Here is a 144,179-nt window from a genome sequence, read left to right on the forward strand (position 1 = left end):
ACAACGTGGGACAACGTGGGTCAACGTGGGACAACGTGGGACACCGTTGGACACCGTGGGACACCGTTGGACACCGTTGGACATCGTTGGACACCGTGGGACAACGTGGGACAACGTGGGACAACGTGGGACAACGTGGGACAACGTGGGACAACGTGGGACAACGTGGGACAACGTGGGACAACGTGGGACAACGTGGGACAACGTGGGACAACGTGGGACAACGTGGGACAACGTGGGACAACGTGGGACAACGTGGGACATCGTGGGACAACGTGGGACAACGTGGGACATCGTGGGACAACGTGGGACAACGTGGGACAACGTGGGACACCGTTGGACACCGTTGGACATCGTTGGACACCGTGGGACAACGTGGGACAACGTGGGACAACGTGGGACATCGTTGGACACCGTTGGACACCGTTGGACACCGTTGGACACCGTGGGACACCGTTGGACAACGCTGGACATCGTTGGACACCGTGGGACAACGTGGGACAACGTGGGACAACGTGGGACAACGTGGGACAACGTGGGACAACGTGGGACAACGTGGGACAACGTGGGACAACGTGGGACACCGTTGGACATCGTTGGACAACGTGGGACATCGTGGGACAACGTGGGACAACGTGGGACAACGTGGGACAACGTGGGACACCGTGGGACACCGTGGGACACCGTGGGACACCTTTGGACACCGCTGGACATCGTTGGACACCGTGGGACAACGTGGGACAACGTGGGACAACGTGGGACAACGTGGGACAACGTGGGACAACGTGGGACAACGTGGGACAACGTGGGACAACGTGGGACAACGTGGGACAACGTGGGACAACGTGGGACACCGTTGGACATCGTTGGACACCGTGGGACAACGTGGGACAACGTGGGACAACGTCGGGCACCGTTGGACACCGTTGGACATCGTTGTACATCGTTGGACATCGTGGGACACCGTTGGACATCGTTGGACATCGTTGGACACCGTTGGACATCGTTGGACATCGTTGGACATCGTTGGACACCGTTGGACACCGTTGGACACCGTTGGACACCGTTGGACACCGTTGGACATCGGTGGACATCGTGGGACACCGTTGGACACCGTGGGACAACGTGGGACAACGTGGGACAACGTGGGACAACGTGGGACAACGTGGGACATCGTGGGACAACGTGGGACAACGTGGGACAACGTGGGACAACGTGGGACACCGTTGGACATCGTTGGACACCGTGGGACAACGTGGGACAACGTGGGACAACGTGGGACACCGTTGGACAACGTTGGACATCGTTGGACATCGTTGGACATCGTGGGACACCGTTGGACATCGTTGGACATCGTTGGACACCGTTGGACATCGTTGGACACCGTTGGACATCGTTGGACATCGTTGGACATCGTGGGACACCGTTGGACATCGTTGGACATCGCTGGACACCGTTGGACATCGCTGGACATCGTTGGACATCGTTGGACACCGTTGGACACCGTTGGACACCGTTGGACATCGTTGGACACCGTGGGACAACGTGGGACAACGTGGGACAACGTGGGAAACCATGGAACAACGTGGGACAACGTGGGACAACGTGGGACAACGTGGGACAACGTGGGACAACGTGGGACAACGTGGGACATCGTGGGACAACGTGGGACAACGTGGGACAACGTGGGACAACGTGGGACACCGTTGGACAACGTGGGACACCGTTGGACATCGTTGGACACCGTGGGACAACGTGGGACAACGTGGGACAACGTGGGACAACGTGGGACACCGTTGGACACCGTGGGACACCGTTGGACACCGTTGGACATCGTTGGACACCGTGGGACAACGTGGGACAACGTGGGACAACGTGGGACAACGTGGGACAACGTGGGACAACGTGGGACAACGTGGGACAACGTGGGACATCGTTGGACATCGTTGGACATCGTGGGACACCGTTGGACATCGTTGGACACCGTTGGACATCGTTGGACACCGTGGGACAACGTGGGACAACGTGGGACAACGTGGGACAACGTGGGACAACGTGGGACAACGTGGGACAACGTGGGACAACGTGGGACAACGTGGGACAACGTGGGACACCGTTGGACATCGTTGGACAACGTGGGACAACGTGGGACAACGTGGGACAACGTGGGACAACGTGGGACAACGTGGGACACCGTTGGACACCGTGGGACACCGTTGGACACCGTTGAACATCGTTGGACACCGTGGGACAACGTGGGACAACGTGGGAAAACGTGGGACAACGTGGGACAACGTGGGACAACGTGGGACAACGTGGGACAACGTGGGACAACGTGGGACAACGTGGGACAACGTGGGACAACGTGGGACACCGTTGGACACCGTTGGACATCGCTGGACACCGTTGGACATCGTTGGACACCGTGGGACAACGTGGGACAACGTGGGACAACGTGGGACATCGTGGGACAACGTGGGACAACGTGGGACAACGTGGGACAACGTGGGACAACGTGGGACACCGTTGGACATCGTTGGACACCGTGGGACAACGTGGGACAACGTGGGACAACGTGGGACACCGTTGGACACCGTTGGACACCGCTGGACACCGTTGGACATCGTTGGACACCGTGGGACAACGTGGGACAACGTGGGACACCGTTGGACACCGTTGGACACCGCTGGACACCGTTGGACATCGTTGGACACCGTGGGACAACGTGGGACAACGTGGGACAACGTGGGAAACCATGGAACAACGTGGGACAACGTGGGACACCGTTGGACATCGTTGGACAACGTGGGACAACGTGGGACAACGTGGGACAACGTGGGACAACGTAGGACAACGTGGGACAACGTGGGACACCGTCGGACACCGTGGGACACCGTTGGACACCGTTGGACATCGTTGGACACCGTGGGACAACGTGGGACAACGTGGGACAACGTGGGACAACGTGGGACAACGTGGGACAACGTGGGACAACGTGGGACGACGTGGGACAACGTGGGACAACGTGGGACATCGTGGGACAACGTGGGAAAACGTGGGACAACGTGGGACAACGTGGGACACCGTTGGACAACGTGGGACACCGTTGGACATCGTTGGACACCGTGGGACAACGTGGGACAACGTGGGACCACGTGGGACAACGTGGGACAACGTGGGACAACGTGGGACAACGTGGGACAACGTGGGACAACGTGGGACATCGTGGGACAACGTGGGACAACGTGGGACAACGTGGGACAACGTGGGACAACGTGGGACAACGTGGGACACCGTTGGACATCGTTGGACACCGTGGGACACCGTGGGACAACGTGGGACAACGTGGGACAACGTGGGACAACGTGGGACAACGTGGGAAACCATGGAACAACGTGGGACAACGTGGGACACCGTTGGACATCGTTGGACAACGTGGGACAACGTGGGACAACGTGGGTCAACGTGGGACAACGTGGGACACCGTTGGACACCGTGGGACACCGTTGGACACCGTTGGACATCGTTGGACACCGTGGGACAACGTGGGACAACGTGGGACAACGTGGGACAACGTGGGACAACGTGGGACAACGTGGGACAACGTGGGACAACGTGGGACAACGTGGGACAACGTGGGACAACGTGGGACAACTTGGGACAACGTGGGACAACGTGGGACAACGTGGGACAACGTGGGACATCGTGGGACAACGTGGGACAACGTGGGACATCGTGGGACAACGTGGGACAACGTGGGACAACGTGGGACACCGTTGGACACCGTTGGACATCGTTGGACACCGTGGGACAACGTGGGACAACGTGGGACAACGTGGGACACCGTTGGACACCGTGGGACACCGTTGGACACCGTGGGACAACGTGGGACACCGTTGGACAACGCTGGACATCGTTGGACACCGTGGGACAACGTGGGACAACGTGGGACAACGTGGGACAACGTGGGACAACGTGGGACAACGTGGGACAACGTAGGACAACGTGGGACAACGTGGGACACCGTTGGACATCGTTGGACAACGTGGGACATCGTGGGACAACGTGGGACAACGTGGGACAACGTGGGACAACGTGGGACACCGTTGGACACCGTGGGACACCGTGGGACACCTTTGGACACCGCTGGACATCGTTGGACACCGTGGGACAACGTGGGACAACGTGGGACAACGTGGGACAACGTGGGACAACGTGGGACAACGTGGGACAACGTGGGACAACGTGGGACAACGTGGGACAACGTGGGACAACGTGGGACAACGTGGGACACCGTTGGACATCGTTGGACACCGTGGGACAACGTGGGACAACGTGGGACAACGTCGGGCACCGTTGGACACCGTTGGACATCGTTGTACATCGTTGGACATCGTGGGACACCGTTGGACATCGTTGGACATCGTTGGACACCGTTGGACATCGTTGGACATCGTTGGACATCGTTGGACACCGTTGGACACCGTTGGACACCGTTGGACACCGTTGGATACCGTTGGACATCGGTGGACATCGTGGGACACCGTTGGACACCGTGGGACAACGTGGGACAACGTGGGACAACGTGGGACAACGTGGGACAACGTGGGACATCGTGGGACAACGTGGGACAACGTGGGACAACGTGGGACAACGTGGGACACCGTTGGACATCGTTGGACACCGTGGGACAACGTGGGACAACGTGGGACAACGTGGGACACCGTTGGACAACGTTGGACATCGTTGGACATCGTTGGACATCGTGGGACACCGTTGGACATCGTTGGACATCGTTGGACACCGTTGGACACCGTTGGACACCGTTGGACATCGTTGGACATCGTTGGACATCGTGGGACACCGTTGGACATCGTTGGACATCGCTGGACACCGTTGGACATCGCTGGACATCGTTGGACATCGTTGGACACCGTTGGACACCGTTGGACACCGTTGGACATCGTTGGACACCGTGGGACAACGTGGGACAACGTGGGACAACGTGGGAAACCATGGAACAACGTGGGACAACGTGGGACAACGTGGGACAACGTGGGACAACGTGGGACAACGTGGGACAACGTGGGACATCGTGGGACAACGTGGGACAACGTGGGACAACGTGGGACAACGTGGGACACCGTTGGACAACGTGGGACACCGTTGGACATCGTTGGACACCGTGGGACAACGTGGGACAACGTGGGACAACGTGGGACAACGTGGGACACCGTTGGACACCGTGGGACACCGTTGGACACCGTTGGACATCGTTGGACAACGTGGGACAACGTGGGACAACGTGGGACAACGTGGGACAACGTGGGACAACGTGGGACAACGTGGGACAACGTGGGACACCGTGGGACATCGTTGGACATCGTTGGACATCGTGGGACACCGTTGGACATCGTTGGACACCGTTGGACATCGTTGGACACCGTGGGACAACGTGGGACAACGTGGGACAACGTGGGACAACGTGGGACAACGTGGGACACCGTTGGACACCGTTGGACATCGTTGGAGACCGTTGGACACCGTGGGACAACGTGGGACAACGTGGGACACCGTTGGACATCGTTGGACACCGTGGGACAACGTGGGACAACGTGGGACAACGTGGGACACCGTTGGACAACGTTGGACATCGTTGGACATCGTTGGACATCGTGGGACACCGTTGGACATCGTTGGACATCGCTGGACACCGTTGGACATCGCTGGACATCGTTGGACATCGTTGGACACCGTTGGACACCGTTGGACACCGTTGGACACCGTTGGACATCGTTGGACACCGTGGGACAACGTGGGACAACGTGGGACAACGTGGGAAACCATGGAACAACGTGGGACAACGTGGGACAACGTGGGACAACGTGGGACAACGTGGGACAACGTGGGACAACGTGGGACAACGTGGGACAACGTGGGACACCGTTGGACATCGTTGGACACCGTGGGACAACGTGGGACAACGTGGGACAACGTGGGACAACGTGGGACCACGTGGGACAACGTGGGACAACGTGGGACAACGTGGGACAACGTGGGACAACGTGGGACAACGTGGGACATCGTGGGACAACGTGGGACAACGTGGGACAACGTGGGACAACGTGGGACAACGTGGGACAACGTGGGACACCGTTGGACATCGTTGGACACCGTGGGACACCGTGGGACAACGTGGGACAACGTGGGACAACGTGGGACAACGTGGGACAACGTGGGAAACCATGGAACAACGTGGGACAACGTGGGACACCGTTGGACATCGTTGGACAACGTGGGACAACGTGGGACAACGTGGGTCAACGTGGGACAACGTGGGACACCGTTGGACACCGTGGGACACCGTTGGACACCGTTGGACATCGTTGGACACCGTGGGACAACGTGGGACAACGTGGGACAACGTGGGACAACGTGGGACAACGTGGGACAACGTGGGACAACGTGGGACAACGTGGGACAACGTGGGACAACTTGGGACAACGTGGGACAACGTGGGACAACGTGGGACAACGTGGGACATCGTGGGACAACGTGGGACAACGTGGGACATCGTGGGACAACGTGGGACAACGTGGGACAACGTGGGACACCGTTGGACACCGTTGGACATCGTTGGACACCGTGGGACAACGTGGGACAACGTGGGACAACGTGGGACATCGTTGGACACCGTTGGACACCGTTGGACACCGTGGGACAACGTGGGACACCGTTGGACAACGCTGGACATCGTTGGACACCGTGGGACAACGTGGGACAACGTGGGACAACGTGGGACAACGTGGGACAACGTGGGACAACGTGGGACAACGTAGGACAACGTGGGACAACGTGGGACACCGTTGGACATCGTGGGACAACGTGGGACATCGTGGGACAACGTGGGACAACGTGGGACAACGTGGGACAACGTGGGACACCGTTGGACACCGTGGGACACCGTGGGACACCTTTGGACACCGCTGGACATCGTTGGACACCGTGGGACAACGTGGGACAACGTGGGACAACGTGGGACAACGTGGGACAACGTGGGACAACGTGGGACAACGTGGGACAACGTGGGACAACGTGGGACAACGTGGGACAACGTGGGACAACGTGGGACACCGTTGGACATCGTTGGACACCGTGGGACAACGTGGGACAACGTGGGACAACGTCGGGCACCGTTGGACACCGTTGGACATCGTTGTACATCGTTGGACATCGTGGGACACCGTTGGACATCGTTGGACATCGTTGGACACCGTTGGACATCGTTGGACATCGTTGGACATCGTTGGACACCGTTGGACACCGTTGGACACCGTTGGACACCGTTGGATACCGTTGGACATCGGTGGACATCGTGGGACACCGTTGGACACCGTGGGACAACGTGGGACAACGTGGGACAACGTGGGACAACGTGGGACAACGTGGGACATCGTGGGACAACGTGGGACAACGTGGGACAACGTGGGACAACGTGGGACACCGTTGGACATCGTTGGACACCGTGGGACAACGTGGGACAACGTGGGACAACGTGGGACACCGTTGGACAACGTTGGACATCGTTGGACATCGTTGGACATCGTGGGACACCGTTGGACATCGTTGGACATCGTTGGACACCGTTGGACATCGTTGGACACCGTTGGACATCGTTGGACATCGTTGGACATCGTGGGACACCGTTGGACATCGTTGGACATCGCTGGACACCGTTGGACATCGCTGGACATCGTTGGACATCGTTGGACACCGTTGGACACCGTTGGACACCGTTGGACATCGTTGGACACCGTGGGACAACGTGGGACAACGTGGGACAACGTGGGAAACCATGGAACAACGTGGGACAACGTGGGACAACGTGGGACAACGTGGGACAACGTGGGACAACGTGGGACAACGTGGGACATCGTGGGACAACGTGGGACAACGTGGGACAACGTGGGACAACGTGGGACACCGTTGGACAACGTGGGACACCGTTGGACATCGTTGGACACCGTGGGACAACGTGGGACAACGTGGGACAACGTGGGACAACGTGGGACACCGTTGGACACCGTGGGACACCGTTGGACACCGTTGGACATCGTTGGACACCGTGGGACAACGTGGGACAACGTGGGACAACGTGGGACAACGTGGGACAACGTGGGACAACGTGGGACAACGTGGGACAACGTGGGACATCGTTGGACAACGTTGGACATCGTGGGACACCGTTGGACATCGTTGGACACCGTTGGACATCGTTGGACACCGTGGGACAACGTGGGACAACGTGGGACAACGTGGGACAACGTGGGACAACGTGGGACACCGTTGGACACCGTTGGACATCGTTGGAGACCGTTGGACACCGTGGGACAACGTGGGACAACGTGGGACACCGTTGGACATCGTTGGACACCGTGGGACAACGTGGGACAACGTGGGACAACGTGGGACACCGTTGGACAACGTTGGACATCGTTGGACATCGTTGGACATCGTGGGACACCGTTGGACATCGTTGGACATCGCTGGACACCGTTGGACATCGCTGGACATCGTTGGACATCGTTGGACACCGTTGGACACCGTTGGACACCGTTGGACACCGTTGGACATCGTTGGACACCGTGGGACAACGTGGGACAACGTGGGACAACGTGGGAAACCATGGAACAACGTGGGACAACGTGGGACAACGTGGGACAACGTGGGACAACGTGGGACAACGTGGGACAACGTGGGACAACGTGGGACAACGTGGGACACCGTTGGACATCGTTGGACACCGTGGGACAACGTGGGACAACGTGGGACAACGTGGGACATCGTTGGACACCGTTGGACACCGTTGGACACCGTTGGACACCGTTGGACATCGGTGGACATCGTGGGACACCGTTGGACACCGTGGGACACCGTTGGACACCGCTGGACATCGTTGGACACCGTGGGACAACGTGGGACAACGTGGGACAACGTGGGACAACGTGGGACAACGTGGGACAACGTGGGACAACGTGGGACAACGTGGGACAACGTGGGACACCGTTGGACATCGTTGGACACCGTGGGACAACGTGGGACAACGTGGGACAACGTGGGACACCGTTGGACACCGTTGGACATCGTTGGACATCGTTGGACATCGTGGGACTCCGTTGGACAACGTGGGACAACGTGGGACAACGTGGGACACCGTGGGACACCGTTGGACACCGTTGGACATCGTTGGACACCGTGGGACAACGTGGGACAACGTGGGACACCGTTGGACACCGTGGGACAACGTGGGACAACGTGGGACAACGTGGGACAACGTGGGACAAGGTGGGACAACGTAGGACAACGTGGGACAACGTGGGACACCGTTGGACATCGTTGGACAACGTGGGACGACGTGGGACAACGTGGGACAACGTGGGACAACGTGGGACAACGTGGGACAACGTGGGACACCGTTGGACATCGTTGGACACCGTGGGACACCGTGGGACAACGTGGGACAACGTGGGACAACGTGGGACAACGTGGGACAACGTGGGAAACCATGGAACAACGTGGGACAACGTGGGACACCGTTGGACATCGTTGGACAACGTGGGACAACGTGGGACAACGTGGGTCAACGTGGGACAACGTGGGACACCGTTGGACACCGTGGGACACCGTTGGACACCGTTGGACATCGTTGGACACCGTGGGACAACGTGGGACAACGTGGGACAACGTGGGACAACGTGGGACAACGTGGGACAACGTGGGACAACGTGGGACAACGTGGGACAACGTGGGACAACGTGGGACAACGTGGGACAACTTGGGACAACGTGGGACAACGTGGGACAACGTGGGACAACGTGGGACATCGTGGGACAACGTGGGACAACGTGGGACATCGTGGGACAACGTGGGACAACGTGGGACAACGTGGGACACCGTTGGACACCGTTGGACATCGTTGGACACCGTGGGACAACGTGGGACAACGTGGGACAACGTGGGACATCGTTGGACACCGTTGGACACCGTTGGACACCGTGGGACAACGTGGGACACCGTTGGACAACGCTGGATATCGTTGGACACCGTGGGACAACGTGGGACAACGTGGGACAACGTGGGACAACGTGGGACAACGTGGGACAACGTGGGACAACGTAGGACAACGTGGGACAACGTGGGACACCGTTGGACATCGTTGGACAACGTGGGACATCGTGGGACAACGTGGGACAACGTGGGACAACGTGGGACAACGTGGGACACCGTTGGACACCGTGGGACACCGTGGGACACCGTTGGACACCGCTGGACATCGTTGGACACCGTGGGACAACGTGGGACAACGTGGGACAACGTGGGACAACGTGGGACAACGTGGGACAACGTGGGACAACGTGGGACAACGTGGGACAACGTGGGACAACGTGGGACAACGTGGGACAACGTGGGACACCGTTGGACATCGTTGGACACCGTGGGACAACGTGGGACAACGTGGGACAACGTCGGGCACCGTTGGACACCGTTGGACATCGTTGTACATCGTTGGACATCGTGGGACACCGTTGGACATCGTTGGACATCGTTGGACACCGTTGGACATCGTTGGACATCGTTGGACATCGTTGGACACCGTTGGACACCGTTGGACACCGTTGGACACCGTTGGACATCGGTGGACATCGTGGGACACCGTTGGACACCGTGGGACAACGTGGGACAACGTGGGACAACGTGGGACAACGTGGGACAACGTGGGACATCGTGGGACAACGTGGGACAACGTGGGACAACGTGGGACAACGTGGGACACCGTTGGACATCGTTGGACACCGTGGGACAACGTGGGACAACGTGGGACAACGTGGGACACCGTTGGACAACGTTGGACATCGTTGGACATCGTTGGACATCGTGGGACACCGTTGGACATCGTTGGACATCGTTGGACACCGTTGGACATCGTTGGACACCGTTGGACATCGTTGGACATCGTTGGACATCGTGGGACACCGTTGGACATCGTTGGACATCGCTGGACACCGTTGGACATCGCTGGACATCGTTGGACATCGTTGGACACCGTTGGACACCGTTGGACACCGTTGGACATCGTTGGACACCGTGGGACAACGTGGGACAACGTGGGACAACGTGGGAAACCATGGAACAACGTGGGACAACGTGGGACAACGTGGGACAACGTGGGACAACGTGGGACAACGTGGGACAACGTGGGACATCGTGGGACAACGTGGGACAACGTGGGACAACGTGGGACAACGTGGGACACCGTTGGACAACGTGGGACACCGTTGGACATCGTTGGACACCGTGGGACAACGTGGGACAACGTGGGACAACGTGGGACAACGTGGGACACCGTGGGACACCGTGGGACACCGTTGGACACCGTTGGACATCGTTGGACACCGTGGGACAACGTGGGACAACGTGGGACAACGTGGGACAACGTGGGACAACGTGGGACAACGTGGGACAACGTGGGACAACGTGGGACATCGTTGGACATCGTTGGACATCGTGGGACACCGTTGGACATCGTTGGACACCGTTGGACATCGTTGGACACCGTGGGACAACGTGGGACAACGTGGGACAACGTGGGACAACGTGGGACAACGTGGGACACCGTTGGACACCGTTGGACATCGTTGGAGACCGTTGGACACCGTGGGACAACGTGGGACAACGTGGGACACCGTTGGACATCGTTGGACACCGTGGGACAACGTGGGACAACGTGGGACAACGTGGGACACCGTTGGACAACGTTGGACATCGTTGGACATCGTTGGACATCGTTGGACACCGTGGGACAACGTGGGACAACGTGGGACAACGTGGGAAACCATGGAACAACGTGGGACAACGTGGGACAACGTGGGACAACGTGGGACAACGTGGGACACCGTTGGACACCGTGGGACACCGTTGGACACCGTTGGACATCGTTGGACACCGTGGGACAACGTGGGACAACGTGGGACAACGTGGGACAACGTGGGACAACGTGGGACAACGTGGGACAACGTGGGACATCGTTGGACATCGTTGGACATCGTGGGACACCGTTGGACATCGTTGGAGACCGTTGGACACCGTGGGACAACGTGGGACAACGTGGGACACCGTTGGACATCGTTGGACACCGTGGGACAACGTGGGACAACGTGGGACAACGTGGGACAACGTGGGACATCGTGGGACAACGTGGGACAACGTGGGACAACCTGGGACAACGTGGGACACCGTTGGACAACGTGGGACACCGTTGGACATCGTTGGACACCGTGGGACAACGTGGGACAACGTGGGACAACGTGGGACAACGTGGGACACCGTTGGACACCGTGGGACACCGTTGGACACCGTTGGACATCGTTGGACACCGTGGGACAACGTGGGACAACGTGGGACAACGTGGGACAACGTGGGACAACGTGGGACAACGTGGGACAACGTGGGACAACGTGGGACATCGTTGGACATCGTTGGACATCGTGGGACACCGTTGGACATCGTTGGACACCGTTGGACATCGTTGGACACCGTGGGACAACGTGGGACAACGTGGGACAACGTGGGACAACGTGGGACAACGTGGGACACCGTTGGACACCGTTGGACATCGTTGGAGACCGTTGGACACCGTGGGACAACGTGGGACAACGTGGGACAACGTGGGACAACGTGGGACAACGTGGGACACCGTTGGACATCGTTGGACACCGTGGGACAACGTGGGACAACGTGGGACAACGTGGGACACCGTTGGACACCGTTGGACATCGTTGGACATCGTTGGACATCGTGGGACACCGTTGGACATCGTTGGACATCGTTGGACACCGTTGGACATCGTTGGACATCGTTGGACATCGTTGGACACCGTTGGACACCGTTGGACACCGTTGGACACCGTTGGACATCGGTGGACATCGTGGGACACCGTTGGACACCGTTGGACATCGTTGGACACCGTTGGACACCGTGGGACAACGTGGGACAACGTGGGACAACGTGGGACAACGTGGGACAACGTGGGACAACGTGGGACAACGTGGGACACCGTTGGACACCGTGGGACACCGTTGGACAACGTGGGACAACGTGGGACAACGTGGGACAACGTGGGACAACGTGGGACACCGTTGGACACCGTGGGACACCGTTGGACACCGTTGGACATCGTTGGACACCGTGGGACAACGTGGGACAACGTGGGACAACGTGGGAAACCATGGAACAACGTGGGACAACGTGGGACAACGTGGGACAACGTGGGACAACGTGGGACACCGTTGGACATCGTTGGACACCGTGGGACAACGTGGGACAACGTGGGACAACGTGGGACACCGTTGGACACCGTGGGACACCGTTGGACAACGTGGGACAACGTGGGACAACGTGGGACAACGTGGGACAACGTGGGACAACGTGGGACAACGTGGGACACCGTTGGACACCGTGGGACACCGTTGGACAACGTGGGACAACGTGGGACAACGTGGGACAACGTGGGCCAACGTGGGACACCGTTGGACACCGTGGGACACCGTTGGACACCGTTGGACATCGTTGGACACCGTGGGACAACGTGGGACAACGTGGGACAACGTGGGAAACCATGGAACAACGTGGGACAACGTGGGACAACGTGGGCAACGTGGGACAACGTGGGACACCGTTGGACATCGTTGGACACCGTGGGACAACGTGGGACAACGTGGGACACCGATGGACACCGTTGGACATCGTTGGACACCGTTGGACACCGTGGGACAACGTGGGACAACGTGGGACAACGTGGGACAACGCGGGACAACGTAGGACAACGTGGGACAACGTGGGACACCGTTGGACATCGTTGGACAACGTGGGACATCGTGGGACAACGTGGGACAACGTGGGACAACGTGGGACACCGTTGGACATCGTTGGACACCGTTGGACACCGTGGGACACCGTTGGACAACGTGGGACAACGTGGGACAACGTGGGACAACGTGGGCCAACGTGGGACACCGTTGGACACCGTGGGACACCGTTGGACACCGTTGGACACCGTTGGACAACGTGGGACAACGTGGGACACCGTTGGACATCGTTGGACACCGTTGGACACCGTGGGACACCGTTGGACAACGTGGGACAACGTGGGACAACGTGGGACAACGTGGGCCAACGTGGGACACCGTTGGACACCGTGGGACACCGTTGGACACCGTTGGACACCGTTGGACACCGTTGGACACCGTTGGACACCGTGGGACAACGTGGGACAACGTGGGACAACGTGGGACAACGTGGGACAACGTGGGACAACGTGGGACAACGTGGGACAACGTGGGACAACGTGGGACAACGTGGGACAACGTGGGACAACGTGGGACACCGTGGGACAACGTGGGACAACGTGGGACAACGTGGGACAACGTGGGACAACGTGGGACAACGTGGGACAACGTGGGACAACGTGGGACAACGTGGGACAACGTGGGACACCGTTGGACACCGTGGGACACCGTGGGACACCGTTGGACGCCGCTGGACATCGTTGGACACCGTGGGACAACGTGGGACAACGTGGGACAACGTGGGACAACGTGGGACAACGTGGGACAACGTGGGACAACGTGGGACAACGTGGGACAACGTGGGACAACGTGGGACAACGTGGGACAACGTGGGACAACGTGGGACAACGTGGGACAACGTGGGACAACGTGGGACAACGTGGGACACCGTTGGACATCGTCGGACACCGTGGGACAACGTGGGACAACGTGGGACAACGTGGGACACCGTTGGACACCGTTGGACATCGTTGTACATCGTTGGACATCGTGGGACACCGTTGGACATCGTTGGACATCGTTGGACACCGTTGGACATCGTTGGACATCGTTGGACATCGTTGGACACCGTTGGACACCGTTGGACACCGTTGGACACCGTTGGACATCGCTGGACATCGTGGGACACCGTTGGACACCGTGGGACAACGTGGGACAACGTGGGACAACGTGGGACAACGTGGGACAACGTGGGACATCGTGGGACAACGTGGGACAACGTGGGACAACGTGGGACAACGTGGGACACCGTTGGACAACGTGGGACACCGTTGGACATCGTTGGACACCGTGGGACAACGTGGGACAACGTGGGACAACGTGGGACACCGTTGGACAACGTTGGACATCGTTGGACATCGCTGGACAACGTGGGACAACGTGGGACAACGTGGGACAACGTGGGACAACGTGGGACAACGTGGGACAACGTGGGACAACGTGGGACAACGTGGGACACCGTTGGACAACGTGGGACACCGTTGGACATCGTTGGACACCGTGGGACAACGTGGGACAACGTGGGACAACGTGGGACAACGTGGGACAACGTGGGACAACGTGGGACACCGTTGGACACCGTTGGACATCGTTGGACATCGTTGGACATCGTGGGACACCGTTGGACATCGTTGGACATCGTTGGACACCGTTGGACATCGTTGGACATCGTTGGACATCGTTGGACACCGTTGGACACCGTTGGACACCGTTGGACACCGTTGGACATCGGTGGACATCGTGGGACACCGTTGGACATCGTTGGACACCGTGGGACACCGTGGGACACCGTTGGACACCGTTGGACATCGTTGGACACCGTGGGACATCGTTGGACACCGTTGGACACCGTTGGACACCGTTGGACATCGTTGGACACCGTGGGACAACGTGGGACAACGTGGGACAACGTGGGAAACCATGGAACAACGTGGGACAACGTGGGACAACGTGGGACAACGTGGGACAACGTGGGACAACGTGGGACAACGTGGGACAACGTGGGACAACGTGGGACAACGTGGGACAACGTGGGACAACGTGGGACAACGTGGGACATCGTGGGACAACGTGGGACAACGTGGGACAACGTGGGACAACGTGGGACAACGTGGGACAACGTGGGACACCGTTGGAAACCGTGGGACACCGTTGGACACCGTTGGACATCGTTGGACACCGTGGGACAACGTGGGACAACGTGGGACAACGTGGGACAACGTGGGACAACGTGGGACAACGTGGGACAACGTGGGACAACGTGGGACATCGTTGGACATCGTTGGACATCGCGGGACACCGTTGGACATCGTTGGACACCGTTGGACATCGTTGGACACCGTGGGACAACGTGGGACAACGTGGGACAACGTGGGACAACGTGGGACAACGTGGGACACCGTTGGACACCGTTGGACATCGTTGGAGACCGTTGGACACCGTGGGACAACGTGGGACAACGTGGGACAACGTGGGACAACGTGGGACAACGTGGGACAACGTGGGACAACGTAGGACAACGTGGGACAACGTGGGACAACGTGGGACAACGTGGGACATCGTGGGACAACGTGGGACAACGTGGGACAACGTGGGACAACGTGGGACACCGTTGGACAACGTGGGACACCGTTGGACATCGTTGGACACCGTGGGACAACGTGGGACAACGTGGGACAACGTGGGACACCGTTGGACACCGTTGGACATCGTTGGACATCGTTGGACATCGTGGGACACCGTTGGACATCGTTGGACATCGTTGGACACCGTTGGACATCGTTGGACATCGTTGGACATCGTTGGACACCGTTGGACACCGTTGGACACCGTTGGACACCGTTGGACATCGGTGGACATCGTGGGACACAGTTGGACACCGTTGGACATCGTTGGACACCGTTGGACACCGTGGGACAACGTGGGACAACGTGGGACAACGTGGGACAACGTGGGACAACGTGGGACAACGTGGGACAACGTGGGACACCGTTGGACACCGTGGGACACCGTTGGACAACGTGGGACAACGTGGGACAACGTGGGACAACGTGGGACAACGTGGGACACCGTTGGACATCGTTGGACAACGTGGGACATCGTGGGACAACGTGGGACAACGTGGGACAACGTGGGACACCGTTGGACATCGTTGGACACCGTTGGACACCGTGGGACACCGTTGGACAACGTGGGACAACGTGGGACAACGTGGGACAACGTGGGCCAACGTGGGACACCGTTGGACACCGTGGGACACCGTTGGACACCGTTGGACACCGTTGGACAACGTGGGACAACGTGGGACACCGTTGGACAACGTTGGACACCGTTGGACACCGTGGGACACCGTTGGACAACGTGGGACAACGTGGGACAACGTGGGACAACGTGGGACAACGTGGGACACCGTTGGACACCGTGGGACACCGTTGGACACCGTTGGACACCGTTGGACACCGTTGGACACCGTTGGACACCGTGGGACAACGTGGGACAACGTGGGACAACGTGGGACAACGTGGGACAACGTGGGACAACGTGGGACAACGTGGGACAACGTGGGACAACGTGGGACAACGTGGGACAACGTGGGACAACGTGGGACAACGTGGGACAACGTGGGACAACGTGGGACAACGTGGGACAACGTGGGACAACGTGGGACAACGTGGGACAACGTGGGACACCGTTGGACACCGTGGGACACCGTGGGACACCGTTGGACGCCGCTGGACATCGTTGGACACCGTGGGACAACGTGGGACAACGTGGGACAACGTGGGACAACGTGGGACAACGTGGGACAACGTGGGACAACGTGGGACAACGTGGGACAACGTGGGACAACGTGGGACAACGTGGGACAACGTGGGACAACGTGGGACACCGTTGGACATCGTCGGACACCGTGGGACAACGTGGGACAACGTGGGACAACGTGGGACACCGTGGGACACCGTTGGACATCGTTGTACATCGTTGGACATCGTGGGACACCGTTGGACATCGTTGGACATCGTTGGACACCGTTGGACATCGTTGGACATCGTTGGACATCGTTGGACACCGTTGGACACCGTTGGACACCGTTGGACACCGTTGGACATCGCTGGACATCGTGGGACACCGTTGGACACCGTGGGACAACGTGGGACAACGTGGGACAACGTGGGACAACGTGGGACAACGTGGGACATCGTGGGACAACGTGGGACAACGTGGGACAACGTGGGACAACGTGGGACACCGTTGGACAACGTGGGACACCGTTGGACATCGTTGGACACCGTGGGACAACGTGGGACAACGTGGGACAACGTGGGACACCGTTGGACAACGTTGGACATCGTTGGACATCGCTGGACAACGTGGGACAACGTGGGACAACGTGGGACAACGTGGGACAACGTGGGACAACGTGGGACAACGTGGGACAACGTGGGACAACGTGGGACACCGTTGGACAACGTGGGACACCGTTGGACATCGTTGGACACCGTGGGACAACGTGGGACAACGTGGGACAACGTGGGACAACGTGGGACAACGTGGGACACCGTTGGACACCGTTGGACATCGTTGGACATCGTTGGACATCGTGGGACACCGTTGGACATCGTTGGACATCGTTGGACACCGTTGGACATCGTTGGACATCGTTGGACATCGTTGGACACCGTTGGACACCGTTGGACACCGTTGGACACCGTTGGACATCGGTGGACATCGTGGGACACCGTTGGACATCGTTGGACACCGTGGGACACCGTGGGACACCGTTGGACACCGCTGGACATCGTTGGACACCGTGGGACATCGTTGGACACCGTTGGACACCGTTGGACACCGTTGGACATCGTTGGACACCGTGGGACAACGTGGGACAACGTGGGACAACGTGGGAAACCATGGAACAACGTGGGACAACGTGGGACAACGTGGGACAACGTGGGACAACGTGGGACAACGTGGGACAACGTGGGACAACGTGGGACAACGTGGGACAACGTGGGACAACGTGGGACAACGTGGGACAACGTGGGACATCGTGGGACAACGTGGGACAACGTGGGACAACGTGGGACAACGTGGGACAACGTGGGACAACGTGGGACACCGTTGGAAACCGTGGGACACCGTTGGACACCGTTGGACATCGTTGGACACCGTGGGACAACGTGGGACAACGTGGGACAACGTGGGACAACGTGGGACAACGTGGGACAACGTGGGACAACGTGGGACAACGTGGGACACCGTTGGACACCGTGGGACAACGTGGGACAACGTGGGACAACGTGGGACACCGTTGGACACCGTTGGACATCGTTGGACATCGTTGGACATCGTGGGACACCGTTGGACATCGTTGGACATCGTTGGACACCGTTGGACACCGTTGGACACCGTTGGACACCGTTGGACATCGGTGGACATCGTTGGACATCGTTGGACACCGTTGGACACCGTTGGACACCGTTGGACACCGTTGGACATCGGTGGACATCGTGGGACACCGTTGGACACCGTTGGACATCGTTGGACACCGTTGGACACCGTGGGACAACGTGGGACAACGTGGGACAACGTGGGACAACGTGGGACAACGTGGGACAACGTGGGACAACGTGGGACACCGTTGGACACCGTGGGACACCGTTGGACAACGTGGGACAACGTGGGACAACGTGGGACAACGTGGGACAACGTGGGACACCGTTGGACAACGTGGGACAACGTGGGACACCGTTGGACATCGTTGGACAACGTGGGACAACGTGGGACAACGTGGGACAACGTGGGACAACGTGGGACACCGCTGGACACCGTGGGACACCGTTGGACAACGTGGGACAACGTGGGACAACGTGGGACAACGTGGGCCAACGTGGGACACCGTTGGACACCGTGGGACACCGTTGGACACCGTTGGACATCGTTGGACACCGTGGGACAACGTGGGACAACGTGGGACAACGTGGGAAACCATGGAACAACGTGGGACAACGTGGGACAACGTGGGACACCGTTGGACACCGTGGGACACCGTTGGACACCGTTGGACACCGTTGGACAACGTGGGACAACGTGGGACACCGTTGGACATCGTTGGACACCGTTGGACACCGTGGGACACCGTTGGACAACGTGGGACAACGTGGGACAACGTGGGACAACGTGGGCCAACGTGGGACACCGTTGGACACCGTGGGACACCGTTGGACACCGTTGGACACCGTTGGACAACGTGGGACAACGTGGGACACCGTTGGACATCGTTGGACACCGTTGGACACCGTGGGACACCGTTGGACAACGTGGGACAACGTGGGACAACGTGGGACAACGTGGGCCAACGTGGGACACCGTTGGACACCGTGGGACACCGTTGGACACCGTTGGACACCGTTGGACACCGTTGGACACCGTTGGACACCGTGGGACAACGTGGGACAACGTGGGACAACGTGGGACAACGTGGGACAACGTGGGACAACGTGGGACAACGTGGGACAACGTGGGACAACGTGGGACAACGTGGGACAACGTGGGACAACGTGGGACAACGTGGGACAACGTGGGACAACGTGGGACACCGTTGGACATCGTTGGACACCGTGGGACAACGTGGGACAACGTGGGACAACGTGGGACACCGTTGGACAACGTTGGACATCGTTGGACATCGCTGGACAACGTGGGACAACGTGGGACAACGTGGGACAACGTGGGACAACGTGGGACAACGTGGGACAACGTGGGACAACGTGGGACAACGTGGGACACCGTTGGACAACGTGGGACACCGTTGGACATCGTTGGACACCGTGGGACAACGTGGGACAACGTGGGACAACGTGGGACAACGTGGGACAACGTGGGACACCGTTGGACACCGTTGGACATCGTTGGACATCGTTGGACATCGTGGGACACCGTTGGACATCGTTGGACATCGTTGGACACCGTTGGACATCGTTGGACATCGTTGGACATCGTTGGACACCGTTGGACACCGTTGGACACCGTTGGACACCGTTGGACATCGGTGGACATCGTGGGACACCGTTGGACATCGTTGGACACCGTGGGACACCGTGGGACACCGTTGGACACCGCTGGACATCGTTGGACACCGTGGGACATCGTTGGACACCGTTGGACACCGTTGGACACCGTTGGACATCGTTGGACACCGTGGGACAACGTGGGACAACGTGGGACAACGTGGGAAACCATGGAACAACGTGGGACAACGTGGGACAACGTGGGACAACGTGGGACAACGTGGGACAACGTGGGACAACGTGGGACAACGTGGGACAACGTGGGACAACGTGGGACAACGTGGGACAACGTGGGACAACGTGGGACATCGTGGGACAACGTGGGACAACGTGGGACAACGTGGGACAACGTGGGACAACGTGGGACAACGTGGGACACCGTTGGAAACCGTGGGACACCGTTGGACACCGTTGGACATCGTTGGACACCGTGGGACAACGTGGGACAACGTGGGACAACGTGGGACAACGTGGGACAACGTGGGACAACGTGGGACAACGTGGGACAACGTGGGACATCGTTGGACATCGTTGGACATCGTGGGACACCGTTGGACATCGTTGGACACCGTTGGACATCGTTGGACACCGTGGGACAACGTGGGACAACGTGGGACAACGTGGGACAACGTGGGACAACGTGGGACACCGTTGGACACCGTTGGACATCGTTGGAGACCGTTGGACACCGTGGGACAACGTGGGACAACGTGGGACAACGTGGGACAACGTGGGACAACGTGGGACAACGTGGGACAACGTGGGACAACGTGGGACAACGTGGGACAACGTGGGACAACGTGGGACATCGTGGGACAACGTGGGACAACGTGGGACAACGTGGGACAACGTGGGACACCGTTGGACAACGTGGGACACCGTTGGACATCGTTGGACACCGTGGGACAACGTGGGACAACGTGGGACAACGTGGGACACCGTTGGACACCGTTGGACATCGTTGGACATCGTTGGACATCGTGGGACACCGTTGGACATCGTTGGACATCGTTGGACACCGTTGGACATCGTTGGACATCGTTGGACATCGTTGGACACCGTTGGACACCGTTGGACACCGTTGGACACCGTTGGACATCGGTGGACATCGTGGGACACCGTTGGACACCGTTGGACATCGTTGGACACCGTTGGACACCGTGGGACAACGTGGGACAACGTGGGACAACGTGGGACAACGTGGGCAACGTGGGACAACGTGGGACAACGTGGGACACCGTTGGACACCGTGGGACACCGTTGGACAACGTGGGACAACGTGGGACAACGTGGGACAACGTGGGACAACGTGGGACACCGTTGGACACCGTGGGACACCGTTGGACACCGTTGGACATCGTTGGACACCGTGGGACAACGTGGGACAACGTGGGACAACGTGGGAAACCATGGAACAACGTGGGACAACGTGGGACAACGTGGGACAACGTGGGACAACGTGGGACACCGTTGGACATCGTTGGACACCGTGGGACAACGTGGGACAACGTGGGACAACGTGGGACACCGTTGGACACCGTGGGACACCGTTGGACAACGTGGGACAACGTGGGACAACGTGGGACAACGTGGGACAACGTGGGACAACGTGGGACAACGTGGGACAACGTGGGACACCGTTGGACACCGTGGGACACCGTTGGACAACGTGGGACAACGTGGGACAACGTGGGACAACGTGGGCCAACGTGGGACACCGTTGGACACCGTGGGACACCGTTGGACACCGTTGGACATCGTTGGACACCGTGGGACAACGTGGGACAACGTGGGACAACGTGGGAAACCATGGAACAACGTGGGACAACGTGGGACAACGTGGGACAACGTGGGACAACGTGGGACACCGTTGGACATCGTTGGACACCGTGGGACAACGTGGGACAACGTGGGACACCGATGGACACCGTTGGACATCGTTGGACACCGTTGGACACCGTGGGACAACGTGGGACAACGTGGGACAACGTGGGACAACGCGGGACAACGTAGGACAACGTGGGACAACGTGGGACACCGTTGGACATCGTTGGACAACGTGGGACATCGTGGGACAACGTGGGACAACGTGGGACAACGTGGGACAACGTGGGACAACGTGGGACACCGTTGGACACCGTGGGACACCGTTGGACACCGTTGGACACCGTGGGACACCATTGGACACCGTTGGACATCGTTGGACACCGTTGGACACCGTTGGACACCGTTGGACACCGTGGGACAACGTGGGACAACGTGGGACAACGTGGGACAACGTGGGACAACGTGGGACAACGTGGGACAACGTGGGACAACGTGGGACAACGTGGGACAACGTGGGACAACGTGGGACAACGTGGGACAACGTGGGACAACGTGGGACAACGTGGGACAACGTGGGACAACGTGGGACAACGTGGGACAACGTGGGACACCGTTGGACACCGTGGGACACCGTGGGACACCGTTGGACGCCGCTGGACATCGTTGGACACCGTGGGACAACGTGGGACAACGTGGGACAACGTGGGACAACGTGGGACAACGTGGGACACCGTTGGACATCGTCGGACACCGTGGGACAACGTGGGACAACGTGGGACAACGTGGGACAACGTGGGACAACGTGGGACAACGTGGGACAACGTGGGACACCGTTGGACATCGTCGGACACCGTGGGACAACGTGGGACAACGTGGGACAACGTGGGACACCGTTGGACACCGTTGGACATCGTTGTACATCGTTGGACATCGTTGGACACCGTTGGACATCGTTGGACATCGTTGGACATCGTTGGACACCGTTGGACACCGTTGGACACCGTTGGACACCGTTGGACACCGTTGGACACCGTTGGACACCGTTGGACACCGTTGGACATCGGTGGACATCGTGGGACACCGTTGGACACCGTTGGACATCGTTGGACACCGTTGGACACCGTGGGACAACGTGGGACAACGTGGGACAACGTGGGACAACGTGGGACAACGTGGGACAACGTGGGACAACGTGGGACAACGTGGGACAACGTGGGACAACGTGGGACAACGTGGGACAACGTGGGACAACGTGGGACAACGTGGGACAACGTGGGACACCGTTGGACACCGTTGGACATCGTTGGAGACCGTTGGACACCGTGGGACAACGTGGGACAACGTGGGACAACGTGGGACAACGTGGGACAACGTGGGACAACGTGGGACAACGTGGGACAACGTGGGACAACGTGGGACAACGTGGGACAACGTGGGACATCGTGGGACAACGTGGGACAACGTGGGACAACGTGGGACAACGTGGGACACCGTTGGACAACGTGGGACACCGTTGGACATCGTTGGACACCGTGGGACAACGTGGGACAACGTGGGACAACGTGGGACACCGTTGGACACCGTTGGACATCGTTGGACATCGTTGGACATCGTGGGACACCGTTGGACATCGTTGGACATCGTTGGACACCGTTGGACATCGTTGGACATCGTTGGACACCGTTGGACACCGTTGGACACCGTTGGACACCGTTGGACATCGGTGGACATCGTGGGACACCGTTGGACACCGTTGGACATCGTTGGACACCGTTGGACACCGTGGGACAACGTGGGACAACGTGGGACAACGTGGGACAACGTGGGACAACGTGGGACAACGTGGGACAACGTGGGACACCGTTGGACACCGTGGGACACCGTTGGACAACGTGGGACAACGTGGGACAACGTGGGACAACGTGGGACAACGTGGGACACCGTTGGACACCGTGGGACACCGTTGGACACCGTTGGACATCGTTGGACACCGTGGGACAACGTGGGACAACGTGGGACAACGTGGGAAACCATGGAACAACGTGGGACAACGTGGGACAACGTGGGACAACGTGGGACAACGTGGGACACCGTTGGACACCGTGGGACACCGTTGGACAACGTGGGACAACGTGGGACAACGTGGGACAACGTGGGCCAACGTGGGACACCGTTGGACACCGTGGGACACCGTTGGACACCGTTGGACATCGTTGGACACCGTGGGACAACGTGGGACAACGTGGGACAACGTGGGAAACCATGGAACAACGTGGGACAACGTGGGACAACGTGGGACAACGTGGGACAACGTGGGACACCGTTGGACATCGTTGGACACCGTGGGACAACGTGGGACAACGTGGGACACCGATGGACACCGTTGGACATCGTTGGACACCGTTGGACACCGTGGGACAACGTGGGACAACGTGGGACAACGTGGGACAACGTGGGACAACGTGGGAAACCATGGAACAACGTGGGACAACGTGGGACAACGTGGGACAACGTGGGACACCGTTGGACATCGTTGGACACCGTGGGACAACGTGGGACAACGTGGGACACCGATGGACACCGTTGGACATCGTTGGACACCGTTGGACACCGTGGGACAACGTGGGACAACGTGGGACACCGTTGGACACCGTGGGACACCGTTGGACACCGTTGGACACCGTGGGACACCATTGGACACCGTTGGACATCGTTGGACACCGTTGGACACCGTTGGACACCGTTGGACACCGTGGGACAACGTGGGACAACGTGGGACAACGTGGGACAACGTGGGACAACGTGGGACAACGTGGGACAACGTGGGACAACGTGGGACAACGTGGGACAACGTGGGACAACGTGGGACAACGTGGGACAACGTGGGACAACGTGGGACAACGTGGGACAACGTGGGACAACGTGGGACAACGTGGGACAACGTGGGACACCGTTGGACACCGTGGGACACCGTGGGACACCGTTGGACGCCGCTGGACATCGTTGGACACCGTGGGACAACGTGGGACAACGTGGGACAACGTGGGACAACGTGGGACAACGTGGGACAACGTGGGACAACGTGGGACAACGTGGGACAACGTGGGACAACGTGGGACAACGTGGGACAACGTGGGACAACGTGGGACACCGTTGGACATCGTCGGACACCGTGGGACAACGTGGGACAACGTGGGACAACGTGGGACACCGTTGGACACCTTTGGACATCGTTGTACATCGTTGGACATCGTGGGACACCGTTGGACATCGTTGGACATCGTTGGACACCGTTGGACATCGTTGGACATCGTTGGACATCGTTGGACACCGTTGGACACCGTTGGACACCGTTCGACACCGTTGGACATCGCTGGACATCGTGGGACACCGTTGGACACCGTGGGACAACGTGGGACAACGTGGGACAACGTGGGACAACGTGGGACAACGTGGGACATCGTGGGACAACGTGGGACAACGTGGGACAACGTGGGACAACGTGGGACACCGTTGGACAACGTGGGACACCGTTGGACATCGTTGGACACCGTGGGACAACGTGGGACAACGTGGGACAACGTGGGACACCGTTGGACAACGTTGGACATCGTTGGACATCGCTGGACAACGTGGGACAACGTGGGACAACGTGGGACAACGTGGGACAACGTGGGACAACGTGGGACAACGTGGGACAACGTGGGACAACGTGGGACACCGTTGGACAACGTGGGACACCGTTGGACATCGTTGGACACCGTGGGACTACGTGGGACAACGTGGGACAACGTGGGACACCGTTGGACACCGTTGGACATCGTTGGACATCGTTGGACATCGTGGGACACCGTTGGACATCGTTGGACATCGTTGGACACCGTTGGACATCGTTGGACATCGTTGGACATCGTTGGACACCGTTGGACACCGTTGGACACCGTTGGACACCGTTGGACATCGGTGGACATCGTGGGACACCGTTGGACATCGTTGGACACCGTGGGACACCGTGGGACACCGTTGGACACCGCTGGACATCGTTGGACACCGTGGGACAACGTGGGACAACGTGGGACAACGTGGGACAACGTGGGACAACGTGGGACAACGTGGGACAACGTGGGACAACGTGGGACAACGTGGGACAACGTGGGACAACGTGGGACAACGTGGGACAACGTGGGACAACGTGGGACAACGTGGGACACCGTTGGACATCGTTGGACACCGTGGGACAACGTGGGACAACGTGGGACAACGTGGGACACCGTTGGACACCGTTGGACATCGTTGTACATCGTTGGACATCGTGGGACACCGTTGGACATCGTTGGACACCGTTGGACATCGTTGGACACCGTGGGACAACGTGGGACACCGTTGGACACCGTGGGACACCGTTGGACAACGTGGGACAACGTGGGACAACGTGGGACAACGTGGGACAACGTGGGACAACGTGGGACAACGTGGGACAACGTGGGACACCGTTGGACACCGTGGGACACCGTTGGACAACGTGGGACAACGTGGGACAACGTGGGACAACGTGGGACAACGTGGGACTCCGTTGGACACCGTGGGACACCGTTGGACACCGTTGGACATCGTTGGACACCGTGGGACAACGTGGGACAACGTGGGACAACGTGGGAAACCATGGAACAACGTGGGACAACGTGGGACAACGTGGGACAACGTGGGACAACGTGGGACAACGTGGGACAACGTGGGACAACGTGGGACAACGTGGGACAACGTAGGACAACGTGGGACAACGTGGGACACCGTTGGACATCGTTGGACAACGTGGGACATCGTGGGACAACGTGGGACAACGTGGGACAACGTGGGACACCGTTGGACACCGTGGGACACCGTTGGACACCGTTGGACACCGTGGGACACCGTTGGACACCGTTGGACATCGTTGGACACCGTTGGACACCGTTGGACACCGTTGGACACCGTGGGACAACGTGGGACAACGTGGGACAACGTGGGACAACGTGGGACAACGTGGGACAACGTGGGACAACGTGGGACAACGTGGGACAACGTGGGACAACGTGGGACAACGTGGGACAACGTGGGACAACGTGGGACAACGTGGGACAACGTGGGACAACGTGGGACAACGTGGGACACCGTTGGACATCGTTGGACACCGTGGGACAACGTGGGACAACGTGGGACAACGTGGGACACCGTTGGACACCGTTGGACATCGTTGTACATCGTTGGACATCGTGGGACACCGTTGGACATCGTTGGACACCGTTGGACACCGTTGGACATCGCTGGACATCGTGGGACACCGTTGGACAACGTGGGACAACGTGGGACAACGTGGGACAACGTGGGACAACGTGGGACAACGTGGGACATCGTGGGACAACGTGGAACAACGTGGGACAACGTGGGACAACGTGGGACAACGTGGGACAACGTGGGACAACGTGGGACAACGTGGGACAACGTGGGACAACGTGGGACAACGTGGGACAACGTGGGACAACGTGGGACAACGTGGGACATCGTGGGACAACGTGGGACAACGTGGGACAACGTGGGACAACGTGGGACAACGTGGGACATCGTGGGACAACGTGGAACAACGTGGGACAACGTGGGACAACGTGGGACACCGTTGGACAACGTGGGACACCGTTGGACATCGTTGGACACCGTGGGACAACGTGGGACAACGTGGGACAACGTGGGACATCGTTGGACAACGTTGGACATCGTTGGACATCGCTGGACATCGTGGGACACCGTTGGACAACGTTGGACATCGTTGGACACCGTGGGACACCGTGGGACACCGTTGGACACCGCTGGACATCGTTGGACACCGTGGGACAACGTGGGACAACGTGGGACAACGTGGGACAACGTGGGACAACGTGGGACAACGTGGGACAACGTGGGACAACGTGGGACAACGTGGGACAACGTGGGACAACGTGGGACAACGTGGGACAACGTGGGACAACGTGGGACAACGTGGGACAACGTGGGACACCGTTGGACATCGTTGGACACCGTGGGACAACGTGGGACAACGTGGGACAACGTGGGACACCGTTGGACACCGTTGGACATCGTTGTACATCGTTGGACATCGTGGGACACCGTTGGACATCGTTGGACACCGTTGGACATCGTTGGACACCGTGGGACAACGTGGGACACCGTTGGACACCGTGGGACACCGTTGGACACCGTGGGACAACGTGGGACACCGTGGGACAACGTGGGACAACGTGGGACAACGTGGGACAACGTGGGACAACGTGGGACACCGTTGGACACCGTGGGACACCGTTGGACAACGTGGGACAACGTGGGACAACGTGGGACAACGTGGGACAACGTGGGACACCGTTGGACACCGTGGGACACCGTTGGACACCGTTGGACATCGTTGGACACCGTGGGACAACGTGGGACAACGTGGGACAACGTGGGAAACCATGGAACAACGTGGGACAACGTGGGACAACGTGGGACAACGTGGGACAACGTGGGACAACGTGGGACAACGTGGGACAACGTGGGACAACGTGGGACAACGTAGGACAACGTGGGACAACGTGGGACACCGTTGGACATCGTTGGACAACGTGGGACATCGTGGGACAACGTGGGACAACGTGGGACAACGTGGGACACCGTTGGACACCGTGGGACACCGTTGGACACCGTTGGACACCGTGGGACACCGTTGGACACCGTTGGACATCGTTGGACACCGTTGGACACCGTTGGACACCGTTGGACACCGTGGGACAACGTGGGACAACGTGGGACAACGTGGGACAACGTGGGACAACGTGGGACAACGTGGGACAACGTGGGACAACGTGGGACAACGTGGGACAACGTGGGACAACGTGGGACAACGTGGGACAACGTGGGACAACGTGGGACAACGTGGGACAACGTGGGACAACGTGGGACAACGTGGGACACCGTTGGACATCGTTGGACACCGTGGGACAACGTGGGACAACGTGGGACAACGTGGGACACCGTTGGACACCGTTGGACATCGTTGTACATCGTTGGACATCGTGGGACACCGTTGGACATCGTTGGACACCGTTGGACACCGTTGGACATCGCTGGACATCGTGGGACACCGTTGGACAACGTGGGACAACGTGGGACAACGTGGGACAACGTGGGACAACGTGGGACAACGTGGGACATCGTGGGACAACGTGGAACAACGTGGGACAACGTGGGACAACGTGGGACACCGTTGGACAACGTGGGACACCGTTGGACATCGTTGGACACCGTGGGACAACGTGGGACAACGTGGGACAACGTGGGACATCGTTGGACAACGTTGGACATCGTTGGACATCGCTGGACATCGTGGGACACCGTTGGACATCGTTGGACATCGTTGGACACCGTTGGACATCGTTGGACACCGTTGGACATCGTTGGACATCGTTGGACATCGTGGGACACCGTTGGACATCGTTGGACATCGTTGGACACCGTTGGACATCGTTGGACATCGTTGGACATCGTTGGACACCGTTGGACACCGTTGGACACCGTTGGACATCGTTGGACACCGTGGGACAACGTGGGACAACGTGGGACAACGTGGGAAACCATGGAACAACGTGGGACAACGTGGGACAACGTGGGACAACGTGGGACAACGTGGGAAACCATGGAACAACGTGGGACAACGTGGGACAACGTGGGACAACGTGGGACAACGTGGGACAACGTGGGACAACGTGGGACAACGTGGGACAACGTGGGACAACGTGGGACAACGTGGGACATCGTGGGACAACGTGGGACAACGTGGGACAACGTGGGACAACGTGGGACACCGTTGGACACCGTGGGACACCGTTGGACATCGTTGGACACCGTGGGACAACGTGGGACAACGTGGGACAACGTGGGACAACGTGGGACACCGTTGGACACCGTGGGACACCGTTGGACACCGTTGGACATCGTTGGACACCGTGGGACAACGTGGGACAACGTGGGACAACGTGGGACAACGTGGGACAACGTGGGACAACGTGGGACAACGTGGGACAACGTGGGACATCGTCGGACATCGTTGGACATCGTGGGACACCGTTGGACATCGTTGGACACCGTTGGACATCGTTGGACACCGTGGGACAACGTGGGACAACGTGGGACAACGTGGGACAACGTGGGACACCGTTGGACAACGTGGGACACCGTTGGACATCGTTGGACACCGTGGGACAACGTGGGACAACGTGGGACAACGTGGGACACCGTTGGACACCGTTGGACATCGTTGGACATCGTTGGACATCGTGGGACACCGTTGGACATCGTTGGACATCGTTGGACACCGTTGGACATCGTTGGACATCGTTGGACATCGTTGGACACCGTTGGACACCGTTGGACACCGTTGGACACCGTTGGACATCGGTGGACATCGTGGGACACCGTTGGACATCGTTGGACACCGTGGGACACCGTGGGACACCGTTGGACACCGTTGGACATCGTTGGACACCGTGGGACAACGTGGGACAACGTGGGACAACGTGGGACAACGTGGGACAACGTGGGACAACGTGGGACAACGTGGGACAACGTGGGACAACGTGGGACAACGTGGGACAACGTGGGACAACGTGGGACAACGTGGGACACCGTTGGACATCGTTGGACACCGTGGGACAACGTGGGACAACGTGGGACAACGTGGGACACCGTTGGACACCGTTGGACATCGTTGTACATCGTTGGACATCGTGGGACACCGTTGGACATCGTTGGACATCGTTGGACACCGTTGGACATCGTTGGACATCGTTGGACATCGTTGGACACCGTTGGACACCGTTGGACACCGTTGGACACCGTTGGACATCGGTGGACATCGTGGGACACCGTTGGACACCGTGGGACAACGTGGGACAACGTGGGACAACGTGGGACAACGTGGGACAACGTGGGACATCGTGGGACAACGTGGGACAACGTGGGACAACGTGGGACAACGTGGGACACCGTTGGACAACGTGGGACACCGTTGGACATCGTTGGACACCGTGGGACAACGTGGGACACCGTTGGACAACGTGGGACACCGTTGGACATCGTTGGACACCGTGGGACAACGTGGGACAACGTGGGACAACGTGGGACAACGTGGGACACCGTGGGACAACGTGGGACAACGTGGGACAACGTGGGACAACGTGGGACAACGTGGGACAACGTGGGACAACGTGGGACAACGTGGGACACCGTGGGACAACGTGGGACAACGTGGGACAACGTGGGACAACGTGGGACACCGTTGGACAACGTGGGACACCGCTGGACATCGTTGGACACCGTGGGACAACGTGGGACAACGTGGGACAACGTGGGACAACGTGGGACAACGTGGGACAACGTGGGACAACGTGGGACAACGTGGGACAACGTGGGACAACGTGGGACAACGTGGGACAACGTGGGACAACGTGGGACAACGTGGGACAACGTGGGACAACGTGGGACAACGTGGGACAACGTGGGACAACGTGGGACAACGTGGGACAACGTGGGACAACGTGGGAAACCATGGAACAACGTGGGACAACGTGGGACAACGTGGGACAACGTGGGACAACGTGGGACAACGTGGGACATCGTGGGACAACGTGGGACAACGTGGGACAACGTGGGACAACGTGGGACACCGTTGGACAACGTGGGACACCGTTGGACATCGTTGGACACCGTGGGACAACGTGGGACAACGTGGGACAACGTGGGACAACGTGGGACACCGTTGGACACCGTGGGACACCGTTGGACACCGTTGGACATCGTTGGACACCGTGGGACAACGTGGGACAACGTGGGACAACGTGGGACAACGTGGGACAACGTGGGACAACGTGGGACAACGTGGGACAACGTGGGACATCGTCGGACATCGTTGGACATCGTGGGACACCGTTGGACATCGTTGGACACCGTTGGACATCGTTGGACACCGTGGGACAACGTGGGACAACGTGGGACAACGTGGGACAACGTGGGACACCGTTGGACAACGTGGGACACCGTTGGACATCGTTGGACACCGTGGGACAACGTGGGACAACGTGGGACAACGTGGGACAACGTGGGACACCGTTGGACACCGTTGGACATCGTTGGACATCGTTGGACATCGTGGGACACCGTTGGACATCGTTGGACATCGTTGGACACCGTTGGACATCGTTGGACATCGTTGGACATCGTTGGACACCGTTGGACACCGTTGGACACCGTTGGACACCGTTGGACACCGTGGGACACCGTTGGACAACGTGGGACAACGTGGGACAACGTGGGACAACGTGGGACAACGCGGGACACCGTTGGACACCGTGGGACACCGTTGGACACCGTTGGACATCGTTGGACACCGTGGGACAACGTGGGACAACGTGGGACAACGTGGGAAACCATGGAACAACGTGGGACAACGTGGGACAACGTGGGACAACGTGGGACACCGTTGGACACCGTGGGACAACGTGGGACAACGTGGGACACCGTTGGACACCGTTGGACATCGTTGGACACCGTTGGACACCGTGGGACAACGTGGGACAACGTGGGACAACGTGGGACAACGTGGGACAACGTAGGACAACGTGGGACAACGTGGGACACCGTTGGACATCGTTGGACAACGTGGGACATCGTGGGACAACGTGGGACAACGTGGGACAACGTGGGACAACGTGGGACAACGTGGGACAACGTGGGACAACGTGGGACAACGTGGGACACCGTTGGACATCGTTGGACACCGTGGGACAACGTGGGACAACGTGGGACAACGTGGGACACCGTTGGACACCGTTGGACATCGTTGTACATCGTTGGACATCGTGGGACACCGTTGGACATCGTTGGACATCGTTGGACACCGTTGGACATCGTTGGACATCGTTGGACATCGTTGGACACCGTTGGACACCGTTGGACACCGTTGGACACCGTTGGACATCGCTGGACATCGTGGGACACCGTTGGACACCGTGGGACAACGTGGGACAACGTGGGACAACGTGGGACAACGTGGGACAACGTGGGACATCGTGGGACAACGTGGGACAACGTGGGACAACGTGGGACAACGTGGGACACCGTTGGACAACGTGGGACACCGTTGGACATCGTTGGACACCGTGGGACAACGTGGGACAACCTGGGACAACGTGGGACACCGTTGGACAACGTTGGACATCGTTGGACATCGCTGGACATCGTGGGACACCGTTGGACATCGTTGGACATCGTTGGACACCGTTGGACATCGTTGGACACCGTTGGACATCGTTGGACATCGTTGGACATCGTGGGACACCGTTGGACATCGTTGGACATCGTTGGACACCGTTGGACATCGTTGGACATCGTTGGACATCGTTGGACACCGTTGGACACCGTTGGACACCGTTGGACATCGTTGGACACCGTGGGACAAAGTGGGACAACGTGGGACAACGTGGGAAACCATGGAACAACGTGGGACAACGTGGGACAACGTGGGACAACGTGGGACAACGTGGGACAACGTGGGACATCGTGGGACAACGTGGGACAACGTGGGACAACGTGGGACAACGTGGGACACCGTTGGACAACGTGGGACACCGTTGGACATCGTTGGACACCGTGGGACAACGTGGGACAACGTGGGACAACGTGGGACAACGTTGGACACCGTGGGACAACGTGGGACAACGTGGGACAACGTGGGACAACGTGGGACAACGTGGGATATCGTGGGACAACGTGGGAAACCATGGAACAACGTGGGACAACGTGGGACAACGTGGGACAACGTGGGACAACGTGGGACAACGTGGGACAACGTGGGACAACGTGGGACAACGTGGGACAACGTGGGACAACGTGGGACAACGTGGGACATCGTGGGACAACGTGGGACAACGTGGGACAACGTGGGACAACGTGGGACACCGTTGGACAACGTGGGACACCGTTGGACATCGTTGGACACCGTGGGACAACGTGGGACAACGTGGGACAACGTGGGACAACGTGGGACACCGTTGGACACCGTGGGACACCGTGGGACACCGTTGGACATCGTTGGACACCGTGGGACAACGTGGGACAACGTGGGACAACGTGGGACAACGTGGGACAACGTGGGACAACGTGGGACAACGTGGGACAACGTGGGACATCGTCGGACATCGTTGGACATCGTGGGACAACGTGGGACAACGTGGGACAACGTGGGACAACGTGGGACACCGTTGGACAACGTGGGACACCGTGGGACACCGTTGGACACCGTGGGACACCGTTGGACACCGTTGGACATCGTTGGACACCGTGGGACAACGTGGGACAACGTGGGGCAACGTGGGACAACGTGGGACAACGTGGGACAACGTGGGACAACGTGGGACAACGTGGGACATCGTCGGACATCGTTGGACATCGTGGGACACCGTTGGACATCGTTGGACACCGTTGGACATCGTTGGACACCGTGGGACAACGTGGGACAACGTGGGACAACGTGGGACACCGTTGGACAACGTGGGACACCGTTGGACATCGTTGGACACCGTGGGACAACGTGGGACAACGTGGGACAACGTGGGACAACGTTGGACACCGTTGGACATCGTTGGACATCGTTGGACATCGTGGGACACCGTTGGACATCGTTGGACATCGTTGGACACCGTTGGACATCGTTGGACATCGTTGGACATCGTTGGACACCGTTGGACACCGTTGGACACCGTTGGACACCGTTGGACATCGGTGGACATCGTGGGACACCGTTGGACATCGTTGGACACCGTGGGACACCGTGGGACACCGTTGGACACCGCTGGACATCGTTGGACACCGTGGGACAACGTGGGACAACGTGGGACAACGTGGGACAACGTGGGACAACGTGGGACAACGTGGGACAACGTGGGACAACGTGGGACAACGTGGGACAACGTGGGACAACGTGGGACAACGTGGGACACCGTTGGACATCGTTGGACACCGTGGGACAACGTGGGACAACGTGGGACAACGTGGGACACCGTTGGACACCGTTGGACATCGTTGTACATCGTTGGACATCGTGGGACACCGTTGGACATCGTTGGACATCGTTGGACACCGTTGGACATCGTTGGACATCGTTGGACATCGTTGGACACCGTTGGACACCGTTGGACACCGTTGGACACCGTTGGACATCGGTGGACATCGTGGGACACCGTTGGACACCGTGGGACAACGTGGGACAACGTGGGACAACGTGGGACAACGTGGGACAACGTGGGACATCGTGGGACAACGTGGGACAACGTGGGACAACGTGGGACAACGTGGGACACCGTTGGACAACGTGGGACACCGTTGGACATCGTTGGACACCGTGGGACAACGTGGGACAACGTGGGACAACGTGGGACACCGTTGGACAACGTTGGACATCGTTGGACATCGCTGGACATCGTGGGACACCGTTGGACATCGTTGGACATCGTTGGACACCGTTGGACATCGTTGGACACCGTTGGACATCGTTGGACATCGTTGGACATCGTGGGACACCGTTGGACATCGTTGGACATCGTTGGACACCGTTGGACATCGTTGGACATCGTTGGACATCGTTGGACACCGTTGGACACCGTTGGACACCGTTGGACACCGTTGGACATCGCTGGACACCGTGGGACAACGTGGGACAACGTGGGACAACGTGGGAAACCATGGAACAACGTGGGACAACGTGGGACAACGTGGGACAACGTGGGACAACGTGGGAAACCATGGAACAACGTGGGACAACGTGGGACAACGTGGGACAACGTGGGACAACGTGGGAAGCCATGGAACAACGTGGGACAACGTGGGACAACGTGGGACAACGTGGGACAACGTGGGACAACGTGGGACAACGTGGGACAACGTGGGACAACGTGGGACAACGTGGGACAACGTGGGACAACGTGGGACATCGTGGGACAACGTGGGACAACGTGGGACAACGTGGGACAACGTGGGACACCGTTGGACAACGTGGGACACCGTTGGACATCGTTGGACACCGTGGGACAACGTGGGACAACGTGGGACAACGTGGGACAACGTGGGACACCGTTGGACACCGTGGGACACCGTTGGACACCGTTGGACATCGTTGGACACCGTGGGACAACGTGGGACAACGTGGGACAACGTGGGACAACGTGGGACAACGTGGGACAACGTGGGACAACGTGGGACAACGTGGGACATCGTCGGACATCGTTGGACATCGTGGGACACCGTTGGACATCGTTGGACACCGTTGGACACCGTTGGACACCGTGGGACAACGTGGGACAACGTGGGACAACGTGGGACAACGTGGGACACCGTTGGACAACGTGGGACACCGTTGGACATCGTTGGACACCGTGGGACAACGTGGGACAACGTGGGACAACGTGGGACAACGTGGGACACCGTTGGACACCGTTGGACATCGTTGGACATCGTTGGACCTCGTGGGACACCGTTGGACATCGTTGGACATCGTTGGACACCGTTGGACATCGTTGGACATCGTTGGACATCGTTGGACACCGTTGGACACCGTTGGACACCGTTGGACACCGTTGGACACCGTGGGACACCGTTGGACAACGTGGGACAACGTGGGACAACGTGGGACAACGTGGGACAACGTGGGACACCGTTGGACACCGTGGGACACCGTTGGACACCGTTGGACATCGTTGGACACCGTGGGACAACGTGGGACAACGTGGGACAACGTGGGAAACCATGGAACAACGTGGGACAACGTGGGACAACGTGGGACAACGTGGGACAACGTGGGACACCGTTGGACATCGTTGGACACCGTGGGACAACGTGGGACAACGTGGGACACCGTTGGACACCGTTGGACATCGTTGGACACCGTTGGACACCGTGGGACAACGTGGGACAACGTGGGACAACGTGGGACAACGTGGGACAACGTAGGACAACGTGGGACAACGTGGGAAACCATGGAACAACGTGGGACAACGTGGGACAACGTGGGACAACGTGGGACAACGTGGGACAACGTGGGACAACGTGGGACAACGTGGGACAACGTGGGACATCGTCGGACACCGTTGGACACCGTGGGACACCGTTGGACACCGTTGGACATCGTTGGACACCGTGGGACAACGTGGGACAACGTGGGACAACGTGGGACAACGTGGGACAACGTGGGACAACGTGGGACAACGTGGGACAACGTGGGACATCGTCGGACATCGTTGGACATCGTGGGACAACGTGGGACAACGTGGGACAACGTGGGACAACGTGGGACACCGTTGGACAACGTGGGACACCGTGGGACACCGTTGGACACCGTGGGACACCGTTGGACACCGTTGGACATCGTTGGACACCGTGGGACAACGTGGGACAACGTGGGGCAACGTGGGACAACGTGGGACAACGTGGGACAACGTGGGACAACGTGGGACAACGTGGGACATCGTCGGACATCGTTGGACATCGTGGGACACCGTTGGACATCGTTGGACACCGTTGGACATCGTTGGACACCGTGGGACAACGTGGGACAACGTGGGACAACGTGGGACACCGTTGGACAACGTGGGACACCGTTGGACATCGTTGGACACCGTGGGACAACGTGGGACAACGTGGGACAACGTGGGACAACGTTGGACACCGTTGGACATCGTTGGACATCGTTGGACATCGTGGGACACCGTTGGACATCGTTGGACATCGTTGGACACCGTTGGACATCGTTGGACATCGTTGGACATCGTTGGACACCGTTGGACACCGTTGGACACCGTTGGACACCGTTGGACATCGGTGGACATCGTGGGACACCGTTGGACATCGTTGGACACCGTGGGACACCGTGGGACACCGTTGGACACCGCTGGACATCGTTGGACACCGTGGGACAACGTGGGACAACGTGGGACAACGTGGGACAACGTGGGACAACGTGGGACAACGTGGGACAACGTGGGACAACGTGGGACAACGTGGGACAACGTGGGACAACGTGGGACAACGTGGGACACCGTTGGACATCGTTGGACACCGTGGGACAACGTGGGACAACGTGGGACAACGTGGGACACCGTTGGACACCGTTGGACATCGTTGTACATCGTTGGACATCGTGGGACACCGTTGGACATCGTTGGACATCGTTGGACACCGTTGGACATCGTTGGACATCGTTGGACATCGTTGGACACCGTTGGACACCGTTGGACACCGTTGGACACCGTTGGACATCGGTGGACATCGTGGGACACCGTTGGACACCGTGGGACAACGTGGGACAACGTGGGACAACGTGGGACAACGTGGGACAACGTGGGACATCGTGGGACAACGTGGGACAACGTGGGACAACGTGGGACAACGTGGGACACCGTTGGACAACGTGGGACACCGTTGGACATCGTTGGACACCGTGGGACAACGTGGGACAACGTGGGACAACGTGGGACACCGTTGGACAACGTTGGACATCGTTGGACATCGCTGGACATCGTGGGACACCGTTGGACATCGTTGGACATCGTTGGACACCGTTGGACATCGTTGGACACCGTTGGACATCGTTGGACATCGTTGGACATCGTGGGACACCGTTGGACATCGTTGGACATCGTTGGACACCGTTGGACATCGTTGGACATCGTTGGACATCGTTGGACACCGTTGGACACCGTTGGACACCGTTGGACACCGTTGGACATCGCTGGACACCGTGGGACAACGTGGGACAACGTGGGACAACGTGGGAAACCATGGAACAACGTGGGACAACGTGGGACAACGTGGGACAACGTGGGACAACGTGGGAAACCATGGAACAACGTGGGACAACGTGGGACAACGTGGGACAACGTGGGACAACGTGGGAAGCCATGGAACAACGTGGGACAACGTGGGACAACGTGGGACAACGTGGGACAACGTGGGACAACGTGGGACAACGTGGGACAACGTGGGACAACGTGGGACAACGTGGGACAACGTGGGACAACGTGGGACATCGTGGGACAACGTGGGACAACGTGGGACAACGTGGGACAACGTGGGACACCGTTGGACAACGTGGGACACCGTTGGACATCGTTGGACACCGTGGGACAACGTGGGACAACGTGGGACAACGTGGGACAACGTGGGACACCGTTGGACACCGTGGGACACCGTTGGACACCGTTGGACATCGTTGGACACCGTGGGACAACGTGGGACAACGTGGGACAACGTGGGACAACGTGGGACAACGTGGGACAACGTGGGACAACGTGGGACAACGTGGGACATCGTCGGACATCGTTGGACATCGTGGGACACCGTTGGACATCGTTGGACACCGTTGGACACCGTTGGACACCGTGGGACAACGTGGGACAACGTGGGACAACGTGGGACAACGTGGGACACCGTTGGACAACGTGGGACACCGTTGGACATCGTTGGACACCGTGGGACAACGTGGGACAACGTGGGACAACGTGGGACAACGTGGGACACCGTTGGACACCGTTGGACATCGTTGGACATCGTTGGACCTCGTGGGACACCGTTGGACATCGTTGGACATCGTTGGACACCGTTGGACATCGTTGGACATCGTTGGACATCGTTGGACACCGTTGGACACCGTTGGACACCGTTGGACACCGTTGGACACCGTGGGACACCGTTGGACAACGTGGGACAACGTGGGACAACGTGGGACAACGTGGGACAACGTGGGACACCGTTGGACACCGTGGGACACCGTTGGACACCGTTGGACATCGTTGGACACCGTGGGACAACGTGGGACAACGTGGGACAACGTGGGAAACCATGGAACAACGTGGGACAACGTGGGACAACGTGGGACAACGTGGGACAACGTGGGACACCGTTGGACATCGTTGGACACCGTGGGACAACGTGGGACAACGTGGGACACCGTTGGACACCGTTGGACATCGTTGGACACCGTTGGACACCGTGGGACAACGTGGGACAACGTGGGACAACGTGGGACAACGTGGGACAACGTAGGACAACGTGGGACAACGTGGGAAACCATGGAACAACGTGGGACAACGTGGGACAACGTGGGACAACGTGGGACAACGTGGGACAACGTGGGACAACGTGGGACAACGTGGGACAACGTGGGACATCGTCGGACATCGTTGGACATCGTGGGACAACGTGGGACAACGTGGGACAACGTGGGACAACGTGGGACAACGTGGGACAACGTGGGACACCGTGGGACACCGTTGGACACCGTGGGACACCGTTGGACACCGTTGGACATCGTTGGACACCGTGGGACAACGTGGGACAACGTGGGACAACGTGGGACAACGTGGGACAACGTGGGACAACGTGGGACAACGTGGGACAACGTGGGACAACGTGGGACATCGTCGGACATCGTTGGACATCGTGGGACACCGTTGGACATCGTTGGACACCGTTGGACATCGTTGGACACCGTGGGACAACGTGGGACAACGTGGGACAACGTGGGACAACGTGGGACACCGTTGGACAACGTGGGACACCGTTGGACATCGTTGGACACCGTGGGACAACGTGGGACAACGTGGGACAACGTGGGACACCGTTGCACACCGTTGGACATCGTGGGACACCGTTGGACATCGTTGGACATCGTTGGACACCGTTGGACATCGTTGGACATCGTTGGACATCGTTGGACACCGTTGGACACCGTTGGACACCGTTGGACACCGTTGGACATCGCTGGACATCGTGGGACACCGTTGGACATCGTTGGACATCGTTGGACACCGTTGGACATCGTTGGACACCGTTGGACATCGTTGGACATCGTTGGACATCGTGGGACACCGTTGGACATCGTTGGACATCGTTGGACACCGTTGGACATCGTTGGACATCGTTGGACATCGTTGGACACCGTTGGACACCGTTGGACACCGTTGGACACCGTTGGACATCGCTGGACACCGTGGGACAACGTGGGACAACGTGGGACAACGTGGGACAACGTGGGACAACGTGGGACACCGTTGGACAACGTTGGACATCGTTGGACATCGCTGGACATCGTGGGACACCGTTGGACATCGTTGGACATCGTTGGACACCGTTGGACATCGTTGGACACCGTTGGACATCGTTGGACATCGTTGGACATCGTGGGACACCGTTGGACATCGTTGGACATCGTTGGACACCGTTGGACATCGTTGGACATCGTTGGACATCGTTGGACACCGTTGGACACCGTTGGACACCGTTGGACACCGTTGGACATCGCTGGACACCGTGGGACAACGTGGGACAACGTGGGACAACGTGGGAAACCATGGAACAACGTGGGACAACGTGGGACAACGTGGGACAACGTGGGACAACGTGGGAAACCATGGAACAACGTGGGACAACGTGGGACAACGTGGGACAACGTGGGACAACGTGGGAAACCGTGGGACAACGTGGGACAACGTGGGACAACGTGGGACAACGTGGGACAACGTGGGACAACGTGGGACAACGTGGGACAACGTGGGACAACGTGGGACAACGTGGGACAACGTGGGACAACGTGGGACATCGTGGGACAACGTGGGACAACGTGGGACAACGTGGGACAACGTGGGACACCGTTGGACAACGTGGGACACCGTTGGACATCGTTGGACACCGTGGGACAACGTGGGACAACGTGGGACAACGTGGGACAACGTGGGACACCGTTGGACACCGTGGGACACCGTTGGACACCGTTGGACATCGTTGGACACCGTGGGACAACGTGGGACAACGTGGGACAACGTGGGACAACGTGGGACAACGTGGGACAACGTGGGACAACGTGGGACACCGTGGGACATCGTCGGACATCGTTGGACATCGTGGGACACCGTTGGACATCGTTGGACACCGTTGGACACCGTTGGACACCGTGGGACAACGTGGGACAACGTGGGACAACGTGGGACAACGTGGGACACCGTTGGACAACGTGGGACACCGTTGGACATCGTTGGACACCGTGGGACAACGTGGGACAACGTGGGACAACGTGGGACAACGTGGGACACCGTTGGACACCGTTGGACATCGTTGGACATCGTTGGACCTCGTGGGACACCGTTGGACATCGTTGGACATCGTTGGACACCGTTGGACATCGTTGGACATCGTTGGACATCGTTGGACACCGTTGGACACCGTTGGACACCGTTGGACACCGTTGGACACCGTGGGACACCGTTGGACAACGTGGGACAACGTGGGACAACGTGGGACAACGTGGGACAACGTGGGACACCGTTGGACACCGTGGGACACCGTTGGACACCGTTGGACATCGTTGGACACCGTGGGACAACGTGGGACAACGTGGGACAACGTGGGAAACCATGGAACAACGTGGGACAACGTGGGACAACGTGGGACAACGTGGGACAACGTGGGACACCGTTGGACATCGTTGGACACCGTGGGACAACGTGGGACAACGTGGGACACCGTTGGACACCGTTGGACATCGTTGGACACCGTTGGACACCGTGGGACAACGTGGGACAACGTGGGACAACGTGGGACAACGTGGGACAACGTGGGACAACGTGGGACACCGTTGGACAACGTGGGACACCGTGGGACACCGTTGGACACCGTGGGACACCGTTGGACACCGTTGGACATCGTTGGACACCGTGGGACAACGTGGGACAACGTGGGACAACGTGGGACAACGTGGGACAACGTGGGACAACGTGGGACAACGTGGGACAACGTGGGACAACGTGGGACATCGTCGGACATCGTTGGACATCGTGGGACACCGTTGGACATCGTTGGACACCGTTGGACATCGTTGGACACCGTGGGACAACGTGGGACAACGTGGGACAACGTGGGACAACGTGGGACACCGTTGGACAACGTGGGACACCGTTGGACATCGTTGGACACCGTGGGACAACGTGGGACAACGTGGGACAACGTGGGACACCGTTGGACACCGTTGGACATCGTTGGACATCGTTGGACATCGTGGGACACCGTTGGACATCGTTGGACATCGTTGGACACCGTTGGACATCGTTGGACATCGTTGGACATCGTTGGACACCGTTGGACACCGTTGGACACCGTTGGACACCGTTGGACATCGGTGGACATCGTGGGACACCGTTGGACATCGTTGGACACCGTGGGACACCGTGGGACACCGTTGGACACCGCTGGACATCGTTGGACACCGTGGGACAACGTGGGACAACGTGGGACAACGTGGGACAACGTGGGACAACGTGGGACAACGTGGGACAACGTGGGACAACGTGGGACACCGTGGGACAACGTGGGACAACGTGGGACAACGCGGGACAACGTGGGACACCGTTGGACAACGTGGGACACCGTTGGACACCGTGGGACAACGTGGGACAACGTGGGACAACGTGGGACAACGTGGGACAACGTGGGACAACGTGGGACAACGTGGGACAACGTGGGACAACGTGGGACAACGTGGGACAACGTGGGACAACGTGGGACACCGTTGGACACCGTTGGACATCGTTGTACATCGTTGGACATCGTGGGACACCGTTGGACATCGTTGGACATCGTTGGACACCGTTGGACATCGTTGGACATCGTTGGACATCGTTGGACACCGTTGGACACCGTTGGACACCGTTGGACACCGTTGGACATCGGTGGACATCGTGGGACACCGTTGGACACCGTGGGACAACGTGGGACAACGTGGGACAACGTGGGACAACGTGGGACAACGTGCGACATCGTGGGACAACGTGGGACAACGTGGGACAACGTGGGACAACGTGGGACACCGTTGGACAACGTGAGACACCGTTGGACATCGTTGGACACCGTGGGACAACGTGGGACAACGTGGGACAACGTGGGACACCGTTGGACAACGTTGGACATCGTTGGACATCGCTGGACATCGTGGGACACCGTTGGACATCGTTGGACATCGTTGGACACCGTTGGACATCGTTGGACACCGTTGGACATCGTTGGACATCGCGGGACACCGTGGGACAACGTGGGACAACGTGGGACATCGTGGGAAACCATGGAACAACGTGGGACAACGTGGGACAACGTGGGACACCGTTGGACACCGTTGGACATCGTTGGACACCGTGGGACAACGTGGGACATCGTTGGACATCGTTGGACACCGTTGGACACCGTTGGACACCGTTGGACACCGTTGGACATCGGTGGACATCGTGGGACACCGTTGGACACCGTGGGACAACGTGGGACAACGTGGGACAACGTGGGACAACGTGGGACAACGTGGGACATCGTGGGACAACGTGGGACAACGTGGGACAACGTGGGACAACGTGGGACAACGTGGGACAACGTGGGACACCGTTGGACAACGTGGGACACCGTTGGACATCGTTGGACACCGTGGGACAACGTGGGACAACGTGGGACAACGTGGGACACCGTTGGACAACGTTGGACATCGTTGGACATCGCTGGACATCGTGGGACACCGTTGGACATCGTTGGACATCGTTGGACACCGTTGGACATCGTTGGACACCGTTGGACATCGTTGGACATCGTTGGACATCGTGGGACACCGTTGGACATCGTTGGACATCGTTGGACACCGTTGGACATCGTTGTACATCGTTGGACATCGTTGGACACCGTTGGACACCGTTGGACACCGTTGGACACCGTTGGACATCGCTGGACACCGTGGGACAACGTGGGACAACGTGGGACAACGTGGGAAACCATGGAACAACGTGGGACAACGTGGGACAACGTGGGACAACGTGGGACAACGTGGGACATCGTGGGACAACGTGGGACAACGTGGGACAACGTGGGACAACGTGGGACACCGTTGGACAACGTGGGACACCGTTGGACATCGTTGGACACCGTGGGACAACGTGGGACAACGTGGGACAACGTGGGACAACGTGGGACACCGTTGGACACCGTGGGACACCGTTGGACACCGTTGGACATCGTTGGACACCGTGGGACAACGTGGGACAACGTGGGACAACGTGGGACAACGTGGGACAACGTGGGACAACGTGGGACAACGTGGGACAACGTGGGACATCGTCGGACATCGTTGGACATCGTGGGACACCGTTGGACATCGTTGGACACCGTTGGACACCGTTGGACACCGTGGGACAACGTGGGACAACGTGGGACAACGTGGGACAACGTGGGACACCGTTGGACAACGTGGGACACCGTTGGACATCGTTGGACACCGTGGGACAACGTGGGACAACGTGGGACAACGTGGGACAACGTGGGACACCGTTGGACACCGTTGGACATCGTTGGACATCGTTGGACCTCGTGGGACACCGTTGGACATCGTTGGACATCGTTGGACACCGTTGGACATCGTTGGACATCGTTGGACATCGTTGGACACCGTTGGACACCGTTGGACACCGTTGGACACCGTTGGACACCGTGGGACACCGTTGGACAACGTGGGACAACGTGGGACAACGTGGGACAACGTGGGACAACGTGGGACACCGTTGGACACCGTGGGACACCGTTGGACACCGTTGGACATCGTTGGACACCGTGGGACAACGTGGGACAACGTGGGACAACGTGGGAAACCATGGAACAACGTGGGACAACGTGGGACAACGTGGGACAACGTGGGACAACGTGGGACACCGTTGGACATCGTTGGACACCGTGGGACAACGTGGGACAACGTGGGACACCGTTGGACACCGTTGGACATCGTTGGACACCGTTGGACACCGTGGGACAACGTGGGACAACGTGGGACAACGTGGGACAACGTGGGACAACGTAGGACAACGTGGGACAACGTGGGAAACCATGGAACAACGTGGGACAACGTGGGACAACGTGGGACAACGTGGGACAACGCGGGACAACGTGGGACAACGTGGGACAACGTGGGACAACGTGGGACATCGTCGGACATCGTTGGACATCGTGGGACAACGTGGGACAACGTGGGACAACGTGGGACAACGTGGGACACCGTTGGACAACGTGGGACACCGTGGGACACCGTTGGACACCGTGGGACACCGTTGGACACCGTTGGACATCGTTGGACACCGTGGGACAACGTGGGACAACGTGGGACAACGTGGGACAACGTGGGACAACGTGGGACAACGTGGGACAACGTGGGACAACGTGGGACAACGTGGGACATCGTCGGACATCGTTGGACATCGTGGGACACCGTTGGACATCGTTGGACACCGTTGGACATCGTTGGACACCGTGGGACAACGTGGGACAACGTGGGACAACGTGGGACAACGTGGGACACCGTTGGACAACGTGGGACACCGTTGGACATCGTTGGACACCGTGGGACAACGTGGGACAACGTGGGACAACGTGGGACACCGTTGGACACCGTTGGACATCGTGGGACACCGTTGGACATCGTTGGACATCGTTGGACACCGTTGGACATCGTTGGACATCGTTGGACATCGTTGGACACCGTTGGACACCGTTGGACACCGTTGGACACCGTTGGACATCGCTGGACATCGTGGGACACCGTTGGACATCGTTGGACATCGTTGGACACCGTTGGACATCGTTGGACACCGTTGGACATCGTTGGACATCGTTGGACATCGTGGGACACCGTTGGACATCGTTGGACATCGTTGGACACCGTTGGACATCGTTGGACATCGTTGGACATCGTTGGACACCGTTGGACACCGTTGGACACCGTTGGACACCGTTGGACATCGCTGGACACCGTGGGACAACGTGGGACAACGTGGGACAACGTGGGACAACGTGGGACAACGTGGGACACCGTTGGACAACGTTGGACATCGTTGGACATCGCTGGACATCGTGGGACACCGTTGGACATCGTTGGACATCGTTGGACACCGTTGGACATCGTTGGACACCGTTGGACATCGTTGGACATCGTTGGACATCGTGGGACACCGTTGGACATCGTTGGACATCGTTGGACACCGTTGGACATCGTTGGACATCGTTGGACATCGTTGGACACCGTTGGACACCGTTGGACACCGTTGGACACCGTTGGACATCGTTGGACACCGTGGGACAACGTGGGACAACGTGGGACAACGTGGGAAACCATGGAACAACGTGGGACAACGTGGGACAACGTGGGACAACGTGGGACAACGTGGGAAACCATGGAACAACGTGGGACAACGTGGGACAACGTGGGACAACGTGGGACAACGTGGGAAACCATGGAACAACGTGGGACAACGTGGGACAACGTGGGACAACGTGGGACAACGTGGGACAACGTGGGACAACGTGGGACAACGTGGGACAACGTGGGACAACGTGGGACAACGTGGGACAACGTGGGACATCGTGGGACAACGTGGGACAACGTGGGACAACGTGGGACAACGTGGGACACCGTTGGACAACGTGGGACACCGTTGGACATCGTTGGACACCGTGGGACAACGTGGGACAACGTGGGACAACGTGGGACAACGTGGGACACCGTTGGACACCGTGGGACACCGTTGGACACCGTTGGACATCGTTGGACACCGTGGGACAACGTGGGACAACGTGGGACAACGTGGGACAACGTGGGACAACGTGGGACAACGTGGGACAACGTGGGACAACGTGGGACATCGTCGGACATCGTTGGACATCGTGGGACACCGTTGGACATCGTTGGACACCGTTGGACACCGTTGGACACCGTGGGACAACGTGGGACAACGTGGGACAACGTGGGACAACGTGGGACACCGTTGGACAACGTGGGACACCGTTGGACATCGTTGGACACCGTGGGACAACGTGGGACAACGTGGGACAACGTGGGACAACGTGGGACACCGTTGGACACCGTTGGACATCGTTGGACATCGTTGGACCTCGTGGGACACCGTTGGACATCGTTGGACATCGTTGGACACCGTTGGACATCGTTGGACATCGTTGGACATCGTTGGACACCGTTGGACACCGTTGGACACCGTTGGACACCGTTGGACACCGTGGGACACCGTTGGACAACGTGGGACAACGTGGGACAACGTGGGACAACGTGGGACAACGTGGGACACCGTTGGACACCGTGGGACACCGTTGGACACCGTTGGACATCGTTGGACACCGTGGGACAACGTGGGACAACGTGGGACAACGTGGGAAACCATGGAACAACGTGGGACAACGTGGGACAACGTGGGACAACGTGGGACAACGTGGGACACCGTTGGACATCGTTGGACACCGTGGGACAACGTGGGACAACGTGGGACACCGTTGGACACCGTTGGACATCGTTGGACACCGTTGGACACCGTGGGACAACGTGGGACAACGTGGGACAACGTGGGACAACGTGGGACAACGTAGGACAACGTGGGACAACGTGGGAAACCATGGAACAACGTGGGACAACGTGGGACAACGTGGGACAACGTGGGACAACGTGGGACAACGTGGGACAACGTGGGACAACGTGGGACAACGTGGGACATCGTCGGACATCGTTGGACATCGTGGGACAACGTGGGACAACGTGGGACAACGTGGGACAACGTGGGACACCGTTGGACAACGTGGGACACCGTGGGACACCGTTGGACACCGTGGGACACCGTTGGACACCGTTGGACATCGTTGGACACCGTGGGACAACGTGGGACAACGTGGGACAACGTGGGACAACGTGGGACAACGTGGGACAACGTGGGACAACGTGGGACAACGTGGGACAACGTGGGACATCGTCGGACATCGTTGGACATCGTGGGACACCGTTGGACATCGTTGGACACCGTTGGACATCGTTGGACACCGTGGGACAACGTGGGACAACGTGGGACAACGTGGGACAACGTGGGACACCGTTGGACAACGTGGGACACCGTTGGACATCGTTGGACACCGTGGGACAACGTGGGACAACGTGGGACAACGTGGGACACCGTTGGACACCGTTGGACATCGTTGGACATCGTTGGACATCGTGGGACACCGTTGGACATCGTTGGACATCGTTGGACACCGTTGGACATCGTTGGACATCGTTGGACATCGTTGGACACCGTTGGACACCGTTGGACACCGTTGGACACCGTTGGACATCGGTGGACATCGTGGGACACCGTTGGACATCGTTGGACACCGTGGGACACCGTGGGACACCGTTGGACACCGCTGGACATCGTTGGACACCGTGGGACAACGTGGGACAACGTGGGACAACGTGGGACAACGTGGGACAACGTGGGACAACGTGGGACAACGTGGGACAACGTGGGACACCGTGGGACAACGTGGGACAACGTGGGACAACGCGGGACAACGTGGGACACCGTTGGACAACGTGGGACACCGTTGGACACCGTGGGACAACGTGGGACAACGTGGGACAACGTGGGACAACGTGGGACAACGTGGGACAACGTGGGACAACGTGGGACAACGTGGGACAACGTGGGACAACGTGGGACAACGTGGGACAACGTGGGACACCGTTGGACACCGTTGGACATCGTTGTACATCGTTGGACATCGTGGGACACCGTTGGACATCGTTGGACATCGTTGGACACCGTTGGACATCGTTGGACATCGTTGGACATCGTTGGACACCGTTGGACACCGTTGGACACCGTTGGACACCGTTGGACATCGGTGGACATCGTGGGACACCGTTGGACACCGTGGGACAACGTGGGACAACGTGGGACAACGTGGGACAACGTGGGACAACGTGCGACATCGTGGGACAACGTGGGACAACGTGGGACAACGTGGGACAACGTGGGACACCGTTGGACAACGTGAGACACCGTTGGACATCGTTGGACACCGTGGGACAACGTGGGACAACGTGGGACAACGTGGGACACCGTTGGACAACGTTGGACATCGTTGGACATCGCTGGACATCGTGGGACACCGTTGGACATCGTTGGACATCGTTGGACACCGTTGGACATCGTTGGACACCGTTGGACATCGTTGGACATCGCTGGACACCGTGGGACAACGTGGGACAACGTGGGACATCGTGGGAAACCATGGAACAACGTGGGACAACGTGGGACAACGTGGGACACCGTTGGACACCGTTGGACATCGTTGGACACCGTGGGACAACGTGGGACATCGTTGGACATCGTTGGACACCGTTGGACATCGTTGGACACCGTTGGACACCGTTGGACATCGTTGGACATCGTGGGACACCGTTGGACACCGTGGGACAACGTGGGACAACGTGGGACAACGTGGGACAACGTGGGACAACGTGGGACATCGTGGGACAACGTGGGACAACGTGGGACAACGTGGGACAACGTGGGACAACGTGGGACAACGTGGGACACCGTTGGACAACGTGGGACACCGTTGGACATCGTTGGACACCGTGGGACAACGTGGGACAACGTGGGACAACGTGGGACACCGTTGGACAACGTTGGACATCGTTGGACATCGCTGGACATCGTGGGACACCGTTGGACATCGTTGGACATCGTTGGACACCGTTGGACATCGTTGGACACCGTTGGACATCGTTGGACATCGTTGGACATCGTGGGACACCGTTGGACATCGTTGGACATCGTTGGACACCGTTGGACATCGTTGTACATCGTTGGACATCGTTGGACACCGTTGGACACCGTTGGACACCGTTGGACACCGTTGGACATCGCTGGACACCGTGGGACAACGTGGGACAACGTGGGACAACGTGGGAAACCATGGAACAACGTGGGACAACGTGGGACAACGTGGGACAACGTGGGACAACGTGGGACAACGTGGGACATCGTGGGACAACGTGGGACAACGTGGGACAACGTGGGACAACGTGGGACACCGTTGGACAACGTGGGACACCGTTGGACATCGTTGGACACCGTGGGACAACGTGGGACAACGTGGGACAACGTGGGACAACGTTGGACACCGTGGGACAACGTGGGACAACGTGGGACAACGTGGGACAACGTGGGACAACGTGGGATATCGTGGGACAACGTGGGAAACCATGGAACAACGTGGGACAACGTGGGACAACGTGGGACAACGTGGGACAACGTGGGACAACGTGGGACAACGTGGGACAACGTGGGACAACGTGGGACAACGTGGGACAACGTGGGACAACGTGGGACATCGTGGGACAACGTGGGACAACGTGGGACAACGTGGGACAACGTGGGACACCGTTGGACAACGTGGGACACCGTTGGACATCGTTGGACACCGTGGGACAACGTGGGACAACGTGGGACAACGTGGGACAACGTGGGACACCGTTGGACACCGTGGGACACCGTTGGACACCGTTGGACATCGTTGGACACCGTGGGACAACGTGGGACAACGTGGGACAACGTGGGACAACGTGGGACAACGTGGGACAACGTGGGACAACGTGGGACAACGTGGGACATCGTCGGACATCGTTGGACATCGTGGGACAACGTGGGACAACGTGGGACAACGTGGGACAACGTGGGACACCGTTGGACAACGTGGGACACCGTGGGACACCGTTGGACACCGTGGGACACCGTTGGACACCGTTGGACATCGTTGGACACCGTGGGACAACGTGGGACAACGTGGGACAACGTGGGACAACGTGGGACAACGTGGGACAACGTGGGACAACGTGGGACAACGTGGGACATCGTCGGACATCGTTGGACATCGTGGGACACCGTTGGACATCGTGGGACACCGTTGGACATCGTTGGACACCGTGGGACACCGTGGGACACCGTTGGACACCGCTGGACATCGTTGGACACCGTGGGACAACGTGGGACAACGTGGGACAACGTGGGACAACGTGGGACAACGTGGGACAACGTGGGACAACGTGGGACAACGTGGGACAACGTGGGACAACGTGGGACAACGTGGGACAACGTGGGACACCGTTGGACATCGTTGGACACCGTGGGACAACGTGGGACAACGTGGGACAACGTGGGACACCGTTGGACACCGTTGGACATCGTTGTACATCGTTGGACATCGTGGGACACCGTTGGACATCGTTGGACATCGTTGGACACCGTTGGACACCGTTGGACACCGTTGGACATCGCTGGACACCGTGGGACAACGTGGGACAACGTGGGACAACGTGGGAAACCATGGAACAACGTGGGACAACGTGGGACAACGTGGGACAACGTGGGACAACGTGGGAAACCATGGAACAACGTGGGACAACGTGGGACAACGTGGGACAACGTGGGACAACGTGGGAAACCATGGAACAACGTGGGACAACGTGGGACAACGTGGGACAACGTGGGACAACGTGGGACAACGTGGGACAACGTGGGACAACGTGGGACAACGTGGGACAACGTGGGACAACGTGGGACAACGTGGGACATCGTGGGACAACGTGGGACAACGTGGGACAACGTGGGACAACGTGGGACACCGTTGGACAACGTGGGACACCGTTGGACATCGTTGGACACCGTGGGACAACGTGGGACAACGTGGGACAACGTGGGACAACGTGGGACACCGTTGGACACCGTGGGACACCGTTGGACACCGTTGGACATCGTTGGACACCGTGGGACAACGTGGGACAACGTGGGACAACGTGGGACAACGTGGGACAACGTGGGACAACGTGGGACAACGTGGGACAACGTGGGACATCGTCGGACATCGTTGGACATCGTGGGACACCGTTGGACATCGTTGGACACCGTTGGACACCGTTGGACACCGTGGGACAACGTGGGACAACGTGGGACAACGTGGGACAACGTGGGACACCGTTGGACAACGTGGGACACCGTTGGACATCGTTGGACACCGTGGGACAACGTGGGACAACGTGGGACAACGTGGGACAACGTGGGACACCGTTGGACACCGTTGGACATCGTTGGACATCGTTGGACCTCGTGGGACACCGTTGGACATCGTTGGACATCGTTGGACACCGTTGGACATCGTTGGACATCGTTGGACATCGTTGGACACCGTTGGACACCGTTGGACACCGTTGGACACCGTTGGACACCGTGGGACACCGTTGGACAACGTGGGACAACGTGGGACAACGTGGGACAACGTAGGACAACGTGGGACAACGTGGGAAACCATGGAACAACGTGGGACAACGTGGGACAACGTGGGACAACGTGGGACAACGTGGGACAACGTGGGACAACGTGGGACAACGTGGGACAACGTGGGACAACGTGGGACAACGTGGGACAACGTGGGACATCGTGGGACAACGTGGGACAACGTGGGACCACGTGGGACAACGTGGGACACCGTTGGACAACGTGGGACACCGTTGGACATCGTTGGACACCGTGGGACAACGTGGGACAACGTGGGACAACGTGGGACAACGTGGGACACCGTTGGACACCGTGGGACACCGTTGGACACCGTTGGACATCGTTGGACACCGTGGGACAACGTGGGACAACGTGGGACAACGTGGGACAACGTGGGACAACGTGGGACAACGTGGGACAACGTGGGACAACGTGGGACATCGTCGGACATCGTTGGACATCGTGGGACAACGTGGGACAACGTGGGACAACGTGGGACAACGTGGGACACCGTTGGACAACGTGGGATACCGTGGGACACCGTTGGACACCGTGGGACACCGTTGGACACCGTTGGACATCGTTGGACACCGTGGGACAACGTGGGACAACGTGGGACAACGTGGGACAACGTGGGACAACGTGGGACAACGTGGGACAACGTGGGACAACGTGGGACAACGTGGGACATCGTCGGACATCGTTGGACATCGTGGGACACCGTTGGACATCGTTGGACACCGTTGGACATCGTTGGACACCGTGGGACAACGTGGGACAACGTGGGACAACGTGGGACAACGTGGGACACCGTTGGACAACGTGGGACACCGTTGGACATCGTTGGACACCGTGGGACAACGTGGGACAACGTGGGACAACGTGGGACACCGTTGGACACCGTTGGACATCGTTGGACATCGTTGGACATCGTGGGACACCGTTGGACATCGTTGGACATCGTTGGACACCGTTGGACATCGTTGGACATCGTTGGACATCGTTGGACACCGTTGGACACCGTTGGACACCGTTGGACACCGTTGGACATCGGTGGACATCGTGGGACACCGTTGGACATCGTTGGACACCGTGGGACACCGTGGGACACCGTTGGACACCGCTGGACATCGTTGGACACCGTGGGACAACGTGGGACAACGTGGGACAACGTGGGACAACGTGGGACAACGTGGGACAACGTGGGACAACGTGGGACAACGTGGGACAACGTGGGACAACGTGGGACAACGTGGGACAACGTGGGACAACGTGGGACACCGTTGGACAACGTGGGACACCGTTGGACATCGTTGGACACCGTGGGACAACGTGGGACAACGTGGGACAACGTGGGACAACGTGGGACACCGTTGGACACCGTGGGACACCGTTGGACACCGTTGGACATCGTTGGACACCGTGGGACAACGTGGGACAACGTGGGACAACGTGGGACAACGTGGGACAACGTGGGACAACGTGGGACAACGTGGGACAACGTGGGACATCGTCGGACATCGTTGGACATCGTGGGACACCGTTGGACATCGTTGGACACCGTTGGACATCGTTGGACACCGTGGGACAACGTGGGACAACGTGGGACAACGCGGGACAACGTGGGACACCGTTGGACAACGTGGGACACCGTTGGACACCGTGGGACAACGTGGGACAACGTGGGACAACGTGGGACAACGTGGGACAATGTGGGACAACGTGGGACAACGTGGGACAACGTGGGACAACGTGGGACAACGTGGGACAACGTGGGACAACGTGGGACACCGTTGGACACCGTTGGACATCGTTGTACATCGTTGGACATCGTGGGACACCGTTGGACATCGTTGGACATCGTTGGACACCGTTGGACATCGTTGGACATCGTTGGACATCGTTGGACACCGTTGGACACCGTTGGACACCGTTGGACACCGTTGGACATCGGTGGACATCGTGGGACACCGTTGGACACCGTGGGACAACGTGGGACAACGTGGGACAACGTGGGACAACGTGGGACAACGTGCGACATCGTGGGACAACGTGGGACAACGTGGGACAACGTGGGACAACGTGGGACACCGTTGGACAACGTGAGACACCGTTGGACATCGTTGGACACCGTGGGACAACGTGGGACAACGTGGGACAACGTGGGACACCGTTGGACAACGTTGGACATCGTTGGACATCGCTGGACATCGTGGGACACCGTTGGACATCGTTGGACATCGTTGGACACCGTTGGACATCGTTGGACACCGTTGGACATCGTTGGACATCGCTGGACACCGTGGGACAACGTGGGACAACGTGGGACATCGTGGGAAACCATGGAACAACGTGGGACAACGTGGGACAACGTGGGACACCGTTGGACACCGTTGGACATCGTTGGACACCGTGGGACAACGTGGGACATCGTTGGACATCGTTGGACACCGTTGGACACCGTTGGACACCGTTGGACACCGTTGGACATCGGTGGACATCGTGGGACACCGTTGGACACCGTGGGACAACGTGGGACAACGTGGGACAACGTGGGACAACGTGGGACAACGTGGGACATCGTGGGACAACGTGGGACAACGTGGGACAACGTGGGACAACGTGGGACAACGTGGGACACCGTTGGACAACGTGGGACACCGTTGGACATCGTTGGACACCGTGGGACAACGTGGGACAACGTGGGACAACGTGGGACACCGTTGGACAACGTTGGACATCGCTGGACATCGTGGGACACCGTTGGACATCGTTGGACATCGTTGGACACCGTTGGACATCGTTGGACACCGTTGGACATCGTTGGACATCGTTGGACATCGTGGGACACCGTTGGACATCGTTGGACATCGTTGGACACCGTTGGACATCGTTGTACATCGTTGGACACCGTTGGACATCGTTGGACATCGTTGGACATCGTTGGACACCGTTGGACACCGTTGGACACCGTTGGACACCGTTGGACATCGCTGGACACCGTGGGACAACGTGGGACAACGTGGGACAACGTGGGAAACCATGGAACAACGTGGGACAACGTGGGACAACGTGGGACAACGTGGGACATCGTGGGAAACCATGGAACAACGTGGGACAACGTGGGACAACGTGGGACAACGTGGGACAACGTGGGAAACCATGGAACAACGTAGGACAACGTGGGACAACGTGGGAAACCATGGAACAACGTGGGACAACGTGGGACAACGTGGGACAACGTGGGACAACGTGGGACAACGTGGGACAACGTGGGACAACGTGGGACAACGTGGGACAACGTGGGACAACGTGGGACAACGTGGGACAACGTGGGACAACGTGGGACCACGTGGGACAACGTGGGACACCGTTGGACAACGTGGGACACCGTTGGACATCGTTGGACACCGTGGGACAACGTGGGACAACGTGGGACAACGTGGGACAACGTGGGACACCGTTGGACACCGTGGGACACCGTTGGACACCGTTGGACATCGTTGGACACCGTGGGACAACGTGGGACAACGTGGGACAACGTGGGACAACGTGGGACAACGTGGGACAACGTGGGACAACGTGGGACAACGTGGGACAACGTGGGACATCGTCGGACATCGTTGGACATCGTGGGACAACGTGGGACAACGTGGGACAACGTGGGACAACGTGGGACACCGTTGGACAACGTGGGACACCGTGGGACACCGTTGGACACCGTGGGACACCGTTGGACACCGTTGGACATCGTTGGACACCGTGGGACAACGTGGGACAACGTGGGACAACGTGGGACAACGTGGGACAACGTGGGACAACGTGGGACAACGTGGGACAACGTGGGACATCGTCGGACATCGTTGGACATCGTGGGACACCGTTGGACATCGTTGGACACCGTTGGACATCGTTGGACACCGTGGAACAACGTGGGACAACGTGGGACAACGTGGGACAACGTGGGACACCGTTGGACAACGTGGGACACCGTTGGACATCGTTGGACACCGTGGGACAACGTGGTACAACGTGGGACAACGTGGGACACCGTTGGACACCGTTGGACATCGTTGGACATCGTTGGACATCGTGGGACACCGTTGGACATCGTTGGACATCGTTGGACACCGTTGGACATCGTTGGACATCGTTGGACATCGTTGGACACCGTTGGACACCGTTGGACACCGTTGGACACCGTTGGACATCGGTGGACATCGTGGGACACCGTTGGACATCGTTGGACACCGTGGGACACCGTGGGACACCGTTGGACACCGCTGGACATCGTTGGACACCGTGGGACAACGTGGGACAACGTGGGACAACGTGGGACAACGTGGGACAACGTGGGACAACGTGGGACAACGTGGGACAACGTGGGACAACGTGGGACAACGTGGGACAACGTGGGACAACGTGGGACAACGTGGGACACCGTTGGACAACGTGGGACACCGTTGGACATCGTTGGACACCGTGGGACAACGTGGGACAACGTGGGACAACGTGGGACACCGTGGGACAACGTGGGACAACGTGGGACAACGTGGGACAACGTGGGACAACGTGGGACAACGTGGGACAACGTGGGACAACGTGGGACAACGTGGGACATCGTCGGACATCGTTGGACATCGTGGGACACCGTTGGACATCGTTGGACACCGTTGGACATCGTTGGACACCGTGGGACACCGTTGGACACCGTTGGACATCGGTGGACACCGTTGGACACCGTTGGACATCGGTGGACATCGTGGGACACCGTGGGACAACGTGGGACAACGTGGGACACCGTTGGACATCGTTGGACATCGTGGGACACCGTTGGACATCGTTGGACATCGTTGGACACCGTTGGACATCGTTGGACATCGTTGGACATCGTTGGACACCGTTGGACACCGTTGGACACCGTTGGACACCGTTGGACATCGGTGGACATCGTGGGACACCGTTGGACATCGTTGGACACCGTGGGACACCGTGGGACACCGTTGGACACCGCTGGACATCGTTGGACACCGTGGGACAACGTGGGACAACGTGGGACAACGTGGGACATCGGTGGACATCGTGGGACACCGTTGGACACCGTGGGACAACGTGGGACAACGTGGGACAACGTGGGACAACGTGGGACATCGTCGGACATCGTTGGACATCGTGGGACAACGTGGGACAACGTGGGACAACGTGGGACAACGTGGGACACCGTTGGACAACGTGGGACACCGTGGGACACCGTTGGACACCGTGGGACACCGTTGGACACCGTTGGACATCGTTGGACACCGTGGGACAACGTGGGACAACGTGGGACAACGTGGGACAACGTGGGACAACGTGGGACAACGTGGGACAACGTGGGACAACGTGGGACAACGTGGGACATCGTCGGACATCGTTGGACATCGTGGGACACCGTTGGACATCGTTGGACACCGTTGGACATCGTTGGACACCGTGGGACACCGTTGGACACCGTTGGACATCGGTGGACATCGTGGGACACCGTGGGACAACGTGGGACAACGTGGGACACCGTTGGACACCGTTGGACATCGTTGGACATCGTTGGACATCGTGGGACACCGTTGGACATCGTTGGACATCGTTGGACACCGTTGGACATCGTTGGACATCGTTGGACATCGTTGGACACCGTTGGACACCGTTGGACACCGTTGGACACCGTTGGACATCGGTGGACATCGTGGGACACCGTTGGACATCGTTGGACACCGTGGGACACCGTGGGACACCGTTGGACACCGCTGGACATCGTTGGACACCGTGGGACAACGTGGGACAACGTGGGACAACGTGGGACAACGTGGGACAACGTGGGACAACGTGGGACAACGTGGGACAACGTGGGACACCGTTGGACACCGTTGGACATCGTTGTACATCGTTGGACATCGTGGGACACCGTTGGACATCGTTGGACATCGTTGGACACCGTTGGACATCGTTGGACATCGTTGGACATCGTTGGACACCGTTGGACACCGTTGGACACCGTTGGACACCGTTGGACATCGGTGGACATCGTGGGACACCGTTGGACACCGTGGGACAACGTGGGACAACGTGGGACAACGTGGGACAACGTGGGACAACGTGCGACATCGTGGGACAACGTGGGACAACGTGGGACAACGTGGGACAACGTGGGACACCGTTGGACAACGTGGGACACCGTTGGACATCGTTGGACACCGTGGGACAACGTGGGACAACGTGGGACAACGTGGGACACCGTTGGACAACGTTGGACATCGTTGGACATCGCTGGACATCGTGGGACACCGTTGGACATCGTTGGACATCGTTGGACACCGTTGGACATCGTTGGACACCGTTGGACATCGTTGGACATCGCTGGACACCGTGGGACAACGTGGGACAACGTGGGACATCGTGGGAAACCATGGAACAACGTGGGACAACGTGGGACAACGTGGGACAACGTGGGACAACGTGGGAAACCATGGAACAACGTGGGACAACGTGGGACAACGTGGGACAACGTGGGACAACGTGGGACAACGTGGGACAACGTGGGACAACGTGGGACAACGTGGGACAACGTGGGACAACGTGGGACATCGTGGGACAACGTGGGACAACGTGGGACAACGTGGGACAACGTGGGACACCGTTGGACAACGTGGGACACCGTTGGACATCGTTGGACACCGTGGGACAACGTGGGACAACGTGGGACAACGTGGGACAACGTGGGACACCGTTGGACACCGTGGGACACCGTTGGACACCGTTGGACATCGTTGGACACCGTGGGACAACGTGGGACAACGTGGGACAACGTGGGACATCGTCGGACATCGTTTTACAACGTGGGACAACGTGGGACAACGTGGGACATCGTCGGACATCGTTGGACATCGTGGGACACCGTTGGACATCGTTGGACACCGTTGGACATCGTTGGACACCGTGGGACAACGTGGGACAACGTGGGACAACGTGGGACAACGTGGGACACCGTTGGACAACGTGGGACAACGTTGGACATCGTTGGACACCGTGGGACAACGTGGGACAACGTGGGACAACGTGGGACAACGTGGGACACCGTTGGACACCGTTGGACATCGTTGGACATCGTTGGACATCGTGGGACACCGTTGGACATCGTTGGACACCGTGGGACACCGTTGGACACCGTGGGACACCGTTGGACACCGTTGGACATCGTTGGACACCGTGGGACAACGTGGGACAACGTGGGACAACGTGGGACAACGTGGGACAACGTGGGACAACGTGGGACAACGTGGGACAACGTGGGACAACGTGGGACATCGTCGGACATCGTTGGACATCGTGGGACACCGTTGGACATCGTTGGACACCGTTGGACATCGTTGGACACCGTGGGACACCGTTGGACACCGTTGGACATCGGTGGACACCGTTGGACACCGTTGGACATCGGTGGACATCGTGGGACACCGTGGGACAACGTGGGACAACGTGGGACACCGTTGGACACCGTTGGACATCGTTGGACATCGTTGGACATCGTGGGACACCGTTGGACATCGTTGGACATCGTTGGACACCGTTGGACATCGTTGGACATCGTTGGACATCGTTGGACACCGTTGGACACCGTTGGACACCGTTGGACACCGTTGGACATCGGTGGACATCGTGGGACACCGTTGGACACCGTTGGACACCGTGGGACACCGTGGGACACCGTTGGACACCGCTGGACATCGTTGGACACCGTGGGACAACGTGGGACAACGTGGGACAACGTGGGACAACGTGGGACAACGTGGGACAACGTGGGACAACGTGGGACAACGTGGGACACCGTTGGACACCGTTGGACATCGTTGTACATCGTTGGACATCGTGGGACACCGTTGGACATCGTTGGACATCGTTGGACACCGTTGGACATCGTTGGACATCGTTGGACATCGTTGGACACCGTTGGACACCGTTGGACACCGTTGGACACCGTTGGACATCGGTGGACATCGTGGGACACCGTTGAACACCGTGGGACAACGTGGGACAACGTGGGACAACGTGGGACAACGTGGGACAACGTGCGACATCGTGGGACAACGTGGGACAACGTGGGACAACGTGGGACAACGTGGGACACCGTTGGACAACGTGGGACACCGTTGGACATCGTTGGACACCGTGGGACAACGTGGGACAACGTGGGACAACGTGGGACACCGTTGGACAACGTTGGACATCGTTGGACATCGCTGGACATCGTGGGACACCGTTGGACATCGTTGGACATCGTTGGACACCGTTGGACATCGTTGGACACCGTTGGACATCGTTGGACATCGCTGGACACCGTGGGACAACGTGGGACAACGTGGGACATCGTGGGAAACCATGGAACAACGTGGGACAACGTGGGACAACGTGGGACAACGTGGGACAACGTGGGAAACCATGGAACAACGTGGGACAACGTGGGACAACGTGGGACAACGTGGGACAACGTGGGACAACGTGGGACAACGTGGGACAACGTGGGACAACGTGGGACAACGTGGGACAACGTGGGACATCGTGGGACAACGTGGGACAACGTGGGACAACGTGGGACAACGTGGGACACCGTTGGACAACGTGGGACACCGTTGGACATCGTTGGACACCGTGGGACAACGTGGGACAACGTGGGACAACGTGGGACAACGTGGGACACCGTTGGACACCGTGGGACACCGTTGGACACCGTTGGACATCGTTGGACACCGTGGGACAACGTGGGACAACGTGGGACAACGTGGGACATCGTCGGACATCGTTTTACAACGTGGGACAACGTGGGACAACGTGGGACATCGTCGGACATCGTTGGACATCGTGGGACACCGTTGGACATCGTTGGACACCGTTGGACATCGTTGGACACCGTGGGACAACGTGGGACAACGTGGGACAACGTGGGACAACGTGGGACACCGTTGGACAACGTGGGACAACGTTGGACATCGTTGGACACCGTGGGACAACGTGGGACAACGTGGGACAACGTGGGACAACGTGGGACACCGTTGGACACCGTTGGACATCGTTGGACATCGTTGGACATCGTGGGACACCGTTGGACATCGTTGGACATCGTTGGACACCGTTGGACATCGTTGGACATCGTTGGACATCGTTGGACACCGTTGGACACCGTTGGACACCGTTGGAACACCGTTGGACATCGGTGGACACCGTTGGACACCGTGGGACAACGTGGGACAACGCGGGACAACGTGGGACAACGTGGGACAACGTGGGACAACGTGGGACAACGTGGGACACCGTTGGACACCGTGGGACACCGTTGGACAACGTGGGACAACGTGGGACAACGTGGGACAACGTGGGACAACGTGGGACACCGTTGGACACCGTGGGACACCGTTGGACACCGTTGGACATCGTTGGACACCGTGGGACAACGTGGGACAACGTGGGACAACGTGGGACAACGTGGGACAACGTGGGACACCGTTGGACAAAGTGGGACAACGTTGGACATCGTTGGACACCGCTGGACATCGTTGGACACCGTGGGACAACGTGGGACAACGTGGGACAACGTGGGACAACGTGGGACAACGAGGGACAACGTGGGACAACGTGGGACAACGTGGGACATCGTCGGACATCGTTGGACATCGTGGGACAACGTGGGACAACGTGGGACAACGTGGGACAACGTGGGACACCGTTGGACAACGTGGGACACCGTGGGACACCGTTGGACACCGTGGGACACCGTTGGACACCGTTGGACATCGTTGGACACCGTGGGACAACGTGGGACAACGTGTGACAACGTGGGACAACGTGGGACAACGTGGGACAACGTGGGACAACGTGGGACAACGTGGGACAACGTGGGACAACGTGGGACAACGTGGGACATCGTCGGACATCGTTGGACATCGTGGGACACCGTTGGACATCGTTGGACACCGTTGGACATCGTTGGACACCGTGGGACACCGTTGGACACCGTTGGACATCGGTGGACACCGTTGGACACCGTTGGACATCGGTGGACATCGTGGGACACCGTGGGACAACGTGGGACAACGTGGGACACCGTTGGACACCGTTGGACATCGTTGGACATCGTTGGACATCGTGGGACACCGTTGGACATCGTTGGACATCGTTGGACACCGTTGGACATCGTTGGACATCGTTGGACATCGTTGGACACCGTTGGACACCGTTGGACACCGTTGGACACCGTTGGACATCGGTGGACATCGTGGGACACCGTTGGACATCGTTGGACACCGTGGGACACCGTGGGACACCGTTGGACACCGCTGGACATCGTTGGACACCGTGGGACAACGTGGGACAACGTGGGACAACGTGGGACAACGTGGGACAACGTGGGACAACGTGGGACAACGTGGGACAACGTGGGACACCGTTGGACACCGTTGGACATCGTTGTACATCGTTGGACATCGTGGGACACCGTTGGACATCGTTGGACATCGTTGGACACCGTTGGACATCGTTGGACATCGTTGGACATCGTTGGACACCGTTGGACACCGTTGGACACCGTTGGACACCGTTGGACATCGGTGGACATCGTGGGACACCGTTGGACACCGTGGGACAACGTGGGACAACGTGGGACAACGTGGGACAACGTGCGACATCGTGGGACAACGTGGGACAACGTGGGACAACGTGGGACAACGTGGGACACCGTTGGACAACGTGGGACACCGTTGGACAACGTGGGACAACGTGGGACAACGTGGGACAACGTGGGACAACGTGGGACAACGTGGGACAACGTGGGACAACGTGGGACATCGTGGGACAACGTGGGACAACGTGGGACAACGTGGGACAAAGTGGGACAACGTGGGACAACGTGGGACAACGTGGGACAACGTGGGACATCGTCGGACATCGTTGGACATCGTGGGACACCGTTGGACATCGTTGGACACCGTTGGACATCGTTGGACACCGTGGGACAACGTGGGACAACGTGGGACAACGTGGGACAACGTGGGACACCGTTGGACAACGTGGGACACCGTTGGACATCGTTGGACACCGTGGGACAACGTGGGACAACGTGGGACAACGTTTGACAACGTGGGACACCGTTGGACACCGTGGGACACCGTTGGACACCGTTGGACATCGTTGGACACCGTGGGACAACGTGGGACAACGTGGGACAACGTGGGACAACGTGGGACAACGAGGGACAACGTGGGACAACGTGGGACAACGTGGGACATCGTCGGACATCGTTGGACATCGTGGGACAACGTGGGACAACGTGGGACAACGTGGGACAACGTGGGACACCGTTGGACAACGTGGGACACCGTGGGACACCGTTGGACACCGTGGGACACCGTTGGACACCGTTGGACATCGTTGGACACCGTGGGACAACGTGGGACAACGTGGGACAACGTGGGACAACGTGGGACAACGTGGGACAACGTGGGACAACGTGGGACAACGTGGGACAACGTGGGACATCGTCGGACATCGTTGGACATCGTGGGACACCGTTGGACATCGTTGGACACCGTTGGACATCGTTGGACACCGTGGGACACCGTTGGACACCGTTGGACATCGGTGGACACCGTTGGACACCGTTGGACATCGTTGGACATCGTTGGACATCGTTGGACACCGTTGGACACCGTTGGACACCGTTGGACACCGTTGGACATCGGTGGACATCGTGGGACACCGTTGGACATCGTTGGACACCGTGGGACACCGTGGGACACCGTTGGACACCGCTGGACATCGTTGGACACCGTGGGACAACGTGGGACAACGTGGGACAACGTGGGACAACGTGGGAAACCATGGAACAACGTAGGACAACGTGGGACAACGTGGGAAACCATGGAACAACGTGGGACAACGTGGGACAACGTGGGACAACGTGGGACAACGTGGGACAACGTGGGACAACGTGGGACAACGTGCGACATCGTGGGACAACGTGGGACAACGTGGGACAACGTGGGACAACGTGGGACACCGTTGGACAACGTGGGACACCGTTGGACATCGTTGGACACCGTGGGACAACGTGGGACAACGTGGGACAACGTGGGACACCGTTGGACAACGTTGGACATCGTTGGACATCGCTGGACATCGTGGGACACCGTTGGACATCGTTGGACATCGTTGGACACCGTTGGACATCGTTGGACACCGTTGGACATCGTTGGACATCGCTGGACACCGTGGGACAACGTGGGACAACGTGGGACATCGTGGGAAACCATGGAACAACGTGGGACAACGTGGGACAACGTGGGACAACGTGGGACAACGTGGGAAACCATGGAACAACGTGGGACAACGTGGGACAACGTGGGACAACTTGGGACAACGTGGGACAACGTGGGACAACGTGGGACAACGTGGGACAACGTGGGACAACGTGGGACAACGTGGGACATCGTGGGACAACGTGGGACAACGTGGGACAACGTGGGACAACGTGGGACACCGTTGGACAACGTGGGACACCGTTGGACATCGTTGGACACCGTGGGACAACGTGGGACAACGTGGGACAACGTGGGACAACGTGGGACACCGTTGGACACCGTGGGACACCGTTGGACACCGTTGGACATCGTTGGACACCGTGGGACAACGTGGGACAACGTGGGACAACGTGGGACATCGTCGGACATCGTTTTACAACGTGGGACAACGTGGGACAACGTGGGACATCGTCGGACATCGTTGGACATCGTGGGACACCGTTGGACATCGTTGGACACCGTTGGACATCGTTGGACACCGTGGGACAACGTGGGACAACGTGGGACAACGTGGGACAACGTGGGACACCGTTGGACAACGTGGGACAACGTTGGACATCGTTGGACACCGTGGGACAACGTGGGACAACGTGGGACAACGTGGGACAACGTGGGACACCGTTGGACACCGTTGGACATCGTTGGACATCGTTGGACATCGTGGGACACCGTTGGACATCGTTGGACATCGTTGGACACCGTTGGACATCGTTGGACATCGTTGGACATCGTTGGACACCGTTGGACACCGTTGGACACCGTTGGACACCGTTGGACATCGGTGGACATCGTGGGACACCGTTGGACATCGTTGGACACCGTGGGACACCGTGGGACAACGTGGGACAACGTGGGACACCGTTGGACACCGTTGGACATCGTTGGACATCGTTGGACACCGTGGGACAACGTGGGACAACGTGGGACAACGTGGGACAACGTGGGACAACGTGGGACAACGTGGGACAACGTGGGACATCGTGGGACAACGTGGGACAACGTGGGACAACGTGGGACAACGTGGGACACCGTTGGACAACGTGGGACACCGTTGGACATCGTTGGACACCGTGGGACAACGTGGGACAACGTGGGACAACGTGGGACACCGTTGGACAACGTTGGACATCGTTGGACATCGCCAGACATCGTGGGACACCGTTGGACATCGTTGGACATCGTTGGACACCGTTGGACATCGTTGGACACCGTTGGACATCGTTGGACATCGTTGGACATCGTGGGACACCGTTGGACATCGTTGGACATCGTTGGACACCGTTGGACATCGTTGGACATCGTTGGACATCGTTGGACACCGTTGGACACCGTTGGACACCGTTGGACATCGCTGGACACCGTGGGACAACGTGGGACAACGTGGGACAACGTGGGAAACCATGGAACAACGTGGGACAACGTGGGACAACGTGGGACAACGTGGGACAACGTGGGAAACCATGGAACAACGTGGGACAACGTGGGACAACGTGGGACAACGTGGGACAACGTGGGACAACGTGGGACAACGTGGGACAACGTGGGACAACGTGGGACAACGTGGGACAACGTGGGACAACGTGGGACATCGTGGGACAACGTGGGACAACGTGGGACAACGTGGGACATCGTGGGACACCGTTGGACAACGTGGGACACCGTTGGACATCGTTGGACACCGTGGGACAACGTGGGACAACGTGGGACAACGTGGGACAACGTGGGACACCGTTGGACACCGTGGGACACCGTTGGACACCGTTGGACATCGTTGGACACCGTGGGACAACGTGGGACAACGTGGGACACCGTTGGACAACGTTGGACATCGTTGGACATCGCCAGACATCGTGGGACACCGTTGGACATCGTTGGACATCGTTGGACACCGTTGGACATCGTTGGACATCGTTGGACATCGTTGGACACCGTTGGACACCGTTGGACACCGTTGGACACCGTTGGACACCGTGGGACACCGTTGGACAACGTGGGACAACGTGGGACAACGTGGGACAACGTGGGACAACGTGGGACACCGTTGGACACCGTGGGACACCGTTGGACACCGTTGGACATCGTTGGACACCGTGGGACAACGTGGGACAACGTGGGACAACGTGGGAAACCATGGAACAACGTGGGACAACGTGGGACAACGTGGGACAACGTGGGACAACGTGGGACACCGTTGGACATCGTTGGACACCGTGGGACAACGTGGGACAACGTGGGACACCGTTGGACACCGTTGGACATCGTTGGACACCGTTGGACACCGTGGGACAACGTGGGACAACGTGGGACAACGTGGGACAACGTGGGACAACGTAGGACAACGTGGGACAACGTGGGACACCGTTGGACATCGTTGGACAACGTGGGACATCGTGGGACAACGTGGGACAACGTGGGACAACGTGGGACACCGTTGGACACCGTGGGACACCGTTGGACACCGTTGGACACCGTGGGACACCGTTGGACACCGTTGGACATCGTTGGACACCGTTGGACACCGTTGGACACCGTTGGACACCGTGGGACAACGTGGGACAACGTGGGACAACGTGGGACAACGTGGGACAACGTGGGACAACGTGGGACAACGTGGGACAACGCGGGACAACGTGGGACAACGTGGGACAACGTGGGACAACGTGGGACAACGTGGGACAACGTGGGACAACGTGGGACAACGTGGGACAACGTGGGACAACGTGGGACAACGTGGGACACCGTTGGACACCGTGGGACACCGTGGGACACCGTTGGACACCGCTGGACATCGTTGGACACCGTGGGACAACGTGGGACAACGTGGGACAACGTGGGACAACGTGGGACAACGTGGGACAACGTGGGACAACGTGGGACAACGTGGGACACCGTTGGACATCGTTGGACACCGTGGGACAACGTGGGACAACGTGGGACACCGTTGGACATCGTTGGACACCGTGGGACAACGTGGGACAACGTGGGACAACGTGGGACACCGTTGGACACCGTTGGACATCGTTGTACATCGTTGGACATCGTGGGACACCGTTGGACATCGTTGGACATCGTTGGACACCGTTGGACATCGTTGGACATCGTTGGACATCGTTGGACATCGTTGGACACCGTTGGACATCGTTGGACATCGTTGGACATCGTTGGACACCGTTGGACACCGTTGGACACCGTTGGACACCGTTGGACATCGGTGGACATCGTGGGACACCGTTGGACATCGTTGGACACCGTGGGACAACGTGGGACAACGTGGGACAACGTGGGACAACGTGGGACAACGTGGGACAACGTGGGACAACGTGGGACACCGTTGGACATCGTTGGACACCGTGGGACAACGTGGGACAACGTGGGACACCGTTGGACACCGTTGGACATCGTTGGACACCGTTGGACACCGTGGGACAACGTGGGACAACGTGGGACAACGTGGGACAACGTGGGACAACGTAGGACAACGTGGGACAACGTGGGACACCGTTGGACATCGTTGGACAACGTGGGACATCGTGGGACAACGTGGGACAACGTGGGACAACGTGGGACACCGTTGGACACCGTGGGACACCGTTGGACACCGTTGGACACCGTGGGACACCGTTGGACACCGTTGGACATCGTTGGACACTGTTGGACACCGTTGGACACCGTTGGACACCGTGGGACAACGTGGGACAACGTGGGACAACGTGGGACAACGTGGGACAACGTGGGACACCGTTGGACACCGTTGGACACCGTTGGACACCGTTGGACATCGGTGGACATCGTGGGACAACGTGGGACAACGTGGGACAACGTGGGACACCGTTGGACACCGTTGGACATCGTTGTACATCGTTGGACATCGTGGGACACCGTTGGACATCGTTGGACATCGTTGGACACCGTTGGACATCGTTGGACATCGTTGGACATCGTTGGACATCGTTGGACACCGTTGGACATCGTTGGACATCGTTGGACATCGTTGGACACCGTTGGACACCGTTGGACACCGTTGGACACCGTTGGACAACGTGGGACAACGTGGGACAACGTGGGACAACGTGGGACACCGTTGGACATCGTTGGACACCGTGGGACAACGTGGGACAACGTGGGACACCGTTGGACACCGTTGGACATCGTTGGACACCGTTGGATACCGTGGGACAACGTGGGACAACGTGGGACAACGTGGGACAACGTGGGACAACGTAGGACAACGTGGGACAACGTGGGACACCGTTGGACATCGTTGGACAACGTGGGACATCGTGGGACAACGTGGGACAACGTGGGACAACGTGGGACAACGTGGGACAACGTGGGACAACGTGGGACAACGTGGGACAACGTGGGACACCGTTGGACACCGTGGGACACCGTGGGACACCGTTGGACACCGCTGGACATCGTTGGACACCGTGGGACAACGTGGGACAACGTGGGACAACGTGGGACAACGTGGGACAACGTGGGACAACGTGGGACAACGTGGGACAACGTGGGACACCGTTGGACATCGTTGGACACCGTGGGACAACGTGGGACAACGTGGGACACCGTTGGACACCGTTGGACACCGTGGGACATCGTGGGACAACGTGGGACAACGTGGGACAACGTGGGACACCGTTGGACACCGTGGGACACCGTTGGACACCGTTGGACACCGTGGGACACCGTTGGACACCGTTGGACATCGTTGGACACTGTTGGACACCGTTGGACACCGTTGGACACCGTGGGACAACGTGGGACAACGTGGGACAACGTGGGACAACGTGGGACAACGTGGGACAACGTGGGACAACGTGGGACAACGTGGGACAACGTGGGACAACGTGGGACAACGTGGGACAACGTGGGACAACGTGGGACAACGTGGGACAACGTGGGACAACGTGGGACAACGTGGGACAACGTGGGACAACGTGGGACAACGTGGGACAACGTGGGACAACGTGGGACATCGTTGGACACCGTTGGACACCGTGGGACAACGTGGGACAACGTGGGACAACGTGGGACAACGTGGGACAACGTGGGACACCGTTGGACACCGTTGGACATCGTTGTACATCGTTGGACATCGTGGGACACCGTTGGACATCGTTGGACATCGTTGGACACCGTTGGACATCGTTGGACATCGTTGGACATCGTTGGACATCGTTGGACACCGTTGGACATCGTTGGACATCGTTGGACATCGTTGGACACCGTTGGACACCGTTGGACACCGTTGGACACCGTTGGACATCGGTGGACATCGTGGGACACCGTTGGACATCGTTGGACACCGTGGGACAACGTGGGACAACGTGGGACAACGTGGGACAACGTGGGACAACGTGGGACAACGTGGGACAACGTGGGACACCGTTGGACATCGTTGGACACCGTGGGACAACGTGGGACAACGTGGGACACCGTTGGACACCGTTGGACATCGTTGGACACCGTTGGACACCGTGGGACAACGTGGGACAACGTGGGACAACGTGGGACAACGTGGGACAACGTAGGACAACGTGGGACAACGTGGGACACCGTTGGACATCGTTGGACAACGTGGGACATCGTGGGACAACGTGGGACAACGTGGGACAACGTGGGACACCGTTGGACACCGTGGGACACCGTTGGACACCGTTGGACACCGTGGGACACCGTTGGACACCGTTGGACATCGTTGGACACTGTTGGACACCGTTGGACACCGTTGGACACCGTGGGACAACGTGGGACAACGTGGGACAACGTGGGACAACGTGGGACAACGTGGGACAACGTGGGACAACGTGGGACACCGTTGGACACCGTTGGACATCGTTGTACATCGTTGGACATCGTGGGACACCGTTGGACATCGTTGGACATCGTTGGACACCGTTGGACATCGTTGGACATCGTTGGACATCGTTGGACACCGTTGGAACCGTTGGACACCGTTGGACACCGTTGGACATCGCTGGACATCGTGGGACACCGTTGGACACCGTGGGACAACGTGGGACAACGTGGGACAACGTGGGACAACGTGGGACATCGTGGGACAACGTGGGACAACGTGGGACAACGTGGGACACCGTTGGACAACGTGGGACACCGTTGGACAACGTGGGACACCGTTGGACATCGTTGGACACCGTGGGACAACGTGGGACAACGTGGGACAACGTGGGACACCGTTGGACAACGTTGGACATCGTTGGACATCGCTGGACATCGTGGGACACCGTTGGACATCGTTGGACATCGTTGGACACCGTTGGACATCGTTGGACACCGTTGGACATCGTTGGACATCGTTGGACATCGTGGGACACCGTTGGACATCGTTGGACATCGTTGGACACCGTTGGACATCGTTGGACATCGTTGGACATCGTTGGACACCGTTGGACACCGTTGGACACCGTTGGACATCGTTGGACACCGTGGGACAACGTGGGACAACGTGGGACAACGTGGGAAACCATGGAACAACGTGGGACAACGTGGGACAACGTGGGACAACGTGGGAAACCATGGAACAACGTGGGACAACGTGGGACAACGTGGGACAACGTGGGACAGCGTGGGACAACGTGGGACAACGTGGGACAACGTGGGACAACGTGGGACAACGTGGGACAACGTGGGACAACGTGGGACATCGTGGGACAACGTGGGACAACGTGGGACAACGTGGGACAACGTGGGACACCGTTGGACAACGTGGGACACCGTTGGACATCGTTGGACAACGTGGGACAACGTGGGACAACGTGGGACAACGTGGGACACCGTTGGACACCGTGGGACACCGTTGGACACCGTTGGACATCGTTGGACACCGTGGGACAACGTGGGACAACGTGGGACAACGTGGGACAACGTGGGACAACGTGGGACAACGTGGGACAACGTGGGACAACGTGGGACATCGTCGGACATCGTTGGACATCGTGGGACACCGTTGGACATCGTTGGACACCGTTGGACATCGTTGGACACCGTGGGACAACGTGGGACAACGTGGGACAACGTGGGACAACGTGGGACACCGTTGGACAACGTGGGACACCGTTGGACATCGTTGGACACCGTGGGACAACGTGGGACAACGTGGGACAACGTGGGACACCGTTGGACACCGTTGGACATCGTTGGACATCGTTGGACACCGTTGGACATCGTTGGACACCGTTGGACATCGTTGGACATCGTTGGACATCGTGGGACACCGTTGGACATCGTTGGACATCGTTGGACACCGTTGGACATCGTTGGACATCGTTGGACATCGTTGGACACCGTTGGACACCGTTGGACACCGTTGGACATCGCTGGACACCGTGGGACAACGTGGGACAACGTGGGACAACGTGGGACAACGTGGGACAACGTGGGACACCGTGGGACACCGTTGGACACCGTTGGACATCGTTGGACACCGTGGGACAACGTGGGACAACGTGGGACAACGTGGGACAACGTGGGACAACGTGGGACAACGTGGGACAACGTGGGACAACGTGGGACATCGTCGGACATCGTTGGACATCGTGGGACACCGTGGGACAACGTGGGACAACGTGGGACAACGTGGGACAACGTGGGACACCGTTGGACACCGTGGGAAACCATGGAACAACGTGGGACAACGTGGGACAACGTGGGACAACGTGGGACAACGTGGGAAACCATGGAACAACGTGGGACAACGTGGGACAACGTGGGACAACGTGGGACAACGTGGGACAACGTGGGACAACGTGGGACAACGTGGGACAACGTGGGACAACGTGGGACACCGTTGGACATCGTTGGACATCGTTGGACACCGTTGGACACCGTGGGACAACGTGGGACAACGTGGGACACCGTTGGACACCGTTGGACACCGTGGGACATCGTGGGACAACGTGGGACAACGTGGGACAACGTGGGACACCGTTGGACACCGTGGGACACCGTTGGACACCGTTGGACACCGTGGGACACCGTTGGACACCGTTGGACATCGTTGGACACTGTTGGACACCGTTGGACACCGTTGGACACCGTGGGACAACGTGGGACAACGTGGGACAACGTGGGACAACGTGGGACAACGTGGGACAACGTGGGACAACGTGGGACAACGTGGGACAACGTGGGACAACGTGGGACAACGTGGGACAACGTGGGACAACGTGGGACAACGTGGGACAACGTGGGACAACGTGGGACAACGTGGGACAACGTGGGACAACGTGGGACAACGTGGGACAACGTGGGACAACGTGGGACATCGTTGGACACCGTTGGACACCGTGGGACAACGTGGGACAACGTGGGACAACGTGGGACAACGTGGGACAACGTGGGACACCGTTGGACACCGTTGGACATCGTTGTACATCGTTGGACATCGTGGGACACCGTTGGACATCGTTGGACATCGTTGGACACCGTTGGACATCGTTGGACATCGTTGGACATCGTTGGACATCGTTGGACACCGTTGGACATCGTTGGACATCGTTGGACATCGTTGGACACCGTTGGACACCGTTGGACACCGTTGGACACCGTTGGACATCGGTGGACATCGTGGGACACCGTTGGACATCGTTGGACACCGTGGGACAACGTGGGACAACGTGGGACAACGTGGGACAACGTGGGACAACGTGGGACAACGTGGGACAACGTGGGACACCGTTGGACATCGTTGGACACCGTGGGACAACGTGGGACAACGTGGGACACCGTTGGACACCGTTGGACATCGTTGGACACCGTTGGACACCGTGGGACAACGTGGGACAACGTGGGACAACGTGGGACAACGTGGGACAACGTAGGACAACGTGGGACAACGTGGGACACCGTTGGACATCGTTGGACAACGTGGGACATCGTGGGACAACGTGGGACAACGTGGGACAACGTGGGACACCGTTGGACACCGTGGGACACCGTTGGACACCGTTGGACACCGTGGGACACCGTTGGACACCGTTGGACATCGTTGGACACTGTTGGACACCGTTGGACACCGTTGGACACCGTGGGACAACGTGGGACAACGTGGGACAACGTGGGACAACGTGGGACAACGTGGGACAACGTGGGACAACGTGGGACACCGTTGGACACCGTTGGACATCGTTGTACATCGTTGGACATCGTGGGACACCGTTGGACATCGTTGGACATCGTTGGACACCGTTGGACATCGTTGGACATCGTTGGACATCGTTGGACACCGTTGGAACCGTTGGACACCGTTGGACACCGTTGGACATCGCTGGACATCGTGGGACACCGTTGGACACCGTGGGACAACGTGGGACAACGTGGGACAACGTGGGACAACGTGGGACATCGTGGGACAACGTGGGACAACGTGGGACAACGTGGGACACCGTTGGACAACGTGGGACACCGTTGGACAACGTGGGACACCGTTGGACATCGTTGGACACCGTGGGACAACGTGGGACAACGTGGGACAACGTGGGACACCGTTGGACAACGTTGGACATCGTTGGACATCGCTGGACATCGTGGGACACCGTTGGACATCGTTGGACATCGTTGGACACCGTTGGACATCGTTGGACACCGTTGGACATCGTTGGACATCGTTGGACATCGTGGGACACCGTTGGACATCGTTGGACATCGTTGGACACCGTTGGACATCGTTGGACATCGTTGGACATCGTTGGACACCGTTGGACACCGTTGGACACCGTTGGACATCGTTGGACACCGTGGGACAACGTGGGACAACGTGGGACAACGTGGGAAACCATGGAACAACGTGGGACAACGTGGGACAACGTGGGACAACGTGGGAAACCATGGAACAACGTGGGACAACGTGGGACAACGTGGGACAACGTGGGACAGCGTGGGACAACGTGGGACAACGTGGGACAACGTGGGACAACGTGGGACAACGTGGGACAACGTGGGACAACGTGGGACATCGTGGGACAACGTGGGACAACGTGGGACAACGTGGGACAACGTGGGACACCGTTGGACAACGTGGGACACCGTTGGACATCGTTGGACAACGTGGGACAACGTGGGACAACGTGGGACAACGTGGGACACCGTTGGACACCGTGGGACACCGTTGGACACCGTTGGACATCGTTGGACACCGTGGGACAACGTGGGACAACGTGGGACAACGTGGGACAACGTGGGACAACGTGGGACAACGTGGGACAACGTGGGACAACGTGGGACATCGTCGGACATCGTTGGACATCGTGGGACACCGTTGGACATCGTTGGACACCGTTGGACATCGTTGGACACCGTGGGACAACGTGGGACAACGTGGGACAACGTGGGACAACGTGGGACACCGTTGGACAACGTGGGACACCGTTGGACATCGTTGGACACCGTGGGACAACGTGGGACAACGTGGGACAACGTGGGACACCGTTGGACACCGTTGGACATCGTTGGACATCGTTGGACACCGTTGGACATCGTTGGACACCGTTGGACATCGTTGGACATCGTTGGACATCGTGGGACACCGTTGGACATCGTTGGACATCGTTGGACACCGTTGGACATCGTTGGACATCGTTGGACATCGTTGGACACCGTTGGACACCGTTGGACACCGTTGGACATCGCTGGACACCGTGGGACAACGTGGGACAACGTGGGACAACGTGGGACAACGTGGGACAACGTGGGACACCGTGGGACACCGTTGGACACCGTTGGACATCGTTGGACACCGTGGGACAACGTGGGACAACGTGGGACAACGTGGGACAACGTGGGACAACGTGGGACAACGTGGGACAACGTGGGACAACGTGGGACATCGTCGGACATCGTTGGACATCGTGGGACACCGTGGGACAACGTGGGACAACGTGGGACAACGTGGGACAACGTGGGACACCGTTGGACACCGTGGGAAACCATGGAACAACGTGGGACAACGTGGGACAACGTGGGACAACGTGGGACAACGTGGGAAACCATGGAACAACGTGGGACAACGTGGGACAACGTGGGACAACGTGGGACAACGTGGGACAACGTGGGACAACGTGGGACAACGTGGGACAACGTGGGACAACGTGGGACACCGTTGGACATCGTTGGACATCGTTGGACACCGTTGGACATCGTTGGACATCGTTGGACATCGTTGGACACCGTTGGACACCGTTGGACACCGTTGGACATCGCTGGACACCGTGGGACAACGTGGGACAACGTGGGACAACGTGGGACAACGTGGGACAACGTGGGACAACGTGGGACACCGTTGGACAACGTGGGACACCGTTGGACATCGTTGGACACCGTGGGACAACGTGGGACAACGTGGGACAACGTGGGACAACGTGGGACACCGTTGGACACCGTGGGAAACCATGGAACAACGTGGGACAACGTGGGACAACGTGGGACAACGTGGGACAACGTGGGAAACCATGGAACAACGTGGGACAACGTGGGACAACGTGGGACAACGTGGGACAACGTGGGACAACGTGGGACAACGTGGGACAACGTGGGACAACGTGGGACAACGTGGGACACCGTTGGACATAGTTGGACATCGTTGGACATCGTGGGACACCGTTGGACATCGTTGGACATCGTTGGACACCGTTGGACATCGTTGGACATCGTTGGACACCGTGGGACAACGTGGGACAACGTGGGACAACGTGGGACAACGTGGGACAACGTGGGACAACGTGGGACAACGTGGGACAACGTGGGACAACGTGGGACAACGTGGGACACCGTTGGACACCGTGGGACACCGCTGGACAACGTGGGACAACGTGGGACAACGTGGGACAACGTGGGACAACGTGGGACACCGTTGGACACCGTGGGACACCGTTGGACACCGTTGGACATCGTTGGACACCGTGGGACAACGTGGGACAACGTGGGACAACGTGGGAAACCATGGAACAACGTGGGACAACGTGGGACAACGTGGGACAACGTGGGACAACGTGGGACACCGTTGGACATCGTTGGACACCGTGGGACAACGTGGGACAACGTGGGACACCGTTGGACACCGTTGGACATCGTTGGACACCGTTGGACACCGTGGGACAACGTGGGACAACGTGGGACAACGTGGGACAACGTGGGACAACGTGGGACAACGTGGGACAACGTGGGACATCGTGGGACAACGTGGGACAACGTGGGACAACGTGGGACAACGTGGGACACCGTTGGACAACGTGGGACACCGTTGGACATCGTTGGACACCGTGGGACAACGTGGGACAACGTGGGACAACGTGGGACACCGTTGGACAACGTTGGACATCGTTGGACATCGCTGGACATCGTGGGACACCGTTGGACATCGTTGGACATCGTTGGACACCGTTGGACATCGTTGGACACCGTTGGACATCGTTGGACATCGTTGGACATCGTGGGACACCGTTGGACATCGTTGGACATCGTTGGACACCGTTGGACATCGTTGGACATCGTTGGACATCGTTGGACACCGTTGGACACCGTTGGACACCGTTGGACATCGCTGGACACCGTGGGACAACGTGGGACAACGTGGGACAACGTGGGAAACCATGGAACAACGTGGGACAACGTGGGACAACGTGGGACAACGTGGGACAACGTGGGAAACCATGGAACAACGTGGGACAACGTGGGACAACGTGGGACAACGTGGGACAACGTGGGACAACGTGGGACAACGTGGGACAACGTGGGACAACGTGGGACAACGTGGGACATCGTGGGACAACGTGGGACAACGTGGGACAACGTGGGACAACGTGGGACACCGTTGGACAACGTGGGACACCGTTGGACATCGTTGGACACCGTGGGACAACGTGGGACAACGTGGGACAACGTGGGACAACGTGGGACACCGTTGGACACCGTGGGACACCGTTGGACACCGTTGGACATCGTTGGACACCGTGGGACAACGTGGGACAACGTGGGACAACGTGGGACAACGTGGGACAACGTGGGACAACGTGGGACAACGTGGGACAACGTGGGACATCGTCGGACATCGTTGGACATCGTGGGACACCGTTGGACATCGTTGGACACCGTTGGACAACGTGGGACAACGTGGGACAACGTGGGACAACGTGGGACACCGTTGGACACCGTGGGACACCGTGGGACACCGTTGGACACCGCTGGACATCGTTGGACACCGTGGGACAACGTGGGACAACGTGGGACAACGTGGGACAACGTGGGACAACGTGGGACAACGTGGGACATCGGTGGACATCGTGGGACACCGTTGGACATCGTTGGACACCGTGGGACAACGTGGGACAACGTGGGACAACGTGGGACAACGTGGGACAACGTGGGACAACGTGGGACAACGTGGGAAAACATGGAACAACGTGGGACAACGTGGGACAACGTGGGACAACGTGGGACAACGTGGGAAACCATGGAACAACGTGGGACAACGTGGGACAACGTGGGACAACGTGGGACAACGTGGGACAACGTGGGACAACGTGGGACAACGTGGGACAACGTGGGACAACGTGGGACAACGTGGGACAACGTGGGACATCGTGGGACAACGTGGGACAACGTGGGACAACGTGGGACAACGTGGGACACCGTTGGACAACGTGGGACACCGTTGGACATCGTTGGACACCGTGGGACAACGTGGGACAACGTGGGACAACGTGGGACAACGTGGGACACCGTTGGACAACGTGGGACACCGTTGGACATCGTTGGACACCGTGGGACAACGTGGGACAACGTGGGACAACGTGGGACAACGTGGGACAACGTGGGACAACGTGGGACAACGTGGGACAACGTGGGACACCGTTGGACATCGTTGGACACCGTGGGACAACGTGGGACAACGTGGGACAACGTGGGACACCGTTGGACACCGTTGGACATCGTTGTACATCGTTGGACATCGTGGGACACCGTTGGACATCGTTGGACATCGTTGGACACCGTTGGACATCGTTGGACATCGTTGGACATCGTTGGACACCGTGGGACAACGTGGGACACCGTTGGACACCGTGGGACACCGTTGGACACCGTTGGACATCGTTGGACACCGTGGGACAACGTGGGACAACGTGGGACAACGTGGGACAACGTGGGACACCGTTGGACACCGTGGGACACCGTTGGACACCGTTGGACATCGTTGGACACCGTGGGACAACGTGGGACAACGTGGGACAACGTGGGACAACGTGGGACAACGTGGGACACCGTGGGACACCGTTGGACACCGTTGGACATCGTTGGACACCGTGGGACAACGTGGGACAACGTGGGACAACGTGGGACAACGTGGGACAACGTGGGACAACGTGGGACAACGTGGGACAACGTGGGACATCGTCGGACATCGTTGGACATCGTGGGACACCGTTGGACATCGTTGGACACCGTTGGACATCGTTGGACACCGTGGGACAACGTGGGACAACGTGGGACAACGTGGGACAACGTGGGACACCGTTGGACACCGTGGGACACCGTTGGACACCGTTGGACATCGTTGGACACCGTGGGACAACGTGGGACAACGTGGGACAACGTGGGACAACGTGGGACAACGTGGGACAACGTGGGACAACGTGGGACAACGTGGGACATCGTCGGACATCGTTGGACATCGTGGGACACCGTTGGACATCGTTGGACACCGTTGGACATCGTTGGACACCGTGGGACAACGTGGGACAACGTGGGACAACGTGGGACAACGTGGGACACCGTTGGACAACGTGGGACACCGTTGGACATCGTTGGACATCGTTGGACACCGTTGGACACCGTTGGACACCGTTGGACACCGTGGGACAACGTGGGACAACGTGGGACAACGTGGGACAACGTGGGACAACGTGGGACAACGTGGGACAACGTGGGACAACGTGGGACACCGTTGGACATCGTTGGACACCGTGGGACAACGTGGGACAACGTGGGACAACGTGGGACACCGTTGGACACCGTTGGACATCGTTGTACATCGTTGGACATCGTGGGACACCGTTGGACATCGTTGGACATCGTTGGACACCGTTGGACATCGTTGGACATCGTTGGACATCGTTGGACACCGTTGGACACCGTTGGACACCGTTGGACACCGTTGGACATCGGTGGACATCGTGGGACACCGTTGGACATCGTTGGACACCGTGGGACAACGTGGGACAACGTGGGACAACGTGGGACAACGTGGGACAACGTGGGACAACGTGGGACAACGTGGGACACCGTTGGACATCGTTGGACACCGTGGGACAACGTGGGACAACGTGGGACACCGTTGGACACCGTTGGACATCGTTGGACACCGTTGGACACCGTGGGACAACGTGGGACAACGTGGGACAACGTGGGACAACGTGGGACAACGTAGGACATCGTGGGACAACGTGGGACAACGTGGGACAACGTGGGACAACGTGGGACACCGTTGGACAACGTGGGACACCGTTGGACATCGTTGGACACCGTGGGACAACGTGGGACAACGTGGGACAACGTGGGACAACGTGGGACACCGTTGGACACCGTGGGACACCGTTGGACACCGTTGGACATCGTTGGACACCGTGGGACAACGTGGGACAACGTGGGACAACGTGGGACAACGTGGGACAACGTGGGACAACGTGGGACAACGTGGGACAACGTGGGACATCGTCGGACATCGTTGGACATCGTGGGACACCGTTGGACATCGTTGGACACCGTTGGACAACGTGGGACAACGTGGGACAACGTGGGACAACGTGGGACACCGTTGGACACCGTGGGACACCGTGGGACACCGTTGGACACCGCTGGACATCGTTGGACACCGTGGGACAACGTGGGACAACGTGGGACAACGTGGGACAACGTGGGACAACGTGGGACAACGTGGGACATCGGTGGACATCGTGGGACACCGTTGGACATCGTTGGACACCGTGGGACAACGTGGGACAACGTGGGACAACGTGGGACAACGTGGGACAACGTGGGACAACGTGGGACAACGTGGGAAACCATGGAACAACGTGGGACAACGTGGGACAACGTGGGACAACGTGGGACAACGTGGGAAACCATGGAACAACGTGGGACAACGTGGGACAACGTGGGACAACGTGGGACAACGTGGGACAACGTGGGACAACGTGGGACAACGTGGGACAACGTGGGACAACGTGGGACAACGTGGGACAACGTGGGACATCGTGGGACAACGTGGGACAACGTGGGACAACGTGGGACAACGTGGGACACCGTTGGACAACGTGGGACACCGTTGGACATCGTTGGACACCGTGGGACAACGTGGGACAACGTGGGACAACGTGGGACAACGTGGGACACCGTTGGACAACGTGGGACACCGTTGGACATCGTTGGACACCGTGGGACAACGTGGGACAACGTGGGACAACGTGGGACAACGTGGGACAACGTGGGACAACGTGGGACAACGTGGGACAACGTGGGACACCGTTGGACATCGTTGGACACCGTGGGACAACGTGGGACAACGTGGGACAACGTGGGACACCGTTGGACACCGTTGGACATCGTTGTACATCGTTGGACATCGTGGGACACCGTTGGACATCGTTGGACATCGTTGGACACCGTTGGACATCGTTGGACATCGTTGGACATCGTTGGACACCGTGGGACAACGTGGGACACCGTTGGACACCGTGGGACACCGTTGGACACCGTTGGACATCGTTGGACACCGTGGGACAACGTGGGACAACGTGGGACAACGTGGGACAACGTGGGACACCGTTGGACACCGTGGGACACCGTTGGACACCGTTGGACATCGTTGGACACCGTGGGACAACGTGGGACAACGTGGGACAACGTGGGACAACGTGGGACAACGTGGGACACCGTGGGACACCGTTGGACACCGTTGGACATCGTTGGACACCGTGGGACAACGTGGGACAACGTGGGACAACGTGGGACAACGTGGGACAACGTGGGACAACGTGGGACAACGTGGGACAACGTGGGACATCGTCGGACATCGTTGGACATCGTGGGACACCGTTGGACATCGTTGGACACCGTTGGACATCGTTGGACACCGTGGGACAACGTGGGACAACGTGGGACAACGTGGGACAACGTGGGACACCGTTGGACACCGTGGGACACCGTTGGACACCGTTGGACATCGTTGGACACCGTGGGACAACGTGGGACAACGTGGGACAACGTGGGACAACGTGGGACAACGTGGGACAACGTGGGACAACGTGGGACAACGTGGGACATCGTCGGACATCGTTGGACATCGTGGGACACCGTTGGACATCGTTGGACACCGTTGGACATCGTTGGACACCGTGGGACAACGTGGGACAACGTGGGACAACGTGGGACAACGTGGGACACCGTTGGACAACGTGGGACACCGTTGGACACCGTTGGACATCGTTGGACACCGTTGGACACCGTTGGACACCGTTGGACACCGTGGGACAACGTGGGACAACGTGGGACAACGTGGGACAACGTGGGACAACGTGGGACAACGTGGGACAACGTGGGACAACGTGGGACACCGTTGGACATCGTTGGACACCGTGGGACAACGTGGGACAACGTGGGACAACGTGGGACACCGTTGGACACCGTTGGACATCGTTGTACATCGTTGGACATCGTGGGACACCGTTGGACATCGTTGGACATCGTTGGACACCGTTGGACATCGTTGGACATCGTTGGACATCGTTGGACACCGTTGGACACCGTTGGACACCGTTGGACACCGTTGGACATCGGTGGACATCGTGGGACACCGTTGGACATCGTTGGACACCGTGGGACAACGTGGGACAACGTGGGACAACGTGGGACAACGTGGGACAACGTGGGACAACGTGGGACAACGTGGGACACCGTTGGACATCGTTGGACACCGTGGGACAACGTGGGACAACGTGGGACACCGTTGGACACCGTTGGACATCGTTGGACACCGTTGGACACCGTGGGACAACGTGGGACAACGTGGGACAACGTGGGACAACGTGGGACAACGTAGGACAACGTGGGACAACGTGGGACACCGTTGGACATCGTTGGACAACGTGGGACATCGTGGGACAACGTGGGACAACGTGGGACAACGTGGGACACCGTTGGACACCGTGGGACACCGTTGGACACCGTGGGACACCGTGGGACACCGTTGGACATCGTTGGACACCGTTGGACACCGTTGGACACCGTTGGACACCGTGGGACAACGTGGGACAACGTGGGACAACGTGGGACAACGTGGGACAACGTGGGACAACGTGGGACAACGTGGGACAACGTGGGACAACGTGGGACAACGTGGGACAACGTGGGACAACGTGGGACAACGTGGGACAACGTGGGACAACGTGGGACAACGTGGGACAACGTGGGACACCGTTGGACACCGTGGGACACCGTGGGACACCGTGGGACACCGCTGGACATCGTTGGACACCGTGGGACAACGTGGGACAACGTGGGACAACGTGGGACAACGTGGGACAACGTGGGACAACGTGGGACAACGTGGGACAACGTGGGACAACGTGGGACAACGTGGGAAAACGTGGTACAACGTGGGACACCGTTGGACACCGTTGGACATCGTTGTACATCGTTGGACATCGTGGGACACCGTTGGACATCGTTGGACATCGTTGGACACCGTTGGACATCGTTGGACATCGTTGGACATCGTTGGACACCGTTGGACACCGTTGGACACCGTTGGACACCGTTGGACATCGCTGGACATCGTGGGACACCGTTGGACACCGTGGGACAACGTGGGACAACGTGGGACAACGTGGGACAACGTGGGACATCGTGGGACAACGTGGGACAACGTGGGACAACGTGGGACACCGTTGGACAACGTGGGACACCGTTGGACAACGTGGGACACCGTTGGACATCGTTGGACACCGTGGGACAACGTGGGACAACGTGGGACAACGTGGGACACCGTTGGACAACGTTGGACATCGTTGGACATCGCTGGACATCGTGGGACACCGTTGGACATCGTTGGACATCGTTGGACACCGTTGGACATCGTTGGACACCGTTGGACATCGTTGGACATCGTTGGACATCGTTGGACACCGTTGGACACCGTTGGACACCGTTGGACATCGTTGGACACCGTGGGACAACGTGGGACAACGTGGGACAACGTGGGAAACCATGGAACAACGTGGGACAACGTGGGACAACGTGGGACAACGTGGGAAACCATGGAACAACGTGGGACAACGTGGGACAACGTGGGACAACGTGGGACAGCGTGGGACAACGTGGGACAACGTGGGACAACGTGGGACAACGTGGGACAACGTGGGACAACGTGGGACAACGTGGGACATCGTGGGACAACGTGGGACAACGTGGGACAACGTGGGACAACGTGGGACACCGTTGGACAACGTGGGACACCGTTGGACATCGTTGGACACCGTGGGACAACGTGGGACAACGTGGGACAACGTGGGACAACGTGGGACACCGTTGGACACCGTGGGACACCGTTGGACACCGTGGGACATCGTTGGACACCGTGGGACAACGTGGGACAACGTGGGACAACGTGGGACAACGTGGGACAACGTGGGACAACGTGGGACAACGTGGGACAACGTGGGACATCGTCGGACATCGTTGGACATCGTGGGACACCGTTGGACATCGTTGGACACCGTTGGACATCGTTGGACACCGTGGGACAACGTGGGACAACGTGGGACAACGTGGGACAACGTGGGACACCGTTGGACAACGTGGGACACCGTTGGACATCGTTGGACACCGTGGGACAACGTGGGACAACGTGGGACAACGTGGGACACCGTTGGACACCGTTGGACATCGTTGGACATCGTTGGACATCGTGGGACACCGTTGGACATCGTTGGACATCGTTGGACACCGTTGGACATCGTTGGACATCGTTGGACATCGTTGGACACCGTTGGACACCGTTGGACACCGTTGGACACCGTTGGACATCGGTGGGCATCGTGGGACACCGTTGGACATCGTTGGACACCGTGGGACACCGTGGGACACCGTTGGACACCGCTGGACATCGTTGGACACCGTGGGACAACGTGGGACAACGTGGGACAACGTGGGACAACGTGCGACATCGTGGGACAACGTGGGACAACGTGGGACAACGTGGGACAACGTGGGACACCGTTGGACAACGTGGGACATCGTTGGACATCGTTGGACACCGTGGGACAACGTGGGACAACGTGGGACAACGTGGGACACCGTTGGACAACGTTGGACATCGTTGGACATCGCTGGACATCGTGGGACACCGTTGGACATCGTTGGACATCGTTGGACACCGTTGGACATCGTTGGACACCGTTGGACATCGTTGGACATCGTTGGACATCGTGGGACACCGTTGGACATCGTTGGACATCGTTGGACACCGTTGGACACCGTTGGACACCGTTGGACATCGCTGGACACAGTGGGACAACGTGGGACAACGTGGGACAACGTGGGACAACGTGGGACAACGTGGGACAACGTGGGACACCGTTGGACAACGTGGGACACCGTTGGACATCGTTGGACACCGTGGGACAACGTGGGACAACGTGGGACAACGTGGGAAACCATGGAACAACGTGGGACAACGTGGGACAACGTGGGACAACGTGGGACACCGTTGGGCATCGTTGGACACCGTGGGACAACGTGGGACAACGTGGGACAACGTGGGACAACGTGGGACACCGTTGGACACCGTGGGAAACCATGGAACAACGTGGGACAACGTGGGACAACGTGGGACAACGTGGGACAACGTGGGAAACCATGGAACAACGTGGGACAACGTGGGACAACGTGGGACAACGTGGGACAACGTGGGACAACGTGGGACAACGTGGGACAACGTGGGACAACGTGGGACAACGTGGGACACCGTTGGACATCGTTGGACATCGTTGGACACCGTTGGACATCGTTGGACATCGTTGGACATCGTTGGACACCGTTGGACACCGTTGGACACCGTTGGACATCGCTGGACACCGTGGGACAACGTGGGACAACGTGGGACAACGTGGGACAACGTGGGACAACGTGGGACAACGTGGGACACCGTTGGACAACGTGGGACACCGTTGGACATCGTTGGACACCGTGGGACAACGTGGGACAACGTGGGACAACGTGGGACAACGTGGGACACCGTTGGACACCGTGGGAAACCATGGAACAACGTGGGACAACGTGGGACAACGTGGGACACCGTTGGACAACGTGGGACACCGTTGGACATCGTTGGACACCGTGGGACAACGTGGGACAACGTGGGACAACGTGGGACACCGTTGGACACCGTTGGACATCGTTGGACATCGTTGGACATCGTGGGACACCGTTGGACATCGTTGGACATCGTTGGACACCGTTGGACATCGTTGGACATCGTTGGACATCGTTGGACACCGTTGGACACCGTTGGACACCGTTGGACACCGTTGGACATCGGTGGACATCGTGGGACACCGTTGGACATCGTTGGACACCGTGGGACACCGTGGGACACCGTTGGACAACGTGGGACAACGTGGGACAACGTGGGACAACGTGGGACACCGTTGGACACCGTGGGACACCGTTGGACACCGTTGGACATCGTTGGACACCGTGGGACAACGTGGGACAACGTGGGACAACGTGGGACAACGTGGGACAACGTGGGACAACGTGGGACAACGTGGGACACCGTTGGACACCGTGGGACACCGTTGGACAACGTGGGACAACGTGGGACATCGTGGGACAACGTGGGACAACGTGGGACACCGTTGGACACCGTGGGACACCGTTGGACACCGTTGGACATCGTTGGACACCGTGGGACAACGTGGGACAACGTGGGACAACGTGGGACAACGTGGGACAACGTGGGACAACGTGGGACACCGTTGGACACCGTGGGACACCGTTGGACACCGTTGGACATCGTTGGACACCGTGGGACAACGTGGGACAACGTGGGACAACGTGGGACAACGTGGGACAACGTGGGACAACGTGGGACAACGTGGGACAACGTGGGACATCGTCGGACATCGTTGGACATCGTGGGACACCGTTGGACATCGTTGGACACCGTTGGACATCGTTGGACACCGTGGGACAACGTGGGACAACGTGGGACAACGTGGGACAACGTGGGACACCGTTGGACAACGTGGGACACCGTTGGACATCGTTGGACACCGTGGGACAACGTGGGACAACGTGGGACAACGTGGGACAACGTGGGACAACGTGGGACAACGTGGGACAACGCGGGACAACGTGGGACAACGTGGGACAACGTGGGACAACGTGGGACAACGTGGGACAACGTGGGACAACGTGGGACAACGCGGGACAACGTGGGACAACGTGGGACAACGTGGGACAACGTGGGACAACGTGGGACAACGTGGGACAACGTGGGACAACGTGGGACAACGTGGGACAACGTGGGACACCGTTGGACACCGTGGGACACCGTGGGACACCGTTGGACACCGCTGGACATCGTTGGACACCGTGGGACAACGTGGGACAACGTGGGACAACGTGGGACAACGTGGGACAACGTGGGACAACGTGGGACAACGTGGGACAACGTGGGACACCGTTGGACATCGTTGGACACCGTGGGACAACGTGGGACAACGTGGGACACCGTTGGACATCGTTGGACACCGTGGGACAACGTGGGACAACGTGGGACAACGTGGGACACCGTTGGACACCGTTGGACATCGTTGTACATCGTTGGACATCGTGGGACACCGTTGGACATCGTTGGACATCGTTGGACACCGTTGGACATCGTTGGACATCGTTGGACATCGTTGGACACCGTTGGACACCGTTGGACACCGTTGGACACCGTGGGACAACGTGGGACACCGTGGGACACCGTGGGACAACGTGGGACAACGTGGGACAACGTGGGACAACGTGGGACAACGTGGGACACCGTTGGACATCGTTGGACACCGTGGGACAACGTGGGACAACGTGGGACAACGTGGGACACCGTTGGACACCGTTGGACATCGTTGTACATCGTTGGACATCGTGGGACACCGTTGGACATCGTTGGACATCGTTGGACACCGTTGGACATCGTTGGACATCGTTGGACATCGTTGGACACCGTTGGACACCGTTGGACACCGTTGGACACCGTTGGACATCGGTGGACATCGTGGGACACCGTTGGACATCGTTGGACACCGTGGGACAACGTGGGACAACGTGGGACAACGTGGGACAACGTGGGACAACGTGGGACAACGTGGGACAACGTGGGAAACCATGGAACAACGTGGGACAACGTGGGACAACGTGGGACAACGTGGGACAACGTGGGAAACCATGGAACAACGTGGGACAACGTGGGACAACGTGGGACAACGTGGGACAACGTGGGACAACGTGGGACAACGTGGGACAACGTGGGACAACGTGGGACAACGTGGGACAACGTGGGACAACGTGGGACAACGTGGGACAACGTGGGACAACGTGGGACAACGTGGGACAACGTGGGACACCGTTGGACAACGTGGGACACCGTTGGACATCGTTGGACACCGTGGGACAACGTGGGACAACGTGGGACAACGTGGGACAACGTGGGACACCGTTGGACACCGTGGGACAACGTGGGACAACGTGGGACATCGTCGGACATCGTTGGACATCGTGGGACACCGTTGGACACCGTTGGACATCGTTGGACATCGTTGGACATCGTTGGACACCGTTGGACATCGTTGGACACCGTGGGACAACGTGGGACAACGTGGGACAACGTGGGACAACGTGGGACACCGTTGGACACCGTGGGACACCGTTGGACACCGTTGGACATCGTTGGACACCGTGGGACAACGTGGGACAACGTGGGACAACGTGGGACACCGTTGGACACCGTGGGACAACGTGGGACAACGTGGGACAACGTGGGACATCGTGGGACAACGTGGGACAACGTGGGACAACGTGGGACAACGTGGGACACCGTTGGACAACGTGGGACACCGTTGGACATCGTTGGACACCGTGGGACAACGTGGGACAACGTGGGACAACGTGGGACAACGTGGGACACCGTTGGACACCGTGGGACACCGTTGGACACCGTTGGACATCGTTGGACACCGTGGGACAACGTGGGACAACGTGGGACAACGTGGGACAACGTGGGACATCGTTGGACATCGTTGGACATCGTTGGACACCGTTGGACACCGTTGGACACCGTTGGACATCGCTGGACACCGTGGGACAACGTGGGACAACGTGGGACAACGTGGGAAACCATGGAACAACGTGGGACAACGTGGGACAACGTGGGACAACGTGGGACAACGTGGGAAACCATGGAACAACGTGGGACAACGTGGGACAACGTGGGACAACGTGGGACAACGTGGGACAACGTGGGACAACGTGGGACAACGTGGGACAACGTGGGACAACGTGGGACATCGTGGGACAACGTGGGACAACGTGGGACAACGTGGGACAACGTGGGACACCGTTGGACAACGTGGGACACCGTTGGACATCGTTGGACACCGTGGGACAACGTGGGACAACGTGGGACAACGTGGGACAACGTGGGACACCGTGGGACACCGTGGGACACCGTTGGACACCGTTGGACATCGTTGGACACCGTGGGACAACGTGGGACAACGTGGGACAACGTGGGACAACGTGGGACAACGTGGGACAACGTGGGACAACGTGGGACAACGTGGGACATCGTCGGACATCGTTGGACATCGTGGGACACCGTTGGACATCGTTGGACACCGTTGGACATCGTTGGACACCGTGGGACAACGTGGGACAACGTGGGACAACGTGGGACAACGTGGGACACCGTTGGACAACGTGGGACACCGTTGGACATCGTTGGACACCGTGGGACAACGTGGGACAACGTGGGACAACGTGGGACAACGTGGGACACCGTTGGACACCGTTGGACATCGTTGGACATCGTTGGACATCGTGGGACACCGTTGGACACCGTGGGACACCGTTGGACACCGTTGGACACCGTGGGACACCGTTGGACACCGTTGGACATCGTTGGACACCGTTGGACACCGTTGGACACCGTTGGACACCGTGGGACAACGTGGGACAACGTGGGACAACGTGGGACAACGTGGGACAACGTGGGACAACGTGGGACAACGTGGGACAACGCGGGACAACGTGGGACAACGTGGGACAACGTGGGACAACGTGGGACAACGTGGGACAACGTGGGACAACGTGGGACAACGTGGGACAACGTGGGACAACGTGGGACACCGTTGGACACCGTGGGACACCGTGGGACACCGTTGGACACCGTTGGACATCGTTGGACACCGTGGGACAACGTGGGACAACGTGGGACAACGTGGGACAACGTGGGACAACGTGGGACAACGTGGGACAACGTGGGACAACGTGGGACACCGTTGGACATCGTTGGACACCGTGGGACAACGTGGGACAACGTGGGACACCGTTGGACATCGTTGGACACCGTGGGACAACGTGGGACAACGTGGGACAACGTGGGACACCGTTGGACACCGTTGGACATCGTTGTACATCGTTGGACATCGTGGGACACCGTTGGACATCGTTGGACATCGTTGGACACCGTTGGACATCGTTGGACATCGTTGGACATCGTTGGACACCGTTGGACACCGTTGGACACCGTTGGACACCGTGGGACAACGTGGGACAACGTGGGACAACGTGGGACAACGTGGGACAACGTGGGACAACGTGGGACAACGTGGGACAACGTGGGACACCGTTGGACATCGTTGGACACCGTGGGACAACGTGGGACAACGTGGGACAACGTGGGACACCGTTGGACACCGTTGGACATCGTTGTACATCGTTGGACATCGTGGGACACCGTTGGACATCGTTGGACATCGTTGGACACCGTTGGACATCGTTGGACATCGTTGGACATCGTTGGACACCGTTGGACACCGTTGGACACCGTTGGACACCGTTGGACATCGGTGGACATCGTTGGACACCGTTGGACATCGTTGGACATCGTTGGACATCGTTGGACACCGTGGGACAACGTGGGACACCGTTGGACACCGTGGGACACCGTTGGACACCGTTGGACATCGTTGGACACCGTGGGACAACGTGGGACAACGTGGGACAACGTGGGACAACGTGGGACACCGTTGGACACCGTGGGACACCGTTGGACACCGTTGGACATCGTTGGACACCGTGGGACAACGTGGGACAACGTGGGACAACGTGGGACAACGTGGGACAACGTGGGACAACGTGGGACAACGTGGGACAACGTGGGACATCGTCGGACATCGTTGGACATCGTGGGACACCGTTGGACATCGTTGGACACCGTTGGACATCGTTGGACACCGTGGGACAACGTGGGACAACGTGGGACAACGTGGGACAACGTGGGACACCGTTGGACACCGTGGGACACCGTTGGACACCGTTGGACATCGTTGGACACCGTGGGACAACGTGGGACAACGTGGGACAACGTGGGACAACGTGGGACAACGTGGGACAACGTGGGACAACGTGGGACAACGTGGGACATCGTCGGACATCGTTGGACATCGTGGGACACCGTTGGACATCGTTGGACACCGTTGGACATCGTTGGACACCGTGGGACAACGTGGGACAACGTGGGACAACGTGGGACAACGTGGGACACCGTTGGACAACGTGGGACACCGTTGGACATCGTTGGACATCGTTGGACACCGTTGGACACCGTTGGACACCGTTGGACACCGTGGGACAACGTGGGACAACGTGGGACAACGTGGGACAACGTGGGACAACGTGGGACAACGTGGGACAACGTGGGACAACGTGGGACACCGTTGGACATCGTTGGACACCGTGGGACAACGTGGGACAACGTGGGACAACGTGGGACACCGTTGGACACCGTTGGACATCGTTGTACATCGTTGGACATCGTGGGACACCGTTGGACATCGTTGGACATCGTTGGACACCGTTGGACATCGTTGGACATCGTTGGACATCGTTGGACACCGTTGGACACCGTTGGACACCGTTGGACACCGTTGGACATCGGTGGACATCGTGGGACACCGTTGGACATCGTTGGACACCGTGGGACAACGTGGGACAACGTGGGACAACGTGGGACAACGTGGGACAACGTGGGACAACGTGGGACAACGTGGGACACCGTTGGACATCGTTGGACACCGTGGGACAACGTGGGACAACGTGGGACACCGTTGGACACCGTTGGACATCGTTGGACACCGTTGGACACCGTGGGACAACGTGGGACAACGTGGGACAACGTGGGACAACGTGGGACAACGTAGGACAACGTGGGACAACGTGGGACACCGTTGGACATCGTTGGACAACGTGGGACATCGTGGGACAACGTGGGACAACGTGGGACAACGTGGGACACCGTTGGACACCGTGGGACACCGTTGGACACCGTTGGACACCGTGGGACACCGTTGGACATCGTTGGACACCGTTGGACACCGTTGGACACCGTTGGACACCGTGGGACAACGTGGGACAACGTGGGACAACGTGGGACAACGTGGGACAACGTGGGACAACGTGGGACAACGTGGGACAACGTGGGACAACGTGGGACAACGTGGGACAACGTGGGACAACGTGGGACAACGTGGGACAACGTGGGACAACGTGGGACAACGTGGGACACCGTTGGACACCGTGGGACACCGTGGGACACCGTTGGACACCGCTGGACATCGTTGGACACCGTGGGACAACGTGGGACAACGTGGGACAACGTGGGACAACGTGGGACAACGTGGGACAACGTGGGACAACGTGGGACAACGTGGGACAACGTGGGACAACGTGGGAAAACGTGGTACAACGTGGGACACCGTTGGACACCGTTGGACATCGTTGTACATCGTTGGACATCGTGGGACACCGTTGGACATCGTTGGACATCGTTGGACACCGTTGGACATCGTTGGACATCGTTGGACATCGTTGGACACCGTTGGACACCGTTGGACACCGTTGGACACCGTTGGACATCGCTGGACATCGTGGGACACCGTTGGACACCGTGGGACAACGTGGGACAACGTGGGACAACGTGGGACAACGTGGGACATCGTGGGACAACGTGGGACAACGTGGGACAACGTGGGACACCGTTGGACAACGTGGGACACCGTTGGACAACGTGGGACACCGTTGGACATCGTTGGACACCGTGGGACAACGTGGGACAACGTGGGACAACGTGGGACACCGTTGGACAACGTTGGACATCGTTGGACATCGCTGGACATCGTGGGACACCGTTGGACATCGTTGGACATCGTTGGACACCGTTGGACATCGTTGGACACCGTTGGACATCGTTGGACATCGTTGGACATCGTTGGACACCGTTGGACACCGTTGGACACCGTTGGACATCGTTGGACACCGTGGGACAACGTGGGACAACGTGGGACAACGTGGGAAACCATGGAACAACGTGGGACAACGTGGGACAACGTGGGACAACGTGGGACATCGTGGGACAACGTGGGACAACGTGGGACAACGTGGGACAACGTGGGACACCGTTGGACAACGTGGGACACCGTTGGACATCGTTGGACAGCGTGGGACAACGTGGGACAACGTGGGACAACGTGGGACAACGTGGGACACCGTTGGACACCGTGGGACACCGTTGGACACCGTTGGACATCGTTGGACACCGTGGGACAACGTGGGACAACGTGGGACAACGTGGGACAACGTGGGACAACGTGGGACAACGTGGGACAACGTGGGACAACGTGGGACATCGTCGGACATCGTTGGACATCGTGGGACACCGTTGGACATCGTTGGACACCGTTGGACATCGTTGGACACCGTGGGACAACGTGGGACAACGTGGGACAACGTGGGACAACGTGGGACACCGTTGGACAACGTGGGACACCGTTGGACATCGTTGGACACCGTGGGACAACGTGGGACAACGTGGGACAACGTGGGACACCGTTGGACACCGTTGGACATCGTTGGACATCGTTGGACATCGTGGGACACCGTTGGACATCGTTGGACATCGTTGGACACCGTTGGACATCGTTGGACATCGTTGGACATCGTTGGACACCGTTGGACACCGTTGGACACCGTTGGACACCGTTGGACATCGGTGGACATCGTGGGACACCGTTGGACATCGTTGGACACCGTGGGACACCGTGGGACACCGTTGGACACCGCTGGACATCGTTGGACACCGTGGGACAACGTGGGACAACGTGGGACAACGTGGGACAACGTGCGACATCGTGGGACAACGTGGGACAACGTGGGACAACGTGGGACAACGTGGGACACCGTTGGACAACGTGGGACACCGTTGGACATCGTTGGACACCGTGGGACAACGTGGGACAACGTGGGACAACGTGGGACACCGTTGGACAACGTTGGACATCGTTGGACATCGCTGGACATCGTGGGACACCGTTGGACATCGTTGGACATCGTTGGACACCGTTGGACATCGTTGGACACCGTTGGACATCGTTGGACATCGTTGGACATCGTGGGACACCGTTGGACATCGTTGGACATCGTTGGACACCGTTGGACACCGTTGGACACCGTTGGACATCGCTGGACACAGTGGGACAACGTGGGACAACGTGGGACAACGTGGGACAACGTGGGACAACGTGGGACAACGTGGGACACCGTTGGACAACGTGGGACACCGTTGGACATCGTTGGACACCGTGGGACAACGTGGGACAACGTGGGACAACGTGGGAAACCATGGAACAACGTGGGACAACGTGGGACAACGTGGGACAACGTGGGACACCGTTGGGCATCGTTGGACACCGTGGGACAACGTGGGACAACGTGGGACAACGTGGGACAACGTGGGACACCGTTGGACACCGTGGGAAACCATGGAACAACGTGGGACAACGTGGGACAACGTGGGACAACGTGGGACAACGTGGGAAACCATGGAACAACGTGGGACAACGTGGGAAAACGTGGGACAACGTGGGACAACGTGGGACAACGTGGGACAACGTGGGACAACGTGGGACAACGTGGGACAACGTGGGACACCGTTGGACATCGTTGGACATCGTTGGACACCGTTGGACATCGTTGGACATCGTTGGACATCGTTGGACACCGTTGGACACCGTTGGACACCGTTGGACATCGCTGGACACCGTGGGACAACGTGGGACAACGTGGGACAACGTGGGACAACGTGGGACAACGTGGGACAACGTGGGACACCGTTGGACAACGTGGGACACCGTTGGACATCGTTGGACACCGTGGGACAACGTGGGACAACGTGGGACAACGTGGGACAACGTGGGACACCGTTGGACACCGTGGGAAACCATGGAACAACGTGGGACAACGTGGGACAACGTGGGACACCGTTGGACAACGTGGGACACCGTTGGACATCGTTGGACACCGTGGGACAACGTGGGACAACGTGGGACAACGTGGGACACCGTTGGACACCGTTGGACATCGTTGGACATCGTTGGACATCGTGGGACACCGTTGGACATCGTTGGACATCGTTGGACACCGTTGGACATCGTTGGACATCGTTGGACATCGTTGGACACCGTTGGACACCGTTGGACACCGTTGGACACCGTTGGACATCGGTGGACATCGTGGGACACCGTTGGACATCGTTGGACACCGTGGGACACCGTGGGACACCGTTGGACAACGTGGGACAACGTGGGACAACGTGGGACAACGTGGGACACCGTTGGACACCGTGGGACACCGTTGGACACCGTTGGACATCGTTGGACACCGTGGGACAACGTGGGACAACGTGGGACAACGTGGGACAACGTGGGACAACGTGGGACAACGTGGGACAACGTGGGACACCGTTGGACACCGTGGGACACCGTTGGACAACGTGGGACAACGTGGGACATCGTGGGACAACGTGGGACAACGTGGGACACCGTTGGACACCGTGGGACACCGTTGGACACCGTTGGACATCGTTGGACACCGTGGGACAACGTGGGACAACGTGGGACAACGTGGGACAACGTGGGACAACGTGGGACAACGTGGGACACCGTTGGACACCGTGGGACACCGTTGGACACCGTTGGACATCGTTGGACACCGTGGGACAACGTGGGACAACGTGGGACAACGTGGGACAACGTGGGACAACGTGGGACAACGTGGGACAACGTGGGACAACGTGGGACATCGTCGGACATCGTTGGACATCGTGGGACACCGTTGGACATCGTTGGACACCGTTGGACATCGTTGGACACCGTGGGACAACGTGGGACAACGTGGGACAACGTGGGACAACGTGGGACACCGTTGGACAACGTGGGACACCGTTGGACATCGTTGGACACCGTGGGACAACGTGGGAGAACGTGGGACAACGTGGGACAACGTGGGACACCGTTGGACACCGTTGGACATCGTTGGACATCGTTGGACATCGTGGGACACCGTTGGACACCGTGGGACACCGTTGGACACCGTTGGACACCGTGGGACACCGTTGGACACCGTTGGACATCGTTGGACACCGTTGGACACCGTTGGACACCGTTGGACACCGTGGGACAACGTGGGACAACGTGGGAAACCATGGAACAACGTGGGACAACGTGGGACAACGTGGGACAACGTGGGACAACGTGGGAAACCATGGAACAACGTGGGACAACGTGGGACAACGTGGGACAACGTGGGACAACGTGGGACAACGTGGGACAACGTGGGACAACGTGGGACAACGTGGGACAACGTGGGACATCGTGGGACAACGTGGGACAACGTGGGACAACGTGGGACAACGTGGGACACCGTTGGACAACGTGGGACACCGTTGGACATCGTTGGACACCGTGGGACAACGTGGGACAACGTGGGACAACGTGGGACAACGTGGGACACCGTTGGACACCGTGGGACACCGTTGGACACCGTTGGACATCGTTGGACACCGTGGGACAACGTGGGACAACGTGGGACAACGTGGGACAACGTGGGACAACGTGGGACAACGTGGGACAACGTGGGACAACGTGGGACATCGTCGGACATCGTTGGACATCGTGGGACACCGTTGGACATCGTTGGACACCGTTGGACATCGTTGGACACCGTGGGACAACGTGGGACAACGTGGGACAACGTGGGACAACGTGGGACACCGTTGGACAACGTGGGACACCGTTGGACATCGTTGGACACCGTGGGACAACGTGGGACAACGTGGGACAACGTGGGACAACGTGGGACACCGTTGGACACCGTTGGACATCGTTGGACATCGTTGGACATCGTGGGACACCGTTGGACACCGTGGGACACCGTTGGACACCGTTGGACACCGTGGGACACCGTTGGACACCGTTGGACATCGTTGGACACCGTTGGACACCGTTGGACACCGTTGGACACCGTGGGACAACGTGGGACAACGTGGGACAACGTGGGACAACGTGGGACAACGTGGGACAACGTGGGACAACGTGGGACAACGCGGGACAACGTGGGACAACGTGGGACAACGTGGGACAACGTGGGACAACGTGGGACAACGTGGGACAACGTGGGACAACGTGGGACAACGTGGGACAACGTGGGACACCGTTGGACACCGTGGGACACCGTGGGACACCGTTGGACACCGCTGGACATCGTTGGACACCGTGGGACAACGTGGGACAACGTGGGACAACGTGGGACAACGTGGGACAACGTGGGACAACGTGGGACAACGTGGGACAACGTGGGACACCGTTGGACATCGTTGGACACCGTGGGACAACGTGGGACAACGTGGGACACCGTTGGACATCGTTGGACACCGTGGGACAACGTGGGACAACGTGGGACAACGTGGGACACCGTTGGACACCGTTGGACATCGTTGTACATCGTTGGACATCGTGGGACACCGTTGGACATCGTTGGACATCGTTGGACACCGTTGGACATCGTTGGACATCGTTGGACATCGTTGGACACCGTTGGACACCGTTGGACACCGTTGGACACCGTGGGACAACGTGGGACAACGTGGGACAACGTGGGACAACGTGGGACAACGTGGGACAACGTGGGACAACGTGGGACAACGTGGGACACCGTTGGACATCGTTGGACACCGTGGGACAACGTGGGACAACGTGGGACAACGTGGGACACCGTTGGACACCGTTGGACATCGTTGTACATCGTTGGACATCGTGGGACACCGTTGGACATCGTTGGACATCGTTGGACACCGTTGGACATCGTTGGACATCGTTGGACATCGTTGGACACCGTTGGACACCGTTGGACACCGTTGGACACCGTTGGACATCGGTGGACATCGTGGGACACCGTTGGACATCGTTGGACACCGTGGGACAACGTGGGACAACGTGGGACAACGTGGGACAACGTGGGACAACGTGGGACAACGTGGGACAACGTGGGAAACCATGGAACAACGTGGGACAACGTGGGACAACGTGGGACAACGTGGGACAACGTGGGAAACCATGGAACAACGTGGGACAACGTGGGACAACGTGGGACAACGTGGGACAACGTGGGACAACGTGGGACAACGTGGGACAACGTGGGACAACGTGGGACAACGTGGGACAACGTGGGACAACGTGGGACATCGTGGGACAACGTGGGACAACGTGGGACAACGTGGGACAACGTGGGACACCGTTGGACAACGTGGGACACCGTTGGACATCGTTGGACACCGTGGGACAACGTGGGACAACGTGGGACAACGTGGGACAACGTGGGACACCGTTGGACACCGTGGGACACCGTTGGACACCGTTGGACATCGTTGGACACCGTGGGACAACGTGGGACAACGTGGGACAACGTGGGACAACGTGGGACAACGTGGGACAACGTGGGACAACGTGGGACAACGTGGGACATCGTCGGACATCGTTGGACATCGTGGGACACCGTTGGACATCGTTGGACACCGTTGGACATCGTTGGACACCGTGGGACAACGTGGGACAACGTGGGACAACGTGGGACAACGTGGGACACCGTTGGACACCGTGGGACACCGTTGGACACCGTTGGACATCGTTGGACACCGTGGGACAACGTGGGACAACGTGGGACAACGTGGGACAACGTGGGACAACGTGGGACAACGTGGGACAACGTGGGACAACGTGGGACATCGTCGGACATCGTTGGACATCGTGGGACACCGTTGGACATCGTTGGACACCGTTGGACATCGTTGGACACCGTGGGACAACGTGGGACAACGTGGGACAACGTGGGACAACGTGGGACACCGTTGGACAACGTGGGACACCGTTGGACATCGTTGGACATCGTTGGACACCGTTGGACACCGTTGGACACCGTTGGACACCGTGGGACAACGTGGGACAACGTGGGACAACGTGGGACAACGTGGGACAACGTGGGACAACGTGGGACAACGTGGGACAACGTGGGAAACCGTTGGACATCGTTGGACACCGTGGGACAACGTGGGACAACGTGGGACAACGTGGGACATCGTGGGACAACGTGGGACAACGTGGGACAACGTGGGACACCGTTGGACACCGTGGGACACCGTTGGACACCGTTGGACACCGTGGGACACCGTTGGACACCGTTGGACATCGTTGGACACCGTTGGACACCGTTGGACACCGTTGGACACCGTGGGACAACGTGGGACAATGTGGGACAACGTGGGACAACGTGGGACAACGTGGGACAACGTGGGACAACGTGGGACAACGTGGGACAACGTGGGACAACGTGGGACAACGTGGGACACCGTTGGACACCGTTGGACATCGTTGGACATCGTTGGACATCGTGGGACACCGTTGGACATCGTTGGACATCGTTGGACACCGTTGGACATCGTTGGACACCGTTGGACATCGTTGGACATCGTTGGACATCGTGGGACACCGTTGGACATCGTTGGACATCGTTGGACACCGTTGGACATCGTTGGACATCGTTGGACATCGTTGGACACCGTTGGACACCGTTGGACACCGTTGGACATCGCTGGACACCGTGGGACAACGTGGGACAACGTCGGACATCGTGGGAAACCATGGAACAACGTGGGACAACGTGGGACAACGTGGGACAACGTGGGACAACGTGGGAAACCATGGAACAACGTGGGACAACGTGGGACAACGTGGGACAACGTGGGACAACGTGGGACAACGTGGGACACCGTTGGACAACGTGGGACACCGTTGGACACCGTGGGACACCGTTGGACACCGTTGGACATCGTTGGACATCGTTGGACATCGTTGGACACCGTGGGACACCGTTGGACACCGTTGGACATCGTTGGACACCGTGGGACAACGTGGGACAACGTGGGACAACGTGGGAAACCATGGAACAACGTGGGACAACGTGGGACAACGTGGGACAACGTGGGACAACGTGGGACACCGTTGGACATCGTTGGACACCGTGGGACAACGTGGGACAACGTGGGACACCGTTGGACACCGTTGGACATCGTTGGACACCGTTGGACACCGTGGGACAACGTGGGACAACGTGGGACAACGTGGGACAACGTGGGACAACGTGGGACAACGTGGGACAACGTGGGACAACGTGGGACAACGTGGGACAACGTGGGACACCGTTGGACACCGTGGGACACCGTTGGACAACGTGGGACAACGTGGGACAACGTGGGACAACGTGGGACAACGTGGGACACCGTTGGACACCGTGGGACACCGTTGGACACCGTTGGACATCGTTGGACACCGTGGGACAACGTGGGACAACGTGGGACAACGTGGGACAACGTGGGACAACGTGGGACAACGTGGGACAACGTGGGACACCGTTGGACACCGTGGGACACCGTTGGACAACGTGGGACAACGTGGGACAACGTGGGACAACGTGGGACAACGTGGGACACCGTTGGACACCGTGGGACACCGTTGGACACCGTTGGACATCGTTGGACACCGTGGGACAACGTGGGACAACGTGGGACAACGTGGGACAACGTGGGACAACGTGGGACAACGTGGGACAACGTGGGACATCGTGGGACAACGTGGGACAACGTGGGACAACGTGGGACAACGTGGGACACCGTTGGACAACGTGGGACACCGTTGGACATCGTTGGACACCGTGGGACAACGTGGGACAACGTGGGACAACGTGGGACACCGTTGGACAACGTTGGACACCGTTGGACACCGTTGGACACCGTTGGACACCGTTGGACACCGTGGGACAACGTGGGACAACGTGGGACAACGTGGGAAACCATGGAACAACGTGGGACAACGTGGGACAACGTGGGACAACGTGGGACAACGTGGGACAACGTGGGAAACCATGGAACAACGTGGGACAACGTGGGACAACGTGGGACAACGTGGGACAACGTGGGACAACGTGGGACAACGTGGGACAACGTGGGACAACGTGGGACAACGTGGGACATCGTGGGACAACGTGGGACAACGTGGGACAACGTGGGACAACGTGGGACACCGTTGGACAACGTGGGACACCGTTGGACATCGTTGGACACCGTGGGACAACGTGGGACAACGTGGGACAACGTGGGACAACGTGGGACACCGTTGGACACCGTGGGACACCGTTGGACACCGTTGGACATCGTTGGACACCGTGGGACAACGTGGGACAACGTGGGACAACGTGGGACAACGTGGGACAACGTGGGACAACGTGGGACAACGTGGGACAACGTGGGACATCGTCGGACATCGTTGGACATCGTGGGACACCGTTGGACATCGTTGGACACCGTTGGACATCGTTGGACACCGTGGGACAACGTGGGACAACGTGGGACAACGTGGGACAACGTGGGACACCGTTGGACAACGTGGGACACCGTTGGACATCGTTGGACACCGTGGGACAACGTGGGACAACGTGGGACAACGTGGGACAACGTGGGACACCGTTGGACACCGTTGGACATCGTTGGACATCGTTGGACATCGTGGGACACCGTTGGACACCGTGGGACACCGTTGGACACCGTTGGACACCGTGGGACACCGTTGGACACCGTTGGACATCGTTGGACACCGTTGGACACCGTTGGACACCGTTGGACACCGTGGGACAACGTGGGACAACGTGGGACAACGTGGGACAACGTGGGACAACGTGGGACAACGTGGGACAACGTGGGACAACGCGGGACAACGTGGGACAACGTGGGACAACGTGGGACACCGTGGGACAACGTGGGACAACGTGGGACAACGTGGGACAACGTGGGACAACGTGGGACAACGTGGGACACCGTTGGACACCGTGGGACACCGTGGGACACCGTTGGACACCGCTGGACATCGTTGGACACCGTGGGACAACGTGGGACAACGTGGGACAACGTGGGACAACGTGGGACAACGTGGGACAACGTGGGACAACGTGGGACAACGTGGGACACCGTTGGACACCGTTGGACATCGTTGTACATCGTTGGACATCGTGGGACACCGTTGGACATCGTTGGACATCGTTGGACACCGTTGGACATCGTTGGACATCGTTGGACATCGTTGGACACCGTTGGACACCGTTGGACACCGTTGGACACCGTGGGACAACGTGGGACAACGTGGGACAACGTGGGACAACGTGGGACAACGTGGGACAACGTGGGACAACGTGGGACAACGTGGGACAACGTGGGACAACGTGGGACAACGTGGGACAACGTGGGACATCGTGGGACAACGTGGGACAACGTGGGACAACGTGGGACAACGTGGGACACCGTTGGACAACGTGGGACACCGTTGGACATCGTTGGACACCGTGGGACAACGTGGGACAACGTGGGACAACGTGGGACAACGTGGGACACCGTTGGACACCGTGGGACACCATTGGACACCGTTGGACATCGTTGGACACCGTGGGACAACGTGGGACAACGTGGGACAACGTGGGACAACGTGGGACAACGTGGGACAACGTGGGACAACGTGGGACAACGTGGGACATCGTCGGACATCGTTGGACATCGTGGGACACCGTTGGACATCGTTGGACACCGTTGGACATCGTTGGACACCGTGGGACAACGTGGGACAACGTGGGACAACGTGGGACAACGTGGGACAGCGTTGGACACCGTGGGACACCGTTGGACACCGTTGGACATCGTTGGACACCGTGGGACAACGTGGGACAACGTGGGACAACGTGGGACAACGTGGGACAACGTGGGACAACGTGGGACAACGTGGGACAACGTGGGACATCGTCGGACATCGTTGGACATCGTGGGACACCGTGGGACATCGTTGGACACCGTTGGACATCGTTGGACACCGTGGGACAACGTGGGACAACGTGGGACAACGTGGGACAACGTGGGACACCGTTGGACAACGTGGGACACCGTTGGACATCGTTGGACATCGTTGGACACCGTTGGACACCGTTGGACACCGTTGGACACCGTGGGACAACGTGGGACAACGTGGGACAACGTGGGACAACGTGGGACAACGTGGGACAACGTGGGACAACGTGGGACAACGTGGGAAACCGTTGGACAACGTTGGACACCGTGGGACAACGTGGGACAACGTGGGACAACGTGGGACATCGTGGGACAACGTGGGACAACGTGGGACAACGTGGGACACCGTTGGACACCGTGGGACACCGTTGGACACCGTTGGACACCGTGGGACACCGTTGGACACCGTTGGACATCGTTGGACACCGTTGGACACCGTTGGACACCGTTGGACACCGTGGGACAACGTGGGACATTGTGGGACAACGTGGGACAACGTGGGACAACGTGGGACAACGTGGGACAACGTGGGACAACGTGGGACAACGTGGGACAACGTGGGACAACGTGGGACAACGTGGGACACCGTTGGACACCGTTGGACATCGTTGGACATCGTTGGACATCGTGGGACACCGTTGGACATCGTTGGACATCGTTGGACACCGTTGGACATCGTTGGACACCGTTGGACATCGTTGGACATCGTTGGACATCGTGGGACACCGTTGGACATCGTTGGACATCGTTGGACACCGTTGGACATCGTTGGACATCGTTGGACATCGTTGGACACCGTTGGACACCGTTGGACACCGTTGGACATCGCTGGACACCGTGGGACAACGTGGGACAACGTCGGACATCGTGGGAAACCATGGAACAACGTGGGACAACGTGGGACAACGTGGGACAACGTGGGACAACGTGGGAAACCATGGAACAACGTGGGACAACGTGGGACAACGTGGGACAACGTGGGACAACGTGGGACAACGTGGGACACCGTTGGACAACGTGGGACACCGTTGGACACCGTGGGACACCGTTGGACACCGTTGGACATCGTTGGACATCGTTGGACATCGTTGGACACCGTGGGACACCGTTGGACACCGTTGGACATCGTTGGACACCGTGGGACAACGTGGGACAACGTGGGACAACGTGGGAAACCATGGAACAACGTGGGACAACGTGGGACAACGTGGGACAACGTGGGACAACGTGGGACACCGTTGGACATCGTTGGACACCGTGGGACAACGTGGGACAACGTGGGACACCGTTGGACACCGTTGGACATCGTTGGACACCGTTGGACACCGTGGGACAACGTGGGACAACGTGGGACAACGTGGGACAACGTGGGACAACGTGGGACAACGTGGGACAACGTGGGACAACGTGGGACAACGTGGGACAACGTGGGACACCGTTGGACACCGTGGGACACCGTTGGACAACGTGGGACAACGTGGGACAACGTGGGACAACGTGGGACAACGTGGGACACCGTTGGACACCGTGGGACACCGTTGGACACCGTTGGACATCGTTGGACACCGTTGGACACCGTGGGACAACGTGGGACAACGTGGGACAACGTGGGACACCGTTGGACAACGTTGGACACCGTTGGACACCGTTGGACACCGTTGGACATCGTTGGACACCGTGGGACAACGTGGGACAACGTGGGACAACGTGGGAAACCATGGAACAACGTGGGACAACGTGGGACAACGTGGGACAACGTGGGACAACGTGGGAAACCATGGAACAACGTGGGACAACGTGGGACAACGTGGGACAACGTGGGACAACGTGGGACAACGTGGGACAACGTGGGACAACGTGGGACAACGTGGGACAACGTGGGACAACGTGGGACAACGTGGGACAACGTGGGACAACGTGGGACAACGTGGGACACCGTTGGACAACGTGGGACACCGTTGGACATCGTTGGACACCGTGGGACAACGTGGGACAACGTGGGACAACGTGGGACAACGTGGGACACCGTTGGACACCGTTGGACATCGTTGGACACCGTGGGACAACGTGGGACAACGTGGGACAACGTGGGACAACGTGGGACAACGTGGGACAACGTGGGACAACGTGGGACAACGTGGGACATCGTCGGACATCGTTGGACATCGTGGGACACCGTTGGACACCGTTGGACACCGTTGGACATCGTTGGACACCGTGGGACAACGTGGGACAACGTGGGACAACGTGGGACAACGTGGGACACCGTTGGACAACGTGGGACACCGTTGGACATCGTTGGACACCGTGGGACAACGTGGGACAACGTGGGACAACGTGGGACAACGTGGGACACCGTTGGACACCGTTGGACATCGTTGGACATCGTTGGACATCGTGGGACAACGTGGGACAACGTGGGACAACGTGGGACAACGTGGGACAACGTGGGACACCGTTGGACACCGTGGGACACCGTTGGACAACGTGGGACAACGTGGGACAACGTGGGACAACGTGGGACAACGTGGGACACCGTTGGACACCGTGGGACACCGTTGGACACCGTTGGACATCGTTGGACACCGTGGGACAACGTGGGACAACGTGGGACAACGTGGGACAACGTGGGACAACGTGGGACAACGTGGGACAACGTGGGACACCGTTGGACACCGTGGGACACCGTTGGACAACGTGGGACAACGTGGGACAACGTGGGACAACGTGGGACAACGTGGGACACCGTTGGACACCGTGGGACACCGTTGGACACCGTTGGACATCGTTGGACACCGTGGGACAACGTGGGACAACGTGGGACAACGTGGGACAACGTGGGACAACGTGGGACAACGTGGGACAACGTGGGACAACGTGGGACAACGTGGGACAACGTGGGACAACGTGGGACAACGTGGGACACCGTTGGACAACGTGGGACACCGTTGGACATCGTTGGACACCGTGGGACAACGTGGGACAACGTGGGACAACGTGGGACACCGTTGGACAACGTTGGACACCGTTGGACACCGTTGGACACCGTTGGACATCGCTGGACACCGTGGGACAACGTGGGACAACGTGGGACAACGTGGGAAACCATGGAACAACGTGGGACAACGTGGGACAACGTGGGACAACGTGGGACAACGTGGGACAACGTGGGACACCATGGAACAACGTGGGACAACGTGGGACAACGTGGGACAACGTGGGACAACGTGGGACAACGTGGGACAACGTGGGACAACGTGGGACAACGTGGGACAACGTGGGACAACGTGGGACAACGTGGGACAACGTGGGACAACGTGGGACAACGTGGGACACCGTTGGACAACGTGGGACACCGTTGGACATCGTTGGACACCGTGGGACAACGTGGGACAACGTGGGACAACGTGGGACAACGTGGGACACCGTTGGACACCGTGGGACACCGTTGGACACCGTTGGACATCGTTGGACACCGTGGGACAACGTGGGACAACGTGGGACAACGTGGGACAACGTGGGACAACGTGGGACAACGTGGGACAACGTGGGACAACGTGGGACATCGTCGGACATCGTTGGACATCGTGGGACACCGTTGGACATCGTTGGACACCGTTGGACATCGTTGGACACCGTGGGACAACGTGGGACAACGTGGGACAACGTGGGACAACGTGGGACACCGTTGGACAACGTGGGACACCGTTGGACATCGTTGGACACCGTGGGACAACGTGGGACAACGTGGGACAACGTGGGACAACGTGGGACACCGTTGGACACCGTTGGACATCGTTGGACATCGTTGGACATCGTGGGACACCGTTGGACACCGTGGGACACCGTTGGACACCGTTGCACACCGTGGGACACCGTTGGACACCGTTGGACATCGTTGGACACCGTTGGACACCGTTGGACACCGTTGGACACCGTGGGACAACGTGGGACAACGTGGGACAACGTGGGACAACGTGGGACAACGTGGGACAACGTGGGACAACGTGGGACAACGCGGGACAACGTGGGACAACGTGGGACAACGTGGGACAACGTGGGACAACGTGGGACAACGTGGGACAACGTGGGACAACGTGGGACAACGTGGGACAACGTGGGACACCGTTGGACACCGTGGGACACCGTGGGACACCGTTGGACACCGCTGGACATCGTTGGACACCGTGGGACAACGTGGGACAACGTGGGACAACGTGGGACAACGTGGGACAACGTGGGACAACGTGGGACAACGTGGGACAACGTGGGACACCGTTGGACACCGTTGGACATCGTTGTACATCGTTGGACATCGTGGGACACCGTTGGACATCGTTGGACATCGTTGGACACCGTTGGACATCGTTGGACATCGTTGGACATCGTTGGACACCGTTGGACACCGTTGGACACCGTTGGACACCGTGGGACAACGTGGGACAACGTGGGACAACGTGGGACAACGTGGGACAACGTGGGACAACGTGGGACAACGTGGGACAACGTGGGACAACGTGGGACAACGTGGGACAACGTGGGACAACGTGGGACATCGTGGGACAACGTGGGACAACGTGGGACAACGTGGGACAACGTGGGACACCGTTGGACAACGTGGGACACCGTTGGACATCGTTGGACACCGTGGGACAACGTGGGACAACGTGGGACAACGTGGGACAACGTGGGACACCGTTGGACACCGTGGGACACCATTGGACACCGTTGGACATCGTTGGACACCGTGGGACAACGTGGGACAACGTGGGACAACGTGGGACAACGTGGGACAACGTGGGACAACGTGGGACAACGTGGGACAACGTGGGACATCGTCGGACATCGTTGGACATCGTGGGACACCGTTGGACATCGTTGGACACCGTTGGACATCGTTGGACACCGTGGGACAACGTGGGACAACGTGGGACAACGTGGGACAACGTGGGACAGCGTTGGACACCGTGGGACACCGTTGGACACCGTTGGACATCGTTGGACACCGTGGGACAACGTGGGACAACGTGGGACAACGTGGGACAACGTGGGACAACGTGGGACAACGTGGGACAACGTGGGACAACGTGGGACATCGTCGGACATCGTTGGACATCGTGGGACACCGTTGGACATCGTTGGACACCGTTGGACATCGTTGGACACCGTGGGACAACGTGGGACAACGTGGGACAACGTGGGACAACGTGGGACACCGTTGGACAACGTGGGACACCGTTGGACATCGTTGGACATCGTTGGACACCGTTGGACACCGTTGGACACCGTTGGACACCGTGGGACAACGTGGGACAACGTGGGACAACGTGGGACAACGTGGGACAACGTGGGACAACGTGGGACAACGTGGGACAACGTGGGAAACCGTTGGACATCGTTGGACACCGTGGGACAACGTGGGACAACGTGGGACAACGTGGGACATCGTGGGACAACGTGGGACAACGTGGGACAACGTGGGACACCGTTGGACACCGTGGGACACCGTTGGACACCGTTGGACACCGTGGGACACCGTTGGACACCGTTGGACATCGTTGGACACCGTTGGACACCGTTGGACACCGTTGGACACCGTGGGACAACGTGGGACAATGTGGGACAACGTGGGACAACGTGGGACAACGTGGGACAACGTGGGACAACGTGGGACAACGTGGGACAACGTGGGACAACGTGGGACAACGTGGGACAACGTGGGACACCGTTGGACACCGTTGGACATCGTTGGACATCGTTGGACATCGTGGGACACCGTTGGACATCGTTGGACATCGTTGGACACCGTTGGACATCGTTGGACACCGTTGGACATCGTTGGACATCGTTGGACATCGTGGGACACCGTTGGACATCGTTGGACATCGTTGGACACCGTTGGACATCGTTGGACATCGTTGGACATCGTTGGACACCGTTGGACACCGTTGGACACCGTTGGACATCGCTGGACACCGTGGGACAACGTGGGACAACGTCGGACATCGTGGGAAACCATGGAACAACGTGGGACAACGTGGGACAACGTGGGACAACGTGGGACAACGTGGGAAACCATGGAACAACGTGGGACAACGTGGGACAACGTGGGACAACGTGGGACAACGTGGGACAACGTGGGACACCGTTGGACAACGTGGGACACCGTTGGACACCGTGGGACACCGTTGGACACCGTTGGACACCGTTGGACATCGTTGGACATCGTTGGACACCGTGGGACACCGTTGGACACCGTTGGACATCGTTGGACACCGTGGGACAACGTGGGACAACGTGGGACAACGTGGGAAACCATGGAACAACGTGGGACAACGTGGGACAACGTGGGACAACGTGGGACAACGTGGGACACCGTTGGACATCGTTGGACACCGTGGGACAACGTGGGACAACGTGGGACACCGTTGGACACCGTTGGACATCGTTGGACACCGTTGGACACCGTGGGACAACGTGGGACAACGTGGGACAACGTGGGACAACGTGGGACAACGTGGGACAACGTGGGACAACGTGGGACAACGTGGGACAACGTGGGACAACGTGGGACACCGTTGGACACCGTGGGACACCGTTGGACAACGTGGGACAACGTGGGACAACGTGGGACAACGTGGGACAACGTGGGACACCGTTGGACACCGTGGGACACCGTTGGACACCGTTGGACATCGTTGGACACCGTTGGACACCGTGGGACAACGTGGGACAACGTGGGACAACGTGGGACACCGTTGGACAACGTTGGACACCGTTGGACACCGTTGGACACCGTTGGACATCGCTGGACACCGTGGGACAACGTGGGACAACGTGGGACAACGTGGGAAACCATGGAACAACGTGGGACAACGTGGGACAACGTGGGACAACGTGGGACAACGTGGGAAACCATGGAACAACGTGGGACAACGTGGGACAACGTGGGACAACGTGGGACAACGTGGGACAACGTGGGACAACGTGGGACAACGTGGGACAACGTGGGACAACGTGGGACATCGTGGGACAACGTGGGACAACGTGGGACAACGTGGGACAACGTGGGACACCGTTGGACAACGTGGGACACCGTTGGACATCGTTGGACACCGTGGGACAACGTGGGACAACGTGGGACAACGTGGGACAACGTGGGACACCGTTGGACACCGTTGGACATCGTTGGACACCGTGGGACAACGTGGGACAACGTGGGACAACGTGGGACAACGTGGGACAACGTGGGACAACGTGGGACAACGTGGGACAACGTGGGACATCGTCGGACATCGTTGGACATCGTGGGACACCGTTGGACATCGTTGGACACCGTTGGACATCGTTGGACACCGTGGGACAACGTGGGACAACGTGGGACAACGTGGGACAACGTGGGACACCGTTGGACAACGTGGGACACCGTTGGACATCGTGGGACACCGTGGGACAACGTGGGACAACGTGGGACAACGTGGGACAACGTGGGACACCGTTGGACACCGTTGGACATCGTTGGACATCGTTGGACATCGTGGGACACCGTTGGACACCGTGGGACACCGTTGGACACCGTTGGACACCGTGGGACACCGTTGGACACCGTTGGACATCGTTGGACACCGTTGGACACCGTTGGACACCGTTGGACACCGTGGGACAACGTGGGACAACGTGGGACAACGTGGGACAACGTGGGACAACGTGGGACAACGTGGGACAACGTGGGACAACGCGGGACAACGTGGGACAACGTGGGACAACGTGGGACAACGTGGGACAACGTGGGACAACGTGGGACAACGTGGGACAACGTGGGACAACGTGGGACAACGTGGGACACCGTTGGACACCGTGGGACACCGTGGGACACCGTTGGACACCGTTGGACATCGTTGGACACCGTGGGACAACGTGGGACAACGTGGGACAACGTGGGACAACGTGGGACAACGTGGGACAACGTGGGACAACGTGGGACAACGTGGGACACCGTTGGACATCGTTGGACACCGTGGGACAACGTGGGACAACGTGGGACACCGTTGGACATCGTTGGACACCGTGGGACAACGTGGGACAACGTGGGACAACGTGGGACACCGTTGGACACCGTTGGACATCGTTGTACATCGTTGGACATCGTGGGACACCGTTGGACATCGTTGGACATCGTTGGACACCGTTGGACATCGTTGGACATCGTTGGACATCGTTGGACACCGTTGGACACCGTTGGACACCGTTGGACACCGTGGGACAACGTGGGACAACGTGGGACAACGTGGGACAACGTGGGACAACGTGGGACAACGTGGGACAACGTGGGACAACGTGGGACACCGTTGGACATCGTTGGACACCGTGGGACAACGTGGGACAACGTGGGACAACGTGGGACACCGTTGGACACCGTTGGACATCGTTGTACATCGTTGGACATCGTGGGACACCGTTGGACATCGTTGGACATCGTTGGACACCGTTGGACATCGTTGGACATCGTTGGACATCGTTGGACACCGTTGGACACCGTTGGACACCGTTGGACACCGTTGGACATCGGTGGACATCGTGGGACACCGTTGGACATCGTTGGACACCGTGGGACAACGTGGGACAACGTGGGACAACGTGGGACAACGTGGGACAACGTGGGACAACGTGGGACAACGTGGGAAACCATGGAACAACGTGGGACAACGTGGGACAACGTGGGACAACGTGGGACAACGTGGGAAACCATGGAACAACGTGGGACAACGTGGGACAACGTGGGACAACGTGGGACAACGTGGGACAACGTGGGACAACGTGGGACAACGTGGGACAACGTGGGACAACGTGGGACAACGTGGGACAACGTGGGACAACGTGGGACAACGTGGGACATCGTGGGACAACGTGGGACAACGTGGGACAACGTGGGACAACGTGGGACACCGTTGGACAACGTGGGACACCGTTGGACATCGTTGGACACCGTGGGACAACGTGGGACAACGTGGGACAACGTGGAACAACGTGGGACACCGTTGGACACCGTGGGACACCGTTGGACACCGTTGGACATCGTTGGACACCGTGGGACAACGTGGGACAACGTGGGACAACGTGGGACAACGTGGGACAACGTGGGACAACGTGGGACAACGTGGGACAACGTGGGACATCGTCGGACATCGTTGGACATCGTGGGACACCGTTGGACATCGTTGGACACCGTTGGACATCGTTGGACACCGTGGGACAACGTGGGACAACGTGGGACAACGTGGGACAACGTGGGACACCGTTGGACACCGTGGGACACCGTTGGACACCGTTGGACATCGTTGGACACCGTGGGACAACGTGGGACAACGTGGGACAACGTGGGACAACGTGGGACAACGTGGGACAACGTGGGACAACGTGGGACAACGTGGGACATCGTCGGACATCGTTGGACATCGTGGGACACCGTTGGACATCGTTGGACACCGTTGGACATCGTTGGACACCGTGGGACAACGTGGGACAACGTGGGACAACGTGGGACAACGTGGGACACCGTTGGACAACGTGGGACACCGTTGGACATCGTTGGACATCGTTGGACACCGTTGGACACCGTTGGACACCGTTGGACACCGTGGGACAACGTGGGACAACGTGGGACAACGTGGGACAACGTGGGACAACGTGGGACAACGTGGGACAACGTGGGACAACGTGGGAAACCGTTGGACATCGTTGGACACCGTGGGACAACGTGGGACAACGTGGGACAACGTGGGACATCGTGGGACAACGTGGGACAACGTGGGACAACGTTGGACATCGTTGGACACCGTTGGACATCGTTGGACACCGTTGGACATCGTTGGACATCGTTGGACATCGTGGGACACCGTTGGACATCGTTGGACATCGTTGGACACCGTTGGACATCGTTGGACATCGTTGGACATCGTTGGACACCGTTGGACACCGTTGGACACCGTTGGACATCGCTGGACACCGTGGGACAACGTGGGACAACGTCGGACATCGTGGGAAACCATGGAACATCGTGGGACAACGTGGGACAACGTGGGACAACGTGGGACAACGTGGGAAACCATGGAACAACGTGGGACAACGTGGGACAACGTGGGACAACGTGGGACAACGTGGGACAACGTGGGACACCGTTGGACAACGTGGGACACCGTTGGACACCGTGGGACACCGTTGGACACCGTTGGACATCGTTGGACATCGTTGGACATCGTTGGACACCGTGGGACACCGTTGGACACCGTTGGACATCGTTGGACACCGTGGGACAACGTGGGACAACGTGGGACAACGTGGGAAACCATGGAACAACGTGGGACAACGTGGGACAACGTGGGACAACGTGGGACAACGTGGGACACCGTTGGACATCGTTGGACACCGTGGGACAACGTGGGACAACGTGGGACACCGTTGGACACCGTTGGACAACGTTGGACACCGTTGGACACCGTGGGACAACGTGGGACAACGTGGGACAACGTGGGACAACGTGGGACAACGTGGGACAACGTGGGACAACGTGGGACAACGTGGGACAACGTGGGACAACGTGGGACACCGTTGGACACCGTGGGACACCGTTGGACAACGTGGGACAACGTGGGACAACGTGGGACAACGTGGGACAACGTGGGACACCGTTGGACACCGTGGGACACCGTTGGACACCGTTGGACATCGTTGGACACCGTGGGACAACGTGGGACAACGTGGGACAACGTGGGACAACGTGGGACAACGTGGGACAACGTGGGACAACGTGGGACACCGTTGGACACCGTGGGACACCGTTGGACAACGTGGGACAACGTGGGACAACGTGGGACAACGTGGGACAACGTGGGACACCGTTGGACACCGTGGGACACCGTTGGACACCGTTGGACATCGTTGGACACCGTGGGACAACGTGGGACAACGTGGGACAACGTGGGAAACCATGGAACAACGTGGGACAACGTGGGACAACGTGGGACAACGTGGGACAACGTGGGACACCGTTGGACATCGTTGGACACCGTGGGACAACGTGGGACAACGTGGGACACCGTTGGACACCGTTGGACATCGTTGGACACCGTTGGACACCGTGGGACAACGTGGGACAACGTGGGACAACGTGGGACAACGTGGGACAACGTGGGACAACGTGGGACAACGTGGGACATCGTGGGACAACGTGGGACAACGTGGGACAACGTGGGACAACGTGGGACACCGTTGGACAACGTGGGACACCGTTGGACATCGTTGGACACCGTGGGACAACGTGGGACAACGTGGGACAACGTGGGACACCGTTGGACAACGTTGGACATCGTTGGACATCGCTGGACATCGTGGGACACCGTTGGACATCGTTGGACATCGTTGGACACCGTTGGACATCGTTGGACACCGTTGGACATCGTTGGACATCGTTGGACATCGTGGGACACCGTTGGACATCGTTGGACATCGTTGGACACCGTTGGACATCGTTGGACATCGTTGGACATCGTTGGACACCGTTGGACACCGTTGGACACCGTTGGACATCGCTGGACACCGTGGGACAACGTGGGACAACGTGGGACAACGTGGGAAACCATGGAACAACGTGGGACAACGTGGGACAACGTGGGACAACGTGGGACAACGTGGGAAACCATGGAACAACGTGGGACAACGTGGGACAACGTGGGACAACGTGGGACAACGTGGGACAACGTGGGACAACGTGGGACATCGTGGGACAACGTGGGACAACGTGGGACAACGTGGGACAACGTGGGACACCGTTGGACAACGTGGGACACCGTTGGACATCGTTGGACACCGTGGGACAACGTGGGACAACGTGGGACAACGTGGGACAACGTGGGACACCGTTGGACACCGTGGGACACCGTTGGACACCGTTGGACATCGTTGGACACCGTGGGACAACGTGGGACAACGTGGGACAACGTGGGACAACGTGGGACAACGTGGGACAACGTGGGACAACGTGGGACAACGTGGGACATCGTCGGACATCGTTGGACATCGTGGGACACCGTTGGACATCGTTGGACACCGTTGGACATCGTTGGACACCGTGGGACAACGTGGGACAACGTGGGACAACGTGGGACAACGTGGGACACCGTTGGACAACGTGGGACACCGTTGGACATCGTTGGACACCGTGGGACAACGTGGGACAACGTGGGACAACGTGGGACAACGTGGGACACCGTTGGACACCGTTGGACATCGTTGGACATCGTTGGACATCGTGGGACACCGTTGGACACCGTGGGACACCGTTGGACACCGTTGGACACCGTGGGACACCGTTGGACACCGTTGGACATCGTTGGACACCGTTGGACACCGTTGGACACCGTTGGACACCGTGGGACAACGTGGGACAACGTGGGACAACGTGGGACAACGTGGGACAACGTGGGACAACGTGGGACAACGTGGGACAACGCGGGACAACGTGGGACAACGTGGGACAACGTGGGACAACGTGGGACAACGTGGGACAACGTGGGACAACGTGGGACAACGTGGGACAACGTGGGACAACGTGGGACACCGTTGGACACCGTGGGACACCGTGGGACACCGTTGGACACCGTTGGACACCGTGGGACAACGTGGGACAACGTGGGACAACGTGGGACAACGTGGGACAACGTGGGACAACGTGGGACAACGTGGGACAACGCGGGACAACGTGGGACAACGTGGGACAACGTGGGACAACGTGGGACAACGTGGGACAACGTGGGACAACGTGGGACAACGTGGGACAACGTGGGACAACGTGGGACAACGTGGGACAACGTGGGACATCGTGGGACAACGTGGGACAACGTGGGACAACGTGGGACAACGTGGGACACCGTTGGACAACGTGGGACACCGTTGGACATCGTTGGACACCGTGGGACAACGTGGGACAACGTGGGACAACGTGGGACAACGTGGGACACCGTTGGACACCGTGGGACACCGTTGGACACCGTTGGACATCGTTGGACACCGTGGGACAACGTGGGACAACGTGGGACAACGTGGGACAACGTGGGACAACGTGGGACAACGTGGGACAACGTGGGACATCGTCGGACAACGTGGGACAACGTGGGACAACGTGGGACAACGTGGGACACCGTTGGACAACGTGGGACACCGTTGGACATCGTTGGACACCGTGGGACAACGTGGGACAACGTGGGACAACGTGGGACAACGTGGGACACCGTTGGACACCGTGGGACACCGTTGGACACCGTTGGACATCGTTGGACACCGTGGGACAACGTGGGACAACGTGGGACAACGTGGGACAACGTGGGACAACGTGGGACAACGTGGGACAACGTGGGACAACGTGGGACATCGTCGGACATCGTTGGACATCGTGGGACACCGTTGGACATCGTTGGACACCGTTGGACATCGTTGGACACCGTGGGACAACGTGGGACAACGTGGGACAACGTGGGACAACGTGGGACACCGTTGGACACCGTGGGACACCGTTGGACACCGTTGGACATCGTTGGACACCGTGGGACAACGTGGGACAACGTGGGACAACGTGGGACAACGTGGGACAACGTGGGACAACGTGGGACAACGTGGGACAACGTGGGACATCGTCGGACATCGTTGGACATCGTGGGACACCGTTGGACATCGTTGGACACCGTTGGACATCGTTGGACACCGTGGGACAACGTGGGACAACGTGGGACAACGTGGGACAACGTGGGACACCGTTGGACAACGTGGGACACCGTTGGACATCGTTGGACATCGTTGGACACCGTTGGACACCGTTGGACACCGTTGGACACCGTGGGACAACGTGGGACAACGTGGGACAACGTGGGACAACGTGGGACAACGTGGGACAACGTGGGACAACGTGGGACAACGTGGGAAACCGTTGGACATCGTTGGACACCGTGGGACAACGTGGGACAACGTGGGACAACGTGGGACATCGTTGGACATCGTTGGACATCGTTGGACATCGTGGGACACCGTTGGACATCGTTGGACATCGTTGGACACCGTTGGACATCGTTGGACACCGTTGGACATCGTTGGACATCGTTGGACATCGTGGGACACCGTTGGACATCGTTGGACATCGTTGGACACCGTTGGACATCGTTGGACATCGTTGGACATCGTTGGACACCGTTGGACACCGTTGGACACCGTTGGACATCGCTGGACACCGTGGGACAACGTGGGACAACGTGGGACATCGTGGGAAACCATGGAACAACGTGGGACAACGTGGGACAACGTGGGACAACGTGGGACAACGTGGGAAACCATGGAACAACGTGGGACAACGTGGGACAACGTGGGACAACGTGGGACAACGTGGGACAACGTGGGACACCGTTGGACAACGTGGGACACCGTTGGACACCGTGGGACACCGTTGGACACCGTTGGACATCGTTGGACATCGTTGGACATCGTTGGACACCGTGGGACACCGTTGGACACCGTTGGACATCGTTGGACACCGTGGGACAACGTGGGACAACGTGGGACAACGTGGGAAACCATGGAACAACGTGGGACAACGTGGGACAACGTGGGACAACGTGGGACAACGTGGGACACCGTTGGACATCGTTGGACACCGTGGGACAACGTGGGACAACGTGGGACACCGTTGGACACCGTTGGACATCGTTGGACACCGTTGGACACCGTGGGACAACGTGGGACAACGTGGGACAACGTGGGACAACGTGGGACAACGTGGGACAACGTGGGACAACGTGGGACATCGTGGGACAACGTGGGACAACGTGGGACAACGTGGGACAACGTGGGACACCGTTGGACAACGTGGGACACCGTTGGACATCGTTGGACACCGTGGGACAACGTGGGACAACGTGGGACAACGTGGGACACCGTTGGACAACGTTGGACATCGTTGGACATCGCTGGACATCGTGGGACACCGTTGGACATCGTTGGACATCGTTGGACACCGTTGGACATCGTTGGACACCGTTGGACATCGTTGGACATCGTTGGACATCGTGGGACACCGTTGGACATCGTTGGACATCGTTGGACACCGTTGGACATCGTTGGACATCGTTGGACATCGTTGGACACCGTTGGACACCGTTGGACACCGTTGGACATCGCTGGACACCGTGGGACAACGTGGGACAACGTGGGACAACGTGGGAAACCATGGAACAACGTGGGACAACGTGGGACAACGTGGGACAACGTGGGACAACGTGGGACAACGTGGGACAACGTGGGACAACGTGGGACAACGTGGGACAACGTGGGACACCGTTGGACACCGTGGGACACCGTGGGACACCGTTGGACACCGCTGGACATCGTTGGACACCGTGGGACAACGTGGGACAACGTGGGACAACGTGGGACAACGTGGGACAACGTGGGACAACGTGGGACAACGTGGGACAACGTCGGACATCGTGGGAAACCATGGAACAACGTGGGACAACGTGGGACAACGTGGGACAACGTGGGACAACGTGGGACACCGTTGGACATCGTTGGACACCGTGGGACAACGTGGGACAACGTGGGACAACGTGGGACACCGTTGGACACCGTTGGACATCGTTGTACATCGTTGGACATCGTGGGACACCGTTGGACATCGTTGGACATCGTTGGACACCGTTGGACATCGTTGGACATCGTTGGACATCGTTGGACACCGTTGGACACCGTTGGACACCGTTGGACACCGTTGGACATCGGTGGACATCGTGGGACACCGTTGGACATCGTTGGACACCGTGGGACAACGTGGGACAACGTGGGACAACGTGGGACAACGTGGGACAACGTGGGACAACGTGGGACAACGTGGGAAACCATGGAACAACGTGGGACAACGTGGGACAACGTGGGACAACGTGGGACAACGTGGGAAACCATGGAACAACGTGGGACAACGTGGGACAACGTGGGACAACGTGGGACAACGTGGGACAACGTGGGACAACGTGGGACAACGTGGGACAACGTGGGACAACGTGGGACAACGTGGGACAACGTGGGACATCGTGGGACAACGTGGGACAACGTGGGACAACGTGGGACAACGTGGGACACCGTTGGACAACGTGGGACACCGTTGGACATCGTTGGACACCGTGGGACAACGTGGGACAACGTGGGACAACGTGGAACAACGTGGGACACCGTTGGACACCGTGGGACACCGTTGGACACCGTTGGACATCGTTGGACACCGTGGGACAACGTGGGACAACGTGGGACAACGTGGGACAACGTGGGACAACGTGGGACAACGTGGGACAACGTGGGACAACGTGGGACATCGTCGGACATCGTTGGACATCGTGGGACACCGTTGGACATCGTTGGACACCGTTGGACATCGTTGGACACCGTGGGACAACGTGGGACAACGTGGGACAACGTGGGACAACGTGGGACACCGTTGGACACCGTGGGACACCGTTGGACACCGTTGGACATCGTTGGACACCGTGGGACAACGTGGGACAACGTGGGACAACGTGGGACAACGTGGGACAACGTGGGACAACGTGGGACAACGTGGGACAACGTGGGACATCGTCGGACATCGTTGGACATCGTGGGACACCGTTGGACATCGTTGGACACCGTTGGACATCGTTGGACACCGTGGGACAACGTGGGACAACGTGGGACAACGTGGGACAACGTGGGACACCGTTGGACAACGTGGGACACCGTTGGACATCGTTGGACATCGTTGGACACCGTTGGACACCGTTGGACACCGTTGGACACCGTGGGACAACGTGGGACAACGTGGGACAACGTGGGACAACGTGGGACAACGTGGGACAACGTGGGACAACGTGGGACAACGTGGGAAACCGTTGGACATCGTTGGACACCGTGGGACAACGTGGGACAACGTGGGACAACGTGGGACATCGTGGGACAACGTGGGACAACGTGGGACAACGTTGGACATCGTTGGACACCGTTGGACATCGTTGGACACCGTTGGACATCGTTGGACATCGTTGGACATCGTGGGACACCGTTGGACATCGTTGGACATCGTTGGACACCGTTGGACATCGTTGGACATCGTTGGACATCGTTGGACACCGTTGGACACCGTTGGACACCGTTGGACATCGCTGGACACCGTGGGACAACGTGGGACAACGTCGGACATCGTGGGAAACCATGGAACAACGTGGGACAACGTGGGACAACGTGGGACAACGTGGGACAACGTGGGAAACCATGGAACAACGTGGGACAACGTGGGACAACGTGGGACAACGTGGGACAACGTGGGACAACGTGGGACACCGTTGGACAACGTGGGACACCGTTGGACACCGTGGGACACCGTTGGACACCGTTGGACATAGTTGGACATCGTTGGACATCGTTGGACACCGTGGGACACCGTTGGACACCGTTGGACATCGTTGGACACCGTGGGACAACGTGGGACAACGTGGGACAACGTGGGAAACCATGGAACAACGTGGGACAACGTGGGACAACGTGGGACAACGTGGGACAACGTGGGACACCGTTGGACATCGTTGGACACCGTGGGACAACGTGGGACAACGTGGGACACCGTTGGACACCGTTGGACATCGTTGGACACCGTTGGACACCGTGGGACAACGTGGGACAACGTGGGACAACGTGGGACAACGTGGGACAACGTGGGACAACGTGGGACAACGTGGGACAACGTGGGACAACGTGGGACAACGTGGGACACCGTTGGACACCGTGGGACACCGTTGGACAACGTGGGACAACGTGGGACAACGTGGGACAACGTGGGACAACGTGGGACACCGTTGGACACCGTGGGACACCGTTGGACACCGTTGGACATCGTTGGACACCGTGGGACAACGTGGGACAACGTGGGACAACGTGGGACAACGTGGGACAACGTGGGACAACGTGGGACAACGTGGGACACCGTTGGACACCGTGGGACACCGTTGGACAACGTGGGACAACGTGGGACAACGTGGGACAACGTGGGACAACGTGGGACACCGTTGGACACCGTGGGACACCGTTGGACACCGTTGGACATCGTTGGACACCGTGGGACAACGTGGGACAACGTGGGACAACGTGGGAAACCATGGAACAACGTGGGACAACGTGGGACAACGTGGGACAACGTGGGACAACGTGGGACACCGTTGGACATCGTTGGACACCGTGGGACAACGTGGGACAACGTGGGACACCGTTGGACACCGTTGGACATCGTTGGACACCGTTGGACACCGTGGGACAACGTGGGACAACGTGGGACAACGTGGGACAACGTGGGACAACGTGGGACAACGTGGGACAACGTGGGACATCGTGGGACAACGTGGGACAACGTGGGACAACGTGGGACAACGTGGGACACCGTTGGACAACGTGGGACACCGTTGGACATCGTTGGACACCGTGGGACAACGTGGGACAACGTGGGACAACGTGGGACACCGTTGGACAACGTTGGACATCGTTGGACATCGCTGGACATCGTGGGACACCGTTGGACATCGTTGGACATCGTTGGACACCGTTGGACATCGTTGGACACCGTTGGACATCGTTGGACATCGTTGGACATCGTGGGACACCGTTGGACATCGTTGGACATCGTTGGACACCGTTGGACATCGTTGGACATCGTTGGACATCGTTGGACACCGTTGGACACCGTTGGACACCGTTGGACATCGCTGGACACCGTGGGACAACGTGGGACAACGTGGGACAACGTGGGAAACCATGGAACAACGTGGGACAACGTGGGACAACGTGGGACAACGTGGGACAACGTGGGAAACCATGGAACAACGTGGGACAACGTGGGACAACGTGGGACAACGTGGGACAACGTGGGACAACGTGGGACAACGTGGGACATCGTGGGACAACGTGGGACAACGTGGGACAACGTGGGACAACGTGGGACACCGTTGGACAACGTGGGACACCGTTGGACATCGTTGGACACCGTGGGACAACGTGGGACAACGTGGGACAACGTGGGACAACGTGGGACACCGTTGGACACCGTGGGACACCGTTGGACACCGTTGGACATCGTTGGACACCGTGGGACAACGTGGGACAACGTGGGACAACGTGGGACAACGTGGGACAACGTGGGACAACGTGGGACAACGTGGGACAACGTGGGACAACGTGGGACAACGTGGGACAACGTGGGACATCGTCGGACATCGTTGGACATCGTGGGACACCGTTGGACATCGTTGGACACCGTTGGACATCGTTGGACACCGTGGGACAACGTGGGACAACGTGGGACAACGTGGGACAACGTGGGACACCGTTGGACACCGTGGGACACCGTTGGACACCGTTGGACATCGTTGGACACCGTGGGACAACGTGGGACAACGTGGGACAACGTGGGACAACGTGGGACAACGTGGGACAACGTGGGACAACGTGGGACAACGTGGGACATCGTCGGACATCGTTGGACATCGTGGGACACCGTTGGACATCGTTGGACACCGTTGGACATCGTTGGACACCGTGGGACAACGTGGGACAACGTGGGACAACGTGGGACAACGTGGGACACCGTTGGACAACGTGGGACACCGTTGGACATCGTTGGACATCGTTGGACACCGTTGGACACCGTTGGACACCGTTGGACACCGTGGGACAACGTGGGACAACGTGGGACAACGTGGGACAACGTGGGACAACGTGGGACAACGTGGGACAACGTGGGACAACGTGGGAAACCGTTGGACATCGTTGGACACCGTGGGACAACGTGGGACAACGTGGGACAACGTGGGACATCGTGGGACATCGTGGGACAACGTGGGACAACGTTGGACATCGTTGGACACCGTTGGACATCGTTGGACACCGTTGGACATCGTTGGACATCGTTGGACATCGTGGGACACCGTTGGACATCGTTGGACATCGTTGGACACCGTTGGACATCGTTGGACATCGTTGGACATCGTTGGACACCGTTGGACACCGTTGGACACCGTTGGACATCGCTGGACACCGTGGGACAACGTGGGACAACGTCGGACATCGTGGGAAACCATGGAACAACGTGGGACAACGTGGGACAACGTGGGACAACGTGGGACAACGTGGGAAACCATGGAACAACGTGGGACAACGTGGGACAACGTGGGACAACGTGGGACAACGTGGGACAACGTGGGACACCGTTGGACAACGTGGGACACCGTTGGACACCGTGGGACACCGTTGGACACCGTTGGACATAGTTGGACATCGTTGGACATCGTTGGACACCGTGGGACACCGTTGGACACCGTTGGACATCGTTGGACACCGTGGGACAACGTGGGACAACGTGGGACAACGTGGGAAACCATGGAACAACGTGGGACAACGTGGGACAACGTGGGACAACGTGGGACAACGTGGGACACCGTTGGACATCGTTGGACACCGTGGGACAACGTGGGACAACGTGGGACACCGTTGGACACCGTTGGACATCGTTGGACACCGTTGGACACCGTGGGACAACGTGGGACAACGTGGGACAACGTGGGACAACGTGGGACAACGTGGGACAACGTGGGACAACGTGGGACAACGTGGGACAACGTGGGACAACGTGGGACACCGTTGGACACCGTGGGACACCGTTGGACAACGTGGGACAACGTGGGACAACGTGGGACAACGTGGGACAACGTGGGACACCGTTGGACACCGTGGGACACCGTTGGACACCGTTGGACATCGTTGGACACCGTGGGACAACGTGGGACAACGTGGGACAACGTGGGACAACGTGGGACAACGTGGGACAACGTGGGACAACGTGGGACACCGTTGGACACCGTGGGACACCGTTGGACAACGTGGGACAACGTGGGACAACGTGGGACAACGTGGGACAACGTGGGACACCGTTGGACACCGTGGGACACCGTTGGACACCGTTGGACATCGTTGGACACCGTGGGACAACGTGGGACAACGTGGGACAACGTGGGAAACCATGGAACAACGTGGGACAACGTGGGACAACGTGGGACAACGTGGGACAACGTGGGACACCGTTGGACATCGTTGGACACCGTGGGACAACGTGGGACAACGTGGGACACCGTTGGACACCGTTGGACATCGTTGGACACCGTTGGACACCGTGGGACAACGTGGGACAACGTGGGACAACGTGGGACAACGTGGGACAACGTGGGACAACGTGGGACAACGTGGGACATCGTGGGACAACGTGGGACAACGTGGGACAACGTGGGACACCGTTGGACAACGTGGGACACCGTTGGACATCGTTGGACACCGTGGGACAACGTGGGACAACGTGGGACAACGTGGGACACCGTTGGACAACGTTGGACATCGTTGGACATCGCTGGACATCGTGGGACACCGTTGGACATCGTTGGACATCGTTGGACACCGTTGGACATCGTTGGACACCGTTGGACATCGTTGGACATCGTTGGACATCGTGGGACACCGTTGGACATCGTTGGACATCGTTGGACACCGTTGGACATCGTTGGACATCGTTGGACATCGTTGGACACCGTTGGACACCGTTGGACACCGTTGGACATCGCTGGACACCGTGGGACAACGTGGGACAACGTGGGACAACGTGGGAAACCATGGAACAACGTGGGACAACGTGGGACAACGTGGGACAACGTGGGACAACGTGGGAAACCATGGAACAACGTGGGACAACGTGGGACAACGTGGGACAACGTGGGACAACGTGGGACAACGTGGGACAACGTGGGACATCGTGGGACAACGTGGGACAACGTGGGACAACGTGGGACAACGTGGGACACCGTTGGACAACGTGGGACACCGTTGGACATCGTTGGACACCGTGGGACAACGTGGGACAACGTGGGACAACGTGGGACAACGTGGGACACCGTTGGACACCGTGGGACACCGTTGGACACCGTTGGACATCGTTGGACACCGTGGGACAACGTGGGACAACGTGGGACAACGTGGGACAACGTGGGACAACGTGGGACAACGTGGGACAACGTGGGACAACGTGGGACATCGTCGGACATCGTTGGACATCGTGGGACACCGTTGGACATCGTTGGACACCGTTGGACATCGTTGGACACCGTGGGACAACGTGGGACAACGTGGGACAACGTGGGACAACGTGGGACACCGTTGGACAACGTGGGACACCGTTGGACATCGTTGGACACCGTGGGACAACGTGGGACAACGTGGGACAACGTGGGACAACGTGGGACACCGTTGGACACCGTTGGACATCGTTGGACATCGTTGGACATCGTGGGACACCGTTGGACACCGTGGGACACCGTTGGACACCGTTGGACACCGTGGGACACCGTTGGACACCGTTGGACATCGTTGGACACCGTTGGACACCGTTGGACACCGTTGGACACCGTGGGACAACGTGGGACAACGTGGGACAACGTGGGACAACGTGGGACAACGTGGGACAACGTGGGACAACGTGGGACAACGCGGGACAACGTGGGACAACGTGGGACAACGTGGGACAACGTGGGACAACGTGGGACAACGTGGGACAACGTGGGACAACGTGGGACAACGTGGGACAACGTGGGACACCGTTGGACACCGTGGGACACCGTGGGACACCGTTGGACACCGTTGGACACCGTGGGACAACGTGGGACAACGTGGGACAACGTGGGACAACGTGGGACAACGTGGGACAACGTGGGACAACGTGGGACAACGCGGGACAACGTGGGACAACGTGGGACAACGTGGGACAACGTGGGACAACGTGGGACAACGTGGGACAACGTGGGACAACGTGGGACAACGTGGGACAACGTGGGACAACGTGGGACAACGTGGGACATCGTGGGACAACGTGGGACAACGTGGGACAACGTGGGACAACGTGGGACACCGTTGGACAACGTGGGACACCGTTGGACATCGTTGGACACCGTGGGACAACGTGGGACAACGTGGGACAACGTGGGACAACGTGGGACACCGTTGGACACCGTGGGACACCGTTGGACACCGTTGGACATCGTTGGACACCGTGGGACAACGTGGGACAACGTGGGACAACGTGGGACAACGTGGGACAACGTGGGACAACGTGGGACAACGTGGGACATCGTCGGACAACGTGGGACAACGTGGGACAACGTGGGACAACGTGGGACACCGTTGGACAACGTGGGACACCGTTGGACATCGTTGGACACCGTGGGACAACGTGGGACAACGTGGGACAACGTGGGACAACGTGGGACACCGTTGGACACCGTGGGACACCGTTGGACACCGTTGGACATCGTTGGACACCGTGGGACAACGTGGGACAACGTGGGACAACGTGGGACAACGTGGGACAACGTGGGACAACGTGGGACAACGTGGGACAACGTGGGACATCGTCGGACATCGTTGGACATCGTGGGACACCGTTGGACATCGTTGGACACCGTTGGACATCGTTGGACACCGTGGGACAACGTGGGACAACGTGGGACAACGTGGGACAACGTGGGACACCGTTGGACACCGTGGGACACCGTTGGACACCGTTGGACATCGTTGGACACCGTGGGACAACGTGGGACAACGTGGGACAACGTGGGACAACGTGGGACAACGTGGGACAACGTGGGACAACGTGGGACAACGTGGGACATCGTCGGACATCGTTGGACATCGTGGGACACCGTTGGACATCGTTGGACACCGTTGGACATCGTTGGACACCGTGGGACAACGTGGGACAACGTGGGACAACGTGGGACAACGTGGGACACCGTTGGACAACGTGGGACACCGTTGGACATCGTTGGACATCGTTGGACACCGTTGGACACCGTTGGACACCGTTGGACACCGTGGGACAACGTGGGACAACGTGGGACAACGTGGGACAACGTGGGACAACGTGGGACAACGTGGGACAACGTGGGACAACGTGGGAAACCGTTGGACATCGTTGGACACCGTGGGACAACGTGGGACAACGTGGGACAACGTGGGACATCGTTGGACATCGTTGGACATCGTTGGACATCGTGGGACACCGTTGGACATCGTTGGACATCGTTGGACACCGTTGGACATCGTTGGACACCGTTGGACATCGTTGGACATCGTTGGACATCGTGGGACACCGTTGGACATCGTTGGACATCGTTGGACACCGTTGGACATCGTTGGACATCGTTGGACATCGTTGGACACCGTTGGACACCGTTGGACACCGTTGGACATCGCTGGACACCGTGGGACAACGTGGGACAACGTGGGACATCGTGGGAAACCATGGAACAACGTGGGACAACGTGGGACAACGTGGGACAACGTGGGACAACGTGGGAAACCATGGAACAACGTGGGACAACGTGGGACAACGTGGGACAACGTGGGACAACGTGGGACAACGTGGGACACCGTTGGACAACGTGGGACACCGTTGGACACCGTGGGACACCGTTGGACACCGTTGGACATCGTTGGACATCGTTGGACATCGTTGGACACCGTGGGACACCGTTGGACACCGTTGGACATCGTTGGACACCGTGGGACAACGTGGGACAACGTGGGACAACGTGGGAAACCATGGAACAACGTGGGACAACGTGGGACAACGTGGGACAACGTGGGACAACGTGGGACACCGTTGGACATCGTTGGACACCGTGGGACAACGTGGGACAACGTGGGACACCGTTGGACACCGTTGGACATCGTTGGACACCGTGGGACACCGTGGGACAACGTGGGACAACGTGGGACAACGTGGGACAACGTGGGACAACGTGGGACAACGTGGGACAACGTGGGACATCGTGGGACAACGTGGGACAACGTGGGACAACGTGGGACAACGTGGGACACCGTTGGACAACGTGGGACACCGTTGGACATCGTTGGACACCGTGGGACAACGTGGGACAACGTGGGACAACGTGGGACACCGTTGGACAACGTTGGACATCGTTGGACATCGCTGGACATCGTGGGACACCGTTGGACATCGTTGGACATCGTTGGACACCGTTGGACATCGTTGGACACCGTTGGACATCGTTGGACATCGTTGGACATCGTGGGACACCGTTGGACATCGTTGGACATCGTTGGACACCGTTGGACATCGTTGGACATCGTTGGACATCGTTGGACACCGTTGGACACCGTTGGACACCGTTGGACATCGCTGGACACCGTGGGACAACGTGGGACAACGTGGGACAACGTGGGAAACCATGGAACAACGTGGGACAACGTGGGACAACGTGGGACAACGTGGGACAACGTGGGACAACGTGGGACAACGTGGGACAACGTGGGACAACGTGGGACAACGTGGGACACCGTTGGACACCGTGGGACACCGTGGGACACCGTTGGACACCGCTGGACATCGTTGGACACCGTGGGACAACGTGGGACAACGTGGGACAACGTGGGACAACGTGGGACAACGTGGGACAACGTGGGACAACGTGGGACAACGTGGGACAACGTGGGACAACGTGGGACACCGTTGGACATCGTTGGACACCGTGGGACAACGTGGGACAACGTGGGACAACGTGGGACACCGTTGGACACCGTTGGACATCGTTGTACATCGTTGGACATCGTGGGACACCGTTGGACATCGTTGGACATCGTTGGACACCGTTGGACATCGTTGGACATCGTTGGACATCGTTGGACACCGTTGGACACCGTTGGACACCGTTGGACACCGTTGGACATCGCTGGACATCGTGGGACACCGTTGGACACCGTGGGACAACGTGGGACAACGTGGGACAACGTGGGACACCGTTGGACAACGTGGGACACCGTTGGACATCGTTGGACACCGTGGGACAACGTGGGACAACGTGGGACAACGTGGGACACCGTTGGACAACGTTGGACATCGTTGGACATCGCTGGACATCGTGGGACACCGTTGGACATCGTTGGACATCGTTGGACACCGTTGGACATCGTTGGACACCGTTGGACATCGTTGGACATCGTTGGACATCGTGGGACACCGTTGGACATCGTTGGACATCGTTGGACACCGTTGGACATCGTTGGACATCGTTGGACATCGTTGGACACCGTTGGACACCGTTGGACACCGTTGGACATCGTTGGACACCGTGGGACAACGTGGGACAACGTGGGACAACGTGGGAAACCATGGAACAACGTGGGACAACGTGGGACAACGTGGGACAACGTGGGACAACGTGGGAAACCATGGAACAACGTGGGACAACGTGGGACAACGTGGGACAACGTGGGACAACGTGGGACAACGTGGGACAACGTGGGACAACGTGGGACAACGTGGGACAACGTGGGACAACGTGGGACAACGTGGGACATCGTGGGACAACGTGGGACAACGTGGGACAACGTGGGACAACGTGGGACACAGTTGGACAACGTGGGACAACGTGGGACAACGTGGGACACCGTTGGACACCGTGGGACACCGTTGGACACCGTTGGACATCGTTGGACACCGTGGGACAACGTGGGACAACGTGGGACAACGTGGGACAACGTGGGACAACGTGGGACAACGTGGGACAACGTGGGACAACGTGGGACATCGTCGGACATCGTTGGACATCGTGGGACACCGTTGGACATCGTTGGACACCGTTGGACATCGTTGGACACCGTGGGACAACGTGGGACAACGTGGGACAACGTGGGACAACGTGGGACACCGTTGGACAACGTGGGACACCGTTGGACATCGTTGGACACCGTGGGACAACGTGGGACAACGTGGGACAACGTGGGACACCGTTGGACACCGTTGGACATCGTTGGACATCGTTGGACATCGTGGGACACCGTTGGACATCGTTGGACATCGTTGGACACCGTTGGACATCGTTGGACATCGTTGGACATCGTTGGACCGTTGGACACCGTTGGACACCGATGGACACCGTTGGACATCGGTGGACATCGTGGGACACCGTTGGACATCGTTGGACACCGTGGGACACCGTGGGACACCGTTGGACACCGCTGGACATCGTTGGACACCGTGGGACAACGTGGGACAACGTGGGACAACGTGGGACAACGTGGGACAACGTGGGACAACGTGGGACAACGTGGGACAACGTGGGACAACGTGGGACAACGTGGGACAACGTGGGACACCGTTGGACATCGTTGGACACCGTGGGACAACGTGGGACAACGTGGGACAACGTGGGACACCGTTGGACACCGTTGGACATCGTTGTACATCGTTGGACATCGTGGGACACCGTTGGACATCGTTGGACATCGGTGGACATCGTGGGACACCGTTGGACACCGTGGGACAACGTGGGACAACGTGGGACAACGTGGGACAACGTGGGACAACGTGGGACATCGTGGGACAACGTGGGACAACGTGGGACAACGTGGGACAACGTGCGACACCGTTGGACAACGTGGGACACCGTTGGACATCGTTGGACACCGTGGGACAACGTGGGACAACGTGGGACAACGTGGGACACCGTTGGACAACGTTGGACATCGTTGGACATCGCTGGACATCGTGGGACACCGTTGGACATCGTTGGACACCGTGGGACAACGTGGGACAACGTGGGACAACGTGGGACACCGTTGGACAACGTTGGACATCGTTGGACATCGCTGGACATCGTGGGACACCGTTGGACATCGTTGGACATCGTTGGACACCGTTGGACATCGTTGGACACCGTTGGACATCGTTGGACATCGTTGGACATCGTGGGACACCGTTGGACATCGTTGGACATCGTTGGACACCGTTGGACATCGTTGGACATCGTTGGACATCGTTGGACACCGTTGGACACCGTTGGACACCGTTGGACATCGCTGGACACCGTGGGACAACGTGGGACAACGTGGGACAACGTGGGAAACCATGGAACAACGTGGGACAACGTGGGACAACGTGGGACAACGTGGGACAACGTGGGAAACCATGGAACAACGTGGGACAACGTGGGACAACGTGGGACAACGTGGGACAACGTGGGACAACGTGGGACAACGTGGGACAACGTGGGACAACGTGGGACAACGTGGGACAACGTGGGACAACGTGGGACATCGTGGGACAACGTGGGACAACGTGGGACAACGTGGGACAACGTGGGACACCGTTGGACAACGTGGGACACCGTTGGACATCGTTGGACACCGTGGGACAACGTGGGACAACGTGGGACAACGTGGGACAACGTGGGACACCGTTGGACACCGTGGGACACCGTTGGACACCGTTGGACATCGTTGGACACCGTGGGACAACGTGGGACAACGTGGGACAACGTGGGACAACGTGGGACAACGTGGGACAACGTGGGACAACGTGGGACAACGTGGGACATCGTCGGACATCGTTGGACATCGTGGGACACCGTTGGACATCGTTGGACACCGTTGGACATCGTTGGACACCGTGGGACAACGTGGGACAACGTGGGACAACGTGGGACAACGTGGGACACCGTTGGACAACGTGGGACACCGTTGGACATCGTTGGACACCGTGGGACAACGTGGGACAACGTGGGACAACGTGGGACAACGTGGGACACCGTTGGACACCGTTGGACATCGTTGGACATCGTTGGACATCGTGGGACACCGTTGGACATCGTTGGACATCGTTGGACACCGTTGGACATCGTTGGACATCGTTGGACATCGTTGGACACCGTTGGACACCGTTGGACACCGTTGGACACCGTTGGACACCGTTGGACATCGTTGGACATCGTTGGACATCGTTGGACACCGTTGGACACCGTTGGACACCGTTGGACACCGTTGGACACCGTGGGACACCGTTGGACAACGTGGGACAACGTGGGACAACGTGGGACAACGTGGGACAACGTGGGACACCGTTGGACACCGTGGGACACCGTTGGACTCCGTTGGACATCGTTGGACACCGTGGGACAACGTGGGACAACGTGGGACAACGTGGGAAACCATGGAACAACGTGGGACAACGTGGGACAACGTGGGACAACGTGGGACAACGTGGGACACCGTTGGACACCGTGGGACAACGTGGGACAACGTGGGACAACGTGGGACAACGTGGGACAACGTAGGACAACGTGGGACACCGTTGGACATCGTTGGACAACGTGGGACATCGTGGGACAACGTGGGACAACGTGGGACAACGTGGGACACCGTTGGACACCGTGGGACACCGTTGGACACCGTTGGACACCGTGGGACACCGTTGGACACCGTTGGACATCGTTGGACACCGTTGGACACCGTTGGACACCGTGGGACAACGTGGGACAACGTGGGACAACGTGGGACACCGTTGGACAACGTTGGACATCGTTGGACATCGCTGGACATCGTGGGACACCGTTGGACATCGTTGGACATCGTTGGACACCGTTGGACATCGTTGGACACCGTTGGACATCGTTGGACATCGTTGGACATCGTGGGACACCGTTGGACATCGTTGGACATCGTTGGACACCGTTGGACATCGTTGGACATCGTTGGACATCGTTGGACACCGTTGGACACCGTTGGACACCGTTGGACATCGTTGGACACCGTGGGACAACGTGGGACAACGTGGGACAACGTGGGACACCGTTGGACATCGTTGGACACCGTGGGACAACGTGGGACAACGTGGGACAACGTGGGACACCGTTGGACACCGTTGGACATCGTTGTACATCGTTGGACATCGTGGGACACCGTTGGACATCGTTGGACATCGTTGGACACCGTTGGACATCGTTGGACATCGTTGGACATCGTTGGACACCGTTGGACACCGTTGGACACCGTTGGACACCGTTGGACATCGCTGGACATCGTGGGACACCGTTGGACACCGTGGGACAACGTGGGACAACGTGGGACAACGTGGGACACCGTTGGACAACGTGGGACACCGTTGGACATCGTTGGACACCGTGGGACAACGTGGGACAACGTGGGACAACGTGGGACACCGTTGGACAACGTTGGACATCGTTGGACATCGCTGGACATCGTGGGACACCGTTGGACATCGTTGGACATCGTTGGACACCGTTGGACATCGTTGGACACCGTTGGACATCGTTGGACATCGTTGGACATCGTGGGACACCGTTGGACATCGTTGGACATCGTTGGACACCGTTGGACATCGTTGGACATCGTTGGACATCGTTGGACACCGTTGGACACCGTTGGACACCGTTGGACATCGTTGGACACCGTGGGACAACGTGGGACAACGTGGGACAACGTGGGAAACCATGGAACAACGTGGGACAACGTGGGACAACGTGGGACAACGTGGGACAACGTGGGAAACCATGGAACAACGTGGGACAACGTGGGACAACGTGGGACAACGTGGGACAACGTGGGACAACGTGGGACAACGTGGGACAACGTGGGACAACGTGGGACAACGTGGGACAACGTGGGACAACGTGGGACATCGTGGGACAACGTGGGACAACGTGGGACAACGTGGGACAACGTGGGACACCGTTGGACAACGTGGGACAACGTGGGACAACGTGGGACACCGTTGGACACCGTGGGACACCGTTGGACACCGTTGGACATCGTGGGACACCGTGGGACAACGTGGGACAACGTGGGACAACGTGGGACAACGTGGGACAACGTGGGACAACGTGGGACAACGTGGGACATCGTCGGACATCGTTGGACATCGTGGGACACCGTTGGACATCGTTGGACACCGTTGGACATCGTTGGACACCGTGGGACAACGTGGGACAACGTGGGACAACGTGGGACAACGTGGGACACCGTTGGACAACGTGGGACACCGTTGGACATCGTTGGACATCGTTGGACACCGTTGGACATCGTTGGACACCGTGGGACAACGTGGGACAACGTGGGACAACGTGGGACAACGTGGGACAACGTGGGACAACGTGGGACAACGTGGGACAACGTGGGACATCGTGGGACAACGTGGGACAACGTGGGACAACGTGGGACAACGTGGGACAACGTGGGACAACGTGGGACAACGTGGGACAACGTGGGACAACGTGGGACAACGTGGGACAACGTGGGACAACGTGGGACAACGTGGGACAACGTGGGACAACGTGGGACACCGTTGGACAACGTGGGACACCGTTGGACATCGTTGGACACCGTGGGACAACGTGGGACAACGTGGGACAACGTGGGACACCGTTGGACACCGTTGGACATCGTTGGACATCGTTGGACATCGTGGGACACCGTTGGACATCGTTGGACATCGTTGGACACCGTTGGACATCGTTGGACATCGTTGGACATCGTTGGACCGTTGGACACCGTTGGACACCGATGGACACCGTTGGACATCGGTGGACATCGTGGGACACCGTTGGACATCGTTGGACACCGTGGGACACCGTGGGACACCGTTGGACACCGCTGGACATCGTTGGACACCGTGGGACAACGTGGGACAACGTGGGACAACGTGGGACAACGTGGGACAACGTGGGACAACGTGGGACAACGTGGGACAACGTGGGACAACGTGGGACACCGTTGGACATCGTTGGACACCGTGGGACAACGTGGGACAACGTGGGACAACGTGGGACACCGTTGGACACCGTTGGACATCGTTGTACATCGTTGGACATCGTGGGACACCGTTGGACATCGTTGGACATCGGTGGACATCGTGGGACACCGTTGGACACCGTGGGACAACGTGGGACAACGTGGGACAACGTGGGACAACGTGGGACAACGTGGGACATCGTGGGACAACGTGGGACAACGTGGGACAACGTGGGACAACGTGCGACACCGTTGGACAACGTGGGACACCGTTGGACATCGTTGGACACCGTGGGACAACGTGGGACAACGTGGGACAACGTGGGACACCGTGGGACAACGTGGGACATCGTGGGACAACGTGGGACAACGTGGGACAACGTGGGACAACGTGGGACAACGTGGGACAACGTGGGACAACGTGGGACATCGTGGGACAATGTGGGACAACGTGGGACAACGTGGGACATCGTTGGACACCGTTGGACATCGTTGGACATCGTTGGACACCGTTGGACATCGCTGGACATCGTTGGACATCGTTGGACACCGTTGGACACCGTTGGACACCGTTGGACATCGTTGGACACCGTGGGACAACGTGGGACAACGTGGGACAACGTGGGACAACGTGGGACAACGTGGGACAACGTGGGACAACGTGGGACAACGTGGGACAACGTGGGACACCGTTGGACATCGTTGGACACCGTGGGACAACGTGGGACAACGTGGGACAACGTGGGACACCGTTGGACACCGTTGGACATCGTTGTACATCGTTGGACATCGTGGGACACCGTTGGACATCGTTGGACATCGGTGGACATCGTGGGACACCGTTGGACACCGTGGGACAACGTGGGACAACGTGGGACAACGTGGGACAACGTGGGACAACGTGGGACATCGTGGGACAACGTGGGACAACGTGGGACAACGTGGGACAACGTGCGACACCGTTGGACAACGTGGGACACCGTTGGACATCGTTGGACACCGTGGGACAACGTGGGACAACGTGGGACAACGTGGGACACCGTGGGACAACGTGGGACATCGTGGGACAACGTGGGACAACGTGGGACAACGTGGGACAACGTGGGACAACGTGGGACAACGTGGGACAACGTGGGACATCGTGGGACAATGTGGGACAACGTGGGACAACGTGGGACATCGTTGGACACCGTTGGACATCGTTGGACATCGTTGGACACCGTTGGACATCGCTGGACATCGTTGGACATCGTTGGACACCGTTGGACACCGTTGGACACCGTTGGACATCGTTGGACACCGTGGGACAACGTGGGACAACGTGGGACAACGTGGGACACCGTTGGACATCGTTGGACAACGTGGGACAACGTGGGACAACGTGGGACAACGTGGGACAACGTGGGACAACGTGGGACACCGTTGGACACCGTGGGACAACGTGGGACAACGTGGGACAACGTGGGAAACCATGGAACAACGTGGGACAACGTGGGACAACGTGGGACACCGTTGGACACCGTTGGACATCGTTGGACATCGTTGGACATCGTGGGACACCGTTGGACATCGTTGGACACCGTTGGACATCGTTGGACATCGTTGGACACCGTTGGACATCGTTGGACATCGTTGGACATCGTTGGACACCGTTGGACACCGTTGGACACCGTTGGACACCGTTGGACATCGGTGGACATCGTGGGACAACGTGGGACAACGTGGGAAACCATGGAACAACGTGGGACAACGTGGGACAACGTGGGACAACGTGGGACAACGTGGGAAACCATGGAACAACGTGGGACAACGTGGGACAACGTGGGACAACGTGGGACAACGTGGGACAACGTGGGACAACGTGGGACAACGTGGGACAACGTGGGACAACGTGGGACAACGTGGGACAACGTGGGACATCGTGGGACAATGTGGGACAACGTGGGACAACGTGGGACAACGTGGGACAACGTGGGACACCGTTGGACAACGTCGGACACCGTTGGACATCGTTGGACACCGTGGGACAACGTGGGACAACGTGGGACAACGTGGGACAACGTGGGACACCGTTGGACACCGTTGGACATCGTTGGACATCGTTGGACATCGTGGGACAACGTGGGACAACGTGGGACACCGTTGGACACCGTGGGACACCGTGGGACAACGTGGGACAACGTGGGACAACGTGGGACACCGTTGGACATCGTTGGACATCGTTGGACACCGTTGGACATCGCTGGACATCGTTGGACATCGTTGGACACCGTTGGACACCGTTGGACACCGTTGGACATCGTTGGACACCGTGGGACAACGTGGGACAACGTGGGACAACGTGGGACACCGTTGGACATCGTTGGACAACGTGGGACAACGTGGGACAACGTGGGACAACGTGGGACAACGTGGGACAACGTGGGACACCGTTGGACACCGTGGGACAACGTGGGACAACGTGGGACAACGTGGGAAACCATGGAACAACGTGGGACAACGTGGGACAACGTGGGACACCGTTGGACACCGTTGGACATCGTTGGACATCGTTGGACATCGTGGGACACCGTTGGACATCGTTGGACACCGTTGGACATCGTTGGACACCGTGGGACAACGTGGGACAACGTGGGACAACGTGGGACAACGTGGGACAACGTGGGACAACGTGGGACAACGTGGGACACCGTTGGACACCGTGGGACACCGTTGGACACCGTTGGACATCGTTTTACACCGTGGGACAACGTGGGACAACGTGGGACAACGTGGGACAACGTGGGACAACGTGGGACAACGTGGGACAACGTGGGACAACGTGGGACACCGTTGGACACCGTGGGACACCGTTGGACAACGTGGGACAACGTGGGACACCGTGGGACAACGTGGGACAACGTGGGACACCGTTGGACACCGTGGGACACCGTTGGACACCGTTGGACATCGTTGGACACCGTGGGACAACGTGGGACAACGTGGGACAACGTGGGACAACGTGGGACAACGTGGGACAACGTGGGACAACGTGGGACATCGTGGGACAACGTGGGACAACGTGGGACAACGTGGGACAACGTGGGACAACGTGGGACACCGTTGGACAACGTGGGACACCGTTGGACATCGCTGGACACCGTGGGACAACGTGGGACAACGTGGGACAACGTGGGACACCGTTGGACACCGTTGGACATCGTTGGACATCGTTGGACATCGTGGGACACCGTTGGACATCGTTGGACACCGTTGGACATCGTTGGACACCGTGGGACAACGTGGGACAACGTGGGACAACGTGGGACAACGTGGGACAACGTGGGACAACGTGGGACAACGTGGGACAACGTGGGACATCGTGGGACAACGTGGGACAACGTGGGACAACGTGGGACAACGTGGGACAACGTGGGACAACGTGGGACAACGTGGGACAACGTGGGACAACGTGGGACAACGTGGGACAACGTGGGACATCGTGGGACAACGTGGGACAACGTGGGACAACGTGGGACAACGTGGGACACCGTTGGACAACGTGGGACACCGTTGGACATCGTTGGACAACGTGGGACAACGTGGGACACCGTTGGACATCGTTGGACATCGTTGGACACCGTTGGACATCGCTGGACATCGTTGGACATCGTTGGACACCGTTGGACACCGTTGGACACCGTTGGACATCGTTGGACACCGTGGGACAACGTGGGACAACGTGGGACAACGTGGGACACCGTTGGACATCGTTGGACAACGTGGGACAACGTGGGACAACGTGGGACAACGTGGGACAACGTGGGACAACGTGGGACAACGTGGGACAACGTGGGACAACGTGGGACAACGTGGGACAACGTGGGACATCGTGGGACAACGTGGGACAACGTGGGACAACGTGGGACAACGTGGGACACCGTTGGACAACGTGGGACACCGTTGGACATCGTTGGACACCGTGGGACATCGTGGGACACCGTTGGACATCGTTGGACACCGTTGGACATCGTTGGACACCGTGGGACAACGTGGGACAACGTGGGACAACGTGGGACAACGTGGGACAACGTGGGACAACGTGGGACAACGTGGGACAACGTGGGACATCGTGGGACAACGTGGGACAACGTGGGACAACGTGGGACAACGTGGGACAACGTGGGACAACGTGGGACAACGTGGGACAACGTGGGACAACGTGGGACAACGTGGGACAACGTGGGACAACGTGGGACAACGTGGGACAACGTGGGACACCGTTGGACACCGTTGGACATTGTTGGACATCGTTGGACATCGTGGGACACCGTTGGACATCGTTGGACATCGTTGGACACCGTTGGACATCGTTGGACATCGTTGGACATCGTGGGACACCGTTGGACATCGTTGGACACCGTTGGACATCGTTGGACACCGTGGGACAACGTGGGACAACGTGGGACAACGTGGGACACCGTTGGACATCGTTGGACATCGTTGGACACCGTGGGACAACGTGGGACAACGTGGGACAACGTGGGACACCGTTGGACACCGTTGGACATCGTTGGACATCGTTGGACATCGTGGGACACCGTTGGACATCGTTGGACACCGTTGGACATCGTTGGACACCGTGGGACAACGTGGGACAACATGGGACAACGTGGGACACCGTTGGACATCGTTGGACATCGTTGGACACCGTTGGACATCGCTGGACATCGTTGGACATCGTTGGACACCGTTGGACACCGTTGGACACCGTTGGACATCGTTGGACACCGTGGTACAACGTGGGACAACGTGGGACAACGTGGGACAACGTGGGACAACGTGTGACAACGTGGGACAACGTGGGACAACGTGGGACACCGTTGGACACCATGGGACACCGTTGGACACCGTGGGACACCGTTGGACACCGTTGGACATCGTTGGACACCGTGGGACAACGTGGGACAACGTGGGACAACGTGGGAAACCATGGAACAACGTGGGACAACGTGGGACAACGTGGGACAACGTGGGACAACGTGGGACAACGTGGGACACCGTTGGACACCGTGGGACACCGTTGGACACCGTTGGACATCGTTGGACACCGTGGGACAACGTGGGACACCGTTGGACATCGTTGGACACCGTGGGACAACGTGGGACAACGTGGGACAACGTGGGACACCGTTGGACACCGTTGGACATCGTTGGACACCGTTAGACACCGTGGGACAACGTGGGACAACGTGGGACAACGTGGGACAACGTGGGACACCGTTGGACACCGTTGGACATCGTTGGACATCGTTGGACATCGTGGGACACCGTTGGACATCGTTGGACACCGTTGGACATCGTTGGACACCGTGGGACAACGTGGGACAACGTGGGACAACGTGGGACAACGTGGGACAACGTGGGACAACGTGGGACAACGTGGGACAACGTGGGACAACGTGGGACAACGTGGGACATCGTGGGACAACGTGGGACAACGTGGGACAACGTGGGACAACGTGGGACAACGTGGGACACCGTTGGACATCGTTGGACACCGTGGGACAACGTGGGACAACGTGGGACAACGTGGGACACCGTTGGACACCGTGGGACATCGTTGGACACCGTTGGACACCGTGGGACAACGTGGGACAACGTGGGACAACGTGGGACAACGTGGGACAACGTGGGACAACGTGGGACAACGTGGGACAACGTGGGACAACGTGGGACATCGTGGGACAACGTGGGACAACGTGGGACAACGTGGGACAACGTGGGACAACGTGGGACAACGTGGGACAACGTGGGACAACGTGGTACAACGTGGGACAACGTGGGACATCGTGGGACAACGTGGGACAACGTGGGACAACGTGGGACAACGTGGGACACCGTTGGACAACGTGGGACACCGTTGGACATCGTTGGACACCGTGGGACAACGTGGGACAACGTGGGACAACGTGGGACAACGTGGGACACCGTTGGACACCGTTGGACATCGTTGGACACCGTTGGACACCGTGGGACACCGTTGGACAACGTGGGACAACGTGGGACAACGTGGGACAACGTGGGACAACGTGGGACAACGTGGGACAACGTGGGACAACGTGGGACAACGTGGGACAACGTGGGACAACGTGGGACAACGTGGGACACCGTTGGACACCGTGGGACACCGTTGGACAACGTGGGACAACGTGGGACAACGTGGGACAACGTGGGACAACGTGGGACACCGTTGGACACCGTGGGACACCGTTGGACACCGTTGGACATCGTTGGACACCGTGGGACAACGTGGGACAACGTGGGACAACGTGGGAAACCATGGAACAACGTGGGACAACGTGGGACAACGTGGGACAACGTGGGACAACGTGGGACAACATGGGACAACGAGGGACAACGTGGGACAACGTGGGACAACGTGGGACAACGTGGGACACCGTTGGGCATCGTTGGACACCGTGGGACAACGTGGCACAACGTGGGACAACGTGGGACACCGTTGGACACCGTTGGACATTGTTGGACATCGTTGGACATCGTGGGACACCGTTGGACATCGTTGGACATCGTTGGACACCGTTGGACATCGTTGGACATCGTTGGACATCGTGGGACACCGTTGGACATCGTTGGACACCGTTGGACATCGTTGGACACCGTGGGACAACGTGGGACAACGTGGGACAACGTGGGACACCGTTGGACATCGTTGGACATCGTTGGACACCGCGGGACAACGTGGGACAACGTGGGACAACGTGGGACACCGTTGGACACCGTTGGACATCGTTGGACATCGTTGGACATCGTGGGACACCGTTGGACATCGTTGGACACCGTTGGACATCGTTGGACACCGTGGGACAACGTGGGACAACGTGGGACAACGTGGGACACCGTTGGACATCGTTGGACATCGTTGGACACCGTTGGACATCGCTGGACATCGTTGGACATCGTTGGACACCGTTGGACACCGTTGGACACCGTTGGACATCGTTGGACACCGTGGGACAACGTGGGACAACGTGGGACAACGTGGGACAACGTGGGACAACGTGGGACAACGTGGGACAACGTGGGACAACGTGGGACACCGTTGGACACCGTGGGACACCGTTGGACACCGTGGGACACCGTTGGACACCGTTGGACACCGTGGGACAACGTGGGACAACGTGGGACAACGTGGGACAACGTGGGACACCGTTGGACACCGTTGGACATCGTTGGACATCGTTGGACATCGTGGGACACCGTGGGACAACGTGGGACAACGTGGGACAACGTGGGACACCGTTGGACATCGTTGGACATCGTTGGACACCGTTGGACATCGCTGGACATCG

The sequence above is a fragment of the Bombus terrestris genome, chromosome 2 (assembly GCF_910591885.1).
Source record: "Bombus terrestris chromosome 2, iyBomTerr1.2, whole genome shotgun sequence".
NCBI lineage: Eukaryota > Metazoa > Arthropoda > Insecta > Hymenoptera > Apidae > Bombus > Bombus terrestris.